Raw genomic sequence first — 144179 nt, 5'->3', positions numbered from 1 at the left:
TTGGGAAGATCCCCTGGAGGAGGGCATGGCAACCCACTCTAATATTCTTACCTGGAAAATCCCCATGGACAAGAGGAGGCTGGTGGGCTATAGTACATGAGGTCCCAAAGAGTCAGAAATGACTGAGTGACTAAACACACACGTCAGTTCAGTTCAGTTCAGTCGCTCAGTCGTGTCCAACTCTTTGTGACCCCATGAATCGCAGCACGCCAGGCCTCCCTGTCCATCACCAACTCCTGGAGTTCATTCAAACTCATGGCCATCGAGTCAGTGATGCCATCCAGCCATCTCATCCTTTGTTGTCCCTTTTTCCTCCTGCCCCCAATCTCTCCGAGCATCAGAGTCTTTTCCAATGAGTCAATTCTTCGCATGAGGTGGCCAAAGTATTGGAGTTTCAGCTTCAGCATCAGTCCTTCCAAAGAAATCCCAGGGCTGATCTCCTTTAGGATGGACTGGTTGGATCTCCTTGCAGTCCAAGGGACTCTCAAGAGTCTTCTCCAACACCACAGTTCAAAAGCATCAATTCTTCAGCACTCAGCTTTCTTCACAGTCCAACTCTCACATCCATACATGACCACTGGAAAAACCACAGCCTTAACTAGATGGACCTTTGTTGGCAAAGTAATATCTCTGCTTTTGAAAATGCTGTCTAGGTTGGTCATAACTTTTCTTCCAAGGAGTAAGCGTCTTTTGATTTCATGGCTGCAGTCACCATGGGCAGTGATTTTGGAGCTGAAAAAAATAAAGTCTGACACCATTTCCACTGTTTCCCCATCTACTTGCCATGAAGTGATGGGACCGGATGCCATGATTTTCGTTTTCTGAAGGTTGAACATTAAGCCAACTTTTTCACTCTACTCTTTCATTTTCATCAAGAGGCTTTTTAGTTCCTCTTCACTTTCTGCCATAAGGGTGGTGTCATCTGCATATCTGAGGTTATTGATATTTCTCCTGGCAATCTTGATTCCAGCTTGTGTTTCTTCCAGTCCAGCGTTTCTCATGATGTACTCTGCATATAAGTTAAATACGCAGGATGACAATATACAGCCTTGATGTACTCCTTTTCCTATTTGGAACCAGTCTGTTGTTCCATGTCCAGTTCTAACTGTTGCTTCCTGACCTGCATACAAATTTCTCAAGAGGCAGGTCAGGTGGTCTGGTATTCCCATCTCTTTCAGAATTTTCCACAGTTTATTGTGATCCACACAGTCAAAGGCTTTGGCATAGTCAAACACACACATACAGGCAAATACAAAAAAAAAAAAAAAAAAAGATGGGAGGAGAGGAATTGGAGAGAGATACAAACAAAAAGGAAAGAAAAAACGGAAAGCTATTAGAGAGTATTTTTGTTTTAGCTTGCTTTTTAAGATGAGAGAAATAGCTATGGATGGTAGAGAAAATGATCTAATCAAGAAGGAAAATTTAATGATACAAGAAAGGAAGGGGATGTCTTTGAGAGGAAAAGAGTGGGATCTGGTGCCCAAGTATAGATGTAGACAGTGGGGGTACTGAGGGCCTAATTAAGGTTCACGGTGAAGAATTTTGGGCTTCCTAGGTTCCAGTTCCTAGGTTCCATAAGTGGTGGTAAAGAACCCACTTGCCAATGCAGGAGACTTAAAGAGACTTGAGTTCGATCCCTAGATCAGAAGATTCCCTAGAAGATGGCATGAAAACCCACTCCAGTATTCTTTCCTAGAGAATCCCTTGGACAGAGGAGCCTGGTAGCTATAGTCCATAGGGTCGCAAAGAGTCGGACATAACTGATGTGGCTTAGCAAATGCATGCATGCATGGTGAACAATTTAAAGTGAAACTAGTCAGCATGGGTTTATGTGTGGATGGTGGGAAGGACACATCTCACAAAAGAAGGTGGGAAATCGACAGTATCAGAGTTGGGGATTTGTTAGGTGAATACAGTAAAAGGAGAGAGCAGTACTACGGATATGCAGAGGGTAATTATATTCTTTGCAGCAAAAGATGGAGAAGCTCTATACAGTCAGCAAAAACAAGACCAGGAGCTGACTGTGGCTCAGATCATGAACTCCTTATTGCCAAATTCAGACTTAAATTGAAGAAAGTAGGGAAAACCACTAGACCATTCAGGTATGACCTAAATCAAATCCCTTATGATTATACAGTGGAAGTGAGAAATAGATTTAAGGGACTAGATCTGAGAGATAGAGTGCCTGATGAACTATTGCATGAGGTTCGTGACATTGTACAGGAAACAGGGATCAAGACCATCCCCATGGAAAAGAAATGCAAAAAAGCAAAATGGCTGTCTGGGGAGGCCTTACAAATAGCTGTGAAAAGAAGAGACGCGAAAAGCAAAGGAGAAAAGGAAAGATATAAGCATTTGAATGCAGAGTTCCAAAGAATAGCAAGAAGAGATAAGAAAGCCTTCTTCAGTGATCAATGCAAAGAAATAGAGGAAAACAACAGAATGGGAAAGACTAGAGATCTCTTCAAGAAAATTAGAGATACCAAGGGAATATTTCATGCAAAGATGAGCTCGATAAAGGACAGAAATGGTATGGACCTAACAGAAGCAGAAGATATTAAGAAGAGATGGTAAGAATACACAGAAGAACTGTACAAAAAAGATCTTCACGACCCAGATAATCATGATGGTGTGATCACTGACCTAGAGCCAGACATCCTGGAATGTGAAGTCAAGTGGGCTTTAGAAAGCATCACTATGAACAAAGCTAGTGGAGGTGATGGAATTCCAGTTGAGCTCTTTCAAATCCTGAAAGACGATGCTATAAAAGTGCTGCACTCAATATGCCAGCAAATTTGGAAAACTCAGCAGTGGCCACAGGACTAGAAAAGGTCAGTTTGCATTCCAATCCCAAAGAAAGGCAATGCCAAAGAATGCTCAAACTACCGCACAATTGCACTCATCTCACACGCTAGTAAAGTAATGCTCAAAATTCTCCAAGCCAGGCTTCAGCAATACGTGAACTGTGAACTTCCTGATGTTCAAGTTGGTTTTAGAAAAGGCAGAGGAACCAGAGATCAAATTGCCAACATCCACTGGATCATGGAAAAAGCAAGAGAGTTCCAGAAAAACATCTATTTCTGCTTTATTGACTATGCCAAAGCCTTTGACTTTGTGTCACAATAAACTGTGGAAAATTCTGAAAGAGATGGGAATAGCAGACCACCTGATCTGCCTCTTGAGAAAACTGTATGCAGGTCAGGAAGCAACAGTTAGAACTGGACATGGAACAACAGACTGGTTCCAAATAGGAAAAGGAGTACGTCAAGGCTGTATATTGTCATCCTGCTTATTTAACGTATATGCAGAGTACATCATGAGAAACTGGACTGGAAGAAACACAAGCTGGAATCAAGATTGCCTGGAGAAATATCAATAACCTCAGATATGCAGATGACACCACCCTTATGGCAGAAAGTGAAGAGGAACTAAAAAGCCTCTTGATGAAAATGAAAGAGTAGAGTGAAAAAGTTGGCTTAATGCTCAACCTTCAGAAAACGAAAATCATGGCATCCGGTCCCATCACTTCATGGCAAGTAGATGGGGAAACAGTGGAAACGGTGTCAGACTTTATTTTTTTCAGCTCCAAAATCACTGCCCATGGTGACTGCAGCCATGAAATCAAAAGACGCTTACTCCTTGGAAGCAAAGTTATGTCCAACCTAGATAGCATATTCAAAAGCAGAGACATTACTTTGCCAACAAAGGTTCATCTAGTCAAGGCTACGGTTTTCCCTGTGGTCATGTATGGATGTGAGAGTTGGACTGTGAAGAAGGCTGAGCACTGAAGAATTGATGCTTTTGAACTGTGGTGTTGGAGAAGACTCTTGAGAGTCCCTTGGACGGCAAGGAGATCTAACCAGTCCATCCCGAAGGAGATCAGCCCTGGAATTTCTTTGGAAGGAATGATGTTAAAGCTGAAACTCCAATACTTTGGCCACCTCATGTGAAGAGTTGACTCACTGGAAAAGAGTCTGATGCTGAGAGGGATTGGGGGCAGGAGGAGAAGGGGATGACAGAGGGTGAGATGGCTGGATGGCATCAGACTCGATGGACGTGAGTCTGGGTGAACTCCGGGAGTTGGTGATGGACAGGGAGGCCTGGCATGCTGCGATTCATGGGGTCACAAACAGCTGGACACGACTGCGCGACTGAACTGAACTGAACTGAAATGTAGGGTGGGACCAGGTAAAAAGGGTGAGAGAGCAGGGAAGTGAGGCCATGACGAAGTGAGGGATTATTGAATGGTGTAGAATCCTGACAGAGTACTAGAGGGAAAAATTGGAAGGTGGGCTCAGAGAACAGGAAAACAATCCTCTCAATGAAACTCACCACCACTATTCAATGAGCCATCAGAAAGAGTCTGCCTCATTTTCCTGTGAAATAATGCTTAGTTAGATCTCAGAAGATAATAGAGTTTACTCAGAACAGGAAATGGGCTCTTAGAGACCTTTGAAAACACTAATTGCAACGGATGAATACTTTAACAGTCTTCAACAAATATTCATTGAGGGAAATCTTATCAAAATGTTATAAATTTTTGCTCCTGATTAATCCCGCCTACAGCATGTTTAAGAAATGGATTCGGTTTTAACAATTTCAGGAAAAGGAAGCTTACTTATTTAACCACTATCTCTTGAATCTAAGATGCAGAGATATAGGGATCTTGCCCTCAAGGCATATTCTGGCGGGGGTGGGGGGGGGTGGGGTGGGGGGTGGGAATGCAGACAAGAAAACAAAAAGATACACAGTAGAGAGTAACATATAGCATACTGCTACTGCTAAGTCACTTCAGTCGTGTCCGACTCTGTGCGACGCCATAGACGGCAGCCCACCAGGCTCCGCCGTCCCTGGGATTCTCCAGGCAAGAACACTGGAGTGGGTTGCCATTTCCTTCTCCAACATATAGCATAACGGATGCTTAAATGTAATAGAGTAAGGCACACAGGTGGGACCAGCCTTGTGGTGATGAGGCTGCTGCCAGGGATGGATGAAAGCTTTCAGTGAATGGCATACCTCTGTTGTAATGTAAAGGCCTTAAAAACCTGACTTGACACAACTTGCATTTTTAAACTTTTATTTAGTAGAAATGTCTTTTTTATAACTCTTTTCACTTACTCAGCATTTACTAGGGACCTACTCTGTGCCAGACAGTGGCCTAGGTCGTGAGAATTGGGCAGAACTTTGCTCAACGTGGCAGAGAGACAACAGAAGTACATATAAGTGTGAAGAACTTTGTGAGAAAGAAAGAGCAACAAGTGATGGGGAATGATCTGATATTAGCACCAACAGAGAGGAAAGAACTGCTACCTATTACTCAACTATTAGAAGAAAATACCAAGAGAAATTCTTTGTTCCTGCTGTATCATGGACTTGTCCCATAGTGGCCTGGGAAGCTCCATTGGGAGAAATGAGAAGAAAAAAGGTAAAGGTCTAAAGGTAGGAGAAGCAATACCAGTGTTCCCCGAGGGCTTCATTGGTGTCCTGTACATTCACTGAACTGTTGACCTGCAACTCACCATTGCTCCTAAATGGGCTTCTCCTTTGTCAAGGTAGCTAGAAGACAAGGTTGATTTATTACCTCACTTCTTTCCAAAACATCTTTGGGTGCCTACTATATTCTTCTGGATACTGGAAATAAAAAGATGAATAAGATCCAGTCTCTGATATCAGGGAGCTCAGTCAAGAAACTGTGTCAAGAAACTCATAAGTTCAGTCAGTTCAGTCACTCAGTCGTCTCTGACTCTTTGCGATCCCTTGGACTGCAGCATACCAGGCTTCCCTGTCCATCACCAACTCCCGGAGCTTACTCAAACTCATGTCCATCGAGTCAGTGATGCCATCCAACCATCTCATCCTCTGTCAGTCCCTTCTCTTCTGGCCTTCAATCTTTCCCAGCATCAGGGTCTTTTCTAGTGAGTCAGTTCTTTGCATCAGGTGGTCAAAGTATTGAAGTTTCAGCTTCAGCATCAGTCCTTCCAAAGAATATTCAAGACTGATTTCCTTTAGGGTAGACTGGTTAGATCTCTTTGCAGTCCAAGTGACTCTCAAGAGTCTTCTTCACCATGACCCAGATAACCACGATGGTGTGATCACTCACCTAGAGCCAGACATCCTTGAATGCGAAGTCAAATGGGCCTTAGGAAACATCACTACAAACAAAGCTAGTGGAGGTAATGGAATTCCAGTTGAGCTGTTTCAAATCCTAAAAGATGATGCTGTGAAAGTGCTGCACTCAATATTCCAGCAAATTTGGAAAACTCAGCAGTGGCCACAGGACTGGAAAAGGTCAGTTTTAATTCAATCCCAAAGAAGGGCAATGCCAAAGAATGTTCAAACTACTGCACAATTGCATGCATCTCACACTCTAGCTAAGTAATGCTCAAAATTCTCCAAGCCAGGTTTCAACAGTATGTGAACCATGAATTTCCAGATGTTTAAGCTGGATTCAGAAAAGACAGAGGAACCAGAGATCATATTGCCAACATCCGTTGGATCATTTAAAAAGCAAGAGAGTTCCAGAAAACCATCTACTTCTGCTTTATTGACTATGCCAAAGCTTTTGTGTGGATCACAACAAACCGTGGAAAATTTAGAAAGAGATGGGAATACCAGACCACCTTACCTGCCTTTTGAAAAATCTGTATGCAGGTCAGGAAGCAACAGTTAGAACTGGACATGGAACAACAGACTGGTTCCAAATAGGGAAAGGAGTATGTCAACGCTGTATATTATCACCCTGCCTATTTAACTTACATGCAGAGTACATCATGAGAAATGCCAGGCTGGATGGAGCACAAGCTGGAATCAAGATTGCTGGGAGAAATATCAATAACTTCAGATATGCAAATGACACCATCCTTATGGCAGAAAGCAAAGAATAACTAAAGAGCCCCTTGATTAAAGTGAAATAGGAGAGTGAAAAAGTTGGTTTAAAGCTCAACATTCAGAAAACTAAGATCATGGCATCCAATCCCATCACTTCATGGCAAATAGATGGGGAAACAATGGAAACAGTGAGAGACTTTATTTTCTTTTTTGAACTCCAAAATCACTGCAGATGGTGATTGCAGCCATGAAATTAAAAGACACTTACTCCTTGAAAGGAAAGCTATGACCAACCTAGACAGTGTATTAAAAAGCAGAGACATTACTTTGCCAACAAAGGTCCATGTGGTGAAAGCTATGGTTTTTCCAGTGGTCATGTATGGATGTAAGAGTTGGACTACAAAGAAAGCTGAGTGCAGAAGAATTGATGCTTTTGAACTGTGGCGCTGGAGAAGAAGCTCATGTAAACAAATAACTGCAAGACAGTGTTGTGAGTACAGCAACCCACGTGCTTAGAAGATGTAGAGAGAAAGGAGGCTATAATTTCCTCCGCAGGAGCAGTATTTTGGAGTGGTGATACAAGCTAGGTTATGAAAAAAACATAAATATGAGAATACCAGCCAAACAGGAAGAGGGAAGACATTCCAAGCAGACAAAAAAGAATCATTTATTCATCTGTTAAAATATTTATTGATTACTACCAGATCTCTTGTACTAAGCAAGCACTGGGGATACATTTCTGAACAAAATAGTTATTGAAGCTTGTCCTTGTTCTTGAAGTTTGCAATATGATGAAGTCGGGCAATCAAATTATCAAACAAATAAATATCTAATTACAAACTGTGTTAATTGCCATGAAAGGAAAGTATAAGGTGCCATGGGAACCCAACAGAGTTCAGACAGGACAGGGGGCTTCCCTGATGGCTCAGTAGTAAAGAATCTGCCTGCCAGCGCAGGAGTTGCAAGAGACGTGGTTTCAATCCCTGGTCCAGGAAGATCCCACATGCCTTACGGCAACTAAGCCCATGCACAGCAACTATGGAGCCTATGCTCTGGAGTCTGGGAGCTGCAACTACTGAAGCCCATGCACCCTATAAACCTTGCTTAGCAACAAGAGAAGTCACCACAATATGAAGCCCGTGTGCTGCAACTAGAGAAAAAGCCTGTACAGCAATGAAGGCCCAGCACAGGGAATAAATAAATGTATAAATAAATAAACTAGATTTTAAAATAAAGGATGGATACAAAAAGGATACAATGAAACTAAAACTGCTGTTTAAAAAAGTCTATAAAAAAAACAGGGACAAGAATGTGGGGGGAGGGCTCACAGGATGGCATATCCAGGGACCTATAACCACTTTCATATGGATAGGAAGGGAAGGTCTAGCTGTCTTGGACAGGGCAACAAGCCCACTGCTCCCAGTTTGCCCTTAGGCTATTCCATACTCATAAATAGTTCTTCAAAATTCATGGAGAGAGAATTATGAATTCTAGAGTTTTTCTCTTTCAGCAAATTTAGCTTATCTGAGGATTTCAAGCTTTCATTTGAAAATTTCAGGTACATAAGTCAGGCCTATTCTGTCATATTGCTGTCTATTGCCTCCATGTCCGAATCCATCTGGAGTTTCTCAAATTCCTTCAGTGGGTTTTCTTTTTGTAGTTTTAAAATTTTTTTTTAACTTCTCCAAACAATCATGTCATCAGCTGCCTTCTCCAATTAGGTTTTTTAAAATAATTTTTATTTAAAAATATATATCATATAAAAGTTTTATCTCATAAAAAAATATGCCCCAAATTAAATAGCTTTAAAGATGCATAGTTATATATATATATATATAGAGAGAGAGAGAGAGAGTGCTTTCAATATAGTTTATTTATTATTATGAATCCTTTTGGTCTCTGAACTTACCTCTGTTTCCTCTTCTAAGGCTGGATGCAGACAGAATATAACTGCCCCCACATTGAGGAGCAAGAAATTAAGAAACCAGTCTGAGTTATCATGATGCTGTCAAGAGTCACTCAGCAGAATGACTGTGTTATTCAAACATAAGTGAGAATATAAGCTATATGAGCAACCTTCAATAGGTGACTCACATAAAGTATATTTCATTTCACTAAAGATTAAACTAATCTAAGTTACTTAACTATTTCTGAGTCCTTTGAAGTAACACCAATATTCCAGTTTCCACATTTTGTTAAAGTTTTTGTTGAAAACATTTTAAGCACCCAACAATTGGAGGTATTTTAAAGAGTTAACTTTGAATGCACTCTCTCTTCTGCTATAGGAAATAACTAGTATTTTTGATTCTCATTTAGCAAATCAAGGTAGCTCAATTTTGTCCTTGTATGACAATACATGTGATCCTATCAAGTTGTGGGAGTCATCACTGGTCTCTCCCACAGAGCACTGACTTCCTGGTTACACCAGGTTGAATTCTTCTGATTCATACTCTTTAACACCTGCAGTTTCTAGATTTGCATTTACAAGAAAACACTCAGAGCATTCTATTAAATGCTTCCCTAAGAAATGATGTCCTAGGAGCACTCAGAGCTATCATGTGTCTATCAGGACTTTGCTGAGGACTCAGCTATCAGGAATCCTCAGCAAAGTCGCTATCGTGTGTCTTTGTCACCTCCCCAAAACCTACAAGTTTGCTCCTCCCATTCATGCTCTTAGCTCTAGTGAAGAACTCCTGAGATGGCCTGAAGAAGTCATTTGAGAGCAATGAAGAAAACCATGGTGGAGTGACTCTGACAGTAAATGATTCCTTGGCTCTGGAAGTATTTGAAAGTCTATGTGTCCACACCCAACTGTACTTACACATCTTGAAAGACAGGCCCTATTGGAAGGAGGGGTGAGTCTGTGGGGAAAGATAAGGGAGAGGGAAGCTGTCCAGAAAGGAGGAGCTCAGCTGAGAGCTCCACCCTCAGGATCAGAAAGGGAGCCACCAACACTTCAGATAAGGATAAAGTTGGAGGTTTTTGAGACTTTATAACTTCCTCATGTTATTAATTTTTTCCCCTTCTGTTTCCCCACAGTGACCCCCAAGAAAGCCTTTGCTATGTACTTATTTTGGGGCACAGCAAGATAGGCATCCATCCCACTCCATATCCAACCACTCTTGGAAAAAAATGAGACCTAAGAAAGAGAGTAGATGCTAACAACGTGGAAAAGAAAAGAAAGCAAACTGAATTTCTCAGATCAATGAGGAGAAAAGAGGTTCAAGGCACTGGGTTATGGAGAATCTAACTGAGAAGAGAGCTATAGAGTCCCCAGTAATCCTCCTCCTTCCAGTGCCTGTCCCCTACTAGTGCTCTATGTTTTCAAACGTCCTTTCTTTCCTCATCCTTAGTCCAAACTCCCATTTGGACAAGAGGAAGAAGGAGTGGACCTCCATGGCAAAATCAAGGAAGGCTTTGCAGAAGGAGCCACATATGAGCTTCTTAATTTGCTGTCATCTGAAAGAGAATTCTTATATGATTGCAGTCTTCTGGTTGAGCATTCATGGCATCTTCAGGGAAAATATCATTTTTTCAAACAGAATAGTTACTTTCTATTTAAAGTTTGAAAGGAGAAGGTAGGGCAGAGCCAGTCCCAAGAGAAATATCCAGTGGAAGACTTTCTTAGCATCTCCTAAGCTGTACTTCAGAAACCATGATTTCCTGGCATGTATTCCTCAGTGTGATTATATTAGCAAGACACAAATGGCAAACATTTCATGGTGATGACTAATTTGTGTTCCTTTTACCTTGCCAAGGCAAGTGTCTGTATCTCTTCCTTTCATTCTGTCAATTACTGAGCACTAATGAAAAGCATCCTTGTGATACTTTTTGCTAATACCAGATTTCTTATGTCACTTTCACACATTATTCAAAAATAAAGACCTATATCAGCCCATTAGAAGCAGGAGATCCTTTTTTATCAACCCTCTAATTCCATCTCCAGATCTGGGTATTCTTTGGATCTCACTACACAGGTTCCTTTGAATCTTCTAGGATGCCCTATCTATGCATCCTCAAGGGAAACTTGAGTAGCACTCTGGCTGTACCCCATTTCCTGTCCTAGCTCCTCTTCTTTCTGTTCCTTGGGTTTAGGCTGGTGGCTGGAAGGGACTATGAGAGCATATCCTACCCTTTGAGGATAGGGCCCTATGGAATTCTGGTTATGAAGGTGGCCTCTGCAGTCTGACAACCTGCATCAGAACCCTTGCCCCCTTGACTAATAGTATTACCTTGAGCAAATGTCTCAGTTCCCAACACCTGTAAAATGGGGGTCACAAACCCTTGACATGGCCAGCTGACAGTGGTACAGACTTGACTTCTGCTAAAATAACAACAGATACAATAATCCCTAGTTGGTATCTCATGTACACAGCAAAGACAACCAATAGCTCTAATCCTGAGTAGTCACTTCACTTAAGTGGGCAGAAGCCACTGCCAGCCAGCCCAACACTTATACAACACCCAATTATTAAGGCCAGATAGTGCTCGCCAAACAGAGACACTTCAAGTCTTTGTTTTCTTAATACAGAAGAAAGCTGGTTTGTGGTTTTTAGCTTTAAAAGATGTGGTGCTTGCATGCATGCTACGTCGTCTCAATTGGGTCTAACTCTTTGCGACCCTACGAACTGCAGCCCACCAGGTTCTTCTGTCGATGGGATTCTCTAGGCAAGAATGGGTTGCCATGCCCTCTTCCAGGGGATCTTTCCAAATTAGGGATTGAACTCGTGTCTCATTATGTTTCCTGCATTGGCAGGGGTGTTCTTTACCACCACTAGCGCCACCTGGGAAGCTCAAAAGATGTGGTGAAAGTGAAGTCGCTCAGTTGTGTCCGACTCTTTGCGACCCCATGGACGGCAGCCCACTAGGCTCCCCTGTCCCTGGGATTCTCCAGGCAAGAACGCTGGAGTGGGTTGCCATTTCCTTCTCCAAGGCATGAAAGTGAAAAGTGAAAGTGAAGTCGCTCAGTCGTGTCCAGCTCTTAGCGACCCCATGGACTGCAGCACACCAGGCTCCTCCATCCATGGGATTTTCTAGGTTATGAAAAAACATCGTGGCTTCTGCCTTGCTGTCTCACTGATCAGTCTTTATGGAGGATGCCAGCTGCCGTGGCTTGAGGCAGCCATGTGAGGAGACGGATCAGGCAGGGAACTGAAGCTTCTTGCCAAGAGCCATGTGTGTCAGCCATCTTGGAAGTGGATCCTTCAGTCCTAGTCAAGCATTCAGGTGACTACTGCCCTGACCAACATCTAATCTGCAACCTCGTGATAGACCCTAATCAGAACCAACCCATCTAAGCTGCTCCCAGATTCCTAATCCTCAGAAAGTATAAGATAATAAAGGTATGTTGTTTCAAGTTGCTAAGTTTGAGGTATCTCTGGGTTTATACAGCAATACATAACTAATACCAAATGCTTTCTCTCTCTTGAACCTCAGCCCCCAGAGTCTGCACTTTATTCCTGCCTAGCAGTAGAAAGAAATGTCTGCTCTGAGTTTACCCTGTGGTAATAGCAGTGCCTATCCGATCAGGTTGGGAGGATTCAGGAGGATAATACATTGTAAACTACTTAGTGTGAGCCTAGCACATGGTAAGCACTCAACCAATGCTAGTCATCACTATTATGCAGAAATTACAAGGGACGTCCCTGGAGGTCCAGTGGTTAGGACTCCATGATTTCACTACTGAGGGCCTGAGTTCAATCCCTGGTGGGAACTAAGATCTGAAAAGACACACAGTGTGGCCAAAAACAAAAAAGAAAAAAGAAACATAGGATAGTTGGTGTCTGGGAGGCTCAGGGCATAGTATAATGAATGAAGACGTACAGTTAGGGGTTCAGGGAAGGAAACCCCGAGGCAACTTTCCCCACTTCTAGTAGCTCTTGGGTACAAGTCCTTAAATTGCTGCAGCCAGGGTTCCTTCTGTGAGGAGGAGGGACAGATCTACAAGAGAGACATTCTTTGTGGCTGGCTCCTAAAGTGACTAAAGCAGATGTTAAAAGATAGAAAAATTTTACTAAGTAGTAAAAAGAGGAAAAAAAACACAGAGTGGTGGAATCATTTTTTCTGCTTCTTAACTTTGCCAGGTACTACCTTGTTTATTTTTAGTATCCACCAGGTTAAGTAGAGGGCTTCCCTAGTGGGCTTCCCTGGTGGCTTTCCCTGGTGGCTCAGAGGATAAAGCATCTGCCTGCAATGCAGGAGACCCAGGTTCGATCCCTGGGTTGGGAAGATCCCCTGGAGAAGGAAATGGTAACCCACTCCAGTATTCTTGCCTGGAGAATCCCATGGACAGAGGAGCCTGGCGGGCTACAGTCTGCAGGGTTGCAAAGAGTCGGACACGACTGAGCGAGTTAAGTAGAAGCTCTGTTCAGAAATATTCCTTACTGTGCGCAACCACACACTCTGCAACTCAGAGCAAAACACAGGTCTGTTGTCTAGCATCTGTTCACGGCCCAGGCCATCTCTGGTGTGAGCTGACAGAAAGGTGGTAGGCTCTGAGAGTTGCATACAAGGAGGCTTATCACTGGGCATTTGCTCTCAAGGGGGACATATCAGAAGAAAAAGACAGATTTTGAAAGACTAAGAATAAATTAAAGAATATGAAGTACAAAGTGGAAGTTTGTCAATCAGTGTGCTAAACTAAAATGATTAGGCAGAAAAAAACCTGAAAAACAATTGAGAGCCAACAGTGGTCAGAGACAGACTAAAAATGAGTCAGTTGGAGCAATCTTGGACCTAATTCCGTGAATGCAGCTCATATACTGAATCACTATCCTTAAATACCCTAGAGGATAAACTTCATAGTTTTTATCTGTTTCAATGACTGTGATATTCCAAGTACCTACCTCAGTGCTGAGCACACTGTAGGAGCTTGATAAATATTTGCTAAACACATTTATTTACATGAAAGAATATGACTCAACATAGCTCAAAAAGTAGGGGCAAATCTAGAGACACCTATTATTTAAGAGTATGCATATTTATTTCTCAAGTTAAACACTTTTGATTTACACAGTCTTTTATTGATCTCCCTGATAATTCAGTAATCAGTGTGCATTATGCATCTCACCAGGCTACAAATTCTTCTTGTCCCCAAACTTTAGGCTCCACTCATTTGTTAGACAAATCAGAAAAAGTATTCTAGCTTTGTAGGTTGTGGAGAGAGGCCAAGTTGGCTTTTTCAAAATGTTATATGAAAAAATTATAGCTTGAGTTCACAGGTCAGTAGTAACATATTAATGTAGTATTAATTGTCCTATACTTACTTCAAGGATTGTAAGCTCTAATGGTCAAGGGTAGAAATATGCTCCCTCACCACTAATGATCTACTGTTAGAGAAACTGCTTTGATAAGACAACCTGTTTAACTCAACCTAAGGCTCTACAGGGTCACTGCATTACTGTCATTCCATTTGTACAAATACAGAGGAAACCTAAAGAATTTCGATATCTTCTCTGTCACTTCTGGTATGAAAAAGAGACACAAATTGTACTTGTTTGACTAGAATCCTTTAGTTATTTAGGACTTTGAATCATTTCAAAAGCCTCCTGAGAGGTAAACAAATTTCTCTTACACAAAGAGATACTGGCAGCACGAAGTTCAGGTCGGAGTCCATGTAGGAAAGACTCTCCTCAGTTACCACAAGTTTCACTGATTGGCTGTCCACAGCAGCTTGGTTTGCGCTTCCTCAGAGCTCAACTTGGGAACAGTACAGTCATCTGGAGCCATTCTGTACCAAATGACAACCATCTGCTGCCCACATGCACTTTCTACTTGGACAAATAAAAACAATCACCCCACACGAAAACCCATTAATTCATACTTTTTAAAGACACTTAGCCCCACCTTGGAACAGCAACACTCCTGACAGCAATTCTTTGAGAATTAAGAATGGTATTAAGAATGGATCACCTAAAGCAAACCTTGGAAGTATTTAGAATGTCTGTGCATTTTCACAAGAAAAATACTCCTGGTTGCTTTTCTGTAGACTTTTATCTTCCCATATGTTTATAATTGGATTATTCAAACAAATGTACAAAGAGTGAACAATTATTTACAAGAGCCTTAGCTTATAGCATGAAGTTTTGACCATAGAGATACGGGTTTAGATTAAGATGTGGCGAGAATACACAGAAGAACTATACAAAAAAACTCTTAATGACTTGAATAACCACAAAGGTGTGATCACTCACGTAGAGCCAGACATCCTGGAGTTGAAATCAAGTGGGCCTTAGGAAGCAATACTACAAAGATAGTAGAGGTGATGGAATTCCAGCTGAGCTATTTCAAATCTTAAAAGATGATGCTGTTAAAGGGCTGCACTCAGTGTGCCAGCAAATTTGGAAAACTCAGCAGTGGCCACAGGACTGGAAAAGGTCAGTTTTCATTCAATCACAAAGAAGGGCAATGCCAAAGAACGTTTAAACTATCATACAATTGTGCTTATTTTGCATGCTAGGAAAGTAATGCTCAAAATTCTTCAGGCAAGGCTTCGACAGTATATGAACTTAGAACTTTCAGATGTAAAAACTGGATTTAGAAAAGGCAGAGGAACCAGAGAGCAAATTGCCAACATCCATTGGCTCATAGAGAAAGCAAGGGAATTTCAGAAAAACAACTCCTTCTGTTTCATTAAAGTGAAAGTGAAGTCGCTCAGTCGTGTCTAGCTCTTTGCAACCCCACAGACTGTAGCCTACCAGGCTCCTTGGTCCATGGGATTTTCCAGGCAAGAACACTGGAGTGGGTTGCCATTTTCTTCTCCAGGAGATCTTCCCGACCCAGGGATTGAATCTGGGTCTCCTGCATTGTAGACAGACGCTTTACCGCTAAACTCTTTGTGTGGATCACAACAAACTGGAAAATTCTTAAAGAAATGGGAATACAAGACTAACTACCTTACCTGTCTCCTAAGAAACCTTTACGCAAGTCAAGAAGCAACAGTTAGAACCAGACATGGAACATCAAACTGGTTCCAAATTGGGAAAGGAGTACATCAAGGCTGTATATTGTCACTGTGCTTATTTAACTTCCATGCAGAGTACATCATGCGAAATGCTGGGCTGGATGAATCACAAGCTGGGATCAAGATTGCCAGGAGAAATATAAATAACCTCAGATATGCACATAATACCACCCTAATGGCAGAAAGCAAGAAGAACTAAAGAACCTCTTGATGGATGTGAAAGAGGAGAATGAAAAGGTTGGTTTAAAACTCAATGTTCAAAAAACTAAGATCATGGCATACAGTCCCATCACTTCATGGTAAATGGAAATAGTGGCAGACTTTATTTTCTTGGGCTCCAAAATCACTGCAGACCGTGACTGTAACAATGAAATTAAAAGAAGCTTGCTCCTTGGAAGAAAAGCTATGACAAACCTAGACAGCATATTAAAAAGCAGAGGTGTCAATTTGCTGACAAAGATCTGTATAGCCAAAGCTATGATTTTTCCAATAGTCATGTACAGATGTGAGAGTTGGACCATAAACAAGGCTGAACACTGAAAAATTGATGCTTTTAAACTGTGGTGCTGGAGAAGACTTCTGAGAGTCCCTTGGACAGCAAGGAGATCAAACCAGTTAATACTAAAAAAAAAAAATCAACCCAGAATACTCATTGGAAGGACTGATGCTGAAGCTGAAGCTCCAAAACTTTGGCCACCTGATACGAAGAGCCAACTCATTGAAAAAAACCCTGAGGCTAGGAAAGATTAAAGACAAAAGAAGGGGACAACAGAGGGTGAGATGGTTGGATGGCATCGCTGACTCAATGGACATAAGTTTGAGCAAACTCCAGGAGATAGTGAAAGGGAAGCCTGATGTGCTGCAGTCCATGGGGGTCACAAAGAGTTGGACACGAGTTAGTGACTGAACAACAATGTACTGGTTTAAAAGCATGATTTGTTATAATCTTATCATTCTTTACATTCATAACAAGTTTGCTTATCCTCATAGTTAATCCACTTTAAGTATCAGGGATCTGGGAATGGTAGATAGAAGAAGTGAACTGAAATCCTTCATTCAACAAGTTTTACTGTGCTCACTATTTGTTGGCCTGGGATATATAGCAGTGGGATATAGGGGTGATTTTCTATTTATTGAAGTTAGATCCTGTGAGTTTTTCACTTTTTTCTTCCTTCAGAAAAGTATTTATATCTATGTGTCTATCAATTAAGTTTTACCATAGTCTGCAGCATTATATCAACCTGCACTATAATTATTTTTAAGGGCAGAGTTTTATCATTTTTATATTTTATGTATTATAAATCTTGGACAGTTGGCCTAGGGCAAATGTATTTAGTTCTCTTTTCAGTCTAAGATTATTTTATCAAAACAATTAAAGTCAGGAAAACACCTACTTTGAGAATCAATGTTACTGTTGTCACAGTAGTATACAAGTTGCCACCTCAACACTACTGATGAAATAAATGACAATGGTTAAGTAGTTGCCAGATTCCCAGAATTGTAGAAGCCTGGGAATTGCTTAAACAAAAAGGTGAGAAAGCTCCAGCATAAAAAAAAAAAAAAAGAACAACAAAGGCAAGGCAAAGGTTTACAGTTTTGGCACTGCCCTGCCTTTGAGAAATCACTCTAGAGGGCAAAGGGCACTAGGGTGATTACTGCTTTAAAATTAAAAGTCACCCTGAAACACTATGAAGGGGGGATGAGGGACAACCTTCATTATACACACACATAGAGCAACCTAGATAGCATATTCAAAAGCAAAGATATTACTTTGCCAACAAAGGTTCGTCTAATCAAGGCTATGGTTTTTCCTGTGGTCATGTATGGATGAGAGGTGGACTCTGAAGAAGGCTGAGCGCCGAAGAATTGATGCTTTTGAACTGTGGTGTTGGAGAAGACTCTTGAGAGTCCCTTGGACTGCAAGGAGATCCAACCAGTTCATTCTGGAGGAGATCAGCCCCAGGATTTCTTTGGAATGAATGGTGCTAAAGCTGAAAGTCTAGTACTTTGGCCACCTCATGCGAAGAGTTGACTCACTGGAAAAGACTGATGCTGGGAGGGATTGGGGGCAGGAGGAGAAGGGGACGACAGAGGATGAGATAGCTGGATGGCATCACCAACTTGATGGACGTGAGTTTGAGTGAACTCCGGGAGCTGGTGATGGACAGGGAGGCCTGGCGTGCTGCGATTCATGGGGTCGCAAAGAGTCGGACATGACTGAGTGACTGAACTGAACTGAGAGATACATGTATACATATGCTTATATGCCTACATATGTATGTATATACATAGATACACATGTAAACACACATATATGTATATATTATATAAAATAGTGTATGTCTGAGGGAAAGTAATGGGGAGAAGTCCAGCAGTCAAAGAGAAACTCTGTGAATCTCCTCCTACTCCAGAATTTTGAAAACTTCTACTTGGCTTTTGAAGAATGCGCCTCAGTGAAGGGGAGAGCAGTGAGGAAGAATTCACACCTGCTAAACCTGTTTTGTTTTTTCCTTTCTTTTACTTTGCCTACTATTGAGCAGCAGAATGGGCTAGGAATTCTTTTTGGACATAGGGAATTTAGTCCCTGCTACTACTGGAAAGTTAGTCATTTTGGAGTCTGAAGTTTGGGTGCAGAGTTGGGGGGAATACCTGGGGTTTTCCTTATGCCAACCATTAAAATGGAAGTTTCACTTCAAAGCTATAAACCTCGCAGAAAGGTCAGCACAAGTTGGTCCTTAAAAAATATTGTTAATTGAATAAATGTGTGAATTAAAGGATCAGTGAATGAGATCAATGAGTAATAACTGTTTTCTCTATGTGGTGGAGAATACAGAAAAATATAAGACGTAATTGCTGCCTTTAGGATGCTTTATAATCAGATAGAGACACAAAGTTAGTCATAAAGTAGTTGGAGGACAATATGCAATAGTGGCAATAAAACCACTATTGTTTTGGCAAAATAATCTTGAAAGCTAGCTTGTGAGTGGTTCAGCCTATAATGTTCTTAAGTGGTTTGGAAAACAGAGATGATGCTGAAAGTGAAAGTGAAGGTGGCTCAATCGTGACCTATGCTTTGCAACCCAATGGAATTCTCCAGGCCAGAATACTGGAGTGGGTAGCCTTTCCCTTCTCCAGGGGATCTTCCCAACCCAGGGATCAAACCCAGGTCTCCTGCATTGCAGGATGATGCTGAGCTGGGCCTTAAGTAATTAATAAGGTTTAAATAACTGCTTGCTTATCAATCCTCCTACTCCATTGGTATCTTAGGGGTTCTGAGGTATATTCTCGAAACTTCTTGGGCTGGTTCCAATAATTTAAATTTTTAAGGATGTGTTAAATTCATCTGTCAGATCTACTTGCAAGTGCAGCACGATTTTCGTTAAGAGCAGAGGAAGGAAGACAAAGAATGATTTTGTAAAACAGGTGTAGTGTCCATATATTTGGAGCTCCAACCCCGTATGTGAAATTGGGATTCCATAGAAAAACCTCTGCTCAGTGCACACTTGGACCCTGTCTGATACAGATTTCATGGCCCACTTCTCACTTGTCACAAGGAATGTGTCATTGACTGTACAGCTGACTCCTGTTCTTTGCTTTAATTAGTACTTCAAGAAACTGTTCAGAGAGATCTTTGTTGACAACTTAAAGACTGATTTGGGCTGCAAACTTCTCTCCTCTGTAGCTTCAAGTCAAAAACTCAGTGGATCAAATGGATAAAAGCCCTTTTGTCTAAACTGAATGGAGTGAGGCTATACATTTGAACAGTGAGGGACTCCACAGCTTCTCAGAGAGGTTTTGTTAAAACCTCCTACTAATGCTGCCATGCCTGTGCCTACCTATGCTTTCCCAGTTTTGCTTAATATTGTGTTTTGCAGAAATGATGTTTGGATGGCAAAACATTTTTCTTTTTAACTTTGCTGGCCTTTCACTGCTTTCTTCTTATCTTGTTCTTAAATCAGATTGTAGACAGAAATGTGCGTTTGTTTATTATGCCAAGAACAGGTTTTGCTGAATTTAATGGGAAAATGTGGTCTCTAGGATTTTTGGAAGACATTGACAAGTGTCCTGAAATGAAAGCACCACACAGCACAAGTCTCTCCTGAAGCTCTTCATGTTTTGCATTACTCTTATGAAAAAAACAAAAAGACAACAAACTTTTTATTGAAAAAACAAAACAGCTACAGAAAAACACATAAAACAAATATATAGCTTAATGAGTTATTACAAGGTAAACGCTTGTGTAACCACAATTCAAGCCAAGAAATATTGATAAAACTCTGCCAATTCCAACCCCCACCAAAGCCCCTCCATATACCCTTGCTAATAATAACCTCCCCTCCCAACAAAAGTAGCCAATATTCTGAGTATTAAAGCAATGTTTTCTTTCTTTACTGTATCATCACTCAAGTCTTAAAAGACATCCAAGTGTACATTCCTGGACCATTATTTAGTCTTATGTGCTGAGAAATTTTCTTCTTTTAAGTCTCTTTTAATCTACAGGGTCCTCCTCCAATCCTTTCCTTTACACCCTATCTGTTAAGGAACCCAGATCACTTAACCTGTACACTCACTTACACTCTAAACATTACTGACTGTACACCCATGGTTCAACAAGGTTTTGTCTTCTTCATTTCCCTTATATTGGCTACTGGATCCAGAGACATGATTAGATTCAAGCTTTCTTTGGGAAGACTAGGTGCTATGGTCTGAAGATTTGTGTCCCGCTCCCCAAATTCATATGTTGAAATTCTAACCCCCTAAAATGATGGTATTGACAGATGAAGCTTTAGGAAGGGGATTAGATCAAGGGAGGAAACCTTCATGAGTGTAATTATAACTTCTAAAAGAGATCCCACAGAGCTCCCTAGTCCCTTCCACCACATGAAAGCACAACAGTAAGTCCGTGACCCAGAAATTGGCCCTCACCCACCACACTGACAGCCTCTAGAATTGTGAGAGCTAAATTTCTGATGTTTATAAGCCACCCAGTCTGTGATATTTTGTTACAGTACCCTAGTGGACTAAGACAATACGTGATGACATTTTCTTTCACAGGAAGGCACATACTGTTCATGGGGCTCTCAAGGCAAGAATATTGAAGTGGTTTGCCATTCCCTTTTCCAGTGGGCTACATTTTGTCAGAACTCTCCACCTTGACCCATCCGTCTTGGGTGGCTCTACACAGCATGGCTCATAGTTTCATTGATTTAGACAAGACTGTGGTCCATGTGATTAGATTGGTTAGTTTTCTGTGATTGTGGTTTTCAGTCTGTCTGCCCTCTGATGGAGAAGGATAAGAGGCTTACAGAAGCTTCCTGATGGGAGAGACTGACTGAGGGTGAAACTGGGTCTTGTTCTGGTGGGTGGGGCCATGCTCAGTAAATCTTTAATCCAATTTTCTATTGATGGGTGGGGCTGTGTTCCCTCCCTGCTATTTCAGTTCAGTTCAGTTCAGTTCAGTTCAGTCACTCAGTTGTGTCTGAATCTTTGCGACCCCGTGAATCACAGCACACCAGGCCTCCCTGTCCATCACCAACTCCCGGAGTTCACTCAAACTCATGTCCATAGAGTCGGTGATGCCATCCAGCCATCACATCCTCTGTCGTCCCCTTCTCCTCCAGCCCCCAATCCCTCCCAGCATTAGGGTCTTTTCCAGTGAGTCAGCTCTTCACATCAGGTGGCCAAAGTATTGGAGTTTCAGCTTCAGCATCAGTCCTTCCAACGAACACCCAGGACTGATCTCCTTTAGAATGGACTGGTTGGATCTCCTTGCAGTCCAAGGGACTCTCAAGAGTCTTCTCCAACACCACAGTTCAAAAGCATCAATTCTTTGGTGCTCAGCTTTCTTCACAGTACAACTCTCACATCCGTACATGACTACTGGAAAAACCATAGCCTTGACTAGACGGACCTTTGTTGGCAAAGTAATATCTCTGCTTATCTAGGTCGGTCATAACTTTCCTTCCAAGGAGTAAGCGTCTTCCAACTTCATGGCTGCAGTCACCATCTGCAGTGATTTTGGAGTCCAAAAAAAAAAAGTCTGACACTGTTTCCACTGTTTCCCCATCTATTTCCCATGAAGTGATGGGACCAAATGTCATGATCTTTATTTTCTGAATGTTGAGCTTTAAGCCAACTGTTTCACTCTCCTCTTTCACTTTCATCAAGAGGCTTCTGAGTTCCTCTTCACTTTCTGCCATAAGGGTGGTGTCATCTGCATATCTGAGGTGATTGATATTTCTTCCGGCAATCTTAATTCCAGCTTGTGCTTTTTCCAGCCCAGTGTTTCTCATGATGTACTCTGCATAGAAGTTAAATAGGCAGGGTGACAATATACAGCCTTGACGAACTCCTTTTCCTATCTGGAACCAGTCTGTTGTTCCATGTCCAGTTCTAACTGTTGCTTCCTGACCTGCATACAGGTTTCTCAAGAGGCAGGTCAGGTGGTCTGGTATTCCCATCTCTTTCAAAAATTTCCACAGTTTATTGTGATCCACACAGTCAAAGGCTTTGGCATAGTCAATAAAGCAGAAATAGATGTTTTTCTGGAACTCTCTTGCTTTTTCCATGATCCAGTGGATGTTGGCAATTTGATCTCTGGTTCCTCTGCCTTTTCTAAAACCAGCTTGAACATCAGGAAGTTCATGATTCACGTATTGCTGAAGCCTGGCTTGGAGAATTTTAAGCATTATTTTACTAGTGTGTGAGATGAGTGCAATTGTGTGGTAGTTTGAGCATTCTTTGGCATTGCCTTTCTTTGGGATTGGAATGAAAACTGACCTTTTCCAGTCCTGTGGCCACTGCTGAGTTTTCCAAATTTGCTGGCATATTGAGTGCAGCACTTTTATAGCATCATCTTTCAGGATTTGAAATAGCTCAACTGGAATTCCATCGCCTCCACTAGCTTTGTTCGAAGCTTTCTTTTTTAATTTATTTATTTTAATTGGAGGCTAATTACTTTACAATATTATATTGGTTTTGCCATACATCAACATGAATCCACCACAGGTGTACACGTGTTCCCAATCCTGAACCCCCCCTCCCACCTCCCTTTCTGTACCATCCCTCTGGGTCATCCCAGTGCACCAGCCCCAAGCATCCTGTATCCTGCATCGAACCTGGACTGGCGATTCGTTTCTTATATGATATTATACATGTTTCAGTGCCATTCTCCCAAATCATCCCACCGTCTTCCTCTCCCACAGAGTCCAAAAGATTGTTTTATACATCTGTGTCTCTTTTGCTATCTCGCATACAAGGTTATTGTTACCATCTTCATAAATTCCATATATATGCATTAGTATACTGTATTGGTGTTTTTCTTTCTGGGTTACTTCACTCTGTATAATAGGCTCCAGTTTCATCCACCTCATTAGAACTGATTCAAATGTATTCTTTTTAATGGCTGAGTAATACTCCATTGTGTATATGTACCACAGCTTTCTTATCCATTCATCGGCTGATGGACACCTAGGTTGCTTCCATGTACTGGCTATTATAAACAGTGCTGCGATGAACATTGGGGTACACGTGTCTCTTTCAATTCTGGTTTCCTCAGTGTGTATGCCCAGTAGTGGGATTGCTGGGTTATAAGGCAGTTCTATTTCCAGTTTTTTAAGGAATCTCCACACTGTTCTCCATAGTGGCTGCACTAGTTTGCATTCCCACCAATAGTGTAAGAGGGTTCCCTTTTCTCCACACCCTCTCCAACATTTATTTCTTATAGATGCTTTCTAAGGCCCACTTGACTTCACATTCCAGGATGTCTGGCTCTAGGTGAGTGATCACACCATCGTGATTATCTGGGTCGTGAAGCTTTTTTTTTGTACAGTTCTTCTGTGTATTCTTGCCACCTCTTCTTAATATCTTCTGCTTCTGTTAGGTCCATACCATTTCTGTCCTTTATTGAGCCCATCTTTGCATGAAATGTTCCCTTGGTATCTCTAATTTTCTTGAAGAGATCTCTAGTCTTTCCCATTCTGTTGTTTTCCTCTATTTCTTTGCATTGATCACTGAGGAAGGCTTTCTTATCTTTCCTCACTGTTCTTTGGAACTCTGCATTCAGATGCTTATATCTTTCCTTTTCTCCTTTGCTTTTCACTTCTCTTCTTTTCACAGCTATTTGTAAGGCCTCTTCAGACAGCCATTTCACTTTTTTGCATTTCTTTTCCATGGGGATGGTCTTGATCCCTCTCTCCTGTACAATGTCACAAACCTCCATCCATAGTTCATCAGGCACTCTGTCTATCAGATCTAGTCCCTTAAAGCTATTTCTCACTTCCACTGTATAATCATAAGGGATTTGATTTAGGTCATACCTGAATGGTCTAGTGGTTTTCCCCACTTTCTTCAATTTAAGTCTGAATTTGGCTATTTACCTGGGGCCAAACTCTGGTGGAGGTAATGAAGGTAATGGTGACCTCTTTCAAAAGATCCCACACATTTACTGCTACACTCAGTGTCCCCAACCCTGCAGCAGGCCGCCACCAACCCACGCCTCCACTGGAGACTCCTGGACACTCACAGGCAAGTCTGGGTCAGACTCTTGTGGGGTCACTGCTCCTTTCTCCTGGGTCCTAGTGCACAATGTTCTGTTTGTGCCCTCCAAGAGTCTTTTTCCCAGTCCTGTGTAAGTTCTGGCAGCTCTATGGTGGGGTTAATGACAACCTTCTCCAAGAGGGCTTATGCCATACCCAAGTCTGCTGCACCCAGAGCCCCTGTCCCACTGCTGACCCATACCTCCACAGGAGATGCTCAGACACAGTTCTGTCTCAGTCTCTGAGGGGGTCCCTGGGTCCTGGTGTGCACAAGGTTTGTTTGAGCCCTCTTAGAGTCTCTGGTGGGAATGGGGTTTGATTCTAAATGTGAATTCGCCCCTTCTACCATCTTGCTGGGGTCCGTCTAGTCAGTTATGGTTTTTCCAGTGGTCATGTATGGATGTGAGAGTTGGACTATAAAGAAAGCTGAGCACCAAAGAATTAATGCTTTTGAAATGTGGTATTGGAGAAGACTCTTGAGAGTCCCTTGGACTGCAAGGAGATCCAACCAGTCCATCCTAAAGGAGATCAGTCCTGAGTGTTCATTGGAAGGACTGATGTTGAAGCTGAAACTCTAATACTTTGGCCACTTGATGTGAAGAGCTGACTCATTTGAAAAGACCCTGAGGCTGGGAAAGATTGAAGGCAGAAGAAGAAGGGGACAACAGAGGATGAGATGGTTGGAAGGCATCACCGACTTAATGGACATGAGTTTGGGTAAACTCCAGGAGCTGGTGATGGACAGGGAGACCTGGCATGCTGCAGTCCATGGGGTTGCAAAGAATTGGACATGACTGAATGACTGAACTGAACTAAACTAGGAGTTTAGTTAGCTCTTGTTAGCTTGTTAGCTCTTGTCTTGTTAGCTCTCCTTGTGTGATGTCAGCAATGTGTTGATACTCAGTGACTATACCCATGTATTTGTTGAGGGTTGAAAAATGGTGATACTCTGAATCTGTTATTTCTTTTTAGATTATATAAAATGCTTTTATAATAAGATGGTTCTCCTCATTTACCTTTTAAGTAACACAGTGGTACTGTTCATATAGGAAAAGAAAGATAAATAGTTGTTTTTGTCAATTTTCAAGACAGGGAATTACTTTCCAATCAACCCTTAAAGGAGACAACTTTAATAGAAATGAAAAATTATAATTTTATTGTAAATTTGTGATTGTCTTAAAATTGTAATTGTCCTATTTTTTTCTTTAGTTTGGCTACTAGGCCTTTGGGTATGACCTTGGTAAGTCTTAATAACTTCCTCACTATCTGGTATAACAAGGCGTTTGACATTTATCCAGTATATTTACTGCCTACTGTAGGTTGAGTTGGGCTTCCCAGGTGGTGCTAGTGGTAAAGAACCCACCTGCCAATTCAGGAGATCTATTCCTGGGTCAAGAAGATCCCCTGAAGGAGGACACGGCAACCCACTCCAGTATTTTTGCCTGGAGAATCCCATGGGTAGAGGAGCCTGGCGGGCTACAGTCTATGGCTGCAAAGAGTTGGACACGAATGAAGCAACTTAGCATGCACACGTGCAATAGGTTGAATTGTAAACCACCACTGCCCCACACCCCAAATTTATATGTTGAAGTCCTAACCACACATACTCCACACCCAGTACCTCAGAATGTGACTCTATTTGGATGTAGGGGCTTTATAGGGGTGATTAAGTTAAAGTGAGTTCATTCGAGTAGACCCTAATCTACTGTGACTGTGTCCTTATGAAAAATAGGGGAAATTTGGACACACAGATACATCCAAAGAGAAGATAATGTGAAGAAATAAGGGAAAGATGGCCATCCACAAGCCAAGAAGAGAGGCCTGGAATAGATCCTTCCCTCTAGATCCTCAGAACGAACCAGTCCTGCCAATACCTTGATTTTTGATTTCTAGCCTCCAGAACTGTGAGACAATAAATTTCTGTCATTGAAGTCACTCAGCTGTGGCATTTTGTTGCAGCAGTCCTGCTGCTGCTGCTGCTACTGCAGCAGCAGCGGAACCATTTCCCTAAGAATCTTGGGCTTCTTTTAGGAGAAATGATATTTTCAAGACCACAGTCTGGTTTCTAGAAACACTCATGACTACAGGGTTTGTCTAGAAAAGGAAATGGCAAGACAACCAGTATTCTTGCCTGGGAAATCCCATGGACAGAGGAACCTGGCAGGCTACAGTCCATGGGGTCACAAAAGACTCAGACATGACTTAGCAACTAAACAAACAACAGGATTTGTCACTGTTTCATGACCTCTTCAATAGATGAAGACATGAAAACGTAAAAAGAAAATTCAAAAAAAACACAACTTTTCTAGTATAAGACAATACACAGCTATGGAAAAACATACATTTTAAACATAATATTTCTAAGTTAATACTGATATTTTTAACTCAAATTCAGGACAATAGGCTTTTTATGTAACCCCTCCTATATTTAGTCTTCCACACTGGAAATCCTGGTACTCAAGGGCAAAGGGTAAAACAGAATTTGAATATTCTATAACTGCTGTTCATGTTACCCTGTATTATACACATCACAGGCTCAGAAAAATACAAATAGAATTCCTGAGAACAGACAAAAATTTTTCCCATATTCCTCTCCCATTCTCCTCCCAGTTTTAATAATTGTACTGTATCTACACTGTCAGAGAGCCATTACATACCCTACTCTCCCTTTTAATCCTTATATAATCTTAGTCCTACATGTAATTATTTATTTATTTATGTAATTATTTATTTAATGCTCATGAGCAGGCCTAATAGAAGTGTCTCTTTAGTAATTTTGATTATTAAATTTATTGTCTAATAGACTCCTTAGAGGGGAGATGAGAATTGATACTCCCAGAGTGCTTGATGTTGATAAACTCTTATCTGTGCTTTTCATACTTGGTGGTAAGCTTTGCAGCTTATCCTGATTCACATTTGTTTTCTTTGAGTGCCTTAGAGCTCCCTGGTGGCTCAGACAGTAAGGCATCTGCCTACAATGCAGGAAACCCAGGTTCAATCCCTGGGTAGGGAAGACCTCCTGGAGAAGGAAATGTCAACCCACTCCAGTATTCTTGCTTGGAAAATCCCATGGACGGAGGAGCCTGGTAGGTCACAGTCCATGAGGTTGCAAAGAGTTGGACATGACTGAGCAACTTCACTTTCACTTTCACTTTCAAATACATTACTCCACTTCTGTCTGGCATAAAGTGTTGACAAGTTTGATGATAATCTCATTGTGTTTGTCATATAAATCACACATTCCTTTTGCCTAGATACCTAAAAGTTTTTTTTTTTTTCCTTTTTTCTTTTAAAGTCCAATAATTTTATAAAACATTGTCTTGGGGTTGTCCTGGTGAATATTCTCAGGTACACAGTGTAATCTTTCAACAAGTAATTTAAGTTATTTTTTCTTTTTTATTTCAGCAAAGTTTTCTTGAATTATGTTTTTTTTAGTATTTGATTTGTTCTTTCACTTTGATTTCTTTTTTGAGGACTTCCTACTATCTATGTGTTGAATCTTCTTTGCCTTTAATTTGTCACTCTATCTTAAATTGTTTCTAAATCTTTTAACTTCTTTTTCATTTTAAAAATTCTTGCTCTTTTTATCTTTTATTTCTCTTAAGATATTACTTATATATTCTCATGTATTCTTTTTAGTTAAGACTTCATTTCTAAAATGATTTTCCTTTTATTTTTATTATAAGTTTAAGATAAAATGTGATTTTTTTAAATGTCAGTATCTTGTAGATTATTTTTTTTTAATGCTTTTTAGATTATTGTGAAATTAAAGATTATGGTCTTGGGACTTCTCTGGTGGTCCAGTGGTTAAGAATTTGCCTTGCAGTGCAGAGCACATGAGTTTGATCCCTGATCAGTCAGTTCAGCCGTTCAGTTGTGTCCGACTCTTTGTGACCCCATGGACTGCACCATGCCAGGCTTGTCTGTCCATCACCAACTCCTGGAGCTTGCTCAAACTCATGTCTATGAAGTCACCAATGCCATCCAGCTGTCTCATCCTCTATTGTCCCCTTCTCCTCCTGCCTTCAATCTTTCCCAGCATCAGGGTCTTTTCCAATGAGTCAGAAAAACTAATCAGGGAAATGATATCTCACACTCATTGGGGTAACTAAGCACATGTGCTACAACTACCGAACCTGCAAGCCACAACTGGAGAGTCCATGTGCCGCAACAAAAAGACCCCACATGATGCAATGAAGATACCATGTGCCACAAATAAGACCAGAGGCAGCCAAATAAATAAACAAGGACTGAAGCCTGAATGCTGTAGGGTCCATGAGCCACAATTAATGAGTCCCTATGCCACAACTACTGAAGCCTAAGTACGCTAAAGCCAGCAAATTGCAACCACAGAGCCTGCATGCTGCAATTACTGAAGTCCATGTGCCTAGAATCTGTGTTCCACAAAAACAGAAGTCAATACAATGAGAAGCCCGTGCACCACAGCTGGAGAGTGGTGCCCACTCCCTGTATCTAGAGAAAGTTCGCAGGCAGCAACAAAGAGTCAGAGCGGCCAAAAATAAATAAATTGAAAAAAATAAATATAGCAGTATCATGTCAAAAAAAGGGTTATGATCTTGAGGCATTCTGTGAACACATGTTTGTGATGTGCTTTCATCATTTGAAGTGATGTCATTCTGCTTCTTAGCTCTCCACTCTCCTTTTTTAGTATGTGTGTGATAGTCACTCAGTCGTGTCCAACTCACAACCCCATGGACTGTAGCCCATCAGGCTCCTCTGTCCATAGGATTTTCCAGGCAAGAATGTTGGAGAGGGTTGCCACTGCCTCCTCCAGGAGATCTTCCCAACCTAGGGATCAGAGAAGCACCATTGTTGTTGTTGTTGTTGTTTTAGTATTGTAACTGATTTATTGTCCATTTTTATGTAAAAAGAGATTTCTGAATTTTAAGAATGAGGCATGGTTCAGGGTAGCTTTGCTAACTTCACAGAGCTCCCTCTTTTGTTTCCATGAAGTGTTAAAAAATTAACTTCTTGCTGTCTGAGATTTCTTAGCTGTGGATCTTCTCTCTCCTTTGTCTATATTGTCTTTATCCTGACCAATTTTGATTCTACTCTCAGAAGTCTTGGTCAGGTTCTATTATGGAAGGGAGCCTTAGCTGGTAGCTTCATGAGTTTATTGTTCTAGTCCCTTCTACCCTCCCTGTAGGCCTCTCATATTCATCTGCTAAGGGAAATACCTCAGCTGCTATTCTGAAAATAAATTTTTGCCTTTCCAGTAAATATCTATTCACAGTTTTCAGGTTCATCCGAGGTCCTACTGCTGTCCTCTGCTTTCTCCCACACAAATGGAAGGTCTTGTGAATTTTGGTGACTTGTTTTCTCTTTTTAAAATTTATTTATTTTTTTGGTTGCACTGGGTCTTAGTTGCTGGGCACGGGATTTCTCTAGTTGTGGTGAGCAAGGACTATTCTTCATCGTGGTACACAGGCTTCTCATTGTGGTGGCTTCTCTCTAGAGCCTACCTAGCGCAGGCTCTAGGCACAGAGGCTTCAGTAGCCTTGGTGCACGGGCTTAGTTGCTCTGTGGCACGTGGAATCTTCCTGGACCAGGAATTGAATCCTCGTCCCCTCGTCTATTGGCAAGCAGACTCTTATCCACTGTACCACCAGGGAAGTCTGAGTTTTATGGGGATACCTTATCACCTAATTTTATGGGAAATGCTACCTAATGACTCTAGTGTTATATGCGGATTTGAAAAGATTAAAAAACTATGTCACTATTGCCATCATCCTAGAATTTTCTCAATCCTAAAAGATTTTTAAATGTATACTTAAAGCACAACAACATTGTCCAGCAAACAGTCCATAAGAAGATGGCTTCCTGACCCAGCAGGTCACATCAGAGATCTTAGAGCTGCACAGAACCTCAAGGAATCATCTGTCCAGCACTCTGTGGTCAGGTAAGGAAAGTATCATCCTAAATTTAGAATAGGTAGCAGTAGCACTCTGAAATTAAGCAGAAAGTAGAACTACAATTTAATTGTAGTTTTAAATTTTGATGCTTTCTTATAGTATTCATATAAAAATCTAAATATATACTGCAAAATACTAGTCATTCAAATTAAAATAAATATCAACATATTAAATACAAACAATTCAACAGTACAAACAGCAGGTTTATGTTACATTTGGATATGGATGAGTGATAAAATGTTTGTATTAGTTACAGTCATGAATTGGAAATATTAATTAAAATAGCTATTTTTTAAACCAAATCTGAAAATCAGCTAAGAGTAACACCCAATTCAATCAGTTCATAAATAGCTTTTTGAGTGAGCCAGAATATTTTAATGCAAATTCTTGTGAATTAACTCGGAAATAAAATCTCTGGTAACAGTAAAATATTGAACTCACTGATGATAGATGGATCTTTTTTAAAAAGAAAGACAGCTCTCCATAATAACAAAAAGGAATGACTATAATACAAGATGAAAATAACCTAAAAGCGAACAGAACATGTCATTAATAGAGTCCTTCATTATCTAGTGTAGCCTGAAATGGAGAAAACGGCAAGTGTAATTCTGTTATCTTACCAAACGCAGTACACACACACTGTAAAATCCATCTCTTCATTTTCTGGTTGAAAAGATCATTGTAGAAAAAGAATGCCAGGGAGTGGAGTTCATGCTGATTTATTGGCAATTAAACCTGCAGGATTTCTGCACTCTCCTCAAAACAAAGTATCTGAGGCTATTCAGTCAGGATGATTGCATAGCGGGCTATCTACTAAAACCCAGGAGTCTTTCTGTTAGTGCACAACAAATACAATTGACTTGGCTGCATTTAGAAGATTACTGCTATTTTTCTGTGCAGATTCATGCTCTGTCTTTCTCAAATCACCTAGGCCCAAAGAACTACCTTGTTCATCAGTTTAATAAGTAGACTCTTACGAAGTGGTCTATAATTCTTGGTACAAATATAAATATGCACTCATTTAAAGCAAGGGAATGTATTGCTGGATGCGTATAATCTGCCTGTGGTGCCTCAGCCCATTTAGTGAAATATTTGAGATGATATTTTGGGAGTTTAATGCTTATTATGGACTGAATATTTATACCATCACCACCACCCAAATTCATGTTGAAATGCTAACCCCTCGTGTGATAAGATTAGGCAGCAGGGCCTTTGGGAGATAATTAGGTCATGAAGGTGGAGCTTTCATGAATGAGATCGGTGCCCTTGTAAATGAGACCCCAAAGAGCTCCCTGGCCCCTTCTGCTGTATGAAGATACAATAAGTCAACAGTCTGCAACCCTGATGAGGGCTCTCACCAGAACCTGACACACTGGCAGGCTGATTTTGGAGTTACAGACTCCAAAACTGTGAGAAATAAGTTTCTGTTGTTTATAAGCCACCCAATCTTTGATACATTGTTACAGCAGCCCAAACTAAGACAATGCTAGTGCAAATTTTGACTAGTTTTTATCCATTCCATGTCTGGATACAACTCAAGTTACCTAGGCTAGTTGTTTCAACCATGGATACTATTTGTATTTAGACATTTCCTTTTGTCCTACAAATGGTGATAGGCACGCTTAGGTGCAAGGAATGAGTCTCAGCAACACAGGTAGGTGGCAAAGAGAAGGAAGGTAGGAATAGTTGGTTAAGACTGGGGAAAAGTGATTGGGTTTATATTTTTGCCCTTGCCCAGCCTCATTATACCTGAGTTGGTTTCACTTAGAAACAAGAATTATGACCATTGTACACTGTACCATATAGAATTATCTGCTTCAGGCAATAGCCTGCTTCCATGATTCCTACTTCCTCTTCCTCCACTGGCCTGTATTGGTAAAGCCTCAATTATTCATCCACGTATTTCATTCATTCATTCACTCTGTAAATATTTACTGATACTTTAATATACTCCAGTTACTATTCTAAGCTCTTGCAAAATAGCATGGCTCTGTAATGTACTCTGCTTTAAAATTTTTTTTTCATTTATAAAACTTGAAAATGATATATTTATTTTGGAAAATATAGAGAATAAAGAAGAAAATTTAATTTGCTTTATAATCCTCAACAAATACTATTAAGCATTTCACTGTGTGTCTTTTTTTTTCCACTGTGTGTCTTTTTGATCTTCTTTTTACCTTTTCTAGTACTTTTAAGTTGAAACATTACAGGCATACAAAATGTTGTTGTTGTTTAGTCACTAAATTGTGTATGACTCTTTGCAACTCCATGGACTGTAGCCGACCAGGCTCCTCTGTCCATGGGATTTCCCAGGCAAGAATACTGGAATGGGTTGCCATTTCCTTCTCCAGGGGAATCTTCCTGACCCAGGAATCAAACCCGTATCTCCTGCATTGGCAGGCAGATTCCTTACCTCTAAGCCACCAGGGAAACCCATAAAAAATGTTAGAAATTGACAAAATAAGCCCTCATGGATCCATTACACCATTTTAAAAATAAATTATTACACAAACTGTTGAAGGCCCTGTCCCACTTGTACTCAACTTTGTCCCTGTCAGGGTCAGTGTTACTGTCACTACTGTGAGTGTTATTTTTTTATCACACTGACATGTAATATTGTAGTATATTTTTACTTTATATATGTTATATATAACACTGTTCTGCATGTTTTTAAAACTTTATAAGAATATCATTCTGAATATACTCTGCAATTTGCCCCTTATCATTGTTTTTGAGTTTTATTCATGTTTATAGCTCCACTTCACTGATTTTAACTGTTGTTTCATAGATATTCCAGTGGATGAATATGTTGCAATTCATCTACTCATTTTCCTATAAACTGATGCGTAAGTTCACTGTAACATCTTGTTACTGAGCCTGTGGTCTAGAACCTGGAAACTGCAACAACTAAGTCCATGCGCTGCAACTACTGAAGCCAGTTTACTCTGGGGCCTGTACTCTGCAACAAGAGAAGCCACCGCAATGAGAAGCACATGAACCACAACTAGAGAGTAGCCCAGGCAGAAATGAAGAACCAGCACAGCCAAATAAACAAATAATTATTTTTAAAAATAACATTTTTTCCTCCCCAGAGAGGTCAGATCATATTCTTGGAGTGACTTCCAAGGAATAGCTACCCTCCCCCAATTTTGGTAATATCTAGTTAAAATGGAGATTAAAAAAAAAAAAAAAAAGATCCAGATCTGCACACTCATTGCTCTAGTAATTTCATTCCCCTGTATATATCTTAGAGAAATGCCCTCATTTTTCTTATAATCCTCTTAGTAAATTCTCAGCAACAGCAACAAGTACAGGCTAATCTTCTTGAAGCCACTGTAAGTGATAAAGTATTCTTTGAAAACTATAGTTACATATAGGTCAGAATATAAAGCATATATAAAGGGCTTCCCTGATAGCTCAGTTGGTAAAGAATCCACCTATAATGCAGGAGAGCTCAGTTCGATTCCTGGGTGGGGAAGATCTGTTGGAGAAGGGATAGGCTACCCACTCCAATTTTCTGGCCTGGAGAATTCCATGGGTTGCAAAGACTGGGACACAACTGACTGACTTTCACTTTTTTATACAGCATATATATTCTACATGCTTTTAATATATATTATATGTATACTTTTTACATATATTATACATACTTTTTACATATAATTTTTACATATATTATACATACACTGTCACACTCACAGTTCATCTTTGATCAACTTAGAAAAAATCTATACTGAGAGTCTTTAGCCTGGTCAGTTACCCAAGCACATTCTATTCTAAGTCCTAGGTCCTTGAGAAGTATTCACTCTCTTTCTGCTATCTATTTCTAGCTATCTTCTAGTCTCTTTTCCCATGTCCTGAGCAACATGCCCTTGTGCCTTATGCCCCTGGGCCAAATCTACCCCCAAAACTTGTGTTTCCCCCCATAGTGCATCAAATTTTCAGATTTATTTTCTTGTCAGAATTTGCTGAAAACTCTTTCATTTTGACAGCAGCATGGTGTTATAAAAAGAAAACAGGTTTGAAATGGATAGAACTTCAAAGTGTGTTTGAATCTCCACTCTATCACTTTATTGTGTTCAGCAAGTTATTAAACCTTCACCATTTTTCAGGTGAGGAATTTGGTACCTCTCTCACAGTGGCTGAGAGAATGAAATAGGTCAACATGGCTTAAATGTATTTACCATAGTGTCCTGCATATAGTGTGTGCTTTGGTAACTCTTAGTATTATTCTTATTTCATTCTCCTTTCTCCCTTTTGTCTTCATCTCAGAGTTCTACCACTACTAATTAATTTAGACTTCTAATTGACAGCTATTGTAAGTCCCTTGTCCACCATAAAGAAGTTGATTAGGCACTTTGTCCCAGGACAGAGAAATCTGATACAAACTTGTTACCAAGGTAAATATTGAGTCAGCCAAAAAGTTTGTTTGAGTTTTCTGCACAATCTTACAGAAAAACCCAAACGAAGTTTTTGGCCAACCTTATATATAGTGAGGCATTGAAAGGGACACTTTTTCAATAGACAAGACAATCTTACCTGCTGGGCTAAGGGACCTACTGAGTATTTGATTGTCTCCTAAAAGGAATGAAATGTTTTTCCCCATATATAAAAATATCCAATAAATACATATGTGTCCAATAAATACACTTGTATATACCTATGTGCTGTTCTTAGTCACTCATTCATGTCCAACTCTTTGCAACCCCATGGACTGTAGCCTGCCAGCCTCCTCTATCCATGGGGATTCTCCAGGCAAGAATACTGGAGTGGGTTGCCATGCTCTTCTCCAGGGGATCTTCCCAACACAGGAATTGAACTGGGGTCTACCTTGCTGCTGCTAAGTCGCTTCAGTCGTGTCTGACTCTGTGCGGACACAGATGGCAGCTCACCAGGCTCCCCCGTCCCTGGGATTCTTCAGGCAAGAACACTGGAGTGGGTTTCCATTTCCTTCTCCAATGCATGAAAGTGAAAAGTGAAAGTGAAGTCACTCAGTTGTGTCCCACTCTTAGCGACCCCATGGACTGCAGCACACCAGGCTCCTCCATCCATGGGATTTTCCAGGCAAGAGTACTGGAGTGGGTTGCCATTGCCTTCTCCCTCCTGCACTGCAGGCTGATTCTTTACCAGCTGAGCTACCAGGGAAGCCCATATATATCTATACCTGTATCTATATCTCCTTACACTAGATATCTGATACACATACTGTCTTAATCCACTCAGGCTGCTATAACAGAACGCCATTGACTAGGGAGCTTAAACAACAGAAATTTACTTTCATGATTCTGAGCTGGAAACTCCAAAATCTAGGTGCTCACAGATTCAGTGTCTGGTGATAGTCTACTTGCTGTTTCATAGACCACCATTCTATTCTTGTGTCTTCACATGGCCAAAGAAGGTAGGCAGCCCTAAGGAAGTCTCTTTTATAAAAGCACTAATCCCATTAATAAGGGCTTCAGCCTCAGGCTTCAGCAACACATGAACAGTGAACTTCCAGATGTTCAAGCTGGTTTTAGAAAAGGCAGAGGAACCAGAGATCAAATTGCCAACATCCACTGGATCATCGAAAAAGCAAGAGAGTTCCAGAAAAACATCTATTTATGCTTTATTGACTATGCCAAAACCTTTAACTGTGTGGATCACAACAAACTGTGGAAACTTCTTCAAGAGATAGGAATATCAGACCACCTGACCTGCCTCTTGAGAAACCTATGTGCAGGTCAGGAAGCAAAAGTTAGAACTGGACATGGAACAACAGACTGGTTCCAAATAGGAAAAGGAATACGTCAAGGCTGCATATTGTCACCCTGCTTATTTAACTTCTATGCAGAGTACATCATGAGAAACACTGGGCCGGAAGAAGCACAAGCTAGAATCAAGATTGCCAGGAGAAATATCAATAACCTCAGATATGCAGATGACACCACCCTTATGGCAGAAAGTGAAGAAAAACTAAAGAGCCTCTTGATGAAAGTGAAAGAGGAGAGTGAAAAAGTTGGCTTAAAGCTCAACATTCAGAAAACTAAGATCATGGCATCTGGTCCCATCACTTCATGGCAAATAGATGGGGAAACAGTGGAAACAGTGTCAGACTTTATTTTGGGGGGCTCCAAAATCACTGCAGATGGTGATTGCAGCCATGAAATTAAAAGACACTCCTTGGAAGGAAAGTTATGACCAATCTAGATAGCATATTCAAAAGCAGATATTACTTTGCCAACAAAGGTCCATGTAGTGAAAACTATGGTTTTTCCAGTGGTCATGTATGGATTTGAGAGTTGGACTATAAAGCAAGCTGAGTGCAGAAGAATTGATGCTTCTGAACTGTGGTGTTGGAGAAGACTCTTGAGAGTCCCTTGGACTGCAAGGAGATCCAACCAGTCCATCCCAAAGGAGATCAGACCTGGTGTTCATTGGAAGGACTGATGTTGAAACTGAAACTCCAATACTTTGGCCACCTGATGCGAAGAGCTGACTCATTTGAAAAGACCCTGATGCTGGGAAAAATTAGGGGCAGAAGTGGGTGACAGAGGATGAGATGGCTGGATGGCATCACTGACTCAATGGACGTGAATTTGAGTGAACTCCAGGAGCTGGTGATGGACAGGGAGGCCTGGTGTGCTGCGGTTCATGGGGTTGCAAAGAATTGGACATGACTGAGCGACTGAACTGAACTGAACACCCTCATTACCTAATTACCTCCTTAAGTCCCCACTCCAGAATATTATCATATTAGGGGGTTAGGTTTCTGTCTATGAATTTTCAGGGAACACAAACATTCAGTCTTTGGGACATACAGAAAACAGCATCAATACACCAGAGATGGTCTGCCTTTCTCAACAGTGAACGTGCTTTTTACTACAGGCCCTCTAAAATATTCTTAGACTATTTTAGAATAATGTTATTACTTAGAATATTTAATTACTTTTTTAAAATAATAAAAATCTCAATACCAGTAAGATCGACTCAACACAGTCCAGTTAATTTCTTTCTTATGTGAATCTACATCAAAGTAAATTCTTTGAAGGGTAAGCAGCTAGAGAATAGCTAGTTCATTCTGAATTAGTGACCTGAAAAATCTTTTACTTATCAAATAAAAGAGCTATCCTAAATCACCGTAGGACTAGATAACTTGAGACTAAGAAAAGAATCATTCATTAGGAAGTGTGAGAAATGTCTTAGGGTTGATTTTGTTTAAATGCCGAGGCGAACTGATCATTAGCCACTAGAGCCGTGCAAATACCACCTAAGAGGCTAAGCCAACATGGAATTGTTTCAGAGCAATTAATTCACTTCTTGCATTAACACCATCTTATTTCCCTAGTGTAAATAGTCAATTTGTTTTAAAAATCAACCAAACCATAGTATTCTGCCAACAAAGATTACAAGAGTAAAAAAACAACCCTCTAGTCAAATACAAATTGTAGTCTTATCAGTATGCTAATAAGCTAAATGATAAACTGTGGGTCAATTTTCCTCTTCCTCAGCCTAAACATCACTTGAAAAATCCTTATTTTCTAAGTGTCTGGGAAACCTAGGAGCAGCAACAATTAAAGTTTATTACATGAATATCCCAGGTATCCCAGGGGCGTTAGTGGTAAAGAACATACCTGCCAACAAAGGAGACGTAAGAGATGTGAGTTTGATCCCCGGGTTGGGAAGATACTCTAGAGAAGGAAGAGGCAACCCACTCCAGTATTCTCGCTTGGAGAATCCCATGGACAGAGGAGCCTGGCAGGGTCCAAAGAGTCGGACACGACTGAAATGATTTAGCACGCACGCACATGAATATTATCTGTTCAACAATATGAAAAATTAATAGATGGGACTGAATTAAAATGAGACATAATTCTTTCTAGTGATTAGTTATTGAGAAGCATGGCTTAAAAGAAGCATATTTTACTATTCTAAATTTGGAGTGAAATCTTTTAGAAAGTTCTTATTTAACAATCAAAATTAAAAGATCTGTTTTGTCTGCTTTGAAAGGAGTTATGTTATCATGAGAAAGCGTCTCTAGATATGTGCATTTCTCTTTCTTGATTATTTATCAAAGAAGACTTTCTGGATTGAACCTACTCCCATCACCAGATAGATTTCAGCCTCTCACAAAGAAGTTATGTGCTTTTATAGAATTTTTTCTATAAAGACTCATCTTTTATACATTTGTATTCATTCTGTAAGGTCCTTAAAATTCAAAACAAGTATGATTATATTTTGCAGCATCCAATTCAGCTACTTTTCTGCAGACCAAGCTCAGGAAAGTAGGGTGAAGACCCAAGAGGGCCAAAAGGTGTGGTGATAAGAGCCTAAAAATGAGGTCACATGGATGCCTACTTTTCTGTGTACCCATTTCCATCTACCCTTTCTGCAATTTCTGCAAGCTGAGCAGATTACAGAATCTCACTGGGCCTCAACTTTGACAGTTCTAAGAAGGAGGTGACAAAGCTTTAGGTCCAAGGCAGAGATCTCAATCTTGGCTGTACAATGGAAATCACCTGGAGAACTTTAAAAATATGGATGATGAGGTCCCACCTCCAGGTTGTTGCCAGGGCAGAGAAGTTTTAAAAATTCCTAGGTGGTTGTAATGTACAGCTGAGGTCAAGAACCAGTGTTCCATGTGTGAAAAGAATTAAATAAAACAAAAATAGTACCTGGTAAGTAATAGATAAAAAATCATTTGTTTTCTTTTTTCTAAGGTTGCTTTTTCTGTTTGTGTTAGTAGCTGTATTCTATCCTGGCTGGAAGCTAAGAGACAGAAGGAGAATTTCATTCAAAAATGTATGGGTTTTTAAAACTTTTTAGTTTGAAATAATTTTAAACTTACAAAAGAGTTGCAAGAACATATGAAGAATTTTTATAGGTCCTTCAGATTCACCAGTTGTTAACAATTAATTATATTTGCTCTATCACTCCTCCGCATTTTGCTTATACATGCATTTTCCCCACCTAAACAAGTTAAGAGGTTCAGTTCAGTTCAGTAGCTCAGTCATGTCCTATTCTTTGAGACCCCATGGACTGCAGCACGCCAGGCCTCCCTGTCCATCACCAACTCCAGGAGTTTACTCAAACTCATGCCCATTGAGTCGGTGATGCCATCCAACCACCTCATCCTCTGTCGCTCCCTTCTCCTCCTGCCTTAAATCTTTCTCAGCATCAGGGTCTTTTCAAATGAGTCAGCTCTTCGAATCAGGTGGCCAAAATATTGGAGTTTCGGCTTCAACATCAGTCCTTCCAATGAATATTCAGGACTGATTTCCTTTAGGATGGACTGATTGGATCTCCTTGCAGTCCAAGGGATTCTCAAGAGTCTTCTCCAACACTGCAGTTCAAAAGCATCAATTCTTTGATGCTCGGCTTTCCTTATAGTCCATCTCTCACATCCATACATGACTACTGGTAAAACCATAATGGCCACACATGGAACATTGGTTCTTGACCTGAGCTGTACATTACAACCACCTAGGAACTTTTAAAACGTCCATGCCCTGGTAACAACCTGGAGGTGGGACCTCATCATCCATAGTTGCAGAAAAAATGTGACTCTACCCCTGGAAAGCAAATATTTCTTAAGAACAAGGGCATTCTCCTACATAACCACAGGATACTTATTTGGAAAGTTTAATATTGATACAATAATATTATGTAATCTACAGTCCATATGTAATTTCTCCAAGTTTCCTGATGAAGTCTGTATGACATCTCTTCCATGCCCTCCCCACTATATTCAGTAGCCAATCCAGGATCATGCATTACAGTTGGTTGGCATGACTTTTTGGTTTCTTTTAATCTGACATAATACCTCTGCCTTTCATGAAAGGCAGAATAATGACATTTTTTGAAAAGTACAGTTGTTTTGTATCCCATGCTGTCTTTTTTTGTATTTATTTACTGATTTTTAATAATTATAGAGAGTTCTGTAGCCATCACTACAATCCATTTTTATAAATATGTCCATCATCTCTAAAAAATTCCCTTTTCTCCACCCACCCCCTTAACCTGAGGTAACCCCTAATCTACTTTCTGTTTCTATAATTTTGCCTTTTCAGAATGTCTAATAATAGAAACATACAGAATGTGGTCTTTTATGCCTGTCTTCTTCTATTTAGCCTAATGTTTTTGAGTTTCATACATTTGTAGCAAAGCCCTGAAGTTTGTTCTTTTTTATGGATGAATAGTACCACTGATGGATGTACCACATTGGTTGCAGCTTCTAAGATGATGTTCAATGATTCCTGCCTCCTGGCAGTCATGCCCCTGTGTCATTCCTTCCTACTAAGTATAGGCTAGATCTAATGACTCACTCTTAATGAACAGAATGTAGTGGGCTGTCATCCTGAGATTAGGTTAAAATCTTGATAGTTCAGTTGGTAAAGAATCTACCTGCAATGCAGAAGACCCCAGTTCAATGCCTGGGTCAGGAAGATCCACTAGAGAAGGGATAGACTAACCCACTCCAGTATTCTTGGCTTCCATTGTGGCTCAGCTGGTAAAGAATCCACCTGCAATGTGGGAGACCTGGGTTTGATCCCTGGGATGGGAAGATCCCCTGGAGAAGGGAAAGGCTACCCACTTCAGTATTGTGGCCTGGAGAATTCCATGGACTGTATAGTGCATGGGGTCACAAAGAGTCGGACATGACTGAGCAACTTTCATTTTCACTAATGAGGTTAAAATTAAAAATAAAAAGACTATGGTTTCCATCTTGGAGGCTATCATTCTCTCGCTGCCAATTTTTGAGCAGCCCTGTAGGGAGATCCACATGGCAAGGAACGGATGTTTCTGGCCAGTAGCCAATGAAAGCCTAAGGCCTGCTAACACCATGTGAGTGATAATGGAAGCAGATACCCCCCACTCTTCAGTCCAGGCTTCAGATGAGGCTATAGCCCTGGCCAGCACCTTGACTGCAGCTTTAGGAGAGAATAAAGTAGAGTTACCCAACTAAGCAAGGTACATATTCCTGACCCTTTGATCTCTCACAGGAATGGTAAGAAAATAAACATTTGTTGTTTTCAGCCACTACATGTTGGGGTGATTTGGTGTCATAGCAATGATAACAAATAAACCACATTTTGTTTATCCATTCACCAGTTGATGGACATTTGGACTGTTTCTAGGTTTTGGCTCTTATGAATAATACTGCTGTGAACATTCACATACACATGTCTCAAAGGACTTTTCTTATGGCACCAAGTTCACCCAGCTTTTACTATTGCTACAGTTTCAAATACAACTTTGGTTTTTTAACCATTTCCTTGCTTAAAACAGTTTCTTATCCTGTCAAATAAAATTGTGCAATTTACCACCTACATCCTTCAGTAATATTTTAAATCAGAACACAGTATGTTGGAGAATAAATTGCTGCTGCTGTTGCTAAGTCGCTTCAGTCATGTCCGACTCTGTGTGACCCCCTAGACGGCAGCTCACCAGGCTCCCCCGTCTCTGGGATTCTCCAGGCAAGAACACTGGAGTGGGTTGCCATTGCCTTCTCCAGGAGAATAAATAGACTTGATTAAAAAAAAAAAAATTAGGGTCAATCTGTACAGAGTACTGTCTCTTGATAGAGTATTTAATGTTGTAGGAGTTAAAATATAATTTAGGGATAGAAGTGACTATTTGTTTACTTTAATTTTAGCATACCCTAGATATAGGGTAAAGGGTAGTTTTGTACCCTGGGAGAATTAGGAGCATATTTTCTTTTGTCACTTCCGTGCTCTCCAAAAATCTACTATACCTGCACAGTGGTACCTGTACGCCTTTATTTCTTAGCTAAGGATACAGTTACCTCAACAACGTGTTCAGTATTTCCTTTGCCTAGCCAAGACATGGACCATTTTCTAATAGTCAGCACCTAATGAACCCTCACCATGGCTGGCACTGTTCTAAACCCTTCACATGCATTTCACTTCATTTAATCCTTACAATGATCTTAATCACAACTCCAGGAGGTAACTACTCATAACAAGATAAACTTTTGCACAATTTTAGGGGATGCCATTGACACTGTGGTCTGTAACAATGGGATCCCCGGAATTAAATAGTGCTAGGCTGCCTAAAGATACTATCTATTAGACTATCTACTTTACAGATGAAGAGGCACAGAAAAGTTAAGATTCTTGTCCAAGTTCACCCACTTTGTAAGTGGCAGAGCCAGAGTTTAGACCTAGGTTATCTGGCTTCATCCAAGATACGATCTCATAATTATTATACTCTTCTGAGGAATCTCAATTTTTGGTTTTAAAAAAAAGTTATGTTAGTTATGGTCATCTTAGATAATTATTCCTCAGGCATTGTTTCTCAAGGAGTGGTGAAGTTTGAGAACTACTGTTTTTAGGGAATAACTTCGTTGTTGTTGTTGTTTTAAGGAAAAATATTAAAAATTTTTTTTTCCATTTGTTTTAGAGCAAGTTTATTTCAAATAGCCTACTCAAGTTAGTTCAAGTGTTTATCATTCTCTTGATCTGTTATTTAAGAAATATTGATCTTATGGAATTCAAGGAGAAATCGAGGGGTGGAAGCAGGATGGTCACTCTTTCTAGCTCCCCTGTGAAAAATGATGCAGCTAACCACTCTCTAGGTTTCTGTGCATTCACTCTCAAATGTTCAAAAAGGAGAATTTGATCGGTTTAACTGCAAGGTAGGGTGCATCTCCTTGGGCCAACCAAGGTCTGCCCATTACTTACTTGCCGAAGTCCAGAGGAGAGGTGGGATCACATAGCACAAACAGGCCAGCAAGGGCTCTGTTGTGATGGAGGCAAGGGTCAGAATCTTTTAGAATAGAGGATGGGTAGAATCAATGATCTGTGTCTCTAACACACAATTTATGCCTAAAATTATGCAGTAAAAAGAAAAGAATGCATTTCATTCCATCATGTTAATTATTCAACAAGTGGCATTTGATATTCTTAATTGGCTTAGAAAAGGAAGAAGATATGGGCCTGGCTTGAGAACATAAGACCAATGGCAGGGTAGCAATGGGTGAGATTCAATGAATTTCTCCATTAATTGACAACACAGACACCCAAGAAACATCCAGTAACAATTAAATAAAATAAAGGGGAGAATTATTTTCTATGACCAGTCAACTGAATTAAGGTTAGCATTTTTTTCTTTTAGAGATCTGAAGTTTTTTTTAACAGAATGTAAAATGCAGTATTTATTAATGTGAAAATAAAGCCAGTGGTAGTTCAGACTTGTTTAAAATGACATCATTGGTTGAATTACACATTGTATCTCGCTATTTCCTGAACAATGTATGTAACCTTTGAATAAATGCTGACTGGAACTGTTGTGGCTGTTTTTCTACCTCTGCCACAATTGACTGGATCAGAGGTAGACATCCGACTAAGGAGAAATAAGCCATTTTGGCCAGTAAGATTTTCTATCTCATGCAGTGTTATTTTAACAACTCCTTTAAAAATTACATATTATTTAACACCACCTGTACAGATGGTAAAATCTATAAAGAATAACAAGAGAATGATTATCTCAAAAGAACAGTATAGGACTTCCCTGGTGGTCCAGTGGCTAAGACTCCACACTCACAATGCAGGGGCCCTGGGTTCCAGCCCTGGTCAGGGAACTAGATCCCACATGCCGCAACTAAGAGTTCACATGCCACAGCTAAAGATCCCACACGCTGCAACTAAGACCTGGGGCAGCCAAATAAATAAATATATTTTGAAAAGCAGTGTAACAGTTACCTCTGCAAGTGTGTGTTCAGAGAGGTGCAGATAAGGAGCTTCTAAGATATGGCCCACTCCAGTACTCTTGCCTGGAAAATCCCATGGACGCAGGAGCCTGGTAGGCTGCAGTCCATGGGGTCGGTAAGAGTCGGACACGACTGAGCGACTTCACTTTCACTTTTCCCTTTCATGCATTGGAGAAGGAAATGGCAACCCACTCCAGTGTTCTTGCCTGGAGAATCCCAGGGACGGGGGAGCCTGGTGAACTGCCGTCTATGGGGTCGCACAGAGTCGGACACGACTGAAGTGACTTAGCAGCAGCAGGATATGGCAGTTTTCTATTTCTTAGTCTGGGTGGTGGTTCAGTTCAGTTCAGTTCAGTTCAGTCGCTCAGTCGTGTCCAACTCTTTGCGACCCCATGAATCGCAGCAAGCCAGGCCTCCCTGTTATAGTTACTTTGAATATGTACTCATACATATTATTTTGTGCCTTCTTGTTCTATATGACACAATTTCTCAAATAGAAAAAACAAATTTTTACTTGAGTAAATTCAGTATGTTTCTATTTATTCAGGCAAATATGTTTCAAGACCCATAGTTACTAAAGATAGTTTCATAGTAGTAGTATTCAAATAGCATGTGTGTGTGTGTCTGTGTGTGTGTGTGTTTAAACATGCTATTCAAACTTCACTGGATTCCAGGGCTGGAAGAAACCTGAGAAATTTTCTAGTTACTTCAAGGTCTTTATTTAACAAAGATAAAATTGAGAACCAGAAAATTAAATAACTCACCCATTTTCTTCTTCTATTTCAGTATCCTGGGTTCTTTCGACTAAACCATACTACTTCCCTAACAAAAGAAGAGATAGAAAATGCGCATATCAAAGATTCAATTATTTTTGAGGATTATTTTATTCTTAGGAGACTTGTCTGCCTCAGAACTGAAAATAAATTCTCCTATGTAATATAATATCTATACAGAAGCAGCATTTTATATCATGATTGCTGGATATCAAGAACATCCAGAAAAGAAATTACCACAATTTAAAATGAAATTCTGCTGACAACTACTAAATTTCCTTCCCTGTTTATTAATTTTAACTCATACAATAAAATGAATTTAACGATAGAGCAATTCGTATGAGTATGGAAAAATTGCTTCCTCTTTACTAAACCCATCAAAGGTAATTGAAGATTGTAAAAATTGGCTTATTTTCACTAATGGAAGACACATCACCATGTCTGATGTTATAACCTGTTACTTAGAAAAGAAAATTGCAAAATGCATACAGACAGGACCGGCCACATTATTTGCAGGGTCCAGTGAAAAGTGAAAATACAGTGCCTTGTTCAAAAAGTAGAAAAAGTGCCAACTCACTATAATATTAAAGATACCAAAATATAAAACATTTTTAAATTTTCTTCTCTTTCACCTCATCATGGTGTATTTTTATTAGCCACTTAATGTCCTGCTTCCTTGCACAGGGATACTTTCAAGGCACCACTCAAAAGCACCCTGGGGCACCATTCCACAAATGTGTGTACTCACCATTCATTAGCTGCTAAGTTCACCTCTCACAGGTGTAGGAGTTAGGAGCTGAGTCCTGGGCAGGAGCAGAAGTCAACCTTCCTTCCCATGGCATGCCACCCAAACCCATGGCAGAGGGGCAATCCCCAAAGGATTGCAACCTCCACTCCAGGAGGCTTTCGGTACCCAGATAGGGGAGTAAGAGCTTGCCCCTGTTAAGACATCCATCAAATGCACTGTGATGCTGCCAGCTCAGGGCAGAGATGGGCCACTGTCATGCCTGCCCCAAGATGCTGCAGGTATGTGCCAGACTGACCTCCAACCCCTACTCGACGGGGACCCGTGTTCCTGCTGGAGGATGCGGGTAGAATGCAACCTTCTACATTCCCCCATGACCCAGGTGCCACTCTAGGCACCTGTGTTTTTTATTTCTTTATCTTCCTGCTGCTGCTGCTGCTGCTAAGTCGCTTCAGTCATGTCCGACTCTGTGCGACCCCAGAGACGGCAGCCCACCAGGCTCCCCCGTCCCTGGGATTCTCCAGGCAAGAACACTGGAGTGGGTTGCCATTTCCTTCTCCAGTGGATGAAAGTGAAAAGTGAAAGTGAAGTTGCTCAGTCGTGTCCGACCCTCAGCAACCCCATGGACTGCAGCCTACCAGGCTCCTCCATCCATGGGATTTTTCAGGCAAGAGTACTGGAGTGGGGTGCCATTGCCTTCTTCCTAGTCATGGCTTAATAATTGGCCTTATATTATATAAGTCTAATCAACAATTTAAAAAATAGGGCTCCAAACTATTGAGAACTTACTTAAATGAGATCAAAATTTTCATTGGAAATAACATACAATGGGAGATGAGGATATCCATGATCATAAAAGGGTAGGCCAAGAATTACATTAGGCAAAAATGTGATGAAATTGAGTAGAATATGACCAGCCTGTCACACAAAGGAACAGCACCTTAACCATGCCCTCTCCTCACTGTCAGGGTGTACACTGTGGTACCAATGTTTGTTTAAACCTGTTGGCAGTATGCTTTGCCTCCAAACAAACAAACATTTCTGAAATGCCTGTTCCATCAAAACTACAAATACTTTCCTTTTACTTTTTCTCTGAAGGCTTTGTTCCCTTTTAATTGAAGAAGCTAACTAACCTCAAGTGTGTAAGTGTAAAATGGGATAGACCCTACTAATATCTCCCTTCCTAGTCAACATTTAGACATTTGAAACAGATATTTTGAAGAGACAGTCTCCTAAGCCAAAAGGAGGGCTCTAATTATATGAATTTTTGTCATTTTTATGGTCCCTTTCCCAACACATCTCTCAGTTACTTGAACAGGTCTTTATTAGTTCTGCTAATCATACTCCTTAAAACTTTCCTTATGTAACCCTGTCCAGAAAGCCTCCATTTTGGCCCCATGTCAACTTTAAAGTAGGAATCAGAATATATTCAAGTTCCTTCCAAAGAAAACCCACCCTTCAAATACTTAAAAGCAATTTAGATTATTCTGAAGATTTTGTAAAGGAGCCAAGGGAGGGTTTTATAAACCATGGCGTAGAGCACACAATTTTATTAATGTCCCCACTCCAATTTGTCTTCTTTCTCTTGTCCTATAGGGGAAGGGCTAACAGAGAGTCAACATTTTCCCACAGAGGGGCCAGCCTCCAGATCTTCCTCTACATACCACTGCTCCTATTATCAGTTATCATCCTATATCCATTCTTTATAGCTGTAGTCTCAACCCAGATTATTGGTCTGAGGATGAGTGTCTCTTAGCCAATACATTAGACCAGGAGGTCCTAAAAATAATGGATCTTTAGACACATAATTTCTGTTTTGTGCATTGATAGGGTGTGGCTGATGGAGAAGGAAATGGCAACCCACTCCACTGTTCTTGCCTGGAGAATCCCAGGGACAGGGGAGCCTGGTGGGCTGCCATCTCTGGGGTCACACAGAGTCAGACACGACTGAAGTGACTTAGCAGCAGCAGCAGCAGGGTGTGGCTGAAGACTAGAGAGAAAATAGAAATGGCATTGATACAACCTGAGGAACATGGATTCTTAGGTGAAGAAACAAGCACATCAGCTTAAAATAGAGTTGTATTTGAAACTTCTGGGTTTGTTTATTTGTTTGTTTTTTTTAATCACAGCATGAAGAAGAAATTGAAACAAAGAGAAATGAAAAGAAAATGGAAAACCCCCAACTTGTGCGGTTATTAGATTTGTTAAATTATTGTCAGTTTAATTTAGTCTTTTCAAAATAAGGCAGTGCAACAAACACACACAAGACCGGTAACTACAAAACTAATTAATTTGACAAATATTTGTTGAGTGTGTATATATGTCAGTGTTCTAGATACTTAGAACACATCAATGAACAAAACAGAGGCTGCTGCCTCTCTGGAGCTTACATTCGTGTGTGTGTGTGTGTGTGTGGTGGAGGGGGTGCATATTTAAGCAAGATATAAGAAATCAGCTATCTAATGTGTTGCAAAATAAAGTACAATACAACCAGGGAAAGGGGATTGGGATTCCTGGGATATGGTTGGGGTAATTTTTCTATAAAATTAGAAGGTCAAGGCAAGTCTCAGTGAGAAAGTAAAATTCAAGCAAAGACTTAAAGAAGGTGAGAGAGTTACCTAAATAGATATCTGGGAGAACATCTCAGGCAAAGAGTAAAGGTCATAGGGCAGGGTGTGCCTGGCATTGTCAAGAAAAAGCAGGGAAGGCAATGGTGGTGGTAGTGATGAGGCGAGATTATGAAAGACTTGGTGGACTATTAGGACTTCAGCATTCTTCTAAGTGAAATGGGGAAGCCATTGAATAGTTTTGAGCTCAGGAGTAATATGAACTGCCAGTTTTTGAGAGGATTAATCTGACTGCTGTGGTAGGAAAATACTGCACGGGGACATGAGTAGGTGTAGAGGGTTGGGAGGCTAAGTTATTTGGTGAGGGGTGATTGTGGTTTTGACCAAGGTGGTGGCAGTAGAGGTGGGGAGAAGGGGTCAGAGTCTAGAGATATTTTGAAGTTATGAAAGAAATAGAGGCACCAGAGTGAAAATGGACCATAGTTACTAAAAATGCCTGACTCTAAATGCAACACTGCTATGGATCTAAAAGTTGCATATACTATGATTTGGAATCTCTTTAATGCTCTCTGCCTTCTATAAACATATGCTTCATTTATCAAGAACTATTTCCACAACTGCAGCATTTAATTTTGAAGAAACTCTATTTACTGCAGATAAATTTACTTTACTCTTCTAGCAGTGGAAAATGGTTTTATTTGCCTTTACACGTGCAATCATTTTAGGCAATTTCTAAAGCTGAAGTAGGTTGACTTTTCAGTTGTTTATTTAAAAATAATATCAGACATGAAGAGATTTAGAAAACATTGAACTATTTTGCCTGGGCTAGGAAGTAGCAGATCCAGATTCAAACCTGAGCCTGTCTAAATCTAGGGCTTTAAAAACTGCACACACTGTCTCTCTGCTTCATTGCTACATAAAAAGAAAATGGCATTTTAGCACTTTCTTAATTCTGAGAATGACTGAAGCTTCAGAACTATCTCTGTCTTTCTTCATTTCGGATGCTCCAACAAAATATAATAAACTGGATGACTTACAAACAACATTTATTTCTTACAGTTCAGGAGTCTGGAAATTCCCACAGTTCGGTGTCTGGTTAGAATCTGGTTCCTGGTTCATAGATTACCATCTTCTTGCTGTAATCTGACATGGTGGAAGGGGTAAGGGAACTCTGAGAGGTTTTCTAGTGTTGGTTGCTCAGTCGTGTCTGACTCTTTGCAACCCCATGGACTGTAGCCCACCAGGCTCCTCTGTCCATGGAATTCTCCAGGCAAGAATACTGGCGTGGGTAGCCATTCCCTTCTCCAGGGGATCTTCACAACCCAGGGACCAAATCCAGGTCTCTTGCATTGCAGGTAGATTCTTTACCATATGAGGCACCAGGGAAGCCCAGAGAGGTCTTTTATAAAGGCACTAATTCCATTCCTTAGGATTCTACTCTCATGACCTAATCACTTTCCAAAGTTCTTACCTCCTAAAACTATTACTTGAGGCATTAGGAGTCAATCAGATTAATTAGAGGGGACACAGATATCAGCCCATAGGTAGGTAGGTAGGTAGGTGAAGTCGCTCAGTCGTGTCTGACTCTTTACGACCCCACGGACTGTAGCCTACCAGGCTCTTCCTTCAGTGGGATTTTCCAGGCAAGAGTACTGGAGTGAGTTCCCATTTCCTTCTCCAGAAGATCTTCCCGACCCAGGGATCAAACCCAGGTCTCCCACATTGTAGGCAGATGCTTTACCATCTGCCTACAAGAGCTACCTTGTTAGCAATCAGTGTAGTTTTAAATGTGGCCATATTTTAATGAAGTTTCATTGGTCATATTCTGAGCCTGAGTCTCCCCATCTTTAATCTGAGAGAAGGAATCTAGGTCAGTGATTTTTAAAGTCTTTAAAAATTCCAACTCTCTCAAGGCAGGACATATTCCATCACTAACAGGGATTCATTGTAGTAGAAGTTCTCAGTGAGGTGGAAGTGGAAGAGGGCCTGGGAGTTTAATAGAGCTTGGCCCTGAAGATTCGGATATTACTTCCATTCATTATGTTAGATCAGTGGGTTTTCAAATTGTGTACTGGGGGTACATTGGCTGGAAATGCCTGAGCTTTTTTGGTCCTTCTCTGCATGTCAGTATTCACCCATCTTCAACCAGAGAAGGTATACTTTGATCATTTGATAGAGTTGGGCTCCATGTAAGATTTCACTCAAAAAAAAAAAACAAAACAAAACACAAACCCAAAACTACAACTGCTCTTTTTTGAATGGTCTAAAAACTACTGTTCTAATTCAATGCTTCTCATACTTCAACAGGTAGATGAATCATCTGGGCAATATTTTAAAAATGCATAATCTTAATCAGTGGGCCTGGGGTGGGACCTTAAGATTCTCCATTTCTATAAACTCCCTGGTGATGCCAATGATACTGAGTGAGCTCAGATCACACTTTGAGTTGCAAGGATTAGAATTAGCTCTAAGATGGTTTAACCTCTAATATTAAATAATTTTTCTGTTCAACCCAAAAGACTGCTTAGGAAAGATTTTCCCCACAATGATCTTAAATGGTAAATTTAAGATCATTTCCCAAAATGGTAAATTTTGATTTTCTAGATTTCATCTTCCCCTCCCCTGAAAGCTTCAGTCCATCTGCCTCTGTCTTTACATTTATCGGTCTCATTCTCTCCGTGCCTCTTCTCTCTCTTTCTCCTTTTGAAAGGTAAATATATAACCTTGTGGACATGCATTTTAAAATCGTTATATGTACACACTGTGCCTCAACCAGTTCATCTCAAGAAGAGCTAACTATGGAGGGTCTGGGAAATTTGCCACAAGCCAGTTATATATAGGTAGTTACTGTGACATGCTCTTCTAAATTTAGCATCTTAATGAACTTCTCCAGATTAAGGAGTAACTGTCTTGCACTCTCCCATCCTTTGTGTAAAAAATTTAGCACATACTTAGACTGATTATTTTCTTTCCTGTGCTAGAACATTTAAACAGTCCTTTTCTCAAATTTTTCTTAGACTACTTTTTCTCCACATTATTCTTTTTCTACATGTGGGGTGGGGAGTGGGGGGGTGATTATCCCCTCTCAGAAGAACTTTGTTACCAGAGCTGACCACCCCCGCCTACCATGTGCCACTCAAGCCACTATATAGCCCTGTATCTCCACATCCAACTGTTTGATGCAGAGGTCAGAGAAGTTTTTCTTGAAAGGATTAGATAGTATCCACTTTGGGATTTGTGGTCCATAGGTTCTCTGTTGCAACTACCCAACACTGTCCTTGTAAATGCCAAAGCAGTCACAGACAACATGTAAATGAATATGTTTGGCTGTGTTCTAAAAGCAGAAGACAGGGGCTTCGCTAGTGGTCTAGTGGTTAAGAATCCACCTTGCAATGCAGGGGACAGGGGTCTGATCTTTTGTCCGGGAAGATCCCATATATCTTGGAGCAGCTTAAGCCGGTGCACCACAACTACTGAGCCCAAGTTCTAGAGCCTCAGAGCCACAATTCCTGAGCCCATGCACCACAAATAGTGAAGCTTGCATCCCTTAGAGCCTGTGCTGTACAACAAGAGAAGTCACGGCAATGAGAAGCCCTCGCACCACAACTTGAGAGTAGCCCCTGCTCGTCATAACTAGGGAAAGCCCAGGCACAGTGATAAGACCCTGCACAGCCTGAATAAATATATTAATTAAATATATATACATTTTAAAAGCCCAAGACAGGACAGATTCGTCCCATCCCAACCCCGCCTCAGACTGTAGCTTGCTGACCCCTGATCTACATGCTTGTTGATAGTACCAGTCAGATTACAGTCCCTGGGAATTTGGAGTTGGAACCCTGCGGCTGAGTTAAGTAATAACTGGGTTGTTAAGCAGTAAAGTTGGGCAAACTGGGAAGGGGCCAGGGTTGGAGAACTGGGATCACTATTTGAGACAGTCATGGGACACATGCAAGCAGAAAACAAGCAGAGAAGCCAATCTGTGGAGAGAAGCAGACAAGTGAAGAAACACCACCATGAGAGAGAGCAGTGGGGAAGGAGAGTTCTTGCAAAGTTGGCTGTGCTCCCCACAGTTGTGTCTCATATAATCCCTGCCTATTTTTATATTCATTCCTCCTTTCCTTTAGCCAGCTGGCATGAATTTCTGTTTCTTGCAACTAGATAACCCTTAACTCCATCAGTCTTTTATATTCTAGACATTCCAAATGACTGGCAATTCTCTGACTTGCACAGTCATCTCTCGTACAACCAGGTTTGCCACTGCCACCCCCACACTGTCACTTCTACTCTATATTCTTTTCTTGTGTCACTTTGCTTAGGCATCATCTGTGGCTGAGTTAGGACTCAGTTCCATTACTTCTTATGTGCAGCTCTATCACTGCACTTATTAGTACCAAATCATATTTTTTGATTTGCTTGTCTGTAATTTTAACTATAGCTTTCATCTCTGTGCTAAGCGTGGTGCCTGGCATATAGTAGGAACTTTATATGTATACGACAACTAAGAACTTTATAAGTCAACTTTATATGTTGACTTAATTAATGAGGTAAAGGTACACACTGGTACACAGATATGTAAAATATAGATACGTTCCAATCAGTCTAAAGGCTTAGGATCCTTGGATGTCCATTCCAGCTTCAGGAGCCCAAACAGAAATAATGTAAGTGATGAATTTGTTCATATGCAAAGGATTATAGAAATGGCCTCAATATGTTCTTACACTCAGTTTTGCTAAAAGTGTTCAAATCTAAACTCTTACTGAAATTTTTGTCTGCCTATTTTATCAGTAACTGAATATGTTACCCTTTTCCACCAAAATTGTAAATTTTTATTCTTCCTTGTTATTCTGTAATTTCTGCTTTATGTGCCATGAGGTTACGTTACTAGAACAACACAAACTTAGAATTAAAAAAAATCTTCCTGGCCAATTAAATCTTTATCATTATGAAGACTCTCCCGTTATCTCTAGTACTACTTTTTTTTAGTCTACTTAATCTATTCTAGCTTTCTTTTGGTAGTATTTCATAGTTTAGTTTTTTTCCATCCCTTTTCTTTTGCATTTTTAGAGTCTAGATTATATCCCTTCTAAACAGCACATAGGTGGATTTTGAATTTTTGTTGAGGCTGACAGTCTGTGCTAGCTGGTTACAAGGCCAGTGGCCCCAGATTCATCATACCTCCTAATATTTATGTCCTTAACTATTTCTCTCCCCTTGACTCTGGTATAAACCTGTAATTTACTTTATCCAGTAGAATGTGGCAGAAGTGCCAGTGTGCTAGTTCCAAGCCTAATCCTTCTGGAAGCCCTGAGTTTGTATATAAGAAGTCTGCCTCTCTCCCAGGAGAGACTATTTGGAGAAGCACATGGAAAGGAAGTCATGAAACTATACAAAAATCAAAGAATCCAATCAACAGTGAGAACCGGTGTCCTATACATATGATCTAAGTTAAGCTGGTCCGTCCTAACTGAGGTACCAGACATGAGAGTGAAGCTATCTGGGCTGTTTTAGCCCCAGTAGAAATCACCCACAGATGAGATGAGCCATTCCCTTTGTGTTCTATCCATGATCCCAACCCATAGAATCACAAAATATAATAAAATGGTGGTAGTTTAAAGTTACTAAATTTGGGGGTAGTTTGTCACACAGCAATAGGTAACCAAAAAAAACTTTTTCATTAAATTATGAGCTCTTTTCACTTAATGTAATCAGTGAGATATTTGAGTTTAAATCCACCATCTTATTAAGTACTTTCTATTTGTCGTGCCTATTACATAATACCATGTTTCTCCTTTCTCACACTTAGATTGATTACCTTTTATTACTCCATTCTCTCTCTCCTTTTAGGTTGGAAATTGTATGATGTGATGATTAATTTTATGTGTCATTTTGGCTGTACTATAGTGTCCAGATAGTTGATCAAACATTATTCTAGATGCTTCTGTGAAGGTGTTTCTTGGATAAGACCAACATTCAAATTAATGCACTTTGAGTAAAGCAGATTACCCTCCATAACAAGGGTGAGCTTCATCCATTCAGCTGAAGGCCTTAATAAAACAAAGACTGATCTCTGAGCAAGAAGGAATTCTGCCAGCACACTGCTTTTGGACTCAAACTGCAACTCATCCTTGGCTTCCAGCCTGCTAGAATACCCAGCAGATTTTGGACTTCCAAACCCCTCCATAATCACTTGAGCCAGTTCCTTAAAATAAATATCTCTCTTTTTCTCTCTCTCCGCTCCCCACCACCCACATTCTGTTAGTTCTTTCTCTCTGGAGAAACTTGACTAATACACATAGTATGTATTATTCTCTTTATTCTCTTAGTGATTATTCTAGTGATAGCAAAATGTATTCTTAACTTAGTCTATTATTAATTTTACCTTTTCCCATTCGCCTAGACAATGCACAGATTTTAGAACACTTGATTCCATTTCCCCTCTCCTGATTTTATGTCATTTAGCCATGTTCTACTCTTTTGTGAGCCCATGGACTACAGCCTGCCAGGCTTCTCTGTCCATGGGATTGCCCAGGCAAGAATACTGGAATGAGTTGCCATTTTCCTCTCCAGGGGATCTTCCTGACGCAGGAATTGAACCCACATCTCCTGCATGACAGGTGAATTCTTTGCCATGAACCACCTGGGAAGTTCATTTACCATTTGTGTACGTTTAAATACAGAAGACATTACTACAATCGATATAAATAGTCAATATCAATATTCAGATAGATTTACCCACATATTTACTATTTTGGTTGATGTTTATTTCCTCATGTATCTCTTGTTTAACAACTGGGATCACTTCCTTCTGCCTGAAGAATGCCATTTTCAACCTGCTGGAGACAGATACTCTATAGAGACAAATACTCTATTTTGAAAAACTCTTAATTTCACCTTTGTTCTTAAAATATTTGCTTTTAACCCTTGGAAGTTATCATTCTATCATTTTCTGGATTAAGATAGTTCTATTAAAGAGTTAGTTATGTCTAATTTGTTTCTTTAAAGGTTAATTCTTATTTTCTCTAGCTGCAGTTAAGATTTTTATTTGTCTTTGAATGCTCACATAAACACACATTTTCATGATGTGTTTATGTGTCAATTAAAAATATTTTTTATCCTGCTAGGGATTCGTTCATTGAAATATTATTTGTGCTCAATATTGTCTTTTTGTTCCTTCTAGAATTCCATTTCCATGCTTATTAAACTTCATTATGGTATCTTCTATGTTCTTCCTCTGTGTTCTACATTTTCCTTTCTTATTTTTCTTTGTGCTTCATAATGAATATTTTTTTCTGACTTATCTTCTAGTTCACTAATTTTATATCTCTGCTAATATGCTGCTTCTACTGCTGCTGCTAAGTCGCTTCAGTTGTGTCTGACTCTGTGCGACCCCATAGAGAGCAGCCCACAAGGCTCCCCCGTCCCTGGGATTCTCCAGCCAAGAACACTGGAGTGGGTTGTCATTTCCTTCTCCAATGCATGAAAGTGAAAGTGAAGTCGCTCAGTTGTATCAGACTCCTGGAAACCCCATGGACTGCAGCCTATCAGGCTCCTCCATCCATGGGATTTTCCAGGCAGGAGTACTGGAGTGGGTAATTTGGGGGTTCTAAAATTTTCATCTGCTTTTTTTTTTTATGTCACGCTACCAGGCAAAGGAAAAAAGGAAAGATATATCCATTTGAATGCAGAGTTCCAAAGAATAGCAAGGAGAGATAAGAAAGCCTTCCTCAGTGATCAATGCAAAAAGACAGAGGAAAACAATAGAATGGGAAAGACTAGAGATCTCTTCAAGAAAATTAGATATACCAGGGGAACATTTCATGCAAAGATGGGCACAATAAAGGACAGAAATGGTATGGACCTATAGATGCAGAAGATATTAAGAAGAGGTGGCAAGAATACACAGAAGAACTGTACAAAAAAGATCTTCACGACCCAGATAATCATGATGGTGTGATCACTCACACTCACCTAGAGCCAGACATCCTGAAATGCGAAGTCAAGTGGGCCTTAGAAAGCATCACTATGAACAAAACTAGTGGAGGTGATGGAATTCCAGTTGAGCTATTTCAAATCATGAGAAATGCTGGGCTGGACGAAGCACAAGCTGGAATCAAGACTGCTGGGAGAAATATCAATAATCTCAGATAGGCAGATGACACCACACTTATGCCAGAAAGAGAAGAAGAACTAAAGAGCCTTTTGATGAAAGAGAAAGAAGAGAGTGAAAAAGTTGGCTTAAGGCTCAACATTCAGAAAATGAAGATCATGGCATCTGGTCCCATCACTTCATGGCAAATAGATGGGGAAACAATGGAAACAGTGTCAGACATTATTTTTGGGGGCTCCAAAATCACTGCAGATGGTGATTGCAGCCATGAAATTAAAAGACGCTTGCTCCTTGGAAGAAAAGCTATGACCAACCTAGACAGCATACTAAAAAGCAGAAACATTACTTTAAACAAAGGCCCATCTAGCCAAAGTTATGGTTTTTCCAGTAGTCACGTATGGATGTGAGAGCTGGACTATAAAGAAAGCTGAGTGCTGAAGAATTGATGCTTTTGAACTGTGGTGTTGGAGAAGATTCTTGAGAGTCCCTTGGACTGCAAGGAGATCCAACCAGTCCATCTTAAATGAAATCAGTCCTGAATATTCATTGGAAGGATTGATGCTGAAGCTGAAACTTCAATACTTTGGCCACATGATGTGAAGAACTGACTCATTTGAAAAGACCCTGATTCTGGGAAAAATTGAAGTTGGGAGAAGGGGATGACAGAGGATGAGATAGTTGGATGGCATCTCCAACTCAATGGACATAAGTTTGAGTCAGCTCCAGGAGCTGGTGATGGACAGGGAAGCCTGATATGTTGCAGTCCATGGGGTCGCAAAGAGTTGGACACAACTGAGCGACTGGACTGAACTGAACCAGGCTTGTGGGATTTCAGTTCCCCGACCAGGGATTGAATCTGGGTTCTCCACAATAAGAGCATGTAGTCCTAGCCACTGGACTGTCAGGTATTTCCTGATTCTTTTTTCAAGTTTCTGGTTATCTGCCTAAATTTTAAATCTTATGTTTTATTTATTTATATATAGTAAGCATTGTTATTTTTAATTGATAATTTCACTGTCTCAACCCCTTTTGTGACTTTTTTTTTATTGCTTCTGCTGTTTTTCTTTCTTTGTATGATTTACTTTTAATTGTGTACTAAAAACTGTATTTGCAAAATTATTTGTTGAGATGACTTCAGGCCTAACATATTACTTTACTCCAAGTATGATTTTAGTTTGCCTCCACCAAGTGCTTAGGGACATTAGCGCAAAGGAATTATCTTAATCCAACCTCAGGATTTAAATGCTTTGAAAATGAGATGTCACCCCTTTACTTCTAGGGCGTAGCCATTTGGATTCCTAGTCCAACAGGAGCTTCAACAGAGCTCTCCTCCTCCCTCCTTAGTACACCCTGACTCATCCCTGCTCATCCTCTTAGCTTCACTCTATGGAATGGATAAATGGATGTCCCTGGGTCTCCATCATTCTTCAGATTCATAGCCTGGTAATTCCTATCTTGTGAGCTCTCTGATGCCTTTGAATTGGTTTTTTAAAATACTTTGCTGAGTTTTTCTAGTGTCCTCAGTAAAAGGATTGGTCCAAATTACTGCCAATATCAGGGCTTATACAAATGTAGATATAATTAAACATAGGTAGTTGCTTTTGTTTTTTTGAATACACTGCACAGCATGTGGGATCTTTGTTTCCCAACCAGTAATCAAACCCTTGCACTGGAAGATCTAAGTCTTTACCACTGGACCACCATGGTAGTTGCTTTTAGAAGTACATTGAAAAAGATCCTCAAAGGAAAAAAAAAATAGACTTTCACTCACAATTGTAATTTCACTCACTTTGACTTTTGAGTCAAAGTGGCAGACCAGTATTTATCAATGTTGTATCCTAGTTCTGATATCATTTGAGGAAAGTTATTTCTTTTACTGACAAACACTACTAAACATCATCTCTGTTCTGAAAGCTATTCTAAGAAATTACATTGTAAGGATGAAGAAGACAAGATAACTGACCTCAAGGGGCTTGAAGTCTAGAGCCCTTGTTGGTAAACTGGTTATTTTTGGACTCATCAACTCGTGATCAAAAAGTCTCTTGTTAAATATACATGATGTAATAATGAAAGAAAGTGAAAGTGGCTTAGTCATGTCCAACTCTTTGCGACCCCCTGGACTATACAGATGATGGAATTCTCCAGGCCAGAATACTGGAGAGGGTAGCCTTTCCCTTCTTCGGGGACTCTTCCCAACCAAGGGATCAAATCCAGGTCTCCCGCATTGCAGCTGACCCACAAGGGAAGCCCACGAATACTGTAGTGGGTAGCCTATCCCTTCTCCAGGGGATCTTCCTAACCCAGGAACAGGGTCTCCTGCACTGCAGGCAGATTCTTTACCAACTGAGCTATCAGGGAAGCATTTAAAATATAAACGTGTATGTTTGAGTTTCTATTGAGGCAGGAGATAGATGGGCCCCAGGCTGAACAGTTTCTCCTCTGTGGACAGAAATTCCATAATAGGAGAAACCTATAAAAGCAGGATGATGGAGGAAGAGACTCCCTAACTACGCATGTGCAGAAAGACTCCTTGGAAGTCAAAAAGGGAGAGGGTGTCACCTCATAGTAACATCAACTACTCATGGGCCTCTTCACTAGAATCCATCTTGGCTTAGAGATGTGTGTGTGCACACAGGGAGGACCTTGATATATACCAAATACAGACTCAGAACCAGGCAAAGCAAGAAAATTGGTCAAAGGAAACCTGTTAGATATGCCCCACAGAAGTGAGTCAAACCATCAGAAGAGTGCGACTCTCTCTGAGCCCACTGATGTGTCTATCCAAGCATACTGTATTCTCTTTTCTCCTAATAAATTCTTTACTTGCTTCACTACTTTCCATTTCTATGTGGAAATTCATTTCTACACAGCTTGTCATTGTAAACTGGTCCCTGGTGGTCTAGTGGCTAGGATTCAGCATTTTCCCTGACACTGTCTGACCTCAAACTCTGGCTAGCAACTGAAATCCTACTTCAAGCTGCTGCAGGCTGAGGCCATCCGAGATCACTGTCACTTTTTAACCTAAACATGAGGACATTTTAAACAATATACTTTTAAAATTTGTCTTCAGTAAAGTTTATTAATGACTATGTTCCTGTAAAATATTTTGGAGAAAGAAGAATACAAGCTTTGTGTGTGCTGTGTGCTCAGTTGCTCAGTTGTGCCCAACTCTTTGCAACCCCATGGACTGTAGCCCACCAGGCTCCTCTGTCCATGGAATTTTCCAGGCAAGAATACTGGAATGGCTTGCCATTTTCTTCTCCAGGGGATCTTCCCGACGGTAGGATCAAGCCTGCGTCTCCTGTTACCACTGCACCACCCAGGAGATCTTAAATGCCAAGATTCTCTTTTTCCTAAAGAGTTAGGCTCTGGTTTCTTAGCCTTTTTACTCTTGTAAGCTCCTGGGGAAAAGCTACTCACTCTGAATCATAGTTATTTTTAATCAGAGATTTTCCTTGGTAGGTATTCAAAGCCTTCCAAAATAGCCACTAAAGTATACAAGTGTCCCTGGACTCTGAACTAAGTATGACAGAGTTCCTAAGAGAGCCTCACCCACAGAGATTATTTAAATGTTCCAGCCTCTCTGGGGTGAATCAATCAGTAGAGAGGACAAGTAGAGAAAACTTATTGAATGTTGATGCAGTAGATTCATTATTTGATCATTAACAAGTTACATCATTTTTCTGGATTTGTTTTCCCATCTATGATAGATTGAGCTCCTAGATGAAATATCTCTAAAGTATATATAACTTCCAGTTCTTATTCTGTAATTCTCCTGGAGTTGAGGAGGATTGTTTGGTCATCTGGGTTTAAAAGAGATTAGAAGGAAAAAGAGAAACTAAAGTCCCATGTTTCAAGTAAAACACTAGTACAATAATCTGTAGGGAGATGAAGACCTATGTCAGTGGCCACCACGACAATGACCAGCAGAGATAAAACAAGACTGAGGTCTGAGAAGATTGTCATTCCCCAGAAGCCATCTTCTCTCAAACTTCCTGCTTACCTCTCTTCCCTTTCTGCTATACTCTTCCTCTAAAACTTCCTTGAATTTGCCCACTTGAGGGGGCAACAGTGATTGCACTGAAGGGAGCAACCGAAGCAACTATTTCTTCAACTGAAGCATGCTGTACATTTACCTGTGGTCTTTTAACTCTGAATGCAGCCAAGAGGCCCTCTAGGACAGTGTAATCAAAAGCAAGCGGAACTAGTAGATGACTGAACAAATCATATAAAAAATGTTTTCATCCGTGGAATGAGGGGAGCATTTTCATTTTTTACTATATATGGTGATTCCTATAATTCTTCTGTATCTCTGTCATCCCCACAGCTTGGCTTGTTTTGTTTTCAGCAGGCAGCTTGTTTTATATTCTGCCCACTTTATACTTAGAACCTGGCTCATATACTGTTAACATTCATTGTTCAGGAAGGAAATGAACTTCAGTTAGTACCTACTGTGCCTCAGTTACTGTCCATGTATACCCTTGGGCTTCCCTGGTGGCTTAGAGGATAAAGCGTCTGCCCACAATGCAGGAGACCCGGGTTCGATCCCTGGGTAGGGAAGATCCCCTGGAGAAGGAAATGACAACCCACTCCAGTATTCTTGCCTGGAAAATCCCATGGATGGAGGAGCCTGATAGGCTATAGTCCATGGGGTCACAAAGAGTCGGACACAACTGAGCGACTTCACTTCACTTCTTCTAAAAAAATGCATTCAACACATTTACGAGGTAGGTATTGCTACTCTAGTTTTTGAAGATGTAGTATAGGAATTCATAATTTTAATTATCAGGATCGAAGTGGTAACGGTAAAATGGAGCCTTATGTCACTTACCCATTTTGACAGGTTATTTTTCTATGCTTCAGTTTCCTTAACTGTAAAGCGGGAATTATTAGGAGTTAGGAGAGGGTTGGCAGATTTCGTATAAAAACAAAACAAAGTAGGAAGTATTTCTCAAATGGAACATTCTTATGCTGAAATTCGGCTTTAACTAGACACACTTGTATTTTATCTAGCAATACTATTTTAGCATTACGGTTACAACAATGTAACCGTGAAAAGAATTTAGCCCAGTCCATAGCACTTAGTGCGCGTTCTGGAGCTCCTTATTAAATTTTGGGTCTGATTCCCAAGCCCTTTTTTTTTTTTTTTAATCTCACTTTGAGCTTAGTTTCCACATAAACTTTCAGTTAAGCGAGGGTGATACTACTGTAAATTTCTATTAGTGCTTTACCGTTTCTAGAGCTCTTTCAATTAAAGCCTGGCCAATGGCGGAAAGCTCCTGAGGAAACACACAGAGTTCGGGTTACAGAGGGCGGTCGATGCACTCACAGCACTCGCTTCTCTGACTGTCCAGCCTGGCGTCCATCCTCGCCCCGCCCAGCTGCGTCCCGCCCTCTCCCCATCTCGGCCACTCAGCGGCCGCGCCGCGCCCCGCCTGACTCCTATAGGTCCTTCCCGGACAAGCGAGGCCTTTCCATTTTCCCGCCTTCTCCAGCCCCTCCACAGCCCGAAACCTGACTGGCTCACAACATCACCGCCCTCCCTAGCGTGCGAGCCCCCCCTTCCGGACACCGCAACCCCCTTCCTCCGCCTCCCGCCGCCTCAGCAGCCTGCCGGTTCCCAGGCCTGGACCTCGGGTAGGAGGTGGGAGGGGAGTGGGAGGGAAGGGCGGAGCCCCCCTCCGAGGAGTCGCTGGAGGCGGGGACTGGAGGGAGGGGCGGGGCTAATCGCCTTGGCGCCTCGTTGCCATGGCAGCGGGGGGAGGGCGGAGGGAGGGGAGGAAGCGAACGGGAGGGGGATGTGGTACTGCTGCGGCCGCCACCGCAGCTGCCGCTGCCTGCTCGTGGCCGCGTCTTCCCGGAGGCGGCTACTGGAAGCGGCCGAGAGCAGCTGTGGTGCTCTGCCATATTGTGTCTTCCCCTACCCATCCCTCGCCCCTCCGCTGCGGCGGCCGAGCTGACGGTGAGTCCCGAGTGGAGCGGCGCCTTCCCCAGCCGGCGCTGCCCGGCATCCGTGCTCCCTGCCCCGAGCCGCGCCGCGGCTCCCGGGCTCGGAGACAGCGCGTGCGGCAGGCGCCGGGCGTGGGGCGCGGAGGCGGCTGTCCCGTGACGCGCCCGGACATTTTTGTCCCGTGATGAATTGGCGCCGCCAGGGGAGTCTTCCCTTGCGCGTGGCTGGGTGGTTTGTGGGCTCCCGGGGGGCGGCGAACTGAGGGTAGTGCGGCCCGGTGAGGAGTTAGGAGTTTTTCTTGAGGGGTGTAATGACGGCCCGGGAGCGGGTGTCCACGGCGGAAACCGCGGCTAGTGTTGCCGGCACTTCGGAAAGGCTTGGAGGTGGCCCCGAGGACTCTTCGGGCTCGACTCGGGGCGAATCTACTGTTGAGGGAAGCGCCCCAAGCCCGTCGAGAGTCATTGCCGGAACCCCCCCCCCCCTCCCCCGGCTTGAAGTGCAGCGAGACGTGCCGGGCGTGGAGTTCTCGTCCGGCCCCGGGCGGACTGGCTGGGCCGTGCCAAGTAGAGCCCGGGGAGGCGCCGGGCGCGGCCGGCAGTGAACTCCGAACAGCCGGGCGGCCGAGCTTTGCGGTGGGCAGGGCTGTGTCATGGATGTGGGGGTGGCCGATCTCGGCACGCTCTGGCCCTTCCTCCAGCGGGCGCCCGGGGGTCCGCCGAGGGTGCTATCTCGGGGTGGGAGTGTTTCTGCTCTGCAATATGGACACTTCCTGTTCGCCGCTTCTCTTGGGCTCTCCATCTCTGCCCTTCATTTCTTTTTACTGGGAAGGCGAGAGGTCGTGAGGGCGTGTGCGAGGTCCCTCAGCCCTTCTGAGTTCGCCCCGCGGCAAAAGCCGGGAGTTTGGAACCCGGGAAGAAGGTGGGAGTCAGGGGAAAGCCGCCCATGTGTGTAGTGCTCCATTTTACTAAACTCCACCCCATTGCCCCTTTGCAGAATGCCTCTTCCCATCGCCGCTCACGAGAGTTAGCGTGTCTTAATTCACTGGGGGCACACTCTCGGGAATCTTCTGGGACCTGATTTCTGCTTTAAAGGCTCTTTAAAGCAGCCCCAGTACTTCGTTTTCTGTTTATAGAAAAAAAGCCTTAGCGTGCAAGGAAATGACACACAACTTCTTTCTTTCACCCCAACTCTGAGGTTGTGGGAAGAGGTCGATTGTTATTTCCAGGTTAGTTTACACTGTTAATCCTGTCTTCTGATTGTGACAGCCACGTGGCCGACTGAGTGTCATTGAGTGCCCTAGCGCCTCTAGAGCAGAGGCTTCAGTGGCAGCCAGGGGCTTTGTAGCCCTGCAGTTGCTTTGGACCCACATTTTGGTGTTTCCTGAGATGGGGAAGTGGAGAAAGCTGAATTGTTCTTCTCTATCTCTGTTCCAACCAAGTCGACTTCTCCGTTTTCCTGCAGTCCGTGTAAGGTGCCTTCTCCTGTTTTGATGATTCGTATTTAAAATCTAAGTAGTATTAGGTACCATTAAGGAGTGATGGGGAACAGAAGAGTACATTATGGAGTTTCTCAACTCTGGGGAAAAAAATCCGTTTGAATTTCAGAGTGGTTAATAAATTTCTAATGTAAACAAAAGTAATAACATTCTGCAGGATTTCTTTTTGATAATTTCATTATGACCTGAAAAGATGTATTACTAGTGGAAATACTTGTTCAGAGATAAAATACTTTGTTTGATTTGTGCATGGGAACTTTTTTTTTTTAGGAAAGTATTAACAGCTAGTAAAGATGTTAACATCAACAGATTTAAAAGAAATGAAACTGTTTTAGAATATATAAAAGTAAGAGGCCAAGGGCTGAAGATCAAAAATAACAGAAAGCAAAATAAATATATTATTAAATGATTTTAAAGTAAGATAACTTAAAAATTGTTGAAGATAGATATTTGGACAGTTTGGAGTTTTCAGAATTTAGGTATCAATACATACAATTTTAAGTACATACAATCTTTGATTTCATCATGTTAAATTTTGTAAATGTTTTGGCGAATTTGAATTATTTCTGTAACATATATTTTTATTTGCATCAGTTTTATTTGAAGAGTGCTAAACCACAGGAAAAATTTAGAATTATGTGGAAAAGTTATAGCAGCACCATTCATTAGAATTTTAATATGCCATAATAATGGTTTTCAGGGAAGCTAATAGCTAAAAAGATTGGAGAGGCTTCAGTTCAGAAAAGACAATGCAATTGAGAAGTGAATATGTGGGGTGACCACTGAGACCAATGCATAGTTGAGAAAGAAAACTAAATGAGATGAAAAAGTACTTAATATAATGGAGGAAACACTGAAAGCATATGCTGGGAGATAACTACATTAATAGTTATGGGATGTAGCTATCAAATAAAACTTTACAAAGTGCCATCCAAACAAGGATTAATCTTGTTCTTGTGGCAGCTTGTATATGTGTGCCTTGCTTTTGGATTGTTGTCATTTTCGCAACTGGATTTTGCATACTTGCAAAAAGGTCCTCCAGAATAAAGGGCCCAATTCTTTGTTGATTGCTTAGGGAAGAAAAAGTGCTCTAGGATTTGATCCTTATTCTTGGGTTGAAGAGACATGATTAATACATGTGAAAAAAAATTTACAGTGTGAGATGATATAATTAGGAGTTAAATTGTATGATGCATGCAGGTACTGTAAGAGTTGAGAAGGAAATTAGAAGGTTTGAGTGAGACAGAGGAGTAACTTCTTAGATAGAGTAAGGTTTTTGCTTTCAGAAGCCTTACCTTCATGTTAGTCCCCCTAGATTAATCTTCCTAAAGATTATATCACTTTTAATGACCAAAACCTCTTAGATCAAGAGTAATATCAAATTTCTTCTCAAGAGTTTTTGAAATTTGGACCTAGTCTCCCATCTTATCTTCCACAGGAACTGTTCATTATTTACTACTTCAATATGGTATAACAATTTACTTCTTTTTCCCTTGGCTAATGCAACATTTTTCTGTTGGAAATGCACCTACACACATCCTCTTAACCACTGAAAATCTACTCAAACTTGAGGCTTGGTTAAAATGTTAATTGTCTTGAGAGCCTTGGAATCATTTTAGACCTGCCTTCCACCTCTCCAACGGAAAAGTCTTATTCTCTTGGGTTGTAGCATTCTATACTACCTTGTGTGCTTTTTTTTAATAAATAGTTTTCGAGCACCTACCATTTGCCAGGCACTGTTATGGGAACTAAGGCTACAGCCTTGCAAAACAGATTCCCTATTTTTCATCCCAAGAAAATTACAAAGTCTTTGACCACCCAGAGGAGTCTTCCCCCCACCGCCCCCAGATGGGTGCTTAGTGAGTATCTGATTATTTTCTGAATAAAGGAAAGGCAGCACTTACAAGGTAGAGAGATGGATTGAAGGTGTGCATGAAGGGTATGAAAGAATAACCAATTATGGATGGCCTTGCAAACATCACTTCTGAATTTAAACATGGTTTAATCCCCCCCCCCCAAAAAAGATGGCATTTAAGCCTGGGAATGAGGGGATAAAGTCCTTATTTGAGGAAGGTTCATTTGACAGTGTTGTGCAAGGCTAGTTATTGACTATAGAAGGGGAATAACTTTTGAGAATGAGGTTTGGAAAGGGAGCATAATCAAGAAGATGGTGAGTTTAGTTAGAGGGTAATGTGAGTAGAGGATATCAAGGTGAATATAACCTTTAATGACTAGAGATTAGAGGTGTGAGATAATTCATTCAGTATAGAGGTGACAGCTAATGTTACAATTTTTTGTTACAGAGTTACTAATTGAAGTATGGAGGCCTAAGAATGATGCTTTGGAAAACAAAAGTAAGGAGCATCTGCTTTGGTCATATGTGACTTCATAATTAATACTGTAGACTTGTTCAGAACCTTAATTTCCACTGTATGAGAGTGCTACCAAATATAAAGGATCCAGAAGAATGTTTATCACCATTCACTTCCAAAGGATTTTGATTTATATATTTATTTCTCTTGCCCTTTTTTTAAATTTAAATAAACTTTTGGTTTTAGAATAGTTTTACAATTACAGAAAGTAGCCAGACAGTAGAGTATACCTCACCCAGTGTACCCTATTGTTAACTTCTTACATTACTATGGTACAGTTGTCACAACTAAGGAAACAAAGTTGCTACTTTACTATTAACTAAATTGCATACTTAATTCAGATTTCATTAGTTTTTCCCAAGTGTCCTTCTTCTCTTTCAGAATTCTAGTATCTCACATTTTTCTTATTTTTGATGATTGTGAGAGTTTTTAGGAGTACCAGTCAGAAAGCTTATAGAATATCCCTCAATTGAAAATTACCTGATGTTTTCCTCATGAGTAGACATGGGTAATGGGTTTTAGGGAGGAAGACCACAGAGGTGAAGTGCCATTCCATTCTCATCACAGCATATCAAGCGTACATACTGACAACAAAAAATTGAAAATGTTAACAGGCTTTGATTGCTTGTTTGAGGTCTTTGTCAGGTTTCATTCCCCACCCATTTATACTCTGCTGTTTGGAGTCAAATTGCCAGGCAAGGCTCATGATCAAGGCCTTGACCTAATTTTGATTTGTGTATTTTTTTATTTCCTTCAACCTAATTTTCCTGTCCATAAATAAACATTAAATTTGGACAGATATTTATCGAGCATCTACTGTATTTAAGTGCTGTATTTAAGTATATCGAGCATCTACTGTATTTAAGTATATCTCTTGTGGTGAACAAGAGACATCATTCTACTCTTTTGGAGTCAGCCTGATGTGAACATAAAATAGAATATATCTGCTCACCTATATAGGTCTTATTTCATTGACAGTTGTAAACATAGTATTATTGTAAGCCTAAACGGCTAAATAAAGCTAAGTAGCCATGTAGAAATATGCTGCTATTGTAAAAGTTAAATATGTATACTATTAAAATACCCATCTTTTTGCTACCAACATGAATAATGGAAAAATATTTTGACTGTCTCCAAGTAGGTGTAGTACTGTTAAGTTAGCAGAATAGTTTTATTATTATTATCTTCATATCTTTTCAAGTTTGCACATTGTATAAGAAAATTCTTGACTTCTTGATTGTATTTTCATAGATATTTGCTGCTTTTGCTACTTAGAGGTTTTTTTTTCCCTCTCAGAAGTGATTTGAAAGATAATGTTAAATAAGAATTTCAGTTAATTTTTACTACTTAACTGGGTTAACTGAAAGCATTTTTACATTATTGAAATTCTCTAAAATGCATTGCTAATACATTTACACTTTTCACATTTTACAATGTTCAGCTGACTGAGTATAATTTATTATTTAAATTAGAATTTTGACACAGAGTAGTTATTTTGAATTTTTTATATAACCTTAGAAGTAGAAAATGGAGGAAATTGATGGACTTTACATCCTTGTGGTTTATTTGTCTTAAAAGAGGAAATATAGGAAAAAAGGAAGAGATTTTTTGTGAATTGAGATTTTACTGTTCTGTCTGTCTGCCCTAAGTTTCTGTCCAATTCTTCTGTAAAAGTTCAGGTTAAATTCTTCATCTGTGCTGAGTGAGCAACACTTACTAATAATCATAGCAACAGTTCCTACCTTTTATCAAGTGCCTGCTATATTCTGACATGGTATTATATTAGACACATGAATATATAATTATCCATAATGACTGGGTAGGACATATTTTATTCTTATAAAGAAACAGAAGTTAAGTAAATACCGAGCTGGGTGTTTGAACCCAGGTCTGTCAGATTTTAAAATTTCATATTCTTTGTGCTGTGACCCTAGGTCTTTGAAAAATGGATGTTTGCCAGGAAGAGATAGATGTTTCTTTCCCAGGAAAATAAGGAAGAATACAGGCAAACTAATATTTATACAATGCTTATTCTGTGCCCAGGTGGCTCCAGTGATAAAAGAACCTGCCTTCCAATGCAGGAGACACAGGTTCCATCCCTGGATTGCGAAAAGCCCCTGGAGGAGGGCATGGCAACCCACTCCAGTATTCTTGCCTAGAGAATCCCATGGACAGAGGAGCCTGATGGGCTACAGCCCGTAGGGTCACACAGAATCAAACAGGAATGAAGTGACTTAGCACATTCTGTGACATGAAGGCCACTACTTTGTTCTCATAGTGAATTAAATAAGTAGTGTTATTCCTTGGGATGTAAGGGGTGAAGTCATTTGTCAGAGACTGCATAAGTAAGTTGGTAGGTGATGGGTCTGCTTGACTTCAAAGCCTTATTACTCTTTTACTTTTCTAGTACAGAATACTGCTTTATTTACTCATTTAAACATTTGCTTACTAAATGTTATGGTGTGTGGCAGAGCATAAAAATGAATGTATTTTTGTTCTGCCTCCAAGGATTTATATTCTAGTACAGCATTTCTTAAATGGATGATAGAGAATCAATATAGTAAATTGTGACCAATATTTCTTAAAAAAATACAATCAAATAGAAAATGTCAGTGTGTTGTATGTGGTAAGGGTAAAAGTGTTATTTCATTTTGTTTCAGTTATATATGCAAGCATGTCATGGTTCTCTTATAAAAATGTATTTCTTATTGTGGGATAGCATCAAAAGTTTGAAAACTGGTCTAGTGCCTGAATAATAATGGTGAATAATCAGAAGTAGCAAGTAAGTTCTATATGTCTGAGCCACCAGGGAAGCCCAAGTTCTGTAATAGGACTCTAAATAGGATGCTGAGGAAGCACGATTGGAAAAATTAAATAATTCAAGGAAGGCTGCTAGAGAGAGAACTTAGGGTGGAGAGCCTGAAATACATCTTAAGACATAAAGGAATAAAGAGAACACTGGATATTCAGGAAGCTTGGGTGGTGTGAAATAGGTGCAGACAGAAGCCAAATTTTGTATGGAATTGTCAGCCACCATGCTAAAGATTTTAGATTTTATTAGGCCCGTGGTTTTTCTGAAGTCTCATGGCATTCTTTTGCTAAAGAACAGATAGATTAATATATTTGATTCTATCATATAATCTAGAAACAATTTTAGGAACAGAAAATTTGACCATGTAACAGGTATATAGTATAAAATGGTGTGAGCACAACTGTTGATCACAACCAAAAAATGGTGAAGCAGTTTTGAGGTGACTATCAAACGTTCCTTTTCTATTTTTTCTTGCATTTTTGCTATTGCCAGCAGACTAATGGAAGCAGGTGCTAAAGTTTGAAGAAAACGTTATGAGAAAATTGTTCATTGTTTCCTTTGAATTTGAAGACAACCATAATTCAATTTTGAGGACAGTAGGGGCCCTTTATTGGAATGTTAGTATCATTTCTGTAAGCCAAAGTTTGCAACCTTTACCTCCAGCTGTGTTTTGTTGGGCTTGAAATATTAAAAAAACAAAACAAAACAAAACACCTTTTTCCCGCCTATTTGCCAATATTTAAATGTTGGTGCATTTCACACAAAAATCTAGAGTTCTTTTGTCCCTTGGAAAAAACGAATATTGTGGCAGCATTGGTTTCATAGTTTTGATTGGCTGAAACTTATAAGTAACTGCCCTCTTTTGGCAGTCTCCATCTTTCTTACAGAAGACCAGCTTTACAGTTTGTTGCCTGCCTGGTTCTTGTAAGGCTTTTGAATTGTCTGCTGTGTACTGTTATTTTGTGAAATCCCTTTTAAAAAGGGGGAAAAAAATCCTCTTTTTAAAAGAGGATTTGGGGTCTTTGAAAGATCATTCTGCCAGTATTGGGGAAGATGAATTGGAGGAGTATGAGAGGCATCTGGTTAAAATACTAAGCAGGCGGGATGTCCTTTTCTTCTTCTGTCCTTTTCTCCCATAGTACTTTGTACCTTTCTCAAAGCACTTACTGTATATAGCTTTCTCTTATCTGTGTTGCTTATTTCTTCAACTGAATTGTAAACACCTCATACATAACATGGGCGTCGCAGGTGGCACTCGCGGTAAAGAACCTGCCTGCCAATGCAGGAGACACTAGTTCCATCCCTGGGTGGGGAAGATCCCCTGGAAGAGGTCATGGCAACCCACTCCAGGATTCTTGCCTGGAGAATCCCATGGTCCGAGGAGCTGGGCGGGCTACAGTCCATAGGGTCACAAAGATTCAGACGTGACTGAAGTGACTTAGCACACATGCGCACATAGCACATGCTGAGTGAATGCTTGTTGAATTTAATTATGTTTATTTTTTAAATTACCATGTTTGTTTTTCTCAAAGGTGAGTTTTCTTGGCAGTTTTAGAGTATCTCTCAATGGAAAAAATCTTTTGCATGTTTTAAGTATTGCAGTTTATCCTAAGAATGAGTAAATGTCAAATACTTTTAGAGCATGTGTTACATGTAAAAAACAGATCACATCAGTTCTGTATAATAAGATGGTGGACTTTTTAATTCATTGTCCTGGTTGCCAAACATCAGGATGAAACACTGGGAAGCCTGTCTCTTGGTTTGTCCTGTAATTTTATTAAGTCATTTTGAAGGTTATTCCAAGATGTTGTTGTTACTATGTTTTGTACTGATAGCTAGAAGTAGTAATATAAAAACAAAGATTATGGCTGCTGCTGCTAAGTCGCTTCAGTTGTGTCCGATCTGTGCGACCCCATGGACGGTAGCCCACCAGGCTCCCCCGTCCCTGGGATTCTCCAGGCAAGAACACTGGAGTGGGTTGCCATTTCCTTCTCCAATGCATGGCATTGGATCATGGCATCTGGTCCCATCACTTCATGGCAAATAGATGGGGAAACAGTGGAAACAGTGACAGACTTTATTTTCTTGGGCTCTAAAATCACTGCAGATGGCGACTGCAGCCATGAAATTAAAAGATGCTTGCTCCTTGGAAGAAAAGCTATGACCAACCTAGACAGCATGTTAAAAAAAGCAGAGACATCACTTTGCTGACAAAGGTCCGTCTAGTCAAAGCTATGGTTTTTCCAGTAGTCATGTATGGATGTGAGAGTTGGACCATAAAGAAAGCTGAGCACTGAAGAATTGATGCTTTTGAACTGTGGTGTTGGAGAAGACTCTTGAGAGTCCCTCGGACACCAAGGAGATCCAACCAGTCCATCCTAAATGAAATCAGTCCTAAATGTTCATTGGAAAGACTGATGCTGAAGCTGAAACTCTAGTACTTCGGCCACCTGACGCGAAGAACTGACTCATTGGAAAAGACCCTGATGCTGGGAAAGATCGAAGGCAGGAGGAGAAGGGGATGACAAAGGATGAGATGGTTGAATGGCATCACTGACTCGATGGACATGAGTTTAAGCAAGCTCTGGGAGATGGTGATTGACAGGGAAGCCTGGCATGCTGTGGTCCATGGGGTCGCAAAGAAACATGACTGAGCAACTGAACTGATAGTTTTTTATTTTCTAAAATTTTTAATGCTTTTTACTGTTAAAATGTACATGCTAAAAACCACCAAAGAAATGTGTGGCTTAGTGAATTATTCTAAGGCCAACATCTTTCACGTTAAGGAATAGAATTTTGCCAGCCACTTTAGATGCCCTTTTACATGCCTATTCCAAAGCATAACTCTCTTTCTTCAAAGAGTAACCAGTATTCTAGCTTTTCTGAAAATCACTTAAGTTTCCCAACTATGTATTCTTATACAGTATGGGTAGCCTGCTTCCTCTTTATTTCTTTCTGATTAACTTTTCTTCCTTTTCATCCTCTGTTTCTCTTAAGGCTTTGTTTGTTTATTTTTTCTCGTATTTCTTTACTTCATTTCTGAAACAGGTTTTTTTCCCCTTCTTTTATTTCAGATTCTTGAGCTCTGTTTTATTTCTGAGCTTTTCTAATTCTGATATATGTTTTTTTTCATGTCTTATGTAATTTTTTAAGCTCATTTTTGTATTTGTACTGTAGTAAGAACATTTAATATGAGATCTACTGTCTTAAAATTTTAAGTGTACAATACAGTATTGTTAACTATAGGAACTCTGTTGTACAGCACATCTCTAGTATTGAACGTATTCATCTTGTGTGCTGGAAACTTTTACCGATGGTCCCTGTTTCCCCCCTGCTTCTGAATTTAACTATTTTTCTGTTTCTCTTATTGTAACTTTGTGTGATATTCTTTCTCAATGCTTTTCATCATTTCTTTACATGAAACTAGTTTTCTTGAACTTCTGGGAGGAGGCTTGGTTCTAATACCTCTTTTAACTTCACAGTCCTGTGTTTTTTGTTGTTGTTGTTCATGATTTTAAAAATGGTGAATGGCTTTCTGAGATTTCCCGGCTCTGTTCTACTCTGGTATTCTGTCTGGACTCTCTTTTATCTCTTTTTTCCCTATCCTGCTTAATTTTTTTGCCATTCCTAGTACTTCCTCTTAAGCTTAGAGTTTGTCTTAGAAGAGAGCCCCAAATGTCAAGTTTTGAATGCTCAAAGGGACTACATTGTTCCATGCTTATAGGAACTGTAGCCTTACTGTGGTCTCCTTGCATTTACCTACTTTTGAAATAGTTTCAGCTTTCGTTCAGTACAAACTGCCCGTCAGTAGTTTCCAGCAAATACTGGCTATTTTGTTGTTTTGTTCTCAAGTCCCTCCTTGCTTCCCTCTGTCTTCTCTCACCTAGACACTGACAGAAAGTAAGACTGTGGACTGTTGGTGATTTGTTTAGGCCCTTTGTATTTTGCGGTTGGTGGGGAGACTTTGTTAAACATAGTTTTGTAGATATCCGTATTACCTGTGGGTTTGGGGTTTGCTCTCTAGTTGCTCACTCTGTTTTTATGTGAAGATTTTCAAGGAATCAAAATTTGTTACCACCAAAGTTAACATCTTCTCAAAATCCTTTTCCTAATTTAATTTGGGGAGTGCACATGTCTTTTTCCCCTCGAATCTTAACAAAAAACTTTCATTTCTTCTGAAATTATTGCCACTTAATACTGTCCACTGATTGTAGGTACATGTCACGAAATTCTGAACCTGTTGTTTTGCCCTGATTATTTCTTTGTAATTAAGAGAACCTTTAAGAATCTATTAAAGATCCTTTGGGAAATTGTGACAGGGTCATGGGCTTGTCTTTCTGTTGTACATGTACAAGTGTTTGTGCTTTGACTTTTAATGCTTTAGCTTTTTCCAATATTTAAAAGCTAACCTACATTTAGGTTACCATACAGTGATATGCCTAGAACCATTCTTAAATTATGGAGCAAAAATTGGGTTAAATACTAAGAATCAGATGCATGTAAGTAAATAATTGCAGTATGAGACATGCGCTTCTAGACATAGATTCTAGTGCTGTGGAAACACAGAGTAAGAACTTTCCCCAAGGAATGGGATTGAGTGAGGTGGGTTTTATAGTCATAATGGGGGTTTATTAATGCTGTGTCAGTACCTTTAATAACTCATTTTCCCTATTTTGTCAGACTTTTCCTTTGGTAGTTCTTTATACAAATGGATTAACAGTAAGCTTCCTTTAATTGCAACTTCAAAATAGCATATTGTTCACATGGAATTAAAATAATTGATGTCTTAAAGTTTTCTTTTGTGATAAAATTTCTTAAGTAGAGAAGTGAAATTTAGGAAGTGAAAAGATCACAGAGCATAGTGGAACATAGTATCTAACGTAATATTATCATTGCAGTATAATTTAAATATAATTTTAGCTTTGTGTTTCTTGTCTAGTGGCAGCAAGTTAGAACCAAGTTGTACTTGCTTGAAGTATTCTTAGGTGTGTTGAGCCCATTAGTTCCTAGTCTCTTCTGGGTTCTATTAGTTTTTTATTTACTTTATAACATAGAACTTCAGTGTTTATAAAGGGATTTCATGTTGATTATTTCTTTTGCACTGTTGACACAAATAACTACTGTAAAAAGAGGACGTATAAACACATTTAGAACATTGTAAGAGAGACTGAAAATCCCTAAGAGAAGTTCAGGTGGGAATTACATGGAGGAATTGTCATTAAATGAGGCCATAAACATTAGGGTTTTGACTGAATAGTGGTAGGGAGGGTAAACAATCCAGATGTTGCAAGAGAAAGATTCTATTTAATAATGTGTATCTTTAATAATTTAGCATAAATATATCTGACTTTAGTAAGTGTTCATATAAGCTTAGTTTAGTCCTATTTTAAAGAGGACTTAATTTTATGTTAACTTACTATTACTCTTGTGGGGGTGTTTGTTTTTATTTACCTATTTATTTTTAACTGCTGGGTCTTCGATGCTCCATGGACTTTTCTTCAGTTGTGGCAAACAGGGGCTACTCTCTGGCTGTGGTGTGCGGGCTTCTTACTGCAGTGGCGTCTCTTGTGGAGCACAGGCTCTGGGGAGCCCGAGCACCAGCAGCTACTGCATGTGGGCTCAGTAGTTGAGGCTCCCAGCACTCCAGGACGGGCTAAGGCAGTTGTGGTACACGAGCTTAGTTGTGTGCGTGGGATCTTCCTGGATCAGGGATTGAACCTATGTCTCCTGCACTGGTAGGCAAATTCTTTACCACTGAACCGCCAGGGGAGCCCCTGTATTGTTTTTAGAATTACATAAAAAAATCAGTATATCAAATCAGCCATATACAGTCTTTAAGTTCTAATTTTGCTTTCCAAATTTGTTATGGGGGCATTAGTAATGTAAGATATCACTGTTTGCCTTTATTAAATTTATTTTGATCATGAATGTGCTTTTAAAAGATGCTTATTTTCAGTGGAACAATTTAACTTACTGTATACTTACTGCATGGCTGACTAATTATGGCTTATATTCAAAGCACTGAAAGCCATATTACCCATAAATAAATTTTGGTGACAAAGATTACCACCTGTTTGTATTCCCATGCCAACCAAATTTATCTTTTTACTTTAGGATGTTTGATCTGTTGATTTTTCAGGTTTCTGAAACTTTGTTCCTTTCAAAATAGCTTTTCAAGTACAGTTATAGTGCTATCGAAAAGCTGAAGTGCCTGTTGGCTTCCTGGTTACAATATGGTGATATTACTTCTCATTCTACATGGTAAAGGTATTTCCTTCCATTTGTGTTTTATTTACTTTTCTGTACTGTTTTTTTCAGCTTCTAATGCACTTTTCTTCAGACGTGACATTGATCGTCATCTCAAAGGTTGAGAAGATGGGTCTTCCAAGCTAGATTTACACCAAAAGCTAGTAGTGCTTTTTTTCTATCATGTTTCATAACATGTAAGATACACTTGTGCTGTGTTTTAGATACTAATAGAAGTTACAAATTATTTTGTCATCACCTTATCTGATTCTTTTCAACCCCGTGGACTGGGACTCACAGTCCCACCAGGCTACAACTGTCCATGGAATTCTCCAGGTGAGAATTCTGGAGTAGGTAGCCTTCCCTTCTCCAGGGGATTTTCCCAAATGAGGGGTCAAACCCGGGCCTCTTGCATTGCAGGCAGATTCTTTACCATCTGAGCCACCAGGGAAGCCTTTAAAAGCATTTATTCAGTTCAGTTCAGTTCAGTCACTCAGTCGTGTCTGACTCTTTGCGACCCTGTGAATTGCAGCATGCCAGGCCTCCCTGTCCATCACCAACTCCCAGAGTTCACTCAAACTCACATCCGTCGAGTCAGTGATGCCATCTCATCCTCTGTCGTCCCCTTTTCTTCCTGCCCCCAGTCCCTCCCAGCATCAGAGCCTTTTCCAGTGAGTCAACTCTTCGCATGAGGTGGCCAAAGTATTGGAGTTTCAGCTTTAGCATCAGTCTTTCCAAAGAACACCCAGGACTGATCTCCTTTAGAATGGACTGGTTGGACCTCCTTGCAGTCCAAGGGTTAGAAATACCTATTTTTCTCAACAGAGAAAATTTTCACTCAACTTAGATCAATTGTGGAACTATTTTTTGAAACCAGTGTTTCTCTGTGAAAGGCGGGTTATATGCTAGGGTTCATTTAAAAAAAAGGGTAATTTGGTCTTTATACAGAGAATATCAGGTTTCTTTACTGGTTAGAAGCTAACACCTTTCTTTCTTTTTTTTTTTTTTTAACTTATAAAGCTATTGCTTCATTTTAACATCTTCAAGAAAGAAATGAACAACTGAGACCCTTTTTAATGTTTTAAAGATAAGTGCTGCAACAGTGTGTATGGAAACTCTATACTGTGTGCAGATAGCACAGAATTGTTCAGATAGAAGTGGCATTTGAACCATGGTTTACGCAGTGTATCTGGGCAAGTTGATTTAGGGGATAAGTGGATTTGGTGGAAGATTACCACAACAGTTCCCCCTCCCCTCCCTGATTTTAGTGTTTTCTGCCATTTATTTAGCATGAGTTGGTCAAAGGTTTTTCCCTCATTCAATTTTCTTTTTTTTTTAATCCCTATTTGAAAAAGTTTCCCTATGAGACAAATGTTTGACCCTTTTGTATTCTGTGTCCTCCCCTCCCTTTCCCTTTCTTGACTGGAAAATGCAGCTGCACACATTTTTTGTTTAGAGACAATGGATCACATGCTGTGTCACCTAAATCTATGACCAAGAGGCAGTTTTATCCCTCAGAGACCGAAATGCTTCAGTTGTCCTGGATATGTGACATCATGTAGCATTATAATCAAACATGCGTCTTTTTGCAGTCATACTTTAGGGATTTGAACCTATCCTCTACTCTCAATATTGGATTTTACAGGATCAGTTCAGTTCAGTCGCTCAGTCTATAACAGAGAACCTTTAAAACAAAGAATGTATTGTAGGAAAAGGTTGTGAGTTCCTTCAATATGGCTTATTTTTTTTTCTTACCTAAGAGTTACCAAAGTTATCAGATATTGTGAGCTAGTAGAATATTAAAGTTTTTAGCATTGTATTTGTTACACAATGCCTTGCAAATAGTATGTGCTCAATAAGTGTTACAGTATTATTACTACCAGTGTGGTAAATTAGCAAAAAAATTGTTTTCGTGATTTAAAAATGATGAACTTGAGATTTTGAAAATAGTATCTGTAAACTGCTAAAATATTTAATGATGAGCTTGTTGTAAGCTTATTGTATTGCTGAGTCAATCTAGTAAATGTAGTACTATGGCTTCCAGTCTTGAGTAGTGGTACATTTTATAGCTAATTAATAAAAATGGTTTATTCCTAAGGAGATGAAGATGAGGAAAGGAGGGGAAATTGAATGGAAATTCCTTTTATTATATAGCATATCTTAATCAGAGACCAAGCTTAAATCACAGTAAATAACTGAAGTAACTGCCAGGCAATTCTGATAAAATTCATAAACATCTTGGATTTCTGTGTTATACCTTAACTCTGTGGTATATGTTTTCTGTGGAAAGCATTGTTTAGTCATCTGAGCTAAGTGAATGACAGCTTGTTTCCCCTTGCTAGGGTTACCATAGCCTGTCAGATGATGTTTTATATTGGTTACCTTAAGGTGATTGGATGGAAAAGCCACAAGTCTGAGAAGGGGCCTACTCTCTGTTTGCTCTTTTGACACTTCTAAGATTGTTTAATTTACTGGTAACAATAAGTTCTTGGTGAGAGGTAAAATGACAAGTCAATAGACATGTTTCCAAATGTCTTAAGAGCATGTAAAAAGACATAATTAGAGATTGTACGTGTATAAAATTAAATATAACCAAATATTATACTCATTTGTCACAAGTTTTAGCAATTTGGATGTTTAAAATGTTTATAGTGAGACTGATTTTAAATAGGAAGCTAGACTAGTAGGGTGAAAATGGTGAGAAACAGCTTTGTTTGTAGTTCAGATGCTGCCATATAGCTTGAGATTATCCATCCCTTGCTTTAAGCATGGGACTGACTGGAAGCCTTCTTCAGGGCCTCTTGGTATGATTGCTCAAGAGGGTTTCAACTTCTTTCCATTTCTAGTAGAACATAACAGATGGCGTGGTTCCTTTTCACTCCAGTGTAGTAAAAGTTTTTTAGAAACAGCAAAATGATTTTTCTCATTTATCCTTTCTGTATAATGAGGAAAGAAATATTCAGTGATGTTCAGGGGTATAAGAAAAAAATAAATTGTGATAAATTTGCTTCCTGGTGGTTCAGATGGTAAAGAATCTGCCTGCAATGCAGGAGACCCAGGTTTGATGCCTGGGTCAGGAAGAGCCCCTGGAGAAGGGAATGACTACCTACTTCAATTATCTTGTCTGGAGAATTCCATGGACAGAGGAGCCTGGCATAGTACATGGGGGTCACAAAGAGTCAGACATGGCTGAGCAACTAACACAAATGCACATCAAAAATTAGCTATTTTTTGATATCTTTTTTCAATACTACTCTTCATTTCCTAAAAACAATTATTATATGATATAATGAATTAAATATAAATTTACAATTAAAAATTGTCTTACAAACAACTTACAGATATAGGGTTCTAAGAACTATGATATAGGTAAGATAAAAACTTAATTAAAATTGAAAAATGTAACATGAAACTCTAGAATAATTTGAAAAGGACTTTTAAAAATTATTAAACACATTTATAGAACTGAATTAATTGCAATTAAGTCCTTATTTGCCATGGATTTATTTTAATAAGGTATACATGAAAAAGCTTTTATGTTCATGGGAATTGCTGGACTGAGAGCCTGATTTTGGGGGTTGTTTAATTTTATATACATGAGTCCATATTTTTAAGGTACTATAGATATTATCCAGAAACTTACAATATAGTAATATCTTGAAAGAAATTATTTTGTATATTTTAACTTGGTGAGAATTCTGTCGATTCAGGATAGTAGATTCTGAACTAGTTGGATATAAATAAAGCTATGTATGTAGATGGGGCTTCCCTGGTGGCTCAGTAATAAAGAATCCACCTGCCAATACCAAAGACCCAGGTTTGATCCCTGGGTCAGGAAGATACCTGAAGAAGGAAATGGCAATCCACTCCAGTATTCTTGCCTGGGAAATCCCATGGACAGAGGAGCCTGATGGGCTATGGTCCACGGGACTGCATGAGTTGGACATGACTTACCGACTAAACAACGACATGTATGTATGTATATTATTGTCCTGTTTGATTATAGCATTATATTGCCACTGCCTCTTTTATTATTCAGAATGTCATTACTAGTGAAAGCTTAGCATACTTCATTTCATAGGTAGTGTACTTGGTTTGTTTGTTTTTATATATAAATTATTGTGTATTAGAATGTTAGCATTAGGCAGAGCTGTTAATAAAGGAACGTAAACTCTTCAGGGGCTATTAATAGCAATCAACTTTAAAAAGTTCTGAAAGTTTATATATGGTTTAAATTCTTTTAGATTATTAAACTAGAAAGATTTGAAGAAAGATTCTGTCATGCGGCACGATTGGTAAAAGATTGACATAACAGAGTTCATGGAAACAGTAAAAGGAAGTGAAAGTCACATCATAAAGAACATGATGAAACTGTTATTGCAGCACTCTTCTGAGAAGTCCTAATTTGTGCCATACCAGCGGGTGTCATTAGTTTAGAAGGAGGCCCTCCTTAATGCTAGAACTTTTTTAAAACTTCTAAACTTTAGAACATAAAATATTGTTATGGATCTTATACTCTACTTTTTAAATTTGAGAGATACAACATTTATATATATATACTGCTTTAGAAAGAAAGCTAATAATAGTTTAAAAATTAATCATAGTAATAATAATTAGACTTTCCTGGTGGCTCAGACAGTAAAGCATCTAGTATTAATTACCAGCTAGTATTCATTGTGTCCTTACTCTCTACCTCTGTTCTAAGTCCTTTATATTCTCATTTAGTTTGTACTGACAATCTTATGAAAGTAGGTACTGTTAGAATTCTACATTGATAGGTCTTCTAGTCTGTTGAGTAGCAGAGCTGGATTTGAACCCAGGAGTATCTCTTCACAACTCATGCTTCCTCTTAAACCCTCTGCTTCACTGCCACCAGATTCTAATATTAATAATAATGATTTCTATTTTATGACTTATAATATGAAATTGTCTTATCTTTCACAATTTTAACTTCAAATGTACTGCCTCCTCACGTTTCTATTCATTATTTTCTAGTATTACATACATTTATTCCTTTCTCAAGGAAGAAGCCTTTCATTGTATAGTTGTACACTATTTTACCATATAACTAACAACTGTGACAACAGACCTGTGAGTGTAGTAGGAATAAAAGGTTTCTTCTTGAAGGACCAGGAGAGATCATTCTGAATAGTATAACTTTTATACCTCTCTTTTTCTCTTTTATCACATTACTTTATGTAAAGACATTATACTCATAATCCAATATAGCTAATATGTTATCTTTGGAATATATTTAAAATTCCTATATGCATTTAGGTATTTCTGGCATTTTAAAGTTCATATTATAGTATATTTCCTGCTTAACAGGAGATTATTTATTCTGTATCCTCAACTGTTAAATTATAAGTAGACAAAAAGGGTCTCCTAAGTAGTTGGGAAGAAACTTTCAAAGTTTATGCACTAAATTCATGTACCTTAATGTGGACTCTTTGCCCTTATCAAATCTGTATGAAATTCTAATGAAACTTAGCTGGCTTTCCAGTCTATAGCAGATAATGTTTCTATAATTGTATTTCCATGTTTTTAATAGAATGCTCTGAAAGCCAAATTTTCTTTTAACCCATTGAGTGGTAAAACATAATATGAACTGATAGAAGACTATTGATGGTCTTTATTTACTCCCTTCTTAGTGTGAATATACATTTTTCTGCAGAAATATTAACATCTTTCTTATGGGGTCCTGTCTCAGACCTCAATGACACGTCGTATAACATATCACATATACATCGTAGTCTCTTTCTAAAATCCAAAATACTCTATAAATTCTGAAATATATCTGCCTTCAAGGATATTAGATAAGGGATCATATACCTGTGTAATCAGATACAGTGACTACAGTACAACTGAGAACTAGCATATAGAACTAAGATTAGTCCAGTAACTCAAGCATAGCAAATGTGAGACCTTTCAGTGTAAAGCAGTGTTTGTAACTGGAATAATACATAGATCTCTTTTAAAGAAAATAATTATAGATTCCATTTTTAGAATCACTGACTTTAGTATCTGAAGTAAGTTTATTTTTGTCTTTTTTTCCTTTATATTGCTTCTGAAATGAAAGCACAAAATGAAAATTTTTAAAACTTGTGTCCCCGAGAGTTTATCCATGGCGCATACTAATTGAGAAATACTGAGAAAGTGGCAAATAGTCCTATATACTTGAACAATCCCTGTGAGTATTATTCTTTGCCAAATCTTTGTTTACAATAGCTTGAATCATGTATGTGTTAAGTCGCTTCAGTTGGGTCCGAGTCTTTGTGACCCTATGGACTATAGCCCACCAGGCTCCTCTGTCCATGGGATTCTCCAGGCAAAAATACTGCAGTGGGTCGTCATGCCCTCCTCCAGGGAGTCTCCCAACCCAGGGATCAAACCTGCATCTTCTGTGGCTCCTGCATTGCAGGCAGATTCTTTACTGCTGAGCCACGGGAGAAGCCCTTCATATATGCAACTAGGAGATATACAAACATTAGTGGAGTTGGGAAGGCTAAGATTTTTCTTGCAAGCCACCAAGCATTTCTGAACACTTTGAGTGTTTTTGCTATGTGCCAGACAGCCTGGCACTTGGATGAAGAGGTGAGAGGAAAGTGGAGCAGGGTTGGGATGGAGAGAGTGGGCTTCGGAAAACGCAGGTGTTGTCCTGGATGCACTGCCTCACAGGAAATGGTTTTGGCAAAATCACTGGTTCTGAGGCTCTTTCTTCCACAGTAAAATGAAAGGGTTGGAGTATATCTCTTGGCCCCTGTTCGCTTTGGTGTTCTGTGACCTGCTGCCATGGAAACAATACAAACATTGAAGTGGGGCTTAAACCTCACCTTCCACTTGGAACCACATTTTCCCTTTGACTCCTAAGGCTTCTAGATCTGCCTCAACTATGAGGGACATTAGAGGAAAGGACACAAAGGTAGACTGAGTCAAGACCTGCCAGTGGGGGCCCCAGTGAGGATCGGGCCCCCAGCGTGAATCATAGTTAAGGGGTCAAAATGTTTTTCCTATATTTAAAAAGTATGATTTTTAAAGGGGATGAGAAGAAGCACCCTCTTGAACAAAAAATGTACACCTGACTTTTAATTACTACCTTTCACCTCCAGGGAACTGTCTTCTACCTACGACCAGCTGGCAATCACTGTCATTACGAGCAACTCTTAGTGATAGTAAGTCAAAGTTCCCAAATGTAGGGAAGCAGAAGAAACTTAAGAACCAGTGCTCTGAAATATGGGATAATTTACTTCAGAGATATTTCCATCAGAAACTAATGTTAACATGTGTTTCCAGCGACATGGCGAACTAAGTACCTGGAGCAGCCTTTCTGCTGAAAACAACCTAAAATGCTGGATCAAATTCATCAGTGCTCATGCCCAAAAGTAAAGACTGTTTAAACCAAATATTAATTGGAAACCCAGTGAGGTAAGCTGAGTACTGAAGCTGGCTGTTGCCTTGAAGGTATTTACCAAGTCAAGTGAGCTTCTGTTTTCATGGCCTTGTGGGGGCTCAGGGATCATGAATCAAAACCCAGAGCCAGCTAAAGTAAAAACATTTAGGTCTTCCCCGGTAATAGCGCTTTACCATAGGTATAAGAGTGATCTAGAAATTCTTTCCCAACAAAGAAAGTTATCTTTCTAGAATATTGCTGTGAACAGGAAAAATAAATCTCTACTGAAAATTTGTTACCACAAACCAGCCCTGACACTTGTTTGCAGCTTGAATTCACATTTGACCGCAAGCTAAGAATTTTAACTGATCCTGGATTGTTGCTACTCCCAGGGGCCTGACAGAAGTAGCACAAATCATAATCGTGAAAGAATTCCTGTTGGTAAAGTTTTAATGAAAAAATGAGATGCTTAAAATAAAAGTTTACAAACCATCTAAGGAAATAGGGCACAATGTAAGAGAATCTGTATTCAGACCTACAGTTAGATCATGTCTTGGGGTTATCAGATATAAAATATAAAAGAAGTATATCTAATATGTTCAATGAGGAAAAGAGCAAACATTTTGTAAAAGAATCAGAAGTTCTAGAAATGGAAATATATAGTAACTGAAATTAGAATACAAGGGATAGATAAAAGCAAATAGACCCCATTGGAGAAAAAAATGATATAACAAAAGATAAACCTGAAGAAATACAGAGAGACAAGAAAATGAAAATTATAAAAGAGGTTAGTAAAGGGGAAATATTTGAGAAAACATGGAGCGCTTTGAAAGGATTATCAGTTTTCGATAGCAATAATGGAAATAGAGACCATGAAACTAATAAACTCAGTGAAAATAAATCTAGAAACTGACCTACTCTGAAACTGAAGTGAAAGTGTTACTCCCTCAGTTATTTCCAACTCTTTGCGACCCCATGGATTGTAGCCTGCCAGGCTCCTCTGTTCATGGATTCTTCAGGCAAGAATACTGGAGTGGGTTGCCATTGAACTACTCTAATTCAACCCAGAATTCTATAGCTAGCAAAAAAAATAACTTTTGAGAACAAGGGCCAAGTAAAGACATGCTCAGAGAAATTTGAAAGATCACTAGCAGACCGCTTTTTTTTTTTAGATTGAAGTATGATTGATTCAGTGTTAATTTCTGCTTTTTAGCAAAGTGATTCAGGTGTACATATATGTATATTCTTTTTCATTTTCTTTTCCATTATGGTTTATGAAAGGATATTGAATATAGTTGCCTGTGTGATAAAATAGGACCTTGTTTATCCATTCTGTATATAATCATTTGTGTCTGCTAAATCCAAACTCTCATGCTGTCCCTCCCCCACCTCCCTAGCAGACCATTTAAAATAGAAGGAAAATGGTCATTGAAAGTCTGAGATTCAGGAAGGAATGATGATCAAAGGACAGTGGTAAGTGTATGTTAAAGAAGTGTAATTTAATTTTCAAAACTTGTATAAACAACAATAATAGTGTCTTAAAAGACGCTTACTCCTTGGAAGGAAAGTTATGACCAACCTAAATAGCATATTCAAAAGCAGAGACATTACTTTGCCAACAAAGGTTCGTCTAGTCAAGGCTGTGGTTTTTCCTGTGGTCATGTATGGATGTGAGAGTTGGACTGTGAAGAAGGCTGAGCGCCCAAGAATTGATGCTTTTGAAGTGTGGTGTTGGAGAAGACTCTTGAGAGTCCCTTGGACTGCAAGGAGATCCAACCAGTCCATTCTGAAGGAGATCAGCCCTGGGATTTCTTTGGAAGGAATGATGCTAAAGCTGAAACTCCAGTACTTTGGCCACCTCATGGGAAGAGTTGACTCATTGGAAAAGACTCTGATGCTGGGAGGGATTGGGGGCAGGAGGAGAAGGGGACGACAGAGGATGAGATGGCTGGATGGCATCACGGACTCGATGGACGTTGAGTCTGAGTGAACTCCGGGAGTTGGTGATGGACAGGGAGGCCTGGCGTGCTGCGATTCATGGGATTGCAAAGAGTCGGACACGACTGAGCGACTGAACTGAACTGAACTGATGGGGTTAAAAAAAGCTAGAACGAAAACAGCAGTTATTTTAGTTATCTACTAAATGCCAGTTATTTTATAAACTGGGAGGAGGTGATTTGAGCTAGTATTCAAAAGATCTTTTTATTACTGAGGAGAAGATTAAAAGTAACTTTGGATTTTGATAAGTATGTGTGGTAGAAAATTTTAAGTAACACTTAAGTAATAGAAATACATAACTTCCAAACTAGTAGATGATGAAAAGATGGAACCAGAAAAAAATAATCCCAAAGAAGGCAAGCGGGATAAGAGAGAAGAAAACAGAATGCAATAATAAGATGATACAAGTAAATCTCATATCAGTGCCTTACATTTTAAAATGTTTAGCTATATGGGAGTTAGTACAGACTACAAAGAAACAATGAAGAAGGAAATGGCAACCCACTCCAATATTCTTGCCTGGAGAGACACATGGACAGAGGAGCCTGGTGGGCTACAGTCCATGGGGTTGCAAAGAATCAGACATGACTTAGTGACTAAACAACAAAGAAACAAAAGGAAAACATGTTGTAGGTAAAATGATGGAAAAAGATATACCAGGCAAATATTGCTGCTGCTGCTGCTGCTGCTAAGTCACTTCGGTCGTGTCCGACTCTGTGCAGCCCCATAGATGGCAGCCCACCAGGCTGCCCCATCCCTGGGATTCTCCAGGCAAGAACACTGGAGTGGGTTGTCATTTCCTTCTCCAAAAGCATGAAAGTGAAAAGTGAAAGTGAAGTTGCTCAGTCGTGTCCGACTCTTAGCGACCGCATGGACTGCAGCCCACCAGGCTCCTCCATCCATGGGATTTTCCAGGCAAGAGTACTGGAGTGGGGTGCCATTGCCTTCTCCAGGCAAATATTAATGAAATGAAAACGGGGATGTCATTTGAAATAGACTTTTAAGGCAAGTAGAATTACTAGAGATAAAAGAGTTGATACACAACAGTATATGTTTCACTTCTCCATCAATATATAGAAGTTTTAAATTTGTATGCAACTAATACTGAAAACCACAAATAAAATATATTAATACCACAAGGAAAAATTGACAAATTTCACCAGTGTAGTGGGAGATTGTAATATATCTAACTCATTAATTGGTAAAGAGAGCAAACCGCCCCCCCCCCCAAAAAAAATCAGGAATATAGAAAACTTAAACAATGTAGTTAACAAGCTTGATCCAATGGACATATATTGCATCCAATCACTGTAGAAACATCAGCTGAATCATCATGAAAATCAACACCTACTGGACCATCAAGCAAGTTTCAACAAATTTCAGAGGGTTAGTATGCTATAAATCATTAAAGTTAGAAATCAATAAGAAAAAAAATCCCATGGAAATTAAAATATATTCTGTTAAATAACTTACATATGAAAAAGGAAATGTTAATGGAACTCTTGCTGCCCTTTGTCTAGAAAGTGTTAAGTCATTCCTCAATTTTGCGTGTGGCAAACACAATCCTGAGAAATGGGTCACATAAAGGTCTTTCATTCTTGGCATGCCTAGTGAGAATGTTAGAGTGCTAAGAGCCAATGATGGGTTGGTTCTCCCAACAGAAAAGACAAAATTTTTAGTAAATGATGCTGGAACAATTGTGTATTCATATGTAAAAAATGAAATTGAATTTAAAAAAATACATCCATACATTTTGGGGGTGAAACTGAAGACTTAAATGTGAAAGGTAAAAGCTATAATACATATAGAAGACAGTATGGGATAAAACTTCTATGAATTTTGTATACAGAAGAAATTCTTAAATGAGAAACACTATAGTAACTATATAAAGAAAAGAGTTAATTCACCCTGTTAAAGTTGAGAACCTTTTCATTAATAGGCAACAAAAAGACAAGCCATATAAATAGGGAAAGATATTTGCATTACATATAAAAATTAGTATCCAAACAATACAAATGGCTTCAGTAGACACTTAATGGAAAGGGGCACACACACAAAAATTTTATATATATATATATATATATATACACACACACACACACACGTTTGCCTTCTAGGTTTCTTTTTGTATGTGAAGAGATAGTCAACTCCATTAATAATATGGGCAATGCAAATTATACCACAAGGAGATACAAATTCACAGTCATCAGGTTGGCAAAAATTTTTTTTGATGGGTTCATGGAGCAAACAGTATACTTGTACATTCCTGGTAGTAATCTGTCCTTAGCAGTTAAAGTTGAAGAAAAGAATACTCTGACCCAGTGACTCTGCTGCTTCACATGTATTGTGCTTTTAGAATTTCAGAAAACTTGTTTACAGTTGTGTTCCAAGGGATATAAACAAGGATGTCTATAGCAATACTACTTTTTTTTTTTTTTTTTTTTTTTGCATTTTATTTTATTTTATTTTATTTTTTTGGTTTTTTCTCCAATTTTATTTTATTTTTAAACTTTACATAATTGTATTAGTTTTGCCAAATATCAAAATGAATCCGCCACAGGTATACATGTGTTCCCCATCCCGAACCCTCCTCCCTCCTCCCTCCCCATACCATCCCTCTGGGCCGTCCCAGTGCACCAGCCCCAAGCATCCAGCATCATGCATCGAACCTGGACTGGCAACTCATTTCCCACATGATACTTTACATGTTTCATTGCCATTCTCCCAAATCTTCCCACCCTCTCCCTCTCCCACAGAGTCCATAAGACCGTTCTATACATCAGTGTCTCTTTTGCTGTCTCGTACACCGGGTTATTGTTACCATCTTTCTAAATTCCATATATATGCGTTAGTATACTGTATTTATGTTTTTCCTTCTGGCTTACTTCACTCTGTATAATAGGCTCCAGTTTCATCCACCTCATTAGAACTGATTCAAATGTATTCTTTTTAATGGCTGAGTAATACTCCATTGTGTATATGTACCACAGCTTTCTTATCCATTCATCTGCTGATGGACATCTAGGTTGCTTCCATGTCTTGGCTATTATAAACAGTGCTGCGATGAACATTGGGGTACACGTGTCTCTTTCCCTTCTGGTTTTCTCAGTGTGTATGCCCAGCAGCAGTGGGGTTGCTGGATCATAAGGCAGTTCTATTTCCAGTTTTTAAGGAATCTCCACACTGTTCTCCATAGTGGCTGTACTAGTTTGCATTTCCACCAACAGTGTAAGAGGGTTCCCTTTTCTCCACACCCTCTCCAGCATTTATTATTTGTAGACTTTTGGATCGCAGCCATTCTGACTGGTGTGAAATGGTACCTCATAGTGGTTTTGATTTGCATTTCTCTGATAATGAGTGATGTTGAGCATCTTTTCATGTGTTTGTTAGCCATCTGTATGTCTTTTTGGAGAAATGTCTATTTAGTTCTTTAGCCCATTTTTTGATTGGGTCGTTTATTTTTCTGGAGTTGAGCTGTAGGAGTTGCTTGTATATTTTTGAGATTAGTTGTTTGTCGGTTGCTTCATTTGCTATTATTTTCTCCCATTCTGAAGGCTGTCTTTTCACCTTGCTAATAGTTTCCTTTGATGTGCAGAAGCTTTTAAGGTTAATTAGGTCCCATTTGTTTATTTTTGCTTTTATTTCCAATATTCTGGGAGGTGGGTCATAGAGGATCCTGCTGTGATGTATGTCGGAGAGTGTTTTGCCTATGTTCTCCTCTAGGAGTTTTATAGTTTCTGGTCTTACGTTTAGATCTTTAATCCATTTTGAGTTTATTTTTGTGTATGGTGTTAGAAAGTGGTCCAGTTTCATTCTTTAGCAATACTACTTGTAATAGCCCCGAACATAAACATAAATGTCTAAAGAGTGTAATAAATTGTGGTATATTCATAAAGTAGAATGTAAGTCATCTGTAAAAAAAATGAATGAATTACTGCTGCAGTAATGTTAATGAATTTGGTGGACAGGAAAACAAGCTTCAGTACAACTCAATTTTGTAAGATGTGTGAAAAATTTAGAGGGCTAAGTAATAAATATTCAAGGATTCTAATTATAAAGGAAAAAAATTTCATTTGCTTTGTCTTTGATACAGTCAATTAAAATGTGAACAGATTAAGTCATAAAAATCTACGTGGTTTTAAACAACACTGTACGTTTAGGAGGTTTCTTAGTTATTTTGGGCAACAAAAAAGCTCTCAGTGTGATCTCTAATACCTTTAATTCAGCATCTTGTAACACTGAAAATTCACTGCCTCGGTTTCCCTTATTTATTCTCTGTCAAGCATTTCCTCTCAGACAAGTATTATTAATAATACAAACCTAAGCAAAAGTGCTCTCCTCTAACATTTTGAGATGTGATCTAAGAATTTCAATATGAAATCTTATTTTTCTTGCCCTGAAGTTGAGTATCACTGTATCATTGAACACGATATGCAGACATGCAGTTCCCTGTTAGACACCTTTAGAGATGTATGAGCTGCATAGTTGAAAAAAATGTGGTGCATTTTAATACTGAGCCCTCTTCTCAAGATACTGCATGACCGATACACAGTGAAACTCTAGGCAGGGGCTCAAATAATACTGGGATTATTTGAACTCTCCACTTTAAAAATTGTCCTTGTGAGAGAAAATTCTGTTCTTTCCTGAAGTGTAGATTTAGAGTCAGAAATGTGTATTTTGCTAAATTGTCTTGTACATTTACTTCCTTTTTTTTTTTTTGTAGCAGTGTCTTGGTTTTAGAAATCGGATAGTGAATGTATTCATTATTTGAGTTATGTTAGTTCCACACCTAATAAATTAGGATACATTTTTCTTTCTTTTTGGCTGTGCGGCATCTTCATTGCTGCACGCAGGGTTTCTCTAGTTTTGGCAAGCAGGGACTACTCTCTAGTGTGGTGTGCAGGCAGGCTTCTCATTGCAGAGGCTTCTCTTGTTGCTGAGCATGGGCTGTAGGGCATGCAGGCTTCAGTAGCTGCAGCACATGGGCTAAGTAGTTGGCAGCTCCAAGACTCCAGAGCACAGGCTCAGTAGTTTTGGCATACGGCCTTAAGTTGCTCCTTAAGACATGTGGGATCCTCCCAGGTCAGGGATCAAACCCCTGTCTCCTGCACTGGCATGTAGACTGTTAACCACTCTTTCCCTGAGCCACCAGGGGAAGCCTAGGATATATTTTTCAAATCCCACATTTTCTAGGCTTAACTGCCTATTTTGAGTGACATTTATTATGTATAACAATTATATTTGGTTGATTGAAGTATTGTTCTTAAAAGATTACTGAAAGGAAGTATTACATCACTAGTCCAGATTTCCTTTTATTTCTGTACTTATTTTGCTTTATGAATCAAACTTCCATGCATATTATTATCTGCTACTGAATATTTTCAGTTCATTTTAAGAAGTAGTTTCATAAAAACTTAAAGCTAAAAGTTTTCTTGATTTTGGTGTAGAATATATAGACCTTTTGTTACAGTGTTACATATTACATATTTCTGAAAACACTATGGGCAGGTGATATGGGTCACACCCAAAACTTGCAAAGCTTTGTAACCAGAACACTAACAGAAGTAAATCTTAATAAGAATGCTAGAATATTTTAAAAAATACATTAAATCTATTACAAGTAAAGAAATATTACAGTCAACCTGAGATTTAAAAAAAAAAAAACTAAGATAGCCTGATTGAAGGGTGTGCAAGGAAAGATTGAAGCTACAGGGTTATGGAGGCAGTAAAATGCATAAAGATCTGGAGAGGAGATTTCATTAAGTATTTTCTAGAAAATGCATGTGGCCAAGCTGTGCCAAGAGGAGGAAAATGGGTTGAAAGAGAATTGTGTACAGTTCTGTATCATCAGCAGCTTACTGCTTTCCACTATGTTAGCTTATTTCAGGTTTAGCTTTTATTAGTTAGTAGTGTAAAGACATAGGCTGAGAAAAATCATGTACAAACCTATGTGATTCTCACATTGTACTAAAATCTTTTACCCACATACCAGTGAGCTAAATTGTGTTACAGAAAAGCTTAGTAACAAAGTAAACTGTACTAAGAATATGAGAGGTAGCTTCTGTTTCTTGACTAGAGGCCTTTGATCAGACTGACTGTTTTGTGATTTTGTTTTGTGTGAAATGGAAATACAACTAAAAATAATCTAACACAACCTTTTCTGCCTTGAGTATATTGTTTTAATTTTAAACTATAAAAGTAATAAACATCTTAAACACTGGAAAATATAACAAAGAAAAAAATTACCAAGTTATTATATAAACCACTGTTCAGATCAGATCAGTCGCTCAGTCGTGTCCGACTCTTTGCGACCCCATGAATCGCAGCACGCCAGGCCTCCCTATCCATCACCAACTCCCAGAGTTCACTCAGACTCATGTCCATCGAGTCAGTGATGCCATCCAGCCATCTCATCCTCTGTCGTCCCCTTCTCCTCCTGCCCCCAATCCCTCCCAGCATCAGAGTCTTTTCCAATGAGTCAACTCTTCCCATGAGGTGGCCAAAATACTGGAGTTTCAGCTTTAGCATCATTCCTTCCAAAGAAATCCCAGGGCTGATCTCCTTCAGAATGGACTGGTTGGATCTCCTTGCAGTCCAAGGGACTCTCAAGAGTCTTCTCCAACACCACAGTTCAAAAGCATTAATTCTTCGGCGCTCAGCCTTCTTCACAGTCCAACTCTCACATCCATACATGACCACAGGAAAAACCACAGCCTTGACTAGACGAACCTTTGTTGGCAAAGTAATGTCTCTGTTTTTGAATATGCTATCTAGGTTGGTCATAACTTTCCTTTCAAGGAGTGCTGCTAAGTCACTTCAGTCGTGTCCGACTCTGTGCGACCCCATAGACGGCAGCCCACCAGGCTCCCCCATCCCTGGGATTCTCCAGGCAAGAACACTGGAGTGGGTTGCCATTTCCTTCTCCAATGCGTGAAAGTGAAGTCGCTCAGTCGTGTCCAACTCTTAGTGACCCCCTGGACTGCAGCCCACCAGGCTCCTCTGTCCATGGGATTTTCCAGGCAAGAGTACTGGAGTGGGGTGCCATTGCCTTCTCCGCTTCCAAGGAGTAAGCGTCTTTTAATTTCATGGTTGCAGTCACCATCTGTAGTGATTTTGGAGCCCAGAAAAATAAAGTCTGACACTGTTTCCACTGTTTCTCCATCTATTTCCAATGAAGTGATGGGACCGGATGCCATGATCTTCGTTTTCTGAATGTTGAGCTTTAAGCCAACTTTTTCACTCTCCACTTTCACTTTCATCAGGAGGCTTTTTAGTTCCTCTTCACTTTCTGCCCTAAGGCTGGTGTCATCTGCATATCTGAGGTTATTGATATTTCTCCAGGCAATCTTGATTCCAGCTTGTGTTTCTTCCAGTCCAGCGTTTCTCATGATGTACTCTGCATATAAGTTAAATAAACAGGGTGACAATATACAGCCTTGACGAACTCCTTTTCCTATTTGGAACCAGTCTGTTGTTCCAGGTCCAGTTCTAACTGTTCTGACCTGCATACAAATTTCTCAAGAGGCAGATCAGGTGGTCTGGTATTCCCATCTCTTTCAGAATTTTCCACAGTTTATTGTGATCCACACAGTCAAAGGCTTTGGCATAGTCAAAGCAGAAATAGATGTTTTTCTGGAACTCTCTTGCTTTTTCCATGATCCAGTGGATGTTGGCAATTTGATCTCTGGTTCCTCTGCCTTTTCTAAAACCAGCTTGAACATCAGGAAGTTCACGGTTCACATATTGCTGAAGCCTGGCTTGGAGAATTTTGAGCATTACTTTACTAGCGTGTGAGATGTGTGCAATTGTGTGGTAGTTTGAGCATTCTCTGGCATTGCCTTTCTTTGGGATTGGAATGAAAACTGACCTTTCCAGTCCTATGGCCACTGCTGAGTTTTCCAAATTTGCTGGCATATTGAGTGCAGCACTTCCACAGCATCATCTTTCAGGATTTGGAATAGCTCAACTGGAATTCCATCACCTCCACTAGCTTTGTTCATAGTGATGCTTTCTAAGGCCCACTTGACTTCACATTTCAGGATGTCTGGCTCTAGGTCAGTGATCACACCATCATGATTATCTGGGTCGTGAAGATCTTTTTTGTACAGTTCTTCTGTGTATTCTTGCCATCTCTTCTTAATATCTTCTGCTTCTGTTAGGTCCATACCATTTCTGTCCTTTATCGAGCTCATCTTTGCATGAAATGTTCCTTTGGTATCTCTGATTTTCTTGAAGAGATCCCTAGTCTTTCCCATTCTGTTGTTTTCCTCTATTTCTTTGCATTGATCGCTGAAGAAGGCTTTCTTATCGTTTCTTGCTATTCTTTGGAACTCTGCATTCAGATGTTTATATCTTTCCTTTTCTCCTTTGCTTTTCGCTTCTCTTCTTTTCACAGCTATTTGTAAGGCCTCCCCAGACAGCCATTTTGCTTTTTTGCATTTCTTTTCCATGGGGATGGTCTTGATCCCTGTCTCCTGTACAATGTCACAAACCTCATTCCATAGTTGATCAGGTACTCTATCTATCAGATCTAGGCCCTTAAATCTATTTCTCACTTCCACTGTATAAACCACTGTTAGCTTCTTGTATATTTCCTACTTTTTTTTTGCCAGTTTTTAGTAAGCTTTTTTGTTTACTTCACAATCTTCAGTTTTTACTTCATAATTTTCATTTTTAATGACTGCTAAATATTAAATAGATGCGCTTTCATTTACTTAGCTATTTCTCTGTAATAAAATATATAAACTTTATAGTTTTCCTCTTTTTCATAATTCCTGGATAAACATCTGTGTGCGTGCGTGTGTTTGTGTGTGTGTAAAAGATAAGGAGAGAATATTTTCTCTGATTTAGGATTATTTCACTGGAGTAACTCATAAGTGGAAGCATTGAATCAAAGAATATGACATTTTTAATGATTCTTGGTGCATATTGCCATCTTGTTTTTCAAAATGGCCCCAAGTCCTTGCCCAAAATTGTGTTATTACAAATTTTTTTAATTGGTTGGTGATAGGGCTTCCCAGGTGGCTCAGTAGTAAAGAATCCACTTGCCAATGCAGGAGACGCAAGTTTGATCCCTGGGTCGTGGAAAAATCCTCTGGAGAAGGAAGTGGCAACCTCCTCCAGTATTCTTGCCTGAAAATCCCATGGACAGAGGAGCCTGGTGGACTATAGTCCACGAGTTCACAAAAAGTGAACAACTGAGCATTAGCATGAAACCATTGACATTAGGCAACAAAACTTGTATAATGTTACTAATTATTTGTGTTTATCAGACACTACTCTAAGTACATTATCATACTTAATGTCACATTTTTGTTTTGTATTTTTTAATAATCAGTGAAGTTGAATATTTTCTAATACATATGTTTGTTATTTATGTACTTATTTGTAGGGAAAGGTCATTTGCCTATTTATTTTGGTGGACTTGGTGTTCTAAAGTACTCGTCAAGGATAGTTTAAAAACAGCTTTTTTTCTTTCCTTGAAAATACAGTAACAACTGAAACCTAACTAAGAGGATGTCAGTCTTTCAACTTGATTTTTTAACTTTGCTTGGCTATATGTGGTGCTAGTGGTAAAGAACCGACCTGCCAATGCAGGAGACATAAGAAATGCAGGTTCAATCCCTGGGTGGGGAAGATCCCTTGGAGAAGGAAATGGCAACCCACTCCAGTATTCTTACCTGGAGAATCCCATGGACAGAGGAGCTTGGCAGGCTGCAGTCCTGGCTGGCAAAGAGTTGAACACAACTGAGGCAAAGTAACCAAGCAAGCAATGCTTTATGTAATCTTTGGCATGTTTGCTGCCATAGTATTGTCTTGCATCTTAAAGTAATGGGATTTCATTCTAAACTTGTGATTCAGAGGATGACATATTTGCAACCATTTGAATTAGTTTCTGATGAGACTGTCAACAGTATCTGTTTTAAGTAGTGTTGCTAAAAATGAACGTTCCTGAAGAAATTGAGTGTACTCGAATGGACAAAGAAGCTTGAATCTTGAACTCAGCGTAGTTTGTAATTTTGGCCTCACTTTTTGTTAGCTTTAGAACATAGGCAGTTTACTTACTTGGCTTCCATAACAGGGATTTTCAACTTTCTTATTGTAACTAGTGGGGATATTTCCTAGCATTAATGGTTTGTTTCAAAAATAAAGTAACTTTTAAAAGCAGGTAGCACAGCACTTGGTATTTGTTGCTTATAAGTTCATTTCAATTTGAAATTATAATTTGAGTGCTTCCTTATGCCCAATGTTTTGTTACGATGTATTAAAGACTCTTATCATGGGATTCACAGTGGGAGGAAAAGGACCATATGTAGAACTAAGTAATAGTGTAAATAAAATTTATGCATTTTAATTGATAGTCATTTAAGATACAATATGTAGTATTTAGTACAATGGCTTATACCCCAAATATTAGCTGATGGATGTTACTGATAATTGGGTATTCTGAGATTACATCTAATAGCTACAAGAATCCAGATTGTTTTATATCCAACATTGACCAGTTTTCATAATTAGAGAAACCTGCCAGCTATGTTTTAAATAAAATAAAATCCCGGGGTTGCTTCTCTTATTTCACTTACATAAATATAAGAAGTTTGACTAGAATAATAGTATACGTAGAGGGTTTTTCACAGAACTCGGAAGTGAGTTACCTTGATGAACCATGGAAAATGAATTAAATGGCACTTCAGTTCTGCCACTTTCCCTTTTGGTCAGTTATTCTTCCGTAGTAAGATGTTTGAATTGAAGTATGTTTCAGAAGTAAAAAAAAAAATCATTGAGAGAATAGAAATAAAAAAGGATAGCTTAGAAACAGCTTTTTTTCCTCCCCTTGAAAATACAGTGACAGTTCAAACTTGACTAAGAATGTCAACCTTTCACCATCAGTACTTGATGAGATAGTATATAGAAGGAAGAGTTAAAATACTGGAATTTACAATAATAAATACTGGAGTTTCAGCTCTCTGAAATACTGGAATTTATAATAATAAATCTGTAGTAAATATGATTTTGCTAGTAATGAATTTAGTGATTAAGAAATGTTATCTTTTTAGTATGATATACTATAAAAATATTAGAAATTATTTCTTTATAGTATTATAATCATATTTGAGGAAAGTTTATTTGGAATTACTGTTTGAGCTTATTTTAAATTTATTATCTATTTTGAGCCTTATGTATGACTGTTAATTTCACTGTAATTATAGTGAAATTATAGATGAATAGATTATAGAATTTTAGAATTCAAAGATATAATTATTCATTTTTAGTAATAGCACACATTACTTATTAGGCAGTTATTATGGGCTAGGGACTGTAATAAGTATTCAGAATACATTCAGCTTTATTAATATCACCTGTACATATTGTGCTATAGTGGGGCATTTTATTTATAGCCATTTCAAATAACATGAAATAAATTCTGTATTATAACCTTTAGCATTTGTTATGCAAATATACTTAAATATTATATGGGATATTGATTATAAAATTTCTCTGATTTGGGGATATTTAAATTTGTGTTTCCTTTTTCCATGTGCTTATGAATCTTAAGTATAACATTGGTTGATAATTGTTTCTTTTGTTACAGAACTGTAAGAGTAAATGGGTCCAGTAATTGGAATGACTCCAGAAAAGAGAGCTGAAACTCCAGGAGCTGAAAAGGTTGCAGGATTGAGCCAGATTTACAAAATGGGAAGCTTGCCTGAAGCTGTTGATGCTGCCAGGCCAAAGGCCACTCTAGTGGACAATGAGTCAGCAGATGATGAACTCACAAACTTGAACTGGCTTCACGAAAGTACTAATCTCCTAACAAACTTCAGCTTTGGAAGCGAAGGTCTTCCAATTGTTAGTCCATTGTATGACATAGAAGGAGATGATGTGCCATCCTTTGGACCGTCGTGCTATCAGAGCCAAGAAAAAAAATCAGCAACTTCAAAGCCCCCATACTCCTTTAGTCTTCTCATTTATATGGCTATTGAACACTCTCCAAATAAGTGTTTGCCAGTCAAAGAAATTTATAGCTGGATTCTGAACCGCTTCCCATATTTTGCAACTGCACCAACTGGCTGGAAGAATTCTGTTCGACATAATCTGTCCCTGAATAAATGTTTTCAGAAAGTGGAAAGAAGCCATGGCAAGGTCAGTGTTTATGAATGTTGCTATATTTAGGGAGGTGGGGGAAAATAGGACGGAGATCTTAAAATATGAGGAAGTCAAAGGAAGACAAAAAAATAGTCAAGTCAGATTACTTCAGTTTGAACTTAATTTTATTCACCATTTGCTTTCATCTCAGATGTTTTTAAGTTTCTTCAGTATTGATATAAATCTAGCAGAATTATGTTCAGTCTACTAAAGGTACAAATTAGGTATAAATTAGGAGTTTATTATTTCCTTTTTATTTTCTTTAACTTTTAAAAATTGAAGTATAGTTAATTTACAATGTTGCATTAGTTTCAGGTATACAAAAAAGTGGTTCGATTATAATTAATTAGTTTTTTTAATATCCCAACTTTCTGTTTTTAGTTTCTGTAATGTTCTTGTTGCTGTATTTATAAATTCTTATTTGTTCAATATGACAGTGTCTGCCTTAAAATTGGAATGTGGATCTTTTACATTAGTGTAATTGATACAGTTGGATTTAAATCTGTTATTGCATTATTTAAATACTTTTAAGACATTATTCTCTTGTCTTCTGGGTAGCATAGTTTGTGATGAGAAGTCTGTTGGCATTCTTTTCTTTGTTCTTTTGTTTGTAGTTTTTTTTTCCTTACTGTCCTCAAGATTTTTATCTTTATCACTACTTTTTAGCAATTTGACTATGATGTGCCTAAGTGTGTTTTTCTTTATTTTATCCTGCCTTGGTTATTCTGACATTCTTGGATCTGTGGTTTGTTGTCATTCATTAAACTTAGAAATTTGTTTCCTCATTATCTCTTCAAATATTTCTTGTGATTCACCACCTACAATGAAAATATGTTAGACCATTTGCTGTTGTCTCACCTCTTGATTGCTCTATCCCTCTTCCTACTCTTTTTTCTTTGTTTCAGTTTGGATAATTTCTATTGATCTTTGTACAGTTTTTTTCTTTCTTGTATCCATTCTGCTGATCAGCCTAATAAAATCTTCATTTTTTTTTTTAAGTATTTTCATTTTCCTTTAAAAAGTCTCCAACTTTCTGCTAAAAATTTCCCACTAGGTCTGTTAAACAAATTAATCATAGTCACAGTGTCTGTCTGATAATTTCAATATTTGGACCATCTCTGAGTCTGGTTTTGTTAATTGTTTTGTTTCCTGCTTTTGTGTGTCACATAATTTTGCATTAAATATCAGACATTGCTTGTTAAAAAATGGTAGAAACTGGAGTAAAGAATATTTCTATCAAGAAATAGATATGACTCTACTCCTGTCAGGTTGTTAGTATGGACAGGTATTGATCAATCTAGTTAATAGTTGAGTTGGGTGGGTTTTGTGGTTGTCATAGTTACCTTTGATATACCATAGTCTTTACATTACTATGGAGAGACTGCTGATACTTTGTATTTAGTGTGAGGCCTGGAATGTCAGGTGATTTTTCTTAGCTTTTGTGCTCCACCTTTATCTGTCAGTTTGTGACACATTTAGCTTAGAAGTGGGAGGGGAGTTAAATATTTCTCTCTGTAAGCTTACTCCTCCCTTAGCAGTAGATCGTTCTTCCTTGTTACTTGGTGCAAGGTTCTTGGTGTGAACAGGATAGGTTTCTTGGTTCTTCTCCAGTTTTAGTGTCAGGCAGGCTTATTGTATGCCCGTGCCTCAAGTGTGGGACGCCCTGTCTCTTCCATGAGCAGACTCCCATCCACCCAGTGAAGTCCAGAGCTGCACTTATCAATAGCCAGAGACCTCCATGTGGCTAGTGGTTGGTATACTGGAGAGAACAAATATAGGATACTTTGTCATTGTATAAGTTCCTTTTGAACAGCACTGTTCCAGCATTCAGGCCAGTTTCTTGTCCACTCCCATCATGGTAAGTAAATGTTACCTAATATCAGTGGGAAGTTCTGGGTACAAGTGAGTGACCATTTCCCAGTGGCAGCAGATCTCTGCTTTGTATCTTTGGAGCATTTGAGCATGAGCTAATTTCCTGTCTTTCTCCACATGATGTATACTGCATTGCCTAGTATCAGTAAAGTGTGAGGATAACTGGGTTTTGTACTTTTCTTCCAACAGTAGCTGTCTTTTGCTGGTGACTGGGGTGAGGGAGGGTACTTTTTCTCTCTCTCAGTGGCAGACAGCTTTTGCTTCTTGTTTGCTTTGTCCAGGGTTTAGGCAGGTTTAGTGCATCTCCCAGAGGGACACCTGATCTTACCTTATACTCACTCAGGGCCTGGAGCATGAATGAGCTATGCCTGATATCCTTGCTCTAACCACAGACCATAGTCGGCTCAACACATCTATTTCCATCTCCAAGGGTGTCTTCCTTAGGTCTCCTTGAGTATTTTGTTTTCTTACTTTTTATCGTAACTGCCACTTTTTCCATGCTGTACCAAAAGTGAAACAGCTCTTATGTTTCATCCCTCCTCACGGATCCTGTCACACCTCAAAATCAATTCTTCTTGCAGTCTAAATTCTCAGGCTCATAAAAAATTATGGTTTTGTAGATTATTTTGGTTTTTTTCTTGTTAATCTAGGAGTGTTGTTCTTTTGTAGTTTTCTGTAACCCAAGTGGCAGCAGAAAGTTCTGATATAAAAATTCTGGAATAAAAGTTTAAAAAGCAAGTAATTAAATCTTTAGATAACTGAAGGATTTCATAGGACAGTGCTGTTCAGACTTGAAAGTATCTACTGATCATCTGGGGATCTTGTTAAAATACACATTCTTCTTCAGCAAATCTAGGATGGAGACTGAGGCTTTCTAATTTCTAACAGGCTCTGAGGTGATCCTGATGCCTCTAATCCATGAGACACCCTGGGTAGCAAGGCATTTGGACACATCATTTTCTTACGATTAAAGGAGATTGTATTAGTTATCTACTGCTATGTAATAAATTGCTATTTAACACATTCTTTACTACACATGGAATATTTATGAAGGCCAGCTATGTGCTCAGCCATTAAAAAGCCTCAGCAATTTTTAAGGATCAGTCTGTTATAGCTAGCCTCCAAGGTAGCCCCCAAATGAGCCCTGCCTTCCAGTATCTGTGCCCTTGTAGAGTCCTCCTTCAGAGAAGGCGATGGTACCCCACTCCAGTACTCTTGCCTGGAAAATCCCACGGATGGAGGAGCCTGGTAGGCTGCAGTCCATGGGGTCGCAAAGAGTCGGACACGACTGAGCGATTTCACTTTCACTTTTTACTTTTATGCATTGGAGAAGGAAATGGCAACCCACTCCAGTGTTCTCGCCTAGAGAATCCCAGGGACAGGGGAGCCTGATGGGCTGCTGTCTATGGGGTCGCACAGAGTTGGACACAACTGAAGCAACTTAGCAGCAGCAGCAGAGTCCCCCTTCACTATGGAATTTGGCTGGTTTGTGTAACCAAGAGGATATTATGGAAATGGAGTGTGCCTTTTGAATCCAGGTCATAAAAGACATGGCTTCCATCTTGGGTTCTTGGCCAGTTAGCTATATGGGAAGTCAACTGCTATATCATAAGGACATTTAAATAGCCCTGTGGAGAGACCCGTATGGCAAGGAAATCAGACTCAATATACATATGAGTAAGTCATTTTGGAAACGCATTCCCCTATCAGTCAGGCTCTCCTTTCAAATGACTGAAAGTGTTGAAAATTTTGTATGTATTCTTTCTACTATGCATCATTAGATTTTATTTTTTGAACTGTATCAGTTAATTCTTTTCTAGTTTTAGACCTATTGTATTTATGCTTATGGCAAGATATAAAAGAAACTAGTCATCAGCATTGGTTTTTAGTAGAAGGGTCTAAGGAAAGTATGGTATAATGGAAGCCAGTGAGGGTAAGTTTAAGTGTGAATGAGCAACAGTGTCAAATGTTGCAAAAAAAAAAAAAACTTGAAAATGGGGATATCCCTGGCAGTCCAGGGGTTAAAACTCCACACTTCCACTGCAGGGAGTGCAGGTCTGATATGGGTCAGGGAACTAAGATCCCACGTGCTGCATCTCACAGCCAAAAGAAAGAAGAAAAAAACTTGATTAGCATCAAGTAGCAGCCAAAAGATTAGAATTAAAAATATATGAACAGTGGTGTATTGCTAAATATTTAACAATTGGGTGAGGGTGAAGGTATCACTTTTGCCAATTTCCATGATATAAATATTTCTATCGTGGCCATTTTCAAGCTGCCAACATTATGTCATTAAGTGCAAAATTTGGACAAAAAGTGATAAATTCAAGTGAGATTGGGAGTGCTTGTGGTTTGTTTTTATTTTATTTTTTTAATAAACTACTGCTTGAATCAGTACCTCAAAATACTGATTTTTTTCCTTTTTCTACGTGCAAAAGGCAAGTAAGTTATACTCACTTCCATTAGGTTTGGCAACCTTGAAAAGCACTTTTTCTGATGAATAATTGTCTGGAGATGATAATCTCAAAAAAGAAAGCAAGATGACAAAGGTCCAGGTCAAACCACAGGTTGATACAGATACTTAGTCACCTGCTATGGCTGCTGCTTAGCTCCCTGCCCTCATCCATACCGTAGTTACCACTCTCAAAAGATAGGCCTAAGAATCTTGGCTTGTTATTTATGAATTTTAAAATCAGAAAAGCTAGACAAGGTGTTTTTGTTTTGTTTTTATGTTTTGAACATTAACATTGAAGTCTTAAAATCTGCTTTTCGAACTTTGTTATAAAAGCCAGACTAAAATATTTAATGTGAGAATTTAGCTGGGGAACGTGAAATCATAAGTTTTGCCTGTACAATTTCAGGCTGTACATTTTCGTAGTGTGATTTGCTTCAATAGCTGAATCCCAAGAAATGAAGTCGTGCAAGCCACCATTGAAAATTCACACTATGAGCAAGAATTATGAATGCCCTTTTAAATTCAGTGGTTCTAAAAACCACTGAAAAAGGTAGTCAAGGGGGGGAAATATTAAAATGTACAGTGCAGGTACATGAAAACATTCCAGGAATAGTGAACTTTGTTTCTTCCAATGTTCTTTACAACTTCCATTAAGATAAATCTTAAAAGTTCAAGTCTCAGTATATTCCTTATTTCTTCAGAACCTTCAGTGGTTCTTTACCAAATATGTCCAAAAGCCTTAGAGTTTCAAAATGCAAAATAGTACATGAGAGAATGCACATTTCCTGTTTCCACTGCACAAAAAAGCATTTCTTGTAATAGTCATATTCACTTTAAAATAATACTTCTTAAACTCTTTAGTATTTGTGTTCTATCATCTAAGCACAACAATAAAGAGACATAGTTTTTAACTGAGACTTAGATTTAAAAATAAGTTTTTTGCTTTAGACTCTAAAACATAGATTAGCAAATACATAATTCTATCTTGTTACTGATAGTTTGTGAACAGGCTCAGTGAACGGAAGTGCTGCCATGGTAACACAAAACAGACGGTTATTTGGAGACCTTACTCAAGATACTTAAATGCCCTGAACTGCAAGTTTTCAGTACTAGTGCTTCCAATTTGCTGTTTCAAGGAAATACCAATTCTTCTGTGATCAAAACAATTTGCAGTTCTCTCACAATAGAATTTTAAAAGTAGATTTATGAACCAAACAGTTTCTAGGAGTATAATCTCAGGAATACCAAGATAGAACATGGTTAGAATCATTAAAATAATTGTCTTAGTCTATATATGAAAAATAATTTATGTATTTCTTTTCTATATGAAACTGAAGTGGTTTGGGGACAAAGGATGTTGTGGGTGCTATCACTTTTAAAGTTTTATTTCTCTATCTTCAGAATACACTTACCACTTAGGCCAAGTGATTGGAATTACATCTAATTTAAGATGGGATGGTCCATCACTTAATTCTAAAATACATGGGTAGAAATTTGACTTCCTTTGGAAAAAACTTAAAATTTCAATGTAGTTCATGTGATATCTTGCTGCCACAGGCCAGAAAAAGTTTCATCTGATAGTATGGTACGTTACTTTCTGTATTACAGTATGATATGACACCATGGTTTTTCTTGTCCAATATATTTAAGTTGCTGGGATGTTAAAAACTGCCTTACACTCAATTACCATACTTTTCCTCACACGAAAGTGTTTTTCCCTTATCAGTTTAATTCTTGTTTATTTCTAACTTTTGTCTCATTTCAAAATTAATTAATTTTTGTTCTTATTGTTTATGTTTTTAAAAGTCCTTCATCTCTTAGAAGAAAAGAATAGGAACATAAACTGACTTTCTGCCATTTTCAGTATAACCTCTTGTATTCATTTACTTTGCAGCTCTGTCACTTACATAAAAATTTTCTTATTTGAATCTCATCACAACTCAGTGAAGTGGTCTGTTTTTTTACAGATAAAATATGAATTAGAGGACAGATAGAGATTAAATTATTAGTCCAATGTCAGTAGCCAGTCAGTAAGCAGTGTTTTAATATTTCACTTTTAAAACCTGTGAAACCATTCTTTCATTATACTGTTCTGCTATAGTAGTTATGACATGATATTCAGAGATTAAAAAAAAACCTCAGTAATAGACTAATGTTACTTTGAAAACAGTTCAGGAAATGGAAGCACCCTGGAATTCATCATATTAAATCTTCAGCAATCATAATAGCTTACATCATATGGGATTTTATACAAGCAGAAAGGAGCAGGGGTCAGTTTTACTGTTGTCTAGATAATTGTTAATGTTGTGAGGTATAATTCAAATTTTCAGAAGGGGTTTTTGAAATAGAAAAGATGTAAAAACAAAAATTAGTAGCAGTTTGAATCTCACTAATCTTGTGAGGAAATTTTGTACACCATGGTGAGAAGGGTTCAGGTTATACCTTATATTTAACTTTTGATATTTATATCTTCAAAAGATTAAATATCTTCAAAAATATTTATTAAAATTTAATGTCAGTATCTAGTGGAATAGAAGCAGAAAAACAAATTATTGGAGAATAAAACAATGATATTAGACTGGAAGAAAGAGGAACAGTTTTTAAAACTGCAAAGAAAATGAACATAAAACATAACAATTGTAGTATTTGGTATTAAGGGCTTATGTCCAGAAGGTACTGTTTTATATGTATTTTGAGCATACTAATACACAGAGAACCATAGATATTTTTCTAAAGGTTACACAGCTGTTAAGTGACAGAGCCAGGTTTCCAAAGGTAGGTATTGTACTCTTCTTCAAGGCTTGTACTCTTAACTTCTGTGCAAGTGGTGTTTAGCTCTGGGGAAGTGGGATGAGTTTGCAGTTGAACCTCCTCCTTGCATGACTGTGGGCTTCTATATGTAAGCTGTGGGTCCATGTGGTACATTTGTAGGGATGTTCTTCTAGTCAAACTGTTCAGGTTGGTAGATAGGGATGGATGTTCAGCTAAAGAAACAGGATAGATGTATCCTTAAGGAAGAGTTAGCAGGTGATGTTACAGCTCCTGAAATCCTTCAGTTATTTCATTTAACTAGCTCAACTAATGTCTGTGCATTTGACCACATCCACTTAGTTTTTATGTTTTTCTTATGCCCTTTGCAATCTGTAATTATAGTTTGGATATCTTTTTAAATTCAAGAGCATTTGTAAATTTCCAAGTGGTCAGAGAATTTTGCAGTTGGGTTTTTTTTTTTTTTTTCCTTTTTGCACTAGAGTGACCTTTAAATAAGATTTATTTTTCTTCATGGTCTAATCAATGTTTGTAGTTTTTTCTACCAAAAAAAAACCACATTTCTCAGTGTTAACATTAGGAAAGTATATTCTGTAAGAATTCATCAGTTACATCAGTGTTTTTAATACAAAACAGGTTTAAATAAAGCAAGACTATTTAGAACCCCCTCATAGCTCAATCAGTAAAGAATCTGCCTGCAATGCAGAAGACCCAGGTTCGATTCCTGGGTTGGGAAGATCCCCTGGAGAAGGAAATGGCAACCCGCTCCAGTGTTCTGGCCTGAAGAATCCCCATGGACAGAGGACCCTGTCAGGCTACAGTCCATGGGGTCCCAAGAGTCGGACATGACTTAGCAACTAAACCACCATCGATCTGCTAATATGTAGTGTGACCTTCTAAGAAGAAAGGAGGTAAAACATGCAGCATTTTTCAAACCTCTTTGAAGGAATTATCTCCTGGTCTGGCCTTTCCCCTGCACATTAGATCATTTTAGTGATATTCTTCAGGTATATTGTCTGCTTACCTTCCTGGTGAGCTGTTCCTTCATATTAGAGGAACTGTGGAGCAGGCAAGCCATTCTTTGAGTCATCTCTCATTTGCCATTTAGTGGGCACTTCTCTTTATATTTTCTCTAGTTTCCAATAAACATACATTTCTATTATTTTTAGATTCTTATGACTATTTCCATGAAATCTGGGCTTGTGTACCCTTTACCTTATTATCCAAAAGGCCCTCAAATGTTGTAACTTAACCATATTGAGGATAGGGATGGTACTTATTCCTCTTTTTTACCTTTTACAAGAGTCTTTTCCATCCCTCAGTTTTTTATTTTACTCTTTGAGACTTTTGCCATCTCTTCATTAAATTGTTTGCTTTGAATTTAAGCAGTTTAAATGGGAAAATAAATACTAGTGTTAATGCCATAAAAATAATTATTTTTGGATGCATCACCCAGTATCATATTGTTTAGCACTTTGGGGGGAATGACCACCTAATTGAAGGGCCATCATGCATAGCCCTTCATGCTGTTCTCTGCATAGCTTGGTGTTGTATCATTCTCACAAACTGTGATGCAAATGTGAATGGTGTGTCCTAGAGTGTTGTGGTCTTGTGGCCCTATGCACCATGCACTGTGCAGAGTACTCTACGTGTAATTAAATCTATGGAACAACCCTGTGAGGTAGCTACTATTATTATCCGTACCTTCCAAATACGGGAATAATGACCCAGAGAAATAGAAGTTAGTTAACCTTCCTAAAGTTACGCAGCGGGTAAATGGCAGAGCTGGAGATAGGAACCCAGGCTGTCTGCCTCCAGGGCTTTTAATCACACAGTTCATTGCTGGCAAGTTTACTTAAGTGTTTGCATTGTATTCAAAAGGTGCTATTGGGTTTTGTGTCCCCACACATTTATGAAAGACATTCAGACACTTTTTGTGTCTGATTCCAGATTACTAATTCTTATGTAATTTATTTTAGGTTAATGGAAAAGGTTCCTTATGGTGTGTTGATCCAGAATATAAACCCAACCTTATGCAGGCACTGAAGAAGCAACCTTTCTCCTCAAAATCCACATTTTACAGCCCTCCTGCGTCACCACAAAGGTACAAGATCTAAGATGTAAATGTCAGTGGCAATATGTAAGATTTCATTATATGAGATGGAATAACTTAAAGTTGTGGGGTTTTTTTCATCTTTTTTTTTTTTTTCGAATTACATAGAGAATTATTTACTGATAAGACATTAGACTAAGGCATTTTTACTTATTAGGAACCAAGATGTTGGGTAATTGAGAGCATAAATTCTGCAAAATGTATTAATAATTAATAATGTATTCTAACTAAACTCTGAAGATAGTGATAATATGAATTCAGGTATAACCTGAAACCTTTTTGTAAAGATTAGATCATTTACATTGTCTGCAGTACTAATACTGACCTAAAGACACAAGAAAATAGAAGTATATTTAAAATTTTTGAAATAAGGTAGTTTGTTTGCAGCATTTATATATACACTTATATTCATTTTTCTATTTTAAGATTTTTTCCCTTCATAGCATGTTTAATATTTGAAAATTATGTTCAAGTCTCAAATTTTTAAATGTCAAGTAAAATAATGCTTTGGATTTTTATTTGATTTGTTTCTGTTGGCAAATATACTTTTCCTTGGCCTTTTGTTTTCTCAGTCATCATTAAATTGATCTTAAAGCTTTCCCATTTTAAGTCAAATCTGAAAATGATGACTTTAAATCTGACTATTGCCTTTGAAAGAAGCCTTTAGAATCTTTATTTTTAAATTCTATTATATATATTCATTTGAGTTGAAAATGACAGTTTTGTCAAAATACTTTTAAGGGTAGTCTATAAAAAGTTTTTTAAAGCTTTTTAGTAAAATAATTGAAAAATTTGAAACATTCACAAAAGTAGAAGAGTGAACTCCCATTTGCAGCAGTTACTAACATTTCATGTAGTGTTTAAGGAATTAAATTATATAACTTTTAGAGGAGTGTTTGTAGCTGATAAGTTTTAAAAATTAGCCTAAAGTTGAAATTTCAGCAATATATATACATACATACTTATTGAGATTTAAGCTTATTTACCATATTAGTAGATTAGAAGGATCATTGTGACAAGAACTAGTTTATCCTTATGAAATGAAACTCTGAAAAGATGTTATCAGAGTTTATATTCTCATTGTTTGGGAGTTGATACTTTCTTTAGTATTGGTGCTTATGAGATGTCCTAGTTTAAAAGAACAGTAGTTGGGAAATTAATGGTAAGTTCTGTTGATACTGCTTTTATGTTTTATTTAGCAATGCTATTTTTTATTAAAAATTAAATGGGAGAATTGGCACACTTTTTTTGTATACCATCAAAAATACACTTTTCTGTGCCTTTGATATGATATATTTTCATGTTTTCATTTTTTATATGTTTAAATGTTAAAGATGATTTTGTGGCTTAAAAACAGGTAAACAGCAGCATAGAGGTTGTAATCTTCGACTTTAAAATATTTTTAGAAATATTTTCTCTTTGTTATTGTTGGACAGAATGACAGTTCCATCTGACATGCCTTTGTGTAGCCCTTTCATGCCATAATTGGTTAAGTCTGAGGAAGAGAATGAACTATATAGTGTATATGAAACTGTGACTAAGAAATAGACTAATTTAGTTAGCCAAACAGATTTTTTTTTTTAAATACTATCACAAATTCCAAAGAAGAGGAAAGTTTGTTCCAAAAATATTTAAAAATTTTTGAAATTAAAAAAAAGAAACTGCTGGTCTCTTTTTCATAAATATAGAAATTTTGATTTGTAATTGATATTTTTAATTAAATCAGGAACTTTTTTTTTTTTTGTCATTACCATACAGTCTTCTTTAAACATTGTTTTGATAAACACTTTCATTTCTGTAGTAACACCTATATTAATATCTTATCAAACTTAAGCATCCAGTGTAGAATCAAACAGTAACTATTATGTATTGTCTGTTGTTCTGGGCATTTTAAGTTTAATGTTCTTATTTAATTATCACAACAACCCTATGTGGGAGTTTTAATTATTCCTGTTTTACAGATGAAGAAACTAAAGGGTTAATTATTTTGCCTAAGAACGCCCAAATAGTTGTGATTTAAACTTGGATCTTATACTCTTTCTGCTTTGGCAGACTCTTGCTAAACTGAATAGTATTAGCAAAGAAAACAAGGTAAAAACTTTTTTATTGTACAAACTAGTTGTATTTGTAACTAAGTTTTATAAAATGTGAAATAAAGTTTTTTTTTAATAAGTATGCTTGTCTTATCTCTTTTTTCAGTGGTTCTTTATCACCTCATTACTTAAGCTCTGTACTCAAGCAGAACCAGGTGCGAACTCTCAAAGGTATGTGAAAGATCAGTATTTTAAATCATAAGAACTCAGGTTAAAATCAGAATTTTTATTTAATTATTTTTTAATTATAAAAATATTGCCTGTTTATTATAGAAGGTTTAGAAAATAAAAAACATTTATAAAAAAGAAACTAAAACTTACCCTTTATTCTGCTGTTAACTTTTTAATTGGGCTATACTGGATGTACAATATTGTATGTTTCAGGTGTACAACATAGTTATTCACAGTTTTTCAGGTTATACCCCATTTATAATTATAAAATATCGACTGTATTCCGTGTGTTGTACAGTATGTTCTTGAAGCTTAGTTATTTTTTACATAGTAGTTTATACCTCTTAATCTCTTACCCTATCTATCTTGCCCCTCTGCTGTTAACATTTTTAATATGATTGCTTTGGTCCTTTTTATGCCTTACACGAGAGTAGATATGTTTGTATGCATGCCCATACATGCACATACCACCCACCACCTCCCAAACACACTCTTTCTCCAGGTACTTGGATTATACTGTGTATACTATTTCATATCCCTGTTTTCATTTCCTTTTATTGTATACTTTTCCTTGAAAATAGGGAAATATTTCTTAGTAATGCAGTAAGTACCAAATCATCTTTTCAAGTCTGTCGGACTAGAATAGTTGACAGACTATGGCCCGTGGCCAAGTCTGGCTGCCACTCTTTCTGTTATGGCCTTGGAGTTAGGGATGGCTTTACATAATTATTTTATAGATTAGGTGTACTGCTGCTGCTACTTCTAAGTTGCGTCAGTCGTGTCCAACTCTGTGCTACCCCAGAGACAGCAGCCCACCAGGCTTCCCCGTCCCTGGGATTCTCCAGGCAAGAACACTGGAGTGGGTTGCCATTTCCTCCTCCAATGCATGAAAGTGAAAAGTGAAAGTGAAGTCGCTCAGTCGTGTCCGACTCTTAGCGACCCCATGGACTGCAGCCCACCAGGCTCCTCCGTCCATGGGATTTTTCCAGGCAAGAGTGCTGGAGTGGGGTGCCATTGCCTTCTCCAAGATTAGGTGGAAAGAACTATAATTTAGGAAGAAAGCAGTAAGCTTTCAAAACTAACTTTTGAACTTGGCTGACATTTAAAAAGTAGATAAAAATTTTGAATTAGTTGTTTTTTCCTCTACTCAAAGTTAATATTATAGGTTAGTGATATACTAACAAAAGTTTTCCTCACATTGCTGCTTTGGAGCTTGCAGATGTTACTCTGACCTATAAAAATAAAAATTATCAGATGAAAAGCCTCTCTGTGTATCAGAGACATTTGGCTCTTTAAAACTACACTAAGCCAAGCCTAGGAAACATATGATGATGGTCTGTAAAAATAAGGGAGGGAAAGAATGTGAAAAGCTTAAGAGAACTCTGCAGAGAAGTTAATGGAATTAGTCTGCTTCAGATAATATTGTGACTGAACATAAGGCAAGTACCCATTTTCCTGTTACCTACATGAGTAAATGTGCTCTCTTTATGTTTTGGTATTGCTGATACTTCCTTTTTCTTTTTATTACTTCAGTAAATTCTGACCCTTAGTCTTTTAAGCTTTAGCTCATATGCACATTTTGAGAACATTTTCTGTCTTGAATTCTGGGGTTTATTTAGAATTTCTTCTGGTTCTTGTTCTATTCCATCCAAATTCTGCTTCTTCCTTTGGGGATCAGCTTCCACAAGGAGAGCATAGGTATTTTTTCATCTAATGAGTTGTATGTATTATCCATCATCTCTCATACAAATGTTTTAGGAGAAAAATGAAATACTGTACCACACAAAAACTTTAAGAAATTTTATATTTAAATCAGGTTGATTTAGCACATATACATAGACTCTGAGGAAATTTGCTTTTTCTTAACTCTTGATATCTTTTTTCTAGGGAAAAAGTTTGAAAAAATATAGCAATAAATTGATTAAACTTTCAAGTACTTGTTGAATTCATCCATTTTGCTAATCACTGAATTCTGGGTGCCTTGGGATATGCAGAAAGAGACCCAGGCCCTAGTCTCAGAAAATATACTGTCTAATTGAAGAATTAATTCATGTTTAATTGATTAGAATTGTACAGAATACACTGGGAGAAAAGGAAGTGGGTGGCAAATTAAGCTTAGAGGTAGGACGGAAAAGGCCTCTTTGAGAAGAAAGTGTGATGCCTGAGCTCTGGGCCTCAAAAGTTGGACAGATACTTAACCTTGGTTAGAGGTTTGGTCTGGGACAGTTGCTAGGAACTGCAGGTTGGTAAGCATGGCTGAAACCTAAGAGCACAGAAGACTAAGTAGCCTTGGTCCTGTAGCTATAGATGTGATCGTTTAGCATGGGCAAGGCAAATGAAAAAGTTTAAGCAGGCATTAGCCAAATCAATGGAGAAGGAAATGGCAACCCACTCCACTGTTCTTGCCTGGAGAATCCCAAGGACGACGGAGCCTGGTGGGCTGCCATCTTTGGGGTTGCACAGAGTCGGACACGACTGAAGTGACTTAGCAGCAACAGCAGCCAAATCAAGCAGAGCTTCTTTAGTATAATGAGTTGGAACTTCTTCCTGTAACTGTAACATTAGTTTACATTGAGTTCCTGACTATGGTGTTTTGCTTGCATTATTTCATTTAATTCTTACAACAACTCTTTGAGGTTTTGTTACCCTCTTTTACAAATAAAGAAAGTGAACTTTGGAGAGATTAAGTAACTTTCTTAAGGTTACACAACTAGTAAATGGTATAGAAGGAACTCTGATTTCAGAGCCTGCACTCCTACCAGATATGAGAAGTTAGGGGAACTACTGAAGGTCTTTAAAGAATAAGGTGACATTGTCAGTTTTGTGTTTTGTAAATATCACTGAAATTTCACTGTTGGCTCTAACTTTGTTGTTGTTGTTCAGTTGCTCAGCCATATCCAACTCTGCGACCCCCTGGACTGCTGCATGCTAGGCTTCCCTGTCCTTCTCCATTTCTCAGAGTTTGCCCAAATCATGTTCATTGAGTCAGTGATGCCATCCAACCATCTCATCCTCTGTCATCCTCTTCTCCTCCTGCCTTCAGTATTTCCCAGCATCAGAGTCTTTTCAAATGAGTCAGTTCTTCACATCAGGTGGCCAAAGTATTGGAGCTTCAGCTTCAGCGTCAGTCCTTCCAATGAAAATTCAGGACTGATTTCCTTTAGGATTGACTGGTTGGATCTCCTTGCAGTCCAAGGGATTCTCAAGAGTCTTCTCCAACACCACAGTTTGAAAGCATCAGTTCTTCAGCACTCAGCCTTCTTTATGGTCCAACTCTCACATTGGTACATGACTACTGGAAAAACCATAGCTTTGACTATATGGACCTTTGTCGACAAAGTAATATCTCTGCTTTTTAATATGCTGTCTAGGTTGGTCATAGCTTTTCTTCCAAGGAGCAAGCGTCCTTTAATTTCTTGGCTGCAGTCACTGTCCACAGTGACTTTGGAGCCCAAGAGTCGATATAAAATTCATCTGTCACTTCATAGAATTATCCTTTTTAAAGTCTCCTCTGTTTTGCTCATCTGGCCAATAGCAATGTTACAGTATTGTATAACAGGCAGCAGGAGGCAGAGAAATCTCATACTGAGATAGCAGAACAAAACTTTTTTTGGTCAATATTTTGATTTGGTGTGGGTTTGTAGTAAATTCATGTGTTGAAAAATATTTATTGAGTGCACTTGTATGCTAGTCACTGCTCTAGGCACCAAGGATGCATCAGTGAACAAAGAAGACAAAAATGGAACCATATTCTAATTAGTAAATTTTAGTATTTATACTTAAGCACTAAAGTATATGTAGCGTATTACAAGCAAGTATAAAATTCAGATAGTTAATGATGAAGGTAGGAACTAAATGCAAATCTAAGTTCAAATTTAAGTTTACAAATTTGCACAATTTGTATCTTAATTAAAGTGAAAGTAAACTGGTACTTCAGACAGCTTCAGGTACTAGTAATTTATTGAAATCACTCTCCTACTTTTAAGAATCATGAGAAACAGCTTCCTTGTTTGGATGCTCTGTAATTGTGTATACTGGTTTTGATAAAGGCAGTAAATCCTGCTGTAGTTGATACTTGGCTTATAATCATTTAAATTCTGCCACTGTGGTTCTTATATCGTTCCTTAAGCAAATGGACTGAGAATCAGGTAATAGAAACTTGTCTTATTATAACTCTTACTTTCACATAGTTAAAACTGATGTCTTTTTAATTTTCTCTCAATTATTGTTAATAATTTCTTAGCATCAAGGCTAAGAAAATATAAACTAGGAAGAACAAGTTAACAGTTTTGACAGAGATTTATTTGAACCAGTTATTAAATCAGTAGCATATTTTGAACTCTAGTCAGAACTATTGGAGAAGGCAATGGCACCCCACTCCAGTACTCTTGCCTGGAAAATCCCATGGATGGAGGAGCCTGGTGGGCTACAGTCCATGGGGTCTCTGAGAGTCAGACATGACTGAGCAACTTCACTTTCACTTTTCACTTTCATGCATTGGAGAAGGAAATGGCATCCCACTCCAGTGTTCTTGCCTGGAGAATCCCAGGGATGGGGGAGCCTGGTGGGTTGCCGCCTCTGGGGTCGCACAGAATCGGACATGACTGAAGTGACTTAGCAGCAGCAGCAGCAGCAGCAGTCAGAACTATGAAGGATAAAAAGGGAACTATTTAATGCTGTTTAATATGACTTATAACAGGTTATTTTTGTTATTATTTAACTTACTGTTTGGATGGCTCTCATGGCTCTAATGACAAATGACTTTAAGCTGGAAGTGAATTATTGGATTAAATAGTGTCAGAGAAAATATATACAAAAGACTTTATAAAAAAATGAAATTTTCATTCTGAATATGTTAGATAATACAGCTAATAATATGTTTATTGAGAACACAGAGCCATCTTTAAAATCGCAAAAGGTATTGAGTTGACCAAAAAGTTTTTTTGGATTTTTCAGTAAGATGTTATGGAAAAACCTGAACAAACCAACCCTATACTTATTAATGAAAAAAAATTATAAACATAAACATTATAAACAATATAAGAAAAACATTATAAAGTGTTTTCAGCTGTGACAATAAGTAAGTCTTAAGTTTAATTGTAATACCAAAACTGATTTGGTACTATAAATAAGAATTGTAAAATCTACACAGTTTTGTTGCTTTTGTTCCAGGAAGTTCAAGAATGTACTTTGGACAAATCATTGATAATTAGGTGGTAGTGGTGTTTATTGAAGTATAGTTGATTTACAGTGTTGGATAGGAGACTTCCCTGGTGGTTCATGGTATTGGAAGTGGTTCACACTTCCAATACCATGTTGGATAATCAGGTGTTTTTGATTACCAGATGGAATCATTTCTCTAGTGCTTATTTTAACATTGAAGTTAAACTTTTTTTGAGGTAATTGAGAAGATGTTGTGGGAAGCATATTTAGCGAATGTTCTAAATCAAACAAAGTCAGATGTAGATAAAATCCTTTCGCAAAGAAGTAATTTCATGTTGGACTATTCAAACTAATTTGGCTTAACAAATTCCTATAAGAATTTGTATTCAAAGAACAATTTTCCTGTCATTTCTACTGTTACAGAAAGTGAAAGTATTAGTTGCTCAATTGTATCTGACTCTTTGAGACCCCATGGACTATCGCCCTCCAGGCTCCTCTGTCCATGGAATTCTCCAGGCAAGAATATGGAGTGGGTTACCTTTCCCTTCTCCAAGGGATCTTTCCAACCCAGGGATCGAAACCCAATCTCCTGCATTGTGGGCAAGATTCTTAACCTTCTGAGCCACCAGAGAAGCCCCTATACACACTATAAAGATATACTAATTTTTAAAGTTAAAAATCTTTTATAGGTGCTTCATTTACAAGATTAATAAATTTCCTGAAATTGTTTACTTGTTATAATGCATTTCAGTATTAGATTCTTTCCCTCACCACCATTCCCCCTTTTAAAAAAAAAAAAAAAAGGTTTTTTGTTTTTTATTGAAAGAAAACAAAATCATTCCATGGAGCAGAAGTCTCTCTGTTAGTATCATGCCAGGCAGGTTGCGCCCTGCACACTGGACACCCGGCTGAGACAGTGATGGGCTGATTTCGGAAGGACTGGACCACACCCAGTCCTCAAGCTGTGTGCCCTGGTTTACGAAGCATTCACCTGCAGGCCAGTTGCTTTTTTTCCAGTTCACACAGAGATACAATATGGGCTAGAGCTCTACTAGCTTTTTTTCTTTAAAGACATGTTAGAATACTGAACTCTATCATAATCAAGTCTCATTCTAAAAGATGGGAATTGGAGAGGTCTTTGTTTTATTAGCGTCTATGGCTGTGGCATGTGGGAATCATTGATTCAAGTTCTTCTTAACTTGATTTCTTTTTTTTTTTTTTTCTGCCTGAAATGCTTTATCTTTGAATATCTTCATGGTTTCCTTTCTTTCACCTTCCTGAGGTTTTTGCTCAACTATTACCTTTCCTTGAGGCCTTCCCTAACCTCTGTATTTAAAGTTGCAACTACCTTTCCCCACATTCTCTGTCTTCCTTCCCTCCAATTTTCTTCTCCCTAGTGTTTATCTCTCAGAAGTTGTATTTCTTTGTGTTCTGAGAGTCAGGGATTTTCCTGTTTTGTTTTCAGCCTGGAGTGTGAGATAGGACACTCAATTTATTGAATGAGTAACAAAATAGAGAATTTCCGTTATACTCAATAATTTCCTGCAAAATTTCCTACTCTAATTATAGATACTTGGTAAATTTTGAGGGATGATGAGATTACAAATCGAAGGCCTAGATTCTGGAGGTAGACTGCACAGGTTTAAATCCCATCTCTATCGTTCCTAGAGATCCCTCTTTGTCCATTTTCTCATCTTTAAGATGGAAATACTAATAGTACCACATCATAAACTTATGAGAGTGAGATGAGTTAATAATACTTAGAACATGTCAAGGGTTTAGTAATTTGGTGATAATCAGCTTAATCTAAAGAAAGGAGATTTGGCAGAGATACAATATATTCTTCACTCATTTATCAGGGAACTACTGTTTGTTCCAGGTATTATGGAATATAGAGAATAAGACATGATTCTTACCTTAAGGGAGCTGACAGTCTAATTGGAAATAATTCATATAGAAACTCTGATTAATGAGATTGCACTTTATTCAAGGGAGAAGAATATGTGCTTTCTCATAGCAACAATCTTCTGATTTACTTAAACCTATTTTTTAAGGTCATAACATTTCCTGCCTTTACAGAGTTTGTGGTCAAGATGAGGAGGAAACAAGTCACTATCCATATGGCTTTATTATCTAAGACAATTTTATAATTAGATATTATAAATAAAATAAGATTTGGGGATAATAAAAATTTTCCAACTTTGAGGCAGAAATGGAATGTTTTTGAGTCTTGTTTTAAACCTATCCTTTATAATTAAAGGATATATAAATTATATAAATTATCCTTTATAACCTATCTTTTAAAATTTGTAAACATTTTCTAACTTTTCCTTCACATTTTAGATTGTACCATTTTACTTTTATTCGATTACGGTTATAAAGGCTAACAGATTGCCAGGATGTAGAGGAACTGCTAGTGCAAAAGTAGATATGAGAGCGTAATGACCTCTGGAATAGAACCTGCTGGTTTTACCAGCCTATTAAAATCCATTTTTCTAATGGAATATCCATAATTGTAGTACTTATAGGCTTGCATGTGATTATGACTAAAGACAGTGCTAATATTTATGTGTGTTCTTAGCTAATTTAATCTGTTTAAGGGCAGTCCTTATTGAAATGCAGGTCGGGTTCTTATTTTCATTGTGAATAATTAAAGAGGAAAACTTTCATTATCTCTGCTGCTGCTGCTGCTGCTGCTGCTAAGTCGCTTCAGTCGTGTCTGACTCTGTGCGACCCCAGAGATGGCAGCCTACCAGGCTCCTCTGTCCCTGGGATTCTCCAGGCAAGAACACTGGAGTGGGTTGCCATTTCCTTCTCCAGTACAGGAAAGTGAAAAGTGAAAGTGAAGTCGCTCAGTCGTGTCCAACTCTTAGCGACCCCATGGACTGCAGCCTACCAGGCTCCTCCGTCCATGGGATTTTCCAGGAAAGAGTACTGGAGTGGGGTGCCATCGCCTTCTCATTATCTCTAGTGCCTCTCAATTCTCCTTTATAAAATATTGTTCATAATTTTAAATGAACAAAAGTAGATAACAAAATAATAAGTCTTGTTTTGTACATTTATTTGTATGTGTTTGTGTCTTTGTATATATATGATATCTATATATATGTGTGTGTATAATTTACATATGTTATATACATTATGCATTTTTTTGTAAGTAGAAAATACACCAAAACCTTAATGTTGGTTACCTTTGGGTACATGCATATACTATAATAGCCTCTTTTTTATAAAGAACATTAATATTATCACTCTTTTCCTTTTTTAGAATCTGATATTGATGCTGCCACTGCAATGATGCTTTTAAATACTTCTATAGAACAAGGAATTTTGGAATGTAAGAAATCATGCTTTTCTTTTTTGTGAGCACCTTTCACATGTCATTTAGGACAGGCAAAATTACTTCTTTCTAACTAGGTCGTATTTTCATCTGAATAACTTAGTTTCTGTTTTATTTTCTTTTAATTTATGTGAGGAGTTGTGAAATTGAGGTTAATGCTATGATACTTCTTGTTACATTGACCAATAAATGAAGAAATAAATATCATGTTTAGAAATTAAGCTTAAAGATTTAAAAGTGAAGATGGAGATGTCCCTGGTGGTCCAGTGGACAAGACTCTGCTCCCAGTGCAGGGGACCCAGGTTCAATCCCTGGTTAGGGAACTAGATCCCATATGCTGCAACAAAAGATCTCACATGCCACAACGAAAGGCTGAAGATCCCACATTCTGCAGCTAAGACCTGGTGCAGCCAAATAAATACATAAAAATAAATATTTTTAAGAAATGAATAAAAGTAAAAATGAAGCTATGAATAAGAAAACATAGTATGCTTATAACCTTGAAATGAGAAAAGCTATCTTTGACATACAAAGTGCAAAATCCATAAAAGCTTGTGTAAATTTAATTAGACATCAAACTCTTATTTAGAGTTCTGACGACAGCAGATACCTGTAAGAAAAGTAACACAAGCATAGTACTGGGATGACATATTTCTTCACTGTATATAGCAGACAAAGGAATAATGTTGAGTATACATATGTGCACAACATAAAAAGATTCTGTAGGTAAGAAATAAGGAAACGGTTCAATAAAATATATGAATAGCTAGGCCTCAGAGGAGGAAATATACAGATGGATAGCACACATTTGAAAAGATACAGCTTCTCTAGAAATCAAGGAGATGCAAAATGAAACAATATTGAGATAATATCTTTTTGTCATAAGATTATGAAAAATTAAAACGATTGATAATATTAGAGGTTAAGTATAGGAACTGGGTGTTGTCACACAAAGGATATAAATTTATACAACTATTTTGGAAGGTAATTTGGAAACACCAACTAAAATTTAAAATGTATGTATTTTTTACTTAGTAATTCTGTTTCTTTTTATCTCTCCTAGAAAAATTCCATATGTGTAAGAAAAAGCATGTAGAGGATTTTCATTGCAGTATTACTTGTAATAGTTAAAAACTGGCAACAACCTAAATATCAACAAGTAAATTGTTAGCTAACCAGTGACACATTAATATTGAGGCATTTTCTACAAGCAGCTTGAAATAATTGTATTTTCCATGGGAAGGTCAAGACATACCATTAAATGGTTTAAAAATATTTTAGATTGATTCCTACAGGATGATGGTCTGCATAAAATTTAAAGACCCACGAAACATCACCAGTCTAAAGCACTTATTCAGGAGTGATATAATAGTTTTAAATGGCCTGTTTCTGCAGTCAGATGCATTTGATTTACTGATGGAAGCTTTATTTTCCACAGGTGAGAAGCCTCTGCCTCTTAAAACAGCAATGCAAAAAAAGAGGAGTTATAGCAATGCATTCAATCATTCCAGTGCTATGCGATTACATGAGAGTGATTCTTTAGCCACCAGCATTGACCCAAAAGAAGACCACAATTACAGTGCAAGTAGCATGGCAGCACAGCGTTGTGCGTCCAGGTCTAGTGTGTCTTCTCTGTCTTCTGTGGATGAGGTGTATGAATTTATCCCAAAGAGTAGCCATGTAGGAAGTGATGGCAGTGAAGGATTTCGCAGTGAAGAAGACACAGACGTTGATTATGAAGATGATCCACTTGGAGACAGTGGCTATGCATCGCAGGCTTGTGCAGATACCACTGAAAAGGGGCAGCCAGACAAAAAGATGCGAAAACAAGCATGTCAAGAAATTGATGAGGAGCTCAAAGAGGCAGCTGGATCTCTGCTTCACCTTGCTGGTATTCGTACATGTCTAGGTTCTCTAATAAGTACTGCAAAGACACAGAATCAAAAGCAGCGGAAAAAATAGAAATACTTACTAGTGTGAAATTATTTTTAAATGTGGCAATACTCTTCTACTTAATTCTTTACAAGGGATATCAAAGCCATAATGGACTTCTTTTGGTTTAGGGTGGGGGAGGGGTGCTAATTGTTTATTTCAAAATATTTTTGTTTTTTGAATTTTTATTAAATAGTTGCTGTTAGGATCATGCCCAATCATCAATATGATGTGAAATCCTAAATGCATAATTTTTGTGATAAGTGTCTTCAAGATTGGAAATTTTATGTTAAAAAAAAAAAAAGGTCCCAAGCCTCTGTCTTAAACTTGTAGGGAAGTCTTTTGTTCTGTTAATATGTCCAAGTGTAAGAACTGGCAACTCTAACTTTTTTTTTCATTTTCTTTTCCTATCTGTAATTAACTATAGTTGCCAATCCAGCTAGAAATTTTGCTGCTTTCTTTCTCCCATACTCCTCTCTTGACACGTGTAATCCAGTAGGATGAGATTTGAATATTTTATTTTGTCTTAATTTTTGTTTTTAATTATTTTTTGTTGACACATGAACAAAGTTGAATGTAAGTTGGAAAAGATCCTAAATGTCCAGAAAGTTCCTTTTGCATAATCGGCAAAGAGATAGCAAAAAGTTCTAAGATTTAGAAAAGGCAATTTTGTGATGTAATTTATTCTAAGAACTTCAGTTTCTGTTACAATATTATTTTTTTCAAATTTTTTAACTTCCGAGATATTCCATAGTGTTTATTGGAGCCATTTATTGCAGCCAAAGTGCTTTGCAACCATTATTTTGATTTTAGCCACTAGCTGTCTTTGCTGAGGAGAAAGTATCCAATGAAAGGATATAGCCATGGAGTCTCATTTAGGCACACTTTTGCAATAAGAGGATCTTTCATTGGCTTGTTAAATGTACTGCATTCTGAAAATTACATGAATGGAGTGTAATCTAATATAAACATTTGAATATGTGTTATTTATGTCATCATAAATAAAGGTAGATCATTTAGGAAAAAACTTCTATTCAAGCTTTGTATGAATTAAATTGTATGTGCACCCAGTTAAGTTAAAGGATTTAACAAAATTATAGAGACAAAATGCCTTCATGAATTTTAAAATTTGTATAAAATTTTATAAATCCTTTTAAGGAGGCAGTGTAATTACGTGCCATTAAATCCATCCTAAAAGATTTTGTTACTCTTCCAAATGTGTATTGCCCAAGGCCTTTTTCAGTATTTGAACAAATCTGCTTATATGATACACATTTTTTCATATCATTTGTATAGCTTGACTATATCATTCAAAAAGGACAAAGGATACTAATAAAGTTAAACTTATTCATAATGTATTTTTTACAATGGCAAAAGCAGCTTTCTAAAAGTTCAGTCTTAGCTCATGCTGCATCTTGTTTCATAGACAATGACCTTGTTTTTATTTTCTGATGATTTCATATATACATATACACATAAGCTTATGATTTTGGTTTGTTACTTTCAGCTGTTTCTATGATGATAAAGCATTTAAAAAAAAAAGACAATTTTCTTTTAACTTGTAGAGTTTATTTGAGCAAAACTGTCAAATGAGAAGCCTAATGAAAATGTCTTTTTCAGTTGTCAAGACATTAAGCCAGGGATAACAACTTTATCTGTCCTGTTTCCATGTTAACTGTAGTTGAACCTGGATAGCCACAATGATAGAATTGCTGCTGTTGAAAATAATAATCTTCCAATTTGTTGATAATATGTATGCAGGATGAGGTATTAAATTTTTTGTTCTTCATATGTATCACATCTGCTGCATAAAATTGCTAACCTAAGTTAACATCTTTTATTATACACAGTGAATATAACACCAAAAATTGTTAAATTGTTTTATCACAGTATAAATAGTACACGGGGCTTCCCTGGTGGCTCAGTGGTAAAGAATCTGCCTTCTATGCAGGAGGCCCAGCTTCACTCCCTGGGTTGGGAAAATCCTTTGGAGAAGGGAGTGACTACCCACTCCATTATTTTTGCCTGGGTAATTCTATGGACAGAAGAGCCCGGTGGGCTACAGCCTATGGGGTTGCAGAGTCAAATACAACTGAGAGACTAGCACACAGACACATGCACATACACACAAATAGTACACAGATTATAAAAATCATTTAATAACAAAATATTTTTAAGCTGTTTACTGTGGTCCTCTGGATAGACCTTATTAACAGTGTTTTAATGATCTGGTTCCAATTTATTTTGTTAACTGAAATTCTGAACTACAAATGTTCTCTCTGGTTCTTGTCCATTAGATCATTAGTCTTTGTAAGTAAAGGAAAATGATCTAAGATATAAGGAAGGGAGAAAGTCATTCTCAGTTCAAATAAAGATCTTTAAAGTTATTTTTGTCAATATAAATAGCAATAACTTTTAAACTTGATTTTCTTTCCCTCTTCATGTACTCTTACCACAAATTTAAAAGTTATATTCATCACTAGCAAAGTCAATGAACTTTCACACTAAATGCTAACAGGAATAAGTTACAGGATGCTTTATTGAATTCTTATATAGAATTCACTGTATCACTTTCCGTGTGCTGACTTACCCAGGCAGTTATTTTTAAGGGGAGGAACCTTTTTAATTACCATCCCCCTTAATTACTTCCATAGACATAATCCTATTCCTCAGGTGTATTGAGATAAAAACATGGCTAATAACCACCCAATTAAGGGAAGTCATTTCTAGTCCTATGGACTGGAAATTGTATTTCTAAGAATATATTACTAGCAAATTTTACTGTAATAAAAAACAACTTGGAAATCCTGGAAAGGTTCTGTCTTTTAAAATTGTGACTTAAGCTAACGTATAATTTGCCTTGCATCAATATAAATTGTTAACAGCCACTCTCAGTTTATGACAGATCCCTAGTAGAAGTTTTAACAATTTATCTTCATCTTTCCCATCCCAAATAGAATCAGTGTTTCATGAATATATATTTTTGAAATTTATTTGTGCAATATATAACTCAATTAGTTCATGTTTTATTTTACTTTTCAAATTCAGAGAAAGAAAATATTACATGGAAAATGAATTGATGGATCACCTCCTTTTTTCCACCCTTGAGCCTTTCCTATCCTCCTTATAACCAACATGGCGTTTCTTAACTTTGATTTCTTTGTATATAGTAAAGTTTAGAATATACATGTTTCTTTCTTTTCCTATTCTCTGAGGCATTGTGTAAAGGATCATACTAGGTGGTCAGTTAAATATATGTTAGCACAAATTCAAAGCTAGAGAAAAGTGTTAAGGGGGGAGTGTGTGAGTGTGTGTGTGTGTGTGTGTGTGTGTGTGTGTGTGTCTTGGTAGACCAGGAGGCCTTTCTCAGCAATTTAAGCAATGGTTGTGAATACTTCACAAAGCTGTAAAGACTATTGTCTTAAATACTACAGTAGCTTAACAACCTTTTGTGAAGACCATAGCATTTAATTAAGAAACTTTAAGGCTTTCTGGTTTACATATATATATATTATAGTTTTTTTTTTGGTTTGAAATGTTATATACCTTTGATTTAAACAGTTTGCTTCAATATGTTAATGATGTCAGAATATTTATTTTCTGAAAAACAAAGTATTTTGATGTTATACCTGCCATTTTTTCTTAAATCACACAATTTTTTTTGCTTCTGACTGCCAGTGCCAATGTCAAAATTGTTGTACATTTCTTATTAAGTGCTTAATTTTAAAGTATTATGTTGCCATTAAATAGTGTATAAAAATGTGTAATTGCCAATTCATTGTAACTATTATTTATTTTTAAGTGAAAGTGTAAGAAGGTTTCTGATTTAAGAAATTTGAGTTATTAAATTGTGTCCTTATCCTTTTTTCTAATGTAGCATAAAAATCCCCCTGAGTTTGAGTTATAACTGCCAGTAAGTAGATGACAAGTCCAAGTGAACCACTTCTTAGTTGCCAGTCTTTGCTCATATTAAAAACAACTTAACAAACGTTTAGTTTTTGTATCTAATCTCTGATTATTAAATTGTTTATAAAGTTTATTTTTACCAAAGAGATGCAATTCACTCTGATAAAGTATTACAGAATAAATGTTGTTTTATAACATTTTTGTGCTTTCTCTGTCTTTTGGGGGTTGGTAATACAGATGTAGGTGGTTTCATACTCCTACACACATACACTTTCCCCTCCAGTGTTACAAAGCTGGAATCATACCGATGAAGGATAAAAGTTTTAATTTCAGAATGTTTTTAAAGGCTATTTTTTGAAAGTATTGTTTTCCAAAGAACCAGATCTTAGTTTTAGATCTTTTCTATTGTTTTTTAGTCTCTGTTTCATTTATTTGTGCTATGATCTTTATTTCTTTTTTTCTACTGACTTTGGGTTTTGTTTGTTCTTCTTTTTTTCTTTTGCTTACCTATTCATCTATTGATAAACATTTCAGTTGTTTCTGTCCTTTGGGTCTTGTACATAACGGGGCTGTGAACATTGGTGTACAAGTATCTGTTTAAATCCCTACTTTCAGTTCTTTTGGGTAGACACCTAGAAGTAAAATTACCAGATGATAACGATAATTCTGTGTTCAGTTTTGGGTTTTTTTTGTGTGTTTGTGGAACCACAATAAAGTTTTCTAAAGCAGCTGCACATTGCCACAGCAATGTACAAATGTTCCAATTTCTCCATATCCTTTCCAGCACTTGTTCTTTTCTTCCTTTCTCCCTCTCTCCCTTTATAATAGTCATCCTAAATCATCCTAATGGGGGTGAAGTAGGGTGTGTCACACTTTTGCATGTCTTGCAAGCAGAGGCATTGCAGTATTTTCTTGTAGACTTTATTTTCAAGAATATATGTATGGTAAATAACTGTGGAAAATAAAGTGTCTTTCTTCAGAATGGAGGACAGGTTTGTTTGCAGTCCAGTATAATAAAGATAATGGCTCCCTCTGGGGCAAAGTCAGACACATTTGCTTGCAGCCTTTATAAAATATTAGGGTTTCCTAAGCAGCATTCAACTGGGCTGCTCTGCACATCCCCATGGGAAAACAGACCCAAACCCTGAGTGTGAAGCTCATGTTGCTTGCTGTGAGTAATAAATTCCTTTGTCTCTAACCCAGGAGTCATGTTTTCTGCAAGCTTCCATGAAACTGTAGCAAACAAGCTTGTTGGCATGAAAGTACTGTAAAAGCTCACATCCTTCACAGTTGTGTTTTTTTTTTTTTAATAATCCATTCTTTTTTTTTCCATTTATTTATTTTTGGTTGTGCTAGGTCTTGATTGCTGTGCGTGGGCTAGTTGCAACGAGTGGGGTCTACTCTAGTTGCAGCGCATGGGCTTCTCTGGAAGCACGGGCTACAGGTCCCGCAGGTTCAGTAGTCGCAGCTCGCGGACTCGCTAGCTGTGGCACACGAGCTTAGTTGCCCTGCAGTATTTGGAATCTTCCTGGACCAGGGATGGAACCCATGTCCCCTGCATTGGCAGGTGGACTCGACCCCTGGATCACCATGAAAGTCCCATCCTTAACAGTTCTTGACATTCTTGGGTCTGATAAAAGGCATCTGTGAAAAATTTACCGCAAACATCATATTGAACGGTGAGAGGCTAACCATGTCCCCTCTAATTATGCATAAGCCAAGCGTGTCCCCTCTCATACTACTATGTTTTACTGGACCTCTTTGCCAATTTGGTAAGGTGAGAAAATAAGGGGGAGGAAGAAGAAGGTGGGATAAAGGGCATAGTGTTTGGAAAGGAAGAAATGAAGCCAGCTTTGTACAGACAACATGATTGTAGATGTAAAAATTCCTAAAGAATCTGCAAAAGGCTACTAGAACTAATAATTGAGCAAGCTCTCAGGATACTAGGTCCAGTGATTGATAAAAATCAATTGTATTTCAATATAGTAGCAACAAAATTTTGGAAAATGAAGTTTTTAAAAATACTATTTACATTAGTATGCAAGAAATGAAGGAGCAAATGTAATGAAATGTGCAAGACCTGTGCAATAAAAACTATAAAGCCAAGTTGAGAGAGCTAAGGACATCTAAATAAGTGGATAGATACACTGTGTTTATGGATCCAAAGACTTAAATATTGTTACGATGTCAGTTCTCTCCAAATTCACCTATACATTCAATATACATTCAATTCAATACCAGTCAAAATCTAGTAGGCTTTTTTGAGGCAAATGGAAAGCTGATTATAAAAATATATGGAAATGTAAATAACTTAGAATAGCCAAATGCATTTTAAAAAGTTGAATGGCTTATACTACCTGATTTTAAAGGTATGATAATAAAGAGTATGCTTTAATATATTTCAGTGAAACAGGATAGTCCAGAAACAAAATCCACATATATAGAGGCAGTTGGTTTTTTTATAAAAACATTTTATTTTGTATTGGGGTATACCCATTCCAGTATTCTTGTCCGGAGAATCCCATGGACGGGGGCATGGCGGGCTACAGTCCATGGGGTCACAGAGAGTCAGACACAACTGAGCGAAACAAGGAAAGCCGATTAACAATGCTGTGATAGTTTCACGTCAACGGTGGAGGGACTCAGCTGTACTTACACACGTATCCATTCTCCCCCAGACTCCCTTCCCATCCAGGGGGCAGTTGATTTTTGACAAAGGTGCTGAAAGGACTAAGGATAATTGTTTTTTAACAAATCGTGCTGGACAGTTGGATATACACGTAGAAAATGGTGAATCTCAACTCATCTCTCACCATACATGAAAATCTATTAAAATCAGTATTACTGACCTAAATGTTAAAGCTAACAGTGTAAAATTTAGAAGCGTTTTTTTTTTAAAACAGAAAACTTTTTTGACCTCTCAGAACAAGCAAAGATTTAGAACATACAAACCACAAGAGGACGAAAGGTTTATAAACTCTGCTGCTCTGCTCTGCTAAGTCGGCTGATCATCAAAATTGAAAACTTGCTCTCCAAAAGACACCATTAAGGAAATGGAACGGCAAACAACACACTGGGAGAAGACACGACAAGCATATCTGACAAAGGATTGTATTCAGGATATATAAGAAGTTCCTACAACCTAATATTAAAGAGACATAGAGGAAAAAAAAGAAGAAGAAAAAAAATAGACATAGAGTACAGAATGGGTAAAGATTTGAACACACTGTTAACCAAAGATACATATGAACAGCCAATAAGACCATGGAAACATGCTCAACATCATTAGCTATAAGAGAAATGCATACTAAAACCCCAATGAGATACTGCTACACATCCAATAGAAGGTCTAAAATTAGAAGGATGGACAACACCAAGTGTATTTAAAAATACAAAACCAGTATAAACTTCGTAGTTGCTGGCAGGAGTATAAAATGGCACCAACACTTTGAAAAACAGTTTGGCAGTTTCTCATAAAGTTCAATATACACTTATATAGCCCAATGTACTAGTCGGCTAGGGCTGTTTGCTACAATACAATGCCACTGACTGGATGGCTTAGAAACAAAATTTTATTTTCTTACAATTCTGGAGGCAGGAAGTCCAAGATCAAGGTGTGGGCAGGAAGTCCAAGAGCAAGGTGTGGTTCCTTTTGAGGCCCCTCTCCTTGGCCTGCAGATGCTGCCTTCTCACTGTACCCCACGTGGCCTTTCCTCCTTGCACTTGAATCCCTGGCTCTCCCTTTTTGTCCAAATTTCATCTCACAAGGACACCAGTCAGATTGGGTTAGGACCCATCTCCAATGGTCTCGTTTTAGGTTAATTCCCTTTGTAAAGACCCTATGTCCAAATACAGTCATTCTGAGGTACTAGGGGTTAGTGCTTCAAGATAAGAATTTGGGAGGGGGGCCCAGTTTAGCCTGTAACACTCAGAAATTTTGTTCTTAGGTGTTACCCCCAAGAGAAATAAAAGATTTTTTCCTAAATATTCATGGCAGTAAGCTTGCATAGCAGTCATATTCAAAAAAGCTCCAAAAATGGGAAACAATGCAAATGTCCATCAATAGGTAAATATTTATATAGTATGAGTTCCTGCAATAGAGCACTACCCAGAAAGAAAAAGAAACAAACTGCTGATACTAGTAACAGTGTAGATGAAAATAGTCTCAAAAGAATACACACTATGTGATTCCATTTACATGGAACTTTAGAAAAAAGTAATTGGCTTCCTTGGTGGCTCAGTGGTAAAGAATCCACCTGCCAACACAGGAGATGTGACTTCAGTCTCTGGTCCAGGAAGACCCCCTGGAGAAAGAAATGCAACCCATTCCAGTGTTCTTTCCTGCAGAACTCCACGGACAGAGAAGCCTGGTGGGCTACAGTCCATGGAGTGCCAAAGAGTCAGACACGACTTAAAGACTGAACAATAGCAATGGAATCTATAGTGACAGAAAGTAGATCCATATACCTCCGACTGGCAGGCAGGCAGGGTGGGTGGAGTGAGAGCTAAGAAACATACAGTTTCAAGAGAAAAGCTCCTTGACATTCTAATTTCTTTTTTGCAAACCAAAAATAAGTTGTCCTATTTGAACTGCAGAGTAAGGGAGCTAATAAAAATTTGTTAGTAAGGAGCAAATGAGAAGTTAAATTCAACAGCTTCAGAGCTGAGAGTTGAATAAAAACCCTTCAAATCAGACAGGTGGGTCCCCTACAGAATATGAGATAGATTGGAGAGAAAGATATTCTCTGGGGAGGGTTGGGTGGGTATGGAAAATCACTTGCTGGGAGTTCAATGGCTTTTTAATTTTTTTTAAGAGCTACCTGAATCTGATTTAGTAATCTATGAAGGGTATTACCTGAAATGTTACAACTACTTACTATTTTCTGCTTGACAGACTTGGCAAGTACTAAATCAAACATTTAGATAGCTTATTTCATTTAATTCTTACATCACATCATGAGATTAATGTTGTTGTTGCTGTGTTCAGTCGCTAAGTTGCATCCAACTCTTCTGTGACCCCATGAACTGTAGCCCGCCAGGCTCTGTCCAGTGTGATTCTCCAGGCAAGAATACTGGAGTGGGTTTCCATTTCCTCCTCCAGGGGATCTTCCCGACTTAGGGATCGAACCTGTATTTCCTGTATCTTCTGCATTGGCAGGCAGATTCTTTACAACAGAGCCACCTGGGAAGACAAGGAGCCTGGTGGGCTACAGCCCATGGGGTCTCAAAGAGTTGGACATGACTGAGCGACTTCACTTTCACTTTTCACTTTCATGAACTGGAGAAGGAAATGGCGCCCCACTCCAGTGGAGAATCCCAGGGACGGGGATTCACGACTGAATCTGGAGAATCCCAGGGACGGGGGAGCCTGGTGGGCTGCCGTCTATGGCGTCACACAGAGTCGGACACAACTGAAGCAACTTAGTAGCAGCAGTAGTTCCTAAACTTGTGCTTTAACTGGCAAGTTTTACCGCCTCCAGTTTACAGAACTAATCACACACAAGAAGAATGCTTGGCCTTTTCTTCATTTATTCAACAAACCTTTGCCTAGGCCTCATGGTTTGGCAGTAAGCAAAACAGATGAAAGTCTCTCTGCCCTCATGGAGCTTACATTCTAGTGGGAGGAGACTAGCAAAATAAAAACTTGAAATAAAATACTGAAAGTGATAAGTGCTATGAAGAAAAACAGGTAAGGAAGGGGCAAGGTGACAATTGCTGTATGATCAGGCCCCTTAAGATGGCTATTCTCCTGCTCCCTTGTACATCCTGCTGCTTGACTAGTGCCTGCTTCACCTGCCCCAGTCACATGACTGACCTTCCTACATACTTGCCCCCGGCCCGTGCAATCACGGCTAGTGATTGTTCTAACCATCAGATCAGATTATCTCCACTAGGATAGCTTATCAAAGGGGCAAGAGGAGCATGCCCCTTGGCTAGTTTCCCTGGTAACCAGTGCGTCAACATGATGTCAGTTACCCCGTAACTGGTAACCTCACCCTTCCACCGGGAGCGAAGAATTCCACCATGTCCAGCTAGTCACCTGCCGCACACAGTGGGAAGTCGCTCCAGGACCTTGTTTCAGACAGGTAACCTCCCCATCTATTAAACCAGTGGTATCTGTTGCTGACTCAGAGCTCTTCAGTCTTGAAGCTAGGCAAGTCCAGGACTTGCAGGCCACCTTTTAGATGGGGAGGACCTCTTACCTAGGTGGCTCTAAGCAGAGATTAGAACGCTGTGCAGGAGTGACACACACAAGTCTCCGGAGGAAAGGAACAGTGAAGGCTAAATTAGAGGCTGCAGCTCTTTGATGTTTTTACAGCATTAGCAAGAAGAATAGCTATTTGCCTGGAGCGTCCCTTACAAAGGAAAGACTGGTAGGAGGTGAGGCCTGCAAAGTATTTAGGTCCCAGGGGCCAGGTTTGCTCAAATTCATGTCCATTGAGTCAGTGATGCCATCCAACCATTTCATTCTCTGTCATCCCCTTCTCCTCCTGCCTTCAGTCTTGCCCAGCATCAGGGTCTTTTCCAGTGAGTTGGCTGTTTGCATCAAGTGGCCAAAGTATAGGAGCTTCAGCTTCAGCATCAGTCCTTCCAATGAATATTCAGGGGGTATAAAATCTACGCAGTTAAGAAAGAAGTGGTATTTCTCTAAACTGCTACATATATTACAGTATCTTATGAATAAGTTTCATGGGTAAAAATATTACTTCTTCTCATTAGTATAAAGGTCAGGCTACATTACTGCAAAGTCTATTAAAATATATATTTACTAGATTTAAGTGTAATTGGTTCTAAACCATCCACATTTTTTATGGCATTAAGGGAATAGAGAAGAATAATCTTAGAATCAGCCTGTCTGAGGGGTTTTTGCAACACCTAACTCACTATTGTTTCCAAGCAAAGAAACTCTAAGAACTAAGACATTAATTAACACTCTAAGAACCCAGACATTTGGTATCTTTCTGGTCAAATGAGCAAGAACTGTGTTGCAGCAGACTCTGCTCCTCAGATCTGTTAAGATTTCACTTACAAGAACTCCCACCCACTTTCTGCTTGCACTTACACACCAATCTGAATTCTTAGATAAAATTATATTACAAATGAAATTGGTTTTTCCTGAATTTATATTGTTTGATGATAATTCTGAGATGAAGTGTTTCCTTGTAACCTGATTCTGTGTAAATACTCTCTTTTCCTTCTTTTAAATAAATTCTCCCCAGGAATGTATGGTCAGCTTTAATTCACTCTAAGAAAAATGTTGATTATTCAAATAAGAAATTGCAATCTTCAAATACTTGCAGACAGCTCTTGGGAGAGGCAGTGGTGTATTTACACATTTTAGCTGACACACTACAGATTCTTTATCAGCGCAGGTAAAAGCAGGACCATATATAATTTATTAGTACTCTCTCTCTAATTGCTTTCCAGGAGAATTACAGAAAGGAATTCTCACTCTCTGTTTCCCCAGGAGAGGCTTGCCTTTGTTACAGCTTAACTCTAAGCTTTATATGGAATTGCAACTTTCGAAATAGAGCATTAATTGGAAGTAATTATCCAATTATAACAGCTGTGACTATGCTATATACCAAATATTTACCAAGAAAAGAACACATTTAACAGATGATTTAATATAGCAGTCTGGCATAATGAATCTGCAACCGACACTCCAGTCATATAGCTAATGTCTTCAATGGCTGAAATATTCAGGAGTACACACATAGCTCAAGTCAGTGCAAAAAACAAAGACTTATCAAGCTTGATTTTCAAAGCAGTGCAAATGCGTGATGTAAATTTTTAAAAGTGATCAAAGAACTTATGTTTGTTTATTATCTAAAATGTGTGAGAGTTTTCCAACTGCTTGATTTTAAAAGTAGGTGTGCTTTCAAGTTTAATCGACTTTCAAAAAACTTTTTTGGTATCTGGTGTATGTGCGCTGAAGGAGTATTACAGGGCTGTCCTTGAAACTGATGCTTTGAAACTTCTTCAGGTACTTTTCAGATAAGCACCCAGAAGACTCTGCCTTGTGTGAAATTCCACACTGCAACCAATGGTGTGATAATGAGCTCCCGGGTACTCATTTTCTGCCTGTAATCTGTTCAGCTTTTCAAGTGCTGACCAAGTGCATGGGGGAGAAAAGACTTCATGGGGGGACAGTGTTGGTTAAATGGATGGGAAGATAATCTATACACTATCAAGGAATATCTTTATGGGTAAAAATTCACTACTAACACCTGCAAAATTGGCTCAGCAAGAAAAGAGGAAAATGTTTCATCCAATTTGTTGGCTCTATATTAAAGAAACAAAACAAAGGAACCAAAACCCTTGGCCACCAACTCTTGAGTCATCTCATTGGTGCTGTCTTGACAAAGAGACGCCGTTCCTCTCTGGGCTATGATGTCAGCTTTGTCCAATCATAACCTTCCTTATGAGAGTGGGGGATAATTCTCTGGAGACAAGGTGAGTGACAGCAGCAAGCAACGCAGCAGTCACTAGGCAACAAGATCAGCCTTCAGTGGAAGAGAATTTTCAAACACTTAACCCTCACGCTGTCAGGGCTTCTTGTTGCTGATATGGCAATGATCTCTGGACAAAAGGCCTAATAAGAATATGACAGCTTTTTTTTTAAAGCTGTGTCTCTAAGGGCAATGAGAGGAAACTTCCTATTTAGACTAAGGACCTTACTTGGTTTAAAAAGACTGGTAAATTTGGAATTTTTTCCCCAGGGGTCATGATTTAACTCATATGATTATCTCCTTGGTGTCTTCAGACTTTATACTCTCTTGCTCACTGTAAGCCAGGCTGTCACACAGGTGTGTGGTCAGTGCCCAACACAAAACCCAGGGAATGAGTGGAGCTAAAATCAGCCTAGCCTCCATGTGTCCGCACACACTCTTGTTGAAGTATTCTCAAGAAATGTGGGGGAGCCATTTTGTAATTTGTCTGCCTGGAGTGGTACTTTTTCCTGATGTGCACAGAGTTGCTCTCTGAGTTCTTGGGTGGGGGACTTTGCAAGTATATCTTATTTCTCCAAACAGAAAGTTCTTCAAGACTGTCGCTCCTCTTTTGCACTTGACTCTGCTAGAGAATTCAGCATAGGGCTTGACAGACCCACATGTGAACTGGTGGTATTGCTTCCAAACTAGATTTCCAGAATCATCTTGTTCAGACTGCTTCCCAGACAAGCAAATTCTTTTTTAATTTCTCTCATGAAACTAATCTTTTGTTAATTTGAGAGCTCTAGTTGTTTAACATTTTTTCTGCCCCCCCCGCCCCCGCCCCCTTTATACAGTATAATGATTTCCTTAGGAAGAGAAATCTTTTTGGAGAAGGAAATGGCAACCCACTCCAGTGTTCTTGCCTGGAGAATCCCAGGGACAGGAGAGCCTGGTGGCCTGCCGTCTGTGGGGTCGCACAGAGTCGAACACGACTGAAGCGACTTAGCAGCAGCAGCAGCAGAGTTGATTTACAGTGTTGTATGATTTACAGTGTTATCATTTCTGCTACACAGTAAAGTGATTCAGTTATACATATATATATATACTTTTTCATTATGGTTTATTACAGGATATTGAATACATTAATAGTTTCCTGCACTGTGCAATAGGACTTTGTTGTTTATTCATTCTATATGTAATAGTTTGCATCTGCTAATCCCAAACTCCCAATCCAACCCTCCCCTACCCGCTTCCCCCTGGGCTGTTCTCTATATCTCTGAGTCTATTTTTGTTTCATAGATAAGTTCATTTGTATTGTCTTTTAGATTCCACAGATAAGTGACATCACATGGCCTTTCTCTTTTTCTTTCTGACTTACTTCACTTAGTATGATAATCTTTGGGTTCATCCATGTAGCTGCAAATGGCATTTTTTCCATTCTTTTTTATGGCTTAGTAAATATATTCCATTGTGTGTGTATACACACACACACACACACACACACCCATCTTCTTTATCTGTCGATGGACGTTTAGGTTGTTTGAGACGTTCCCGTGTCTTGGCTATTGCAAATGGTGTTTCTGTGAACATATTTTGAATTATAGTTTTGTCCAGATATATGCCCAGGAGTGGGATTGCTGGATCATATGGTAGCTCTATTTTCTAGTTTTTTGAGAAACCTCCATACTGTTTTCCATAGTGGCTGCACCAATTTGCATTCCCACCAACAGTGTCGGAGGATTCCCTTTTCTCCATATTTTCTCCTGTATTTGTCATTTGCAGACTTTTTCACGTTGGCCATTCTGATTGGTATGAGGTGGTACTTCATTGTAGTCTTGATTTGCATTTCTCTAATAATTAGTGATTCTATGCATCTTTTCATGGGCCTATAGGCCACCTGTCTCCTGTCTTCTCTGGAGAAATGTCTATTTAGGTCTTCTGTCCATTTTTCGATTGGGTTGTTTGTGGTTTTTGTTATTGAGTTATATGAGCTGTTTGTATATTTTGTAAATTGATCCCTTGTCAGTCGCATCATTTGCAAGTATTTTCTCCTAGTCCATATGCTGTATTTTTGTTTTGTTTATGGTAGCAAAGGAAACCATAAACAAAACAAAAATACAAATGCTTATAGGTTTGATTAGGTCCCATTTGTTTATTTTTGCTTTTATTTCTATTGTCTTGAACTAAGAAAACCTTGATATAATTTATATCAGAGAATTTTTTGCCTGCGTTCTCTTCTAGGAGCATTATGGTGTCATGTCTTACATTTAAACTTTTAAGCCATTTGGAATTTATTTTTGTGTATGCTCTGAGGGTGTGTTCTAACTTCATTGATTTACATGCAGCTGTCCAACTCGCCCAACACCCCTTGCTGAAGAGACTGTCTTTTCCCCATTGTATATTCTTGCTTCCTTTGTGGAAGATTAATTGACCATATGTGAGGGTTTAAAGAACAGAAATCTTTATTGTTATTGTTTTAGTCAGATAGTAAATGAATTAGCAGACACTTAATGTGTTTCATGAGGACAGTTGGTACCATGTTTTCTCTTGCAGTGCCTGGCACTTAGTGAATGAACATATATCTTTGCATAATTAATTAATGGTATTCACTTGGGGGACCCAATACAATTATATGTAATTCATTAGCATTGTAAGAAAACTTAGAAGTTAACTAGTATAATATGCATTTTTTAATTCAGGAAATTGAGACTCAAATAACTAACCAATTCATATATCTAATTAAAAGTGACCGGGTTTCCTTATGACTAGGTCAGTGTGGAGACGAATTTAGATTGTAATCATGCAGGAGGCAAAGTTCATTTTCTACTGACTTGTTCTATGCCTTACGTAGTATTGTTAAATCTGTCCTCAATGTGTTGGTGCTCATATATTTGAAGACTACACAGAGGTTAAGAAAATAAACTCAGGTCCAATTCAGAAGTAAACAGGCTCATCAAGGCCACAAATACCAAAACTGTCTTGAGAGTTCTGTGTCTCTAGGGATTGGTGCACTATCTGGCTTATGGCAGGTGCTCTACAGGGCTTCCCAGGTGGTGCCAGTGGAAAAGAATCTGCCTGCCAATGCAGGAGATGTAAGAGATGTGGGTTTGATTCCTGGGTTGGGAAGATCCCCTGGAGGAGGGCATGGCAACCCACTTCAGTATTCTTGCCTCGAGAATCCCCATGGACACAAGAGCGTGGTAGGCTACAGTTGGATACAACTGAAGTGACTATCACATGTGCAGGTGCTCTATTGTTGCAAGAATAAAAGGGTAAAATAAAAGAATATAAATTAAAAAGTGCTTTTAAATTTTTAAAGCTCTTATTCATGGGAGATTTGCCTGTATTTTAGTAAAGAGTAGCAGACTATAGCCATGTGAACCAGTGAACACAAGGGCCTTTGAAACCCTGAGAGCAATTTAAAGCAGCAAATGGATATCTAAAGTAGCACTTATTGTGCAAACCAATCCCAAGGGAGTGTGGAACACTGTCTAAAGGGTATTACTGGGTGGATCAAATATAGAATATTTTCCAGTTTCATTAATTTGAGTCTGGTCAACTAAACACTCTTAAAAGGGAAATTTGAAAAAAAAAAGTGAAATTTGTAAGAAAAATAGAAAAATAAATGCATAAAATGAAATCCAAAGTACTAAAACTGATGGGATGCAAATTCACAGATGTAGAGAACAGACTTGTGGTTGCCAGGGAAAAGAGAGGGCAGAGGGGAGAAGGAACAGGAGTCTGGAATTAGCAGAGGTGAACTATTATATATAGAATGGATAAACAATTAGATCGTACTGTATAGCACAGGGAATCTATTCAATATCCTGTGACAACCATAATGGAAAAGAATATGAAAAATAATATGAAAAAATATAACAGTCATTTTGTGGCACAGAAGAAATTAACACATTGTAAATCAGTTCAGTTCAATTGCTCAGTTGTGTCCGACTCTTTGTGACCCCATGGACTACAGCACGCCAGGCTTCCCTGTCCATCACCAACTCCCAGAGCTTACTCAAACTCATGTCCATCAAGGTGATGATGCCATCCAACCATCTCATGCTCAGTCGTCCCCTTCTTCTCCCAGCTTCAATCTTTCCCAGCATCAGGATCTTTTCCAATGAGTCAATTCTTCGAATCAGGGGCCAAACTATTGGAGTTTCACCTTCAGCACCAGTCCTTCCAATAAATATTCAGGACTGATTTCCTTTAAGATGGACTGGTTTGATCTCCTTATAGTCCAAGGGACTCTCAAGAGTCTTCTCCAAGCACCATAGTTCAAAAGCATCAATTCTTCTGTGCTCAGCTTTCTTTATAGTCCAGCTCCCATATCCATACATGACTACTGGAAAAACCATAGCTTTGACTAGACGGACCTTTGTTGGCAAAGTAATGTCTCTGCTTTTGAATATGCTGTCTAGGTTGGTCATAGCTTTTCTTCCAAGGAGTAAGTGTCTTTTAATTTCATGGTTGCAGTTACCATCTGCAGTGATTTTGGAGCCCCCCAAAATAAAGTCTTTCACTGTTTCCACTGTTTCCCCATTTATTTGCCATGAAGTGATGGGACCAGATGCTATGATCTTCGTTTTCTGAATGTTGAGCTTTAAGCCAACTTTTTCACTCTCCTCTTTCACTTTCATCAAGAGGCTCTTCAGTTCTTCTTCACTTTCTGCTATAAAGGTGGTGCCATCTGGATATCTGAGGTTCTGGATATTTCTCCCGGAAATCGTGATTCCAGCTTGAGCTTCATCCAGCCCAGCATTTCGCATGATGTACTCTACGTATATAAGCTGCTGCTGCTGCTGCTAAGTCGCTTCAGTCGTGTCCAACTCTGTGCGACCCCAGAGACGGCAGCCCACCAGGCTCCCCCATCCCTGGGATTCTCCAGGCAAGAACACTGGAGTGGGTTGCCATTTCCTTCTCCAATGGGTGAAAGTGAAAAGTGAAAGTGAAGTCGCTCAGTCGTGTCCAACTCTTAGCGACCCCATGGACTGCAGCCCACCAGGCTCCTCGCCCATGGGATTTTCCAGGCAAGAGTACCGGAGTGGGGTGCCATTGCCTTCTCCAACATATATAAGCAGGGTGACAATATACAGCCTTCACAGACTCCTTTCCCTATTCAGAACCAATCTGTTTTTCCATGTCCAATTCTAACGGTTGCTTCTTGACCTGCATACAGAATTCTCAGGAGGCAGGTCAGGTGGTCTGGTATTCCCATCTCTTTCAGAATTTTCCACAGTTTGTTGTGATCCACACAGTCAAAGGCTTTGCTGTAGTCAATAAAGCAGAAGTAGATTTTTTTCTGGAACTCTCTTGCTTTTTTGATGATCCAATGGATGTTGGCAATTTGATCTCTGGTTCCTCTGCCTTTTCTAAATCCAGCTTGAATATCTGGAAGTTCATCGTTCACGGACTGTTGAACCCTGACTTGGAGAATTTTAAACACGTCCTTCTACTCCGCCATTTTTCAGGTTGGGCAGCAGCCACCGTCACTCCAGGGATCAGGACCATCTGTGCAGTGGGGTCTCCACGTTTCCTCTCAGTCTCTCGGGCGGGGTGGGCAAGTGAGGGGGATGAGAAAGGTGGGCGATGCCCTCGACGCTGGGCTCCTCACTGGCCGCAGCGGCTCGTTGCCCCAGCGGGCTGCCCGCCGGCAGCAGCCATGTCTGGGGCATGTCAGTTCGCCGCATTGTAAATCAACTATACTTTAATAAAAACTTTTAAAATGTCATTTTCTTCTCATGTTCAAAGTATAAAGTACAGATAAACAAAAAGAGAAAAATAATTCTGTGACCCGAAGAGAACTGAAAGCATTTTAAAATGAAACCTTCAGATATGTGTGTGTGTATATATATATATATATATATATACATATATATATACATATATACACACATATATTAGCAGAAGGTTAAAATGTGACTCTTTCTGTTCACTTTCGGCTGATGCCCTAAAGGTTGATAAAAATACAATAGGTGTCCAAAGATCCCACATCCTAAATATTCAAGTTAAGGTGCTATGACTTCTATGCAAGGGTAAACTGAGAGATTATGAAACAGGTTCTGCCAGGACTGAGCAATCACCCCATCAGCCTAAAAAGTAAGAATTGGAGTAGTGAGGGAAAATTTCATGGAAAGCCTCCCCCAGCAGGAAGAGAAGTACATTTCCTCCTTCAAAGCCAAGTGAGAGGGCCTTCTAAGACCCACTTAGAGAGCTAGACACATCCTTCTAGAGCTTGGGGACTGGTGTCTGCCTTTCGACAAGAGAAGCCCACAGATGAGCGGCTGGCTGGACTTAAGACTGAAACAACAGCAAGGAGAGGGAAGGACTGTGCTTCATGCTGGCAAGCCAAGATGTGTGAGCTTTGCCAGTGCTGTGTGGATCTGAGGAGGGATCTAGCCTGCCTTTTTTCAAAAGGAGACCACGAGGAGTTCCCTGATAGCCCAGTGGTTAAGACTCCAAGCTTCCCCTGCAGGGGACACGGGAGATCCCTGTTCAGGGAACTAAGATCCTGCCTGCCCGGTGTCTCAGTCAAAAAGATGAAAAAGGGACAACTACATAAGAGGAAGCCTGAGTGGGAGGGCAGAGAGTCCAAGAGAGAGGGTTAGTGGAAGGAGATGACTGAACACTCCGTGGGTGGAAGGAAGAACTGAAAGCTTCCACCTGGACAAGAGGCTGCCTCCTCAACAATGAATCCTGGGAGCAACCTGCAAAGGCATCTGCCAGAGAAAGAGGCTGCAAAGGTGCTTGTGCCACACTTACAGAAATCAATGATGGACCTAGACAAGCATGCCAGAGGAGACTGCCCTTCCCCCAGTCGCATCCCAAGGCCCCAGCCTTGGAGGGGCGGGAGCTGAAGGGAGGCCAGGGAGCTATGAGAGAGAAAATGGCAGCATGCAGCCTCTCAGGCATCCAAGCTCACAGCAGGCTGACCTGGAAGAGAAGATTCCCTTTAAGAGGAAAAGTTCAGATTGAACTGCACATTCAAGTTACTGAATTAAGACTGCCCATCTGACTGAAAGGCACCAAAAAAGCTTTGCAACCTGCCTGAGACTTCATCCACAGGCAGGAAAAGGACAAATCCAGAAAATAGGTTTGAAGTAAATGTGGGGGAAAGAAAACAGTTACTGTATTATCACATTTGTGGCCATCTTAACAACAAAATAATAACAAACAGTAAAAAAAAAAAAATACTTTCAAACAAGTATTGGATCATACTGGGTTCTTATGTAAATTAAATGTTTGATGTTTGGCACATAATAGCATAATTTTGGCACATAATAAAAACTATATAAGTGTTAACTATTATTTTTCTTAATAATAAGAATACTTACATTCTAACCCGCTTTAAAAAAAATTTTTTTCCAAACCTAAAACTTTTTATTTTCTATTGGGTTAATAATGTTGTGACAGTTTCTGTGAACAGTGAAGGGACTCAGCCATATATATACATGTATCCATTCTCCCCCACACCCCCTTGCATCCAGGCTGACACATAATATTGAGTAGAGTTCCATGTGCTATATTGCCTTTTAAATTTAGCAATCTATTTTCATGTTAATAAACACAATCATGGCACATTACCAGAATGTTGAGATCCACATCGTCTGTTTTATTCACTTACGTCCTTCTATCTACAATAGTGACTGGCACACAACAGGTAATCGATACACAATTGTTAAATGAATCATTTCAAGTGGCTATACTGTGTTGCATGAAATGCACTATATTTATTCATTGATCTATTATTGGTTAGAAAACATTGGAAACAACCACATCTATCATCTTTCACAACAATAGACCAAACTCTAATAAACATCCTTATTTTTGGATCTTCCTCTATATCCTTCATTACTTTCTTGGTTTAAGTTCTTAAAATTGCTGAGTCAAAAGATATGAATGTTTTACTAAAACTTTGAAAACTGTTGCCAAATTGCCCTCTGGAGGGATTCTGAGGCTATGGAAGAATTAGAAATTTCCAAGCACGAGATTATTTTTATTATCTTTGCATATCACTGATATTTCCCAGTTCGAAAAGCTTTGGCATGGTTTCAACCAAGAAGGCTTTCTGCAAGTTTGAAAATTTAAGCTATATTTTGGGAACTTTTTCTAGGACATAGCTGACTGAATGAAGTGGAAGGGAAAACAAAGCAATTCAGCTGTGATGAATAACTCCTCAGCCCAGGAAGTCTCCGAAGAGAACAGATTCCTCTCCAAGTATCACGGAGAAGAATTTGAAATAAAAAATACAGCTAACTATTTATTTTCTTTTATTATTTATTTGGCTGCCCTGGAGCAGGATCTTTTTAACTGTAGCAAGTGGGATCTAGTTCCCTGACCAGGGATCGAACCAGGGTACCCGGCATTGGGAGCGTGGAGTCTTAGCCACTGGACCACCTGGGAAGTACCGACAACTATTTATTGAGCACCCACTAGGAATGGCGTGGTGCTGGCTGCTTCGGACACACAATACCCAAGACATGCCTTTCCACAGCACGGACCACTTCAACCCTCTCTGCTCCCCCTAACCTTCCTTCCCTGCCTTCTCCCTCCACACCCAGAGTATAAGCTTTTCAGGGAAGCAATTTTGTTGGTTTTATCTTGCATCCCTGTCACATAGCAGGAAAAATGAGTAGATGCAGTGCATGTTTGTGAGCCTGAACAGAACTCCCCTAGGAAAATTTGGAGGGGCTGGCCCAAAGTCTGGAAACACACATGTGCGTTTGAATGGCTAATGCCAGATGTGAGAAGCTCAACCATTGTCATCTTGGATTCTCACAGTAGACACTCAGGCAGATTTTGAGTTTTGAACGCCTTCTCAGATCCGTCTGCTGACCCAGATTTGTTCAGTGCCAGGATCTAGTCAGAATCGATCACTGTGATGAAGTGTCACATTGCTCCTGTGCAGGGAATAGCATACAAATATTGAAGCCCACATAAGCTTGAGGTCCTGAGCTAAGCAACCCAAAAGACTGCATGCCCTTCTTAGCACCTGTGTCTTACATCTGCTTTTGGGGTTTTGGCAGAATCTCTGAACATTATCAGTGGGTGAAGTAATATGGTAGAGACGACTGGCTGCCTACCCAATGTCCATTCACTCCAGCTTCTTCACTATGGAACTGATTATTATTAGAGACAGCAAAGTGCCTAATTACATTTGTAGGCTTATTTGAGGACAGGGGTAGCTAATGAGATATAAAGGTAGTTGTTGGGAGAGACTTCTAGAAACATTTCTAAAGGAGACTTATTCATTTACTACATGGTTTTGCTCTTCCTGACTTTTCCCCTTCTTTCTTCATCTTAACTAAATCATAGATACAGTAGCTGGGGTTCCAGCAGCCATTCTGTGACCATGAACTTAAGGATGGAAATCAGTACTAGGAATGTTGGAAAAGAAAAGATAGGAGACTTGGAAAAAATCAGCCCAAGACTGCTGCTTCCAGATTTGTTTTACCTGAGAGAAAAATATTGTCTCTCGAGTCTGTTAGTAGAGGCTAATTGTAATTGCTAATAGAATGACTTGCTATTGAGTGAAGGGCACAGTACTACCCCAGGAGCATTTGGGAATTTTGGGGAGGTGGTTGTATTTTTTTTGTTGTCACAATAAATCACACTACTTGTAATACAATAAAATGGTGGATAAGAGCCAAGGGATGTCCTGTCTCAGATGCTCATGTAGCTTTAAAATGACAACAACGATAGTATTTATAACTACCTGTGCCTCAAACTTAACTACATTTTACACATAAATAAAATGTATATTTGCATGGTTTCAGAGACACTTAATTTTCCAAGAATGCAGCTGCCACATGAAGCAAAGTAATCTGGTTCTTTGGTTTTTGGAAGTTTACTAGGATTTGTTTACAGCACTAGCTGTATGCAACATGATACAATTATTGAATTGATCTACATTTATAGTTGTCCCATTCATGGTGAATGTATGAATAATTACATTTGACTCCTTCATCTTATCTTCTAAGATAGTTGGGCCCAAGCATTTCCATATTGAAATATGTATTACTTTATTAGAAATTATCTGTCTTATTTCTCCTTTGAATCTTTCCAGTCAAGGCAATATGTTGGTTTTATTTTTGAGAAGGTAGGGGCTTATGTAGATAGGGGCTTCCCAGGTAGCTCAGTGGTGCAGAATCCGTCTGCCAATGCAGGAGATGAGGGTTCGATCCCCAGAAGAACCCTGGAGGAGATTCCCTGGAGGAGGAAATGGTAACCCACTCCAGTATTCTTGCAGAGAAAATACCATAGACAGAGGAGCCTGATGGGCTACAGTCCATGGAGTCACAAAGCATTGTACACGACTGAGTGACTGAGCCCAGCACTGCACGTGTATACGTAGGTTATATTATTTTATACATTTCATCTCAGGGTCATAGTATTTATTTCATAAAAGGGAGGAAGGTATTGAACTTGACCTTGTGTCCATTGTCCTAACTGATCAGACTAATACACATTCAGCCTTTGTCTGCCTTCTTTGTTTTCATGCTAAGAGGCAGGAAGGACTGGCCTTAGAGAGCTGAGTGTTTGGGGTTTGTATGCCAAAGCAAAACAGGCATGATTTTTACATTCATTGGTCACAAGGCTGGCTTTGGACATAAATACGGAAGATGCCTCGTGTGCAATGTCATTAGAGAGTTACTTATTTGTGAGAGACTCTAAGTATTACCGTTTTTTATGGTAATTCTTTAAGTATTACCATGCCATTTACCACTGACAACTCTATACATGTTAGTTTATCAGAGGACACAAAATTAGGACAGAACTGTCCATTGATAGGGGAGGAGCCAGGGCAAGGCACAGTTCTGGAACTCCAGGGACTCAGAAAGGAAGGAGCGGGGAGGGGAAGAAACCACAGAGGCCATCTGGGGGTAGGAAGAATGCCAGGGGAAGCAGCACAGCCAGGGGCATCGGGGGACTTGCAGCCAGCATGGCCAGCCCCCTGTTCACCCTGGTCACCCTACTGGAGTGACTGAATTAACCACATCTCACACGCCTTAATTGGAGCAGATAATTGGCGAGTTGGCTTTGTGGAGAGGAAATGTGTTCAGATAAACTTGGCAGAGTGGAACAGGAAGAATGGGACCACCTGATTTCATCTCGTGCCAAGGAGGGAGACACAGAGTGGCGGTGTCTCCTATGCAGCCTGGCCCGGGCAAGGCGAGGTGGGGAGACCCCTGTGTATACTGCAGGTCAGTGGAATCTTCCTGCAGCAGATGATGCTCAGAAGCTCTGGGACTGGGCTAGGGGGTTAAGCTGCTTTGGGCAAGTAGCTTAACCTTTCTGGGTCTGTTTCCTCACCTGTGAAAACAATTGAGGAAAAAAATGTTATGATATCCTTAAAGTCATGTCACTTCATTCCATCTAATCACAACTGTGGCTTGATTGCCTCCTCTGTGGGTAGGGCCATGCCAGGGGCTATGCCTGCTTCTTCGAACCTTATAGGAGTAAAAATGGATATAAAACCAACAAATTTAAGCATTTTTTTCAGGGCAGTGAAAATCTTTACCTTTTCCCCAGATACATCCTAACCACCTTGCACTTCAGGCTAGGCTATATCTTGATCAAAACTCCTGACTCCACCCTTCGGCCATCTTCTTTGGGGGTGTCTGGAAGAGGAACTGTTCAGAGATGACATTGCCAGGACGACAGAACCCAAATGCAGGCAAAGGTGTTATCATTTCTAAGGATGGGATGAGTGATGTTTGCCTGATGACCACCCCAGGACTGTCCGGGGCTCTTTTCCAGGTACATTTTAGAATCTTCATCCTTAGAAAACCCTTTGTTTTGAAATGCTCTCAGGTCCAGAAAGGAAGTAAGGATCAGTCAGTGATGTCACCAGTGTGAGCTCTGGAATAACATCTTCTTTTGAAAGATGTATCCTCTTTTGCTTTTGGCCTACGATTGGTTTATGATGACTGTTTCCTGGGGATTTCCAACCTGAATGGAAAGGATCCCAGCCCCCAACTTGTGCCCACATGGAGAGCAGAGACACCTGTATTTCACTCGTGGCTTTCTCTGTCCAGCCAGAGGCAGACAAAGGGCAGCCAGAGACTGAGCTTGTGTGACCTCGAGCAAGTCTCTTTACTTTTTGGAGTATCACTATAGCAACTGAGGCACTTAACAACTTGTGTCCTTAAGGAAATGTTTAGAGCAAGTTATCAAAGCACACTGAATACACATTTGTCATGAATATTATTATTATTTTGGCTCAAGATTTATTCTTCATGATCTAACAGTTACTTAAGTGAGCATTTTCATTTAATAAAATCACTTGACTTAGAACTGTTCACGAATAAAGTACCACTCATTAAAAATGTTGAAATCCTGAAATACATTATTGTTTTTCTTATTAAACTTGGTTATCGTGTATAACTTAACCTGAATTACAGGCAGTGTAGTCCTATAAAAGTGGTTAAGTGGGAAAAAAATTGACCTTGCTGTAAAAATCTTCAAACATCTCCAAAGAGAAAATGTATCAGAAAGTCTTATGTCATTCCCAAGACTAGCTTGTAACAGATTTATTCATCAGAGGTTCTATTAACATTTTCCTCACGGGGTTGTGAAGATTCAATGAGAGTATTAAGTTATTGGTGCCCAATGGGAATATAACATAGAGTAACATAGTTATTAATAGTTAATAACATAGTTGATAATAATTGATAATATAGTTATTAACATGTTTATGGGCTTCTGAGGTGGCTCAGTGGTGCAGAATCCACCTGCCAAACAGGGGACACAGATTCGATCCCTGGGTTGGGAAGATCCGCTGGAGTAGGAAATGGCAACCCACTTCAGTATCCTTGCCTGGGAAATCCCATGGACAGAGGAGCCTGGCGGGCTACAGTCCATGGAGTCACAAAGAGTCAGACAAAACTTAGCGACTAAATGACAACAAAAACAACAATATGTTTATTCTCTCAAAAAGAGACACACACCTGCATTCGGGCATGTGTGCATCCAGAAACATACACACACACACATGCACACTCTTCCAGTCCTCCTCAGAGAACCCAGCTCTAGCAGAGACAATAGATACACTCCTCACAGTCTGAGCATGAAAGGTGGCATCCACTCTTTCCTTTCTCGGGTGCAGGTCATTGTCTGAGAAGAGTAAGTACCCCTGAGAGCCTCTGGGAGTCTAGTGCTGAATTCATACTTGCAGGCTAACTACGAAAATGAAGCTTACTGAAAAACAACCCCGACTGTCACTGAGGAAGTAATCACTGGTTTTGTGGAGCAGGCAGGCTTTGGGCTGCTGATCTGTCCAGAACAGTCTACAGGCCTGTAGCTGCACATGTTGTGGAAGGGGTACATGCCTTGTGGAAGGGATACTCATGTG

General features: G+C 38.9%; 1 protein-coding gene and 1 non-coding gene across 5 annotated transcripts; both read left to right on the top strand.

The window, feature by feature from the left end:
- Nucleotides 1-12984: 12984 nt before the first annotated feature.
- On the top strand, nucleotides 12985-13056 carry TRNAC-GCA (transfer RNA cysteine (anticodon GCA)). Its single transcript has one exon. It is a non-coding gene; the product is annotated as a tRNA-Cys (tRNA).
- Nucleotides 13057-61695: 48639 nt separating this feature from the next.
- FOXN2 (forkhead box N2) lies at nucleotides 61696-122584 on the top strand. Of its 4 annotated transcripts, XM_070379613.1 has the most exons (7): nucleotides 61956-62125; nucleotides 65912-65962; nucleotides 96020-96570; nucleotides 105649-105773; nucleotides 107982-108046; nucleotides 116478-116546; nucleotides 117988-122584. In XM_070379613.1, the coding sequence occupies exons 3-7, from the start codon at nucleotides 96034-96036 to the stop codon at nucleotides 118509-118511; spliced, it is 1320 nt and encodes a 439-aa protein (XP_070235714.1). In that variant the 5' UTR covers nucleotides 61956-62125; nucleotides 65912-65962; nucleotides 96020-96033; the 3' UTR covers nucleotides 118512-122584. The 4 variants fall into 4 exon arrangements, with proteins under 4 accessions (XP_070235716.1, XP_070235714.1, XP_070235713.1 ...); XM_070379615.1 differs by lacking the exons at nucleotides 61956-62125; nucleotides 65912-65962 and adding an exon at nucleotides 61696-61800; XM_070379612.1 differs by lacking the exon at nucleotides 65912-65962.
- The last annotated feature ends 21595 nt before the right edge of the window (nucleotides 122585-144179 follow it).

This window comes from Bos mutus, chromosome 11 (genome assembly GCF_027580195.1).
Source record: "Bos mutus isolate GX-2022 chromosome 11, NWIPB_WYAK_1.1, whole genome shotgun sequence".
NCBI classification, from domain to species: domain Eukaryota; kingdom Metazoa; phylum Chordata; class Mammalia; order Artiodactyla; family Bovidae; genus Bos; species Bos mutus.
Note: the sequence above shows the minus strand (reverse complement) of the source record. Positions and strands in the feature narration are given on the sequence as shown.

Coding starts and splice junctions, on each gene's coding strand:
- FOXN2 (XM_070379615.1), top strand. CDS start 96,034: ATGGGTCCAGTAATTGGAATGACTCCAGAAAAGAGAGCTGAAACTCCA. Junction 96,571..105,648: donor TGGAAAGAAGCCATGGCAAG/GTCAGTGTTTAT, acceptor AATTTATTTTAG/GTTAATGGAAAAGGTTCCTT. Junction 116,547..117,987: donor AGAACAAGGAATTTTGGAAT/GTAAGAAATCAT, acceptor TATTTTCCACAG/GTGAGAAGCCTCTGCCTCTT.